Source organism: Lissotriton vulgaris, chromosome 3_1 (genome assembly GCF_964263255.1).
Source record: "Lissotriton vulgaris chromosome 3_1, aLisVul1.2, whole genome shotgun sequence".
Classification (NCBI taxonomy): domain Eukaryota; kingdom Metazoa; phylum Chordata; class Amphibia; order Caudata; family Salamandridae; genus Lissotriton; species Lissotriton vulgaris.
This window is the reverse complement of record NC_141689.1, coordinates 64,724,999-64,869,177: the sequence shown is the minus strand read 5'-3', so window position 1 is coordinate 64,869,177 and position 144,179 is coordinate 64,724,999. Positions and strand designations below refer to the sequence as shown.

At 46.3% G+C, this 144,179-nt stretch overlaps 1 protein-coding gene across 4 annotated transcripts; it reads right to left on the bottom strand.

Moving 5' to 3' along the window:
- Positions 1–57,164: 57,164 nt before the first annotated feature.
- LOC147725970 (uncharacterized) lies at positions 57,165–143,841 on the bottom strand. 4 transcript variants are annotated; one of them, XM_086960090.1, is made up of 4 exons: positions 143,711–143,841; positions 132,690–132,760; positions 127,376–127,580; positions 57,165–61,454 (listed from the first exon to the last, which is right to left on the bottom strand). In XM_086960090.1, exon 4 carries the CDS (start codon positions 61,450–61,452, stop codon positions 59,611–59,613), a length of 1,842 nt encoding a protein of 613 aa, XP_086816216.1. In that variant the 5' UTR covers positions 61,453–61,454; positions 127,376–127,580; positions 132,690–132,760; positions 143,711–143,841; the 3' UTR covers positions 57,165–59,610. The 4 variants fall into 4 exon arrangements, with proteins under 4 accessions (XP_086816216.1, XP_086816217.1, XP_086816218.1 ...); XM_086960091.1 differs by having other exon boundaries at positions 132,690–132,755; positions 143,711–143,840; XM_086960092.1 differs by lacking the exon at positions 127,376–127,580 and having other exon boundaries at positions 143,711–143,840.
- Between the last annotated feature and the right edge of the window lie 338 nt (positions 143,842–144,179).

Here is a 144,179-nt window from a genome sequence, read left to right as displayed (position 1 = left end):
TGTCTGTGCACGGAGTGGTGCTTGGCTGGCGGTGTGCGTGGAGTGGTGCTTGGCTTGCGGTGTGGTGCTTGGCTGGCGGTGTGTGTGGAGTGGCGCATGGCTGGATGGTGTGCGTGGAGTGGTGCTTGGCTTGCGGTGTGGTGCTTGGCTGGCGGTGTGTGTGGAGTGGCGCATGGCTGGATGGTGGGCGTGGAGTAGTACTTGGCTGTCTGTGCACGGAGTGGTGCTTGGCTGGCGGTGTGTGTGGAGTGGTGCTTGGTTTGCGGTGTGCGTGGAGTGGCGCTTGGCTTGCGGTGTGCATGGAGTGGCGCTTGGCTTGTGGTGTGCGTGGAGTGGCGCTTGGCTTGTGGTGTGCGTGGAGTGGCGCTTGGCTTGCGGTGTGCGTTGAGTACTGCTTGGCTGGCGGTGTGTGTGGAGTGGCGCATGGTTGGATGGTGTGTGTGTGGAGTGGCGCATGGCTGGATGGTGTGCGTGGAGTAGTACTTGGCTGTCTGTGCACGGAGTGGTGCTTGGCTGGCGGTGTGTGTGGAGTGGTGCTTGGTTTGCGGTGTGCGTGGAGTGGCGCTTGGCTTGCAGTGTGCGTGGAGTGGCGCTTGGCTTGCGGTGTGCGTGGAGTGGCGCTTGGCTTGCGGTGTGCGTGGAGTACTGCTTGGCTGGCGGTGTGTGTGGAGTGGCGCATGGCTGGATGGTGTGCGTGGAGTAGTACTTGGCTGTCTGTGCACGGAGTGGTGCTTGGCTGGCGGTGTGTGTGGAGTGGCGCTTGGCTGGATGGTGTGCGTGGAGTGGTGCTTGGCTGGATGGTGTGCGTGGAGTGGTGCTTGGCTTGCGGTGTGCGTGGAGTGGTGCTTGGCTTGCGGTGTGCGTGGAGTGGTGCTTGGCTTGCGGTGTGGTGCTTGGCTGGCGGTGTGTGTGGAGTGGCGCATGGCTGGATGGTGTGTGTGGAGTGGTACTTGGCTGGATGGTGTGCGTGGACTGGTACTTGGCTGTCTGTGCACGGAGTCGTGCTTGGCTGGCGGTGTGTGTGGAGTGGTTCTTGGCTGTCGGTGTGCGCTGAGTGGTGTTTGGCTGGCGGTGTGCTTGGTCTGTCGCTTGGATGGTGGTGTGGGTGGACTGGCGCTTGGCTGGCGGTGTGTGAGTACCTACTTTCTGTTGGTCACTACACACACTGCTAGTTGAGTGACACTCTACTCAGTCCATCATTTTGTGTAGTTGCTGTGGCAGATATTTGGTTGTGTGAAAGTGATGGGCCCTTGAATGGCGCTGTCTGCTGGTGTGAGTGTTGTAATGTGATGGGTCCGCGGCTGGTGGTGTGAATGTTTTGTATGTGTCACACGTACGAAAGGTGTGTGAATGTCCTTACTGCCCCCGTGTGATGGGGTACTGGTAGGAGCAAAAGACCGACTGGCACCAAAGGGGTTAGGCAGTAAAATAAATTCAAAAAATTAACCAGTGTCTTGATGTTAAACCTCATCTAATCCCAATTGGTCTTTGCCCTATTTGATGGCCCCTCTGTGAGAATGTAAATTTGGGGTGCAAATTTGTGTGTTTCTTTCAATTGTTATATTGTTTGTGAAATGTGGTTGTCATTTTTTTTAATCTTCTCTATTTTTGTCTTGTTCCAGGCTTTTGCTGTTTGGATTGTTGTATTTTGCGGGTCTGTTACTGCTGGTTTTGCAGCTTGTGTAGTTGCTTGTGCTTGGTAAGTGAATGTATTTTGTACTACTTTCCCTTGATGTTTGTCTTTTTGAAAAAGGTTGTACTTATAGCAGTTTGTGTGGCTCTGTGTTTTTTTTTTCTTCAGCATTAGTGTTTGATGTGCACTTTGATTTCTAATCTGTTTTTTTTTCTTTTCTTTCTAGTGGGATATCATTTTTTTGCTGTGTCTCAGCAGAGTAGGTGCTGGTGAGTGTAGCTGTATTTGGTAAGAGTGAAATTGTTTTGGATTGTATTGATCTTTGTGTGAAAGCCTTACCTTGTTTACTTCTTACTTTGCACAGTGTAGGTTGTTGTTCACTTGTGTGTGCTGTCTTCTTGCTTTGTAAGGATAATGGCTAGTCGCAGGATTACTGCTCAGCAGGTTCTTAGTTTGCTTTTTGAGTCTTCCTCTGACCATGGTTCAGAGACTGACTCCGATTCGGAGCTGGAGGTTGGTGGAGAAGATTCAGGCAGTGAGTTTTCTCTTTGCCTGAATTCATCATCATCGGATGATGAATCTTCTTCTAGTGCTGATGAAGTGCCTATGGTAGCGGAGGACATTGGTGCGCCGGTAGTGGGCCAAGAGGCCTCTGTGCTGCTTCCCAGGGCTGCAAGGTTTCCTTTCTTTTTACCTCGGCTTGAGGCAGGTGGGCTGCAGCCTGCGCCCAAAAGGCTTCACATTGCTGTGGTGCGCAAAGAGGCATCTGGAGCTGTTAGGCCTCCTATTGTTGTAGAGCGGCAAGATGCATCAGGGCCTGATTTGTTTTCCGGTGGTGTAGTGCAGCAAGAAGCTTCTCAGGCTGTTGGGCTTCCCGTTGGTGAAGTGCTGCAAGAGGCATCTGGGGCTGTTAGGCTTCCCATTGTTGTTGAGCGGCAAGATGCATCTGGACCTGCTTTGTTTCCCGGTGGTGTAGTGCAGCAAGAGCCTTCTGGGGATGCTATGTTTTCTGTTGATGATGTGCAGCCAGAAGTATCTGTGGCTGTTAGGCTTCCAGTACGTGTACAGCAACAAGTGGCTTCTGGTCTGCAGGCTGGGGTGGCTGCTCCCCCCGTTGATGTTGATGGCCTCTGGTTTCCCCCTGGCATGGTGCAGCCGGCATTGCCAGAGTTCACTGGTGTTCCTGGGTGTAGAGTGAATGCTGAGAATTTTCAGCCAATAAATTTTTTTCAGTTGTTTATGGACGATGTGTTTTTGCAAGACATTGTGGAGCAAACCAATTTGTATGCAGAACAGTTTTTGAGGGACAACAGTGCCAGTCTTAAGCCCCATTCTAGAGCTACCCTGTGGACTCCCACAAATGTTGAAGAGATGAAGAAGTTTTTGGGATTAACTTTTTTGATGGGCTTGCTAAGGAAGCCATCAATGTCTTCATATTGGTCCACTAGTCCCTTGATGACAACAGCTATATTTCCAGCAGTCATAACTCGTGATCGGTTTTTGCTTCTTCTTCGGATGTTGCATTCTGTTGATAATGGTTTAGCCTTGGCACGCGATCACCCTGATTGTGACCGTCTGTTTAAAATTCGGCCTGTCCTTGATCACTTTGTTGATCGTTTTTCTGAGATCTTTGCTCCTGGAAAAGAAATTGCAGTGGATGAGTCTTTGCTATTGTTCAAGGGCCGCTTGGTTTTTAGGCAGTATATTCCTAGTAAGAGGGCACGCTATGGAATCAAACTGTATATGTTGTGTGACAGTGAGACTGGATATGTCTACAATTTCAGGGTGTACACTGGTAAGGAGTCCAGCATTAACCCTCCTGGTTGTCCTTCCACTTTTGGAGTGACTGAGAAAATTGTGTGGGAACTAGGTAGAGGATTATTTAACAAAGGCCACCATTTGTATGTAGATAACTTCTACACTGGTGTGCGGTTGTTCAAGGAGTTGGCCAAAGAGGGCACTGTTGCTTGTGGCACAATGCGCAGTAACCGGAAAGGTTTCCCAAAGGAACTTGTTTGCAAAAAGCTTGTGCGGGGACAGTCTACTGCATTGCGATGTGGGGAGCTTCTGGCTGTGAAGTTTTCAGACAAGAGAGATGTGTACATGCTGACTACTATCCATGACGAAAGTACTGTACCTCAGCCTGTTTGGGGTCAGGTTGCTGAAGTGCGCAAACCTGTGTGCATTGTAGATTACAATAAGTACGTGGGTGGTGTTGACAGAGTAGATCAGAGTTTGGAACCTTATGATGCTGTTCGAAAGGCTTACGTTTGGTACAAGAAGTTGGCTATTCATCTTTTCCATTTGGCATCCTTCAATGCTTTTGTTGTGTTCAAGAAGTCTTGTCCTGAGTAGAAGATGCCTTTTGTTAAGTTTCAGGAGTCTGTAATAGGCAGCCTTGTACTAGTGGAGCAGGCAAGTGTTCCTAGATTTGGAGTGGTGGAGGATGTGGCGAGATTGAAAGATCGCCACTTTGCTGAATTCATTCCTCCCACTAGTGCAAAAGACTTTCCGACTAGAAGATGCAGAGTCTGTTGGCGCAGAGGCGTGCGGAAGGAGTCTCGTATGTACTGCCCTGACTGTCCTTCTAAGCCTGGATTGTGTCTGTCTGCTTGTTTTAAATCATACCACACGAAAAAGAAGTTTTGGGAGTTTTAATGAGCTGTAAAGTGAATTGCCTGGTCTGTATTCTGTTTAAAAATTTGGTTTGTTTCAAGGTTTGGCTTTAGTGCAATGTGTTTAGTTTTCGAATTTGTGTAAGCTGATTTGTAGGTATTTCCATTTGTTTAGTGTTTTTTTTAAAAGAACAATTCTAAATGTAATTGTGGTGTGTGCAGGCCGGGGCTTGGATGGCGGTGTGCGTGGACTGGCGCTTGGCTGGAGGTGTGTGTGGATTGGTGCCTCCCTGGCAGAGTGCATGGTTTGGTGTTTTGCGGGTGGTGTGTGTGGATTTTTGTTTGGCAGGCGGTGTGCATGGTTAGGTGCTTGGCTGGCAGTGTGAGTGGATGGTGCTTGGCTGGTGGAGTGCAAGGATTGGTGTTTGGCTGGTGGTGTGTGTGCACTGGTGGTTGGCTGGTGGGCTGCGTGGACTGGTGCTTGGCTGGTGGTGTGTGTGCAGTGGTGCTTGGCTGGTGGTGTGTGTGCAGTGGTGCTTGGCTGGTGGTGTGTGTGGAGTGGGGCTTGGCTGGATGGTGAGCGTGGAGTGGTACTTGGCTGTCTGTGCACGGAGTGCTGCTTGGCTGGCGGTGTGTGTGGAGTGGTGCATGGCTGGATGGTGTGCGTGGAGCGATACTTGGCTGTCTGTGCACGGAGTGGTGCTTGGCTGGCTGTCTGTGCACGGAGTGCTGTTTGTCTTGGGGTTTGTGTGGAGTGGTGCTTGGCTGGCGGTGTGCGTGGAGTGGTGCTTGGCTTGCAGTGTGGTGCTTGGCTGGCGGTGTGTGTGGAGTGGCGCATGGCTGGATGGTGTGCGTGGAGTGGTGCTTGGCTTGCGGTGTGGTGCTTGGCTGGCGGTGTGTGTGGAGTGGCGCATGGCTGGATGGTGTGCGTGGAGTAGTACTTGGCTGTCTGTGCACGGAGTGGTGCTTGGCTGGCGGTGTGTGTGGAGTGGTGCTTGGTTTGCGGTGTGCGTGGAGTGGCGCTTGGCTTGCGGTGTGCATGGAGTGGCGCTTGGCTTGTGGTGTGCGTGGAGTGGCGCTTGGCTTGTGGTGTGCGTGGAGTGGCGCTTGGCTTGCGGTGTGCGTGGAGTACTGCTTTGCTGGCGGTGTGTGTGGAGTGGCGCATGATTGGATGGTGTGTGTGTGGAGTGACGCATGGCTGGATGGTGTGCGTGGAGTAGTACTTGGCTGTCTGTGCACGGAGTGGTGCTTGGCTGCCTGTGCACGGAGTGGTGCTTGGCTGGCGGTGTGTGTGGAGTGGTGCTTGGTTTGCGGTGTGCGTGGAGTGGCGCTTGGCTTGCGGTGTGCATGGAGTGGCGCTTGGCTTGTGGTGTGCGTGGAGTGGCGCTTGGCTTGTGGTGTGCGTGGAGTGGCGCTTGGCTTGCGGTGTGCGTGGAGTACTGCTTGGCTGGCGGTGTGTGTGGAGTGGCGCATGGTTGGATGGTGTGTGTGTGGAGTGGCGCATGGCTGGATGGTGTGCGTGGAGTAGTACTTGGCTGTCTGTGCACGGAGTGGTGCTTGGCTGGCGGTGTGTGGAGTGGTGCTTGGCTGGCGGTGTGTGTGGAGTGGTGCTTGGCTTGCGGTGTGCGTGGAGTGGCGTTTGGCTTGTGGTGTGTGTGGAGTGGCGCTTGGCTTGCGGTGTGCGTGGAGTGGTACTTGGCTGTCTGTGCACGGAGTGGTGCTTGGCTGGCGGTGTGTGTGGAGTGGTGTTTGGCTGGATGGTGTGCGTGGAGTGGTTCTTGGCTGTCTGTGCACGGAGTGCTGCTTGGCTGGCGGTGTGCGTGGAGTGGCGCTTGGCTTGCGGTGTGCTTGGAGTGGTTTTTGGCAGGCGGTGTGCGTGGAGTGGTACTTGGTTGTCGGTGTGCGCTGAGTGAAGTTTGGCTGGCGGTGTGCATGGTCTGGTGCTTGGATGGTGATGTTGGTGGTCTGGCGCTCGGCTGGCGGTGTGTGAGTACAAATTTTCTGTTGGTCACTACATACACTGCTAGTTGAGTGACACTCTACGCAGTCCATCATTTTGTGTAGTTGCTGTGGCAGATATATGGGCGTGTGAAAGTGATCGGCCCTTGAATGGCGCTGTCTGCTGGTGTGAGTGTTGTAATGTGATGGGTCCGCGGCTGGCGGTGTGAATGTTTTGTATGTGTCACACGTACGAAAGGTATATGAATGGCCTGTAAAGAGGTTGGTGCCTTGACGTGGATTTACAGCTCACGAGCTGTGAGTCAGTGGTTCAGTTTATCATACTTTCAATTATACGCAGTGTATTTCATTTTTGTGAAATTACTTGCAAATAAAATTGTATGTACTGAATCATCACTCATCCTCGTGCCAAATCCAACCAGTATGTGTGTGTGTTTGCGGTTTAGATGGCTATCCAGTAATATTTGTTTTTGTTTTCCCTTTAAGAAGTAGGGTGTACCTTGTCCCTTTTTGTGAATGTTGTAATGTGTTGCTTTTCCTTCCGGATGGTGTCAATGGTCTGGTGTGTAACAGGTATGAAAGGTGCGTGAATGGCCTGTAAAAACGGTTGGTGCCTTGTCGTGACTTTACAGCTCACGAGTTGGGAGTCACTGGTTTGGTTTTTATGCATTTATTTATTGACAGAGCATTTCATTTCTTGAAATATGTTGTTAATAAAATTTTATGTACTGAACCATCACTCGCCCTCGTGCCAAATCCAACCTGTATGTGTGTGTCTTTGAGGAATAGTTAGCCGTGCTTGAATGTTTGACTTTTGAGTAACTCTGTTACGGTGTACATTATAGCTCTAAATAACTTACTAAATTTAGATTTTATTGTTAAACCATGGAAGTATATGGTCATGTCTTTCTGGTGAATTTTATTGTTGATTTTTTTCCACAATCTCCTGCAAACTTGAAATTGTCTGTCACAATTTCCTTGAATCACACGCTCTCAAATTGAAAACTTAATTTGCCACTGTACAATTTGGACCGTTTCCTGTTGTACCCATTATGCCTGCCCATGCTAGTGAGGTACCATTTTTATCGGGAGACCTGGGGGAACGCTGGGTGGGAGTAAATTTGTGTGAGCCCAGTGACGCCACGCTTTCCCACACAAAAAAAATGTGTAAAAACTGATTTTTCCATCAAAAATTGAGGTTTGCAAGGGATTCTGGGTAAAGGAACGTTGGAGGATCCACGCAAGCCATACCTCCTTGGAAGCCCCCGGGTGTCTACTTTTCAGAAATGTGTGGGTTTGGTAGGTTTCCCTACATGGCCGTCTCGCACGGGGCCAAAAACCCAGGTAACCCCTCTTGCAAAAGCTGGTGGTATTGAATGTCAATGCCTCCAGCTTTTGCAAGAGGGGTTACCTGGGTTTTTTTCCCCGTGCGAGACGGCCATGTAGGGAAACCTACCAAACCCACACATTTCTGAAAAGTAGACACCCGGGGGCTTCCAAGGAGGTATGGCTTGCGTGGATCCTCCAACGTTCCATTACCCAGAATCCCTTGCAAACCTCAATTTTTGATGGAAAAATCAGTTTTTACACACTTTTTTTGTGTGGGAAAGCGTGGCGTCACTGGGCTCACACAAATTTCCTCCCACCCAGCGTTCCCCCAGGTCTCCCGATAAAAATGGTACCTCACTTGCGTGGGTAGGCATAGTGGCTGCAACAGGAAAAGGACCAAACCGTATGGTGGAGACATTACAATAACCAATAGCAAGATTACCTTCTTTTTTTTGGGGGGGGCTGAGTTTTTGGACCGGGGCTCGGCAGGCATCTTTGGAAACTACCAAACCCAAACAGTTCTGAAAACTAGACACCCGGGGGAGTCCAGGGAGGTATGGCATGCGTGGGTCTCCCAATGTTTTCCTACCCAGAAATCCTTTCAAACCATACATTTAGGTTAAAAAAACAGTTTTTCATACATTTTTGCGTGGGATCGCCGTGCCGGCACAAATGTTCTACCACCCAGCGTTCCCCTTGTTCTCCCGAGTAAAATGATACCTCACTTGTGTGGGTGGGCCAAAGGCCTGTGACTAAGGCAGGGGGGCTTAACTTGTAACACTTAAATACTACCTTTTTCAACATTCATTTTTGGCCTGTTCTGCTTTGGGGCACCCACACAAGTGAGGTATCCTTTTACTCGGGAGAACAAGGGGAGAGCTGGGTGGTAGGACATTTTTGCCGGCACGGTGATCCCACGCAAAAAAGTTTGGAAAAGTGATTATTTTTCCGAATTTTAAGGTTTGCAAGGTGTTCTGGGTAGGAAAACGTTCGTGGACCCACGCATGCCATACCTCCCTGGACTCCCCCGGGTGTCTAGTTTTCAGAACTGTTTTGGTTTGGTATTTTCCAAAGATGCCCGCCGAGCCCCGGTCCAAAAACTCAGCCCCCCCCCCCCAAAAAAGAAGGTAATCTTGCTATTGGTTATTGTAATGTCTCCACCGTACGATTTGGACCTTTTCCTGTTGCAGCCACTATGCCTAACCACGCAAGTGAGGTACCATTTTTATCGGGAGACCCGGGGGAACGCTGGGTGGGTGGAAATTTGTTGATCCACGCAGATTCCGGAACTTTCCACCACTGAAATGTGAGGAAAATGCTTTTTTTTCCAATTTCTAAGCTTTGCAAGGGAGTCTGGGTAAGAGAACCTGGGGGTAGGCAGTCGAGTCACCCCATCCTGAATTCCCCTGGGTGTTTACTTTTCAAAAATATATAGGTTTGCTAGGTTTCCCTAGGTGCCGGCAGAGCTAGGGTTCAAAAACAAAAGGTAGTCACTTTGCCCAAAAAGGGCACGATTTCACTGCAAAATTGAGTTGTGACCAAGTTGCATTTGCGCTGCCTCCTGTCGCAGGCACTATTCAGACCCAGGCAAGTGAGGTAGCATTTTTTTCGGGAGACCTAGGGGAACGCTGGGTGGGTGGAAATTCGTTGATCCACGCAGATTCCGGAACTTTCCACCACAAAAATGTAAGGAAAATGCGTTTTTTTTCCAATTTCTAAGCTTTGCAAGGGATTCTGGGTAAGAGAACCTGGGGGTAGGCAGTCGAGTCACCCCATCCTGAATTCCCCTGGGTGTCTACTTTTCAAAAATATATAGGTTTGCTAGGTTTCCCTAGGTGCCGGCAGAGCTAGGGTTCAAAAACAAAAGGTAGTCTCTTTGCCCAAAAAGGGCACAATTTCACTGCAAAATTGAGTTGTGACCACGTTGCGTTTTGCGCTGCCTCCTGTCGCAGGCACTATTCAGACCCAGGCAAGTGAGGTAGCATTTTTTTTGGGACACCTAGGGGAACGCTGGGTGGGTGGAAATTTGTTGATCCACGCGGATTCCGGAACTTTCCACCACAGAAATGTAAGGAAAATGTGTTTTTTTTCCAATTTCTTAGCTTTGCAAGGGATTCTGGGTAAGCAAACCTGGGGGTAGGCAGTCGAGTCACCCCATCCTGAATTCCCCTGGGTGTCTACTTTTCAAAAATATATAGGTTTGCTAGGCTTCCTTAGGTGCAGGCAGAGCTAGGGTTCAAAAACAAAAGGTAGTCTCTTTGCCCAAAAAGTGCACAATTTCACTGAAAAATTGAGTTGTGACCACGTTGCGTTTTGCACTGTTTCCTGTCGCAGCCACTATGCCTACCCACGCAAGTGAGATACCATTTTTCTCGGGAGACCTGGGGGAACGCTGGGTGGGTGGAAATTTGTTGATCCACGCAGATTCCAGAACTTTCCACCACAGAAATGTAAGGAAAATTTGTTTTTTTTCCAATTTCTTAGCTTTGCAAGGGATTCTGGGTAAGAGAACCTGGGGGTAGGCAGTCGAGTCACCCCATCCTGAATTCCCCTGGGTGTCTACTTTTCAAAAATATATAGGTTTGCTAGGTTTCCCTGGGTGCCGGCAGAGCTAGGGTTCAAAAACAAAAGGTAGTCTCTTTGCCCTAAAAGGGCACGATTTCACTGCAAAATTGAGTTGTGACCACGTTGCGTTTTGCGCTGTTTCCTGTCGCAGGCACTATTCAGACCCAGGCAAGTAAGGTAGCATTCTTTTCAGGAGACCTGGGGGAACACTGGGTGGGTGGAAATTTGTTGATCCACACAGATTCCAGAACTTTCCACCACGGAAATGTGAGGAAAATGTGTTTTTTTTTCAAATTTCTAAACTTTACAAGGGATTCTGGGTAACGGAACCTGGGGGTAGGCAGACGAGTCACCCCATCCTGAATTTCCCTGGGTGTCTACTTTTAAAAAATGTATAGGTTTGCTAGGTTTCCCTAGGTGCTGGCAGAGCTAGGGCTCAAAAACAAAAGGTAGTCTCTTCCTCCAAAAAGCGCAAGATTTCACTGTGAAATTGAGGTGCAACGACGTTGCGTTTTGCGCCGTTTCATGTCGCAGCCACTATGCCTAACAATGCAAGTGATGTACCATTTTTTTTGGGGGACCTGGGGGAACGCTGGGTGGGTAGAAATTTGTTGATCCATGCAGATTCCAGAACTTTCCACCACAGAAATGTGAGGAAAATGTGTTTTTTTTGTCAAATTCTTAGCTTTGCAAGGGATTCTGGGTAACAAAACCTGGGGTTAGGCAGACGAGTCACCACATCCTGAATTCCCCTGGGTGTCTACATTTCAAAAATGTATAGGTGTGCTAGGTTTCCCTAGGTGCTGGCAGAGCTAGGGCTCAAAAACCAAAGGTAGTCTCTTTGTCCAAAAAGCGCAAGATTTCACTGTGAAATTGAGGTGCAACCACGTTGCGTTTTGCGCTGTTTCGTGTCGCAGCCACTATGCCTAACAACGCAAGTGATGTACCATTTTTTTCGAGGCACCTGGGGGAACGCTGGGTGGGTGGAAATTTGTTGATCCACGCAGATTCCAGAACTTTCCACCACAGAAATGTGAGGAAAATGTGTTTTTTTGTCATAATTTTTGCTTTGCAAGGGATTCTGGGTAACAAAACCTGGGGGTAGGGAGACGAGTCACCCCATCCTGAATTCCCCTGGGTGTCTAGTTTTCAAAAATGTATAGGTTTGCTAGGTTTCCCTATGTGCTGGCAGAGCTAGGACTCAAAAACAAAAGGTAGTCTCTTTGTCCAAAAAGCACAAGATTTCACTGGGAAATTGAAGTGCAACCACGTTGCATTTTGAGCTGTTTCGTGTCGCAGCCACTATGCCTACCCACGCAAGTGAGGTACCATTTTTCTCGGGAGACCTGGGGGAACACTGGGTGGGTAGAAATTTGTTGATCCATGCAGATTCTAGAACTTTACACTACAGAAATGTGAGGAAAATGTGTTTTTTTTGTCAAATTCTAAACTTTGCAAGGGATTCTGGGTAACAAAGCCTGGTGGTAGGCAGTCGAGTCACCCCATCCTGAATTTCCCTGGGTGTCTACTTTCCAAAAATGTATAGGTTTGCTAGGTTTCCCTATGTGCCGGCAGAGCTAGGGTGCAAAAACTACAGGTAGGCACTTTGCCATAAAAGGGTCAATTTGTAACTGCAAAATTGAGGTGTGACCACGTTGCATTTTGCGCCGTTTCCTATCGCAGGCACAAGGCCGACCCACACAAGTGAGGTACCGTTTTTATCGGGAGACTTTGGGTAATTCAGATTTGTAAATCAACTGTTATTACCAATTGAGCTTTCTAGCATTACTCCCTTTCAATGACAGACATTGTGTAAAAAAAAAATGTTTTTGAAAAATGACCAATAATTCTCAAGCTAGTATGGGTATTCCCAATTTTGAAAATGTGCAATTATATATTGTTTCTGAACTCTATATTTTGTACCCAATTCAGAAATACATAGGTGTCTTTCATACAGATTTTTCCATGTATACATTTTCAAAGACAAAGTGCTCTATACCCAGTAAAAGAAAAAAAACCATTGCAAGTTGCTGCTCAGTTTTTGGATCTGGGTTCGTCGGGTTCTTGGTGAAACTACAAGTCCTATATATCCCCACAACCAGGAAGGTCTAACGGATGTAACAGTATATTGCTTCCCAAGAGCTGTCAAGATTAGAAAAAGTTATAGGTGAAAACGTTGAGACAAAAGGCTGTTTTTTTCAACACATTTTCTATTATTCCAAGATTTAACTGTTAGTTTCGATAAAGAATCCTTCTTGGATTTAGACAAATGACCCCTTTCTGAGTTCAGAATTTTGTTTACTTTTCGAAAATGTACAGCTTTCTAGGATCCATTATTGCTTTCAAACTCTTTTCTACCATTAACTGGAAGGAGGTGGAAAGCTCTAAAAATAGCAAAAATAGGCTATGGCCCAGAAAATGCCAAAACTGTGTGAAAAATGTTGGTTCCCTGACAAAAGACTGTCATTCCCTGAAAGCTGAGAAAACGAAAATTTCAGCCCCACAAACCCTTTTTTGATACCATTTTCAGGGAAAAACCCAGAGGCTTTCATTTGCAGCCCGTTTTTCCCATTTTTCTGAAAAAAACAAAAGAAATCACTATATTTTGGTTAATTTCTGGGACCCCTCCAAGGGAATCCACAAACCCTGGGCGCCTTTGGAATCCACATGATGTTGGAAGAAAAGGACGCAAATTTGGCATGGATACCTTATGTGGTCAAAAAGTTACAGGGGCCTAAGCGCGCCCTACCCCAAATAGCCAAAAAAGGGCTCAGCACAGGAGGGGAAAAGGCCTAGCAGCGAAGGGGTTAACACTTACTGTTGTGTTTTTCCATCATCAATTACAGGCAGGCTTTTACCCTGTGCCATGAATGTACTACTCAGGCTTACAAATAGTGATCCGCAAATCCGCATCAGGCAGGCAGTGGACAGTGTGTCTGGTCACCAAGATTGATCGACGGAGCATCCGATGGAATGAAGGAGTACCGCGAATAAGAGGATTGGCTGGATGCATCAACTTCACAAATTCAACGGGACAACTACAAAAAACAGTAACAGTATCCAAAATTCTCCTTTTCTTTTAAATGATATTGTTGTGAACTTGAACTTACTTCCACGAGTGTGACTCTGTGCGTTTGTTTGATCTCTGCTTCAAATTCATCCCTCCAGCTATTTGATATGTCTTTGCTATGTTTAACACTAATTTAATGTTCTAAGTGTTTATTCTCTCTGAGGGCAGAGAGGCAAGTGAAATTGCGTAATGACTGCAGCCCTGTACTGTCAACTTGTTTCTTCGTAGTTATTAGTAGGTTGCAGTAAGTAGTAGTACTACTTTTCAGTAACCTAACCATCCATTTAGTACTTCTGGCATGAAGTAGTGCACTTCCTTTATGTCCCTTTAAAGATTTATCAATATCTTCTAATCCAAAGATTTGTTTCTCTTCATTTGTTGTTTGACTGTCCATGCTGTGTTTTTTCCCCTCTCTACCAAACTTTCCCAAAAAAACCCATTCCCATCCAATTTTCAAACCCTAATCCTCTTCCCCCGGGGTGTGTGGTATTTCATTGAGGTGTGACTGACAACAACAATAAATTCCACACACTTGCTGGGGAGGATAAGGTCAAAGCAGCCAGAAGTTCATATGCGCCATCGTGGATTGATAAGAACATCCTCCTCCTACACGATGTGAACAATGAAATGCTTAATGCGTACCTTACGTTGGCACTGCTTAGGCTACAACTTAGGGCACTGTTCTGTACCGTACTATCTATTGTACTGTTTCTAATGCTACGCTCAGGCCACTCAATGTTTAATTTTCCTCTTTTTTTCATATGGTGATACTGCCAGTGTGTACCACTACTGCTACCAGCACAACAATGATATTGCATCTGTCGAGGATTCAAGTCAACAACCAACCTTATTCACCAACCGTGATTCACAAATCACAGGTAAGATAAGCATATTGAAGAGGTAGTAGAATAATGGGCTAGGACTAAGTTGGGAGGAGAGCAGAGACTGACAGTACTACTAGTAAAGTACAGTAGTAGGGCTACTGAATTGACTAACTCGGTTACTTGCATTTTGGTACATTTCAGGACAAGATGTTTCATTCATGCTGGTAAGTTTGAAAAACCAAACGTCCAGTAACCACCGCCAACCCCCACACAAAATAATATGAGCGCGTATACTGTGTTTTGGAATAAAAAATATAATTATTAACAAATATAAATTATGGATGTTGTTGGTACAAAAATAAAATAAATTACCCCAACTCACCCCCCCTCCCTAACCAAACTACGCCTGCAGCAGCAGCGGTGTCCGCCGGGGACCAATCTGGAAGAAGCACCTCCGCTTCATTGGGCTCAGTGCCACCACGCAAAGTTAGGTCCAAGACCACCATGAGTGCTGCTGCGGTAGCCACTTTGGTTGTTGAATCACCATCGACCAGTGATCTTGGCTCATCACAAGAAAGTACCGCCGGGTGTAACTCAGCTGACAAGTGTTCAGCAACCACATCCACAAACACAGGTGCAAGTAGTACAAGCGCAAGTACATGGGCAAAGAGAGGTGCAAGTACAGCCGCAAGGAGAGGCGCAAGCAGAGGCGCAAGTACAGCTGCAAGGAGAGGCACATGGACAGGTGCATGGAGAGGTGCAACTAGAGGTGCATGGAGCGGCACAACTGCCTACAACGCTTGTTCCTCCAGAAGTAGGGGCACATCAGTAAATTGCTATTCAAGAGGAGGTATCCGACGAAGCCACTCCTCCTGATGATGATTATCCATTGTCTTCCAGATCCCCAGCAAGAAAAAGGTCAAGGAGGGATACTAGAAGTTCTTCTTCAAGCCCCCTTCCTTCTGATGATGCTGATGTTGATTGGAACCCACCAATTCGGTCTGAGAGTGAGTCACCCCACGATGAGCCGACAAAGGTAGCTAAGCCTAAGAGGAAGGCTCCCGCAAAGCTTCCACTTATGGGTGATGACGGCGAACAAGAAGTGGTATGTTCTGCTGCTGATGAACAGTCTGACGATGACCCAGTCATCACAGATGTCACTCAAGCCCCAGCAGACATGCAGCAGACAGACATTTTAACCCTAGCCAGGATGGCTGCTGACCGGGATTTGGGCGGCGTGGCACTGGTACCACCAGCGTTAACCACAACACCAACACGACCTACAGCTTCCATCTTTTTTAGTCAGAAGGGCCGGCATGGACCTCCATCCAGCTCGACCTCAAGTAGTGGTGCTGTAAGTAAACAACAGAAACAAATTCAACCACACCCATCCTCCACTTCATCTGGCATTGAAAGTCAAAGTAGCACCTCCACCACCAGCAGACATCACCAGTCTGCAGTTTGGGACTTCTTTACTGTTAGTGCAAAGGTGGAAAACATGGTCATTTGTTCGATTTGTAAAGCATCAGTTAGTCGGGGTAAGCTTGGTACCAACTATGGTACCAGAGGCCAGAGAGGTCATCACAAGAAACACCACACTATCATTTGGGAAACACACATGAGGAAGATCGAGGAAGGCAAAAGAAAAACAAATCCAAATGTATCCATTGATTCTGAATCTGATGATGACGAGAATCTAATTGTGCAGGGGGAAGTGAAGAAGCGACAGACATTTTTTCTGGTACACCCAGTACCCCTCGCAGCAGCAGCACTGCAGTGGTATCGCCCACACCCTCTACCCCTGCAACATCTATGAAGCACACTAAGAGTGTTGGAGAGACACCAATGCGAAAAACCACATCAATGGGCCTAACTGGTTTGAAGGGTTCATCATCATCATCATCATCATCATCACGTAAAATGATCCAGCCCACCATTAGCGGAATGTTCTGGTCGGAGGCTCCATTTGAACGCAACCACCCAACGGTACGTCTGTATAACACTAAGCTGGCTAAAATGCTAGCGCTGGACCTTCTTCCTTTTTCTTTTGTGGAAGGGGTGGGCTTTCTAGAATTAGCGGCAACAGTGTGCCCTAAATGGAAGGTTCCTAGCCGGTCCTATTTTGCCAGAGTTGCGGTTCCAGCACTACATCAAGATATGCTGGAGGTGATTGGGGCAGCTTTGCAGAAGAGTGCTGTTCACACTATCCACTTGACAACAGACATGTGGACCAGTTGCCAAGCCCTTAATTACATGTGCATCACTGCACACTGGGTGTCTTTTGCAGGGTCTTTTGCATGGGTTAGAGAAAAGTATAGTGCAGTTGCTGACCTGGACACAGTTTTTCAAGCTTCTCGGAAACATGCAACATTAGCCGTGTTTGCCATGAAGAAAAGTCATACTGCAAAAAACATTTTGGATGAGTTTAAAAGTAAGGTCTCGGAATGGCTGCAACCAAGAAATCGCATAGTTGTTATGTTTCCACGGATAATGGCAGTAATATAGTTAGGGCCATGCAGGACGGTGACTATTTCCGAGTGCCGTGTTTGGCGCACTGTATAAACCTGGTAGTTCAAGATTTCTTGAAAAATGAAAACCAGGTCAAGAAGTTACTGACCACCTGCCGAAAAATCTGCACACATTTCAGCCATTCTTTTAGGGCCCGGAAGGAGCTGAGGACCATTCAACATAAACGTAAAGTGCCAGTCAAAGGACTCATCCAGGAGGTGTCAACACGTTGGAACTCAACCTTTTACATGCTTGAGCGTCTGTTTGAGCAGTGCATGGTAATCAATGACTATATCTTTACAGTAGGTTCTACTATTAATGACTTGAGGCTAGAGTCGGAGGAATGGCAGCTAGTCAAAAGCCTGACAGACATGCTTCGTCCTTTTGAGATCTTCACGCGTGAAGTCAGCAGGGAGGACTGTTGTTTGAGCAAAGCTATCCCATTGTTGCGCATGCTAGAGCACCAACTGAAGGCGGTGTCTTCAATGTTGAGAGATGATGGTGGAAAGCAAGATGCATATGTGTTGGCGGAAAACTTATTAAGCCGCCTAGTTGCCAATGAAAGGCTTAAAAAGATACATACAGAACAACATTACATTTGTGCCACTATTCTGGATCCACAGTACAAAAAGGCAGTGGCCAGCAAAGCATTCATTCCTTTTGATGAGGCAGAGGTTTCAAAGTACAAATATTGGATAGCTGTGTCAGCCAGACGGTTCGAAAAAGATCAGCAGAAAATTCAAGGAGCCGTCAGAAGTCCAACTGAATCAGCAGGCGATCCAGCGTCAAGTTCCACTTCTGAATCTGTAGCCGAAGGGAGTCACTTTCACTCACAGCCCTTAATGACACCAGCAGCAACCCTATCATCATCCTCACCTGCACCACCAGGCCCAGCCATAATATTGTCGGAAGCGGATTGGCTAACTCATCAAGGGTTTGTTCATTCCAGTGCTGAGAAGGCCACAGATGGTACGCAAAGTGGAGCAACCGTGGAGAACCTTGAGTTGATGGTGCAGGCCTATCTGGATGAGCCAACACAGGTATTTGTTCATACGAGCCCATTGCTGTATTGGTACAGGAAAATGGCTCTATGGCCACTGCTCGCCAACCTGGCTCTAAATTATTTGTCTTACCCACTCGCAAGCGTGTCTTCTGAACGTGTTTTCAGTGCTGCAGGTGCCATTGTAACTTCAAAAAGGACCCGCCTCTTGACCAAAAATGTGGAGAGGTTAACACTGATCAAGATGAATCAGCACTTGATACCACCAGATTACAAAGTACATGAATGCACGCAGGAAGAAAAGGACTTAGGTGACGAAAGTTCTTCTCTGTTACCTGACCTACTCCCGTCTCAAATCATGGAGTTGGAGGACGAGCTCTACTTCCCTGACACCGAGCCCTGAAAATGACTTCCTTTTTTTCATCCTTATTCACTTTTATTCCTGTGTGTCTTTCTTTGTTTTGCAACTTTTACCACAACAAAACTATAATCACCTAATCACAACAAGTCCATCAGCAGCACTGTCTTCATCTTATATTCCTTATTGATTTGAATGTGCCTCAGTCTGCATTCCTGAGGTTCACAAGTTCACAACTCAATCATGCTCCTTTATACTGTTCCTCCAGACTCCCCCTATCCATTTCCCTCAGCGTTTAGGCCCTGTTCTTTCCCTGTCCTTAACTGCCCAGCAAGTACTGGCCAGCTGCTTTTTTAGGTTTTAGTGCAGTGGCGCAACCTGGACTTTGATGTAAGTTCTGTGGTAAGGTAATTTCTGCGAATTCTCCTGTGCTGCACCTTTGAATGTGTTGATACAACATGTGTCTTGTTCTTACAACTCTAAATGTGTTGTTTATGCATCATGTGTTCTCCTGTGCTGCACCACTGAATGTGTTTTATGCATCATGTGCCTTGTTCTTACACCGCTGAATGTATGTTTATGCATCATGTGTTTTAGTTCCCAGGCCTATACCCCTAAATGTACGGTCATATTTAGCTGGTTGTTTTCTCCTACTACAGGTGTTCCCTGTGAGGTCCTGGTTCCCTGCGTAATATTCTCGTAAGGATGGTTGGGTTGCGTAGGTGGTACTTACCGGTTACCAGTAGTTACCGGTTGCGTGCTAAAGTGATTTATACTCTATGTTCTAAGTACTAATTCTAACAGTATTTCTAGTTATAAAAGTGCTGATTCCTAGTACAGGTGGCCCTGTCTTGTACATATCCCCTGTAAATTGTGCCTGTTGGCACATTGTGAAGTGTGTGTTTTTATCTAATGTGTTTTGGTGTAATACAAAGGCTATTTTTATATATAACCTTGTGTGGAGTTTCCTTTGTGGTGGGCCTTGGGTGTTGTAGCTGGGGGTACATGCACAAACACTTAACTCACATTGCCTCCGAGTTCAGCCTTACTGCTCGTGCTACGTTACCAAGGGGGTGAGCAGGGGTTATCTTGGCACATAACTCCCTTGCACTGCCCCTGACGTGGGACTGGTGGTCTCTGACTGACTTTGGCGCAAGCCCTGGCCGGCCAGGGATCCCATTTCTAACATTGTCTCGTTCATAATGATGTTTGCAATGTTTTAGGGGGTTTGGTGTTCTTTGGTCCAGAATTAGCAGAATGTTGGCCTTTTTGGGTGTTTTGCGGGCACGTGTGTTTGCGTGAAAAGTGAAAACTAGTCGTAGACCTTCCTTCTTCTTCTTCTTCTTCTTCAAAGAGCGCAGTGGTTCGATTTTGTTCTGCCTTGCTGAGACTCTTGTGAATCGCTGGAACATGTGACTGTCCATGTGAGTTTCAAGAGGATCGAAGTAGTGGAAGTGCTGAAAACAGCAATGTTTTGTAAACAGCGCTATTTGCCATGTTTTGAATATACCAGTATTGCATGTTTTTGGGGGGCTATTTGGGGGGCTTCTAGGTTTCTGTGGGTGGGTTTGGGGGTCTGGGAGCACTGCTGGCACGATCTAATGTTGATTGCATTTGTTTTTCAGGAAATCCATGTTGGAAAAGTGGAGATAGGACCTAGCTGCACAGCGTATTTGGACTGAATTGAAGGTAGGCCCATTTTTGCTTTTTGCCTGTTTGGGGTGTTATGCTTTTGGGCGAGTGGCTGCAGGGGTCTAGGGGCATAGCTCGGAAGATCTAATATCGGAATCAAGTGTTTTGGACCAAATCGGAGGTGAAAAAGTTTTTCCATTTTCTGACATTTCGCTCACTCTAGCGTTTTTGGGGTGCTGTTTGGGGGGGTTCCTGGTTTTCGTGGGTGGATTTTGGGGTCTTTGAGCAACGCTGTGTATGGGTAGTTTTGATTGCAAGTGGTTTGAAGAAAATCCATGGTGGCAATGGGGAGTTAGGGCCTAGCTGCAGAGCGCGCGTGGAGTGATTTTGGAAATTTGCCTGAAAATGTCTGTCCCCATTTTTGTAGTTTTGTTTTTTGGCTGTTTAGGGTCTTCTACTTGTTTTCGCCTGGGTTGACGGGTCTGGGGCCATTGCTGGGAAGGTCTAATACCGGAAAAAAAGTGGTTTGGAGAAAATCGGAGGTGAAAAGTTTTTGTGTTTTTGCTCACTTGCTTGTCTTTGGGGTGCTGTTTGGTGGGGTTCCTGGTTTTGGGGGTGGGTTTTGCTGTCTGGGAGCACTGCTGGCACAGTCTAATGTTGATTGCATTTGTTTTTCAGGAAATCCATGGTGGAAAAGTGGAGTTATGACCTAGCTGCACAGTGCGTTTGGACAGAATTGAAAGAAGGCCGAAAATATTCGAATTCTTGCTTTTTGCCTGTTTGGGGGTGTTGTGCTTTTTTGCGGGTGGGTTGGCGGGTCTTGGGGCATTGCTGGGAAGGTCTAATACCGGATAAAAGTGGTTTGGAGAAAATCCATACTGAAAAGCGTTTTGGCACTTTTTGTAACTTAGGGTTCGTTAGGGTTAGCTCTAGCAGCAGTATTGCATGTGTTTGGGGGTGTTCTAGATGTTTGCAACTGGGTTCTGGGGTCTTCGAGCACTCGTGGGAATGTGTAATTATGGTTGCAAGTGGTTTGAAGAAAATCCATGGTGGGAAAGGGGGGATTTGGCCTAGTTAAAGAAAGCGTTTGCCACTATTCTTAACTTAGGGCTTTTTAGGGTTAGCAGTATTGTATTGCATGTGTTTGGGCGGGGGTTCTAGATTTTTATGACTCGACTGGGTGGGGTCTTGGAAAACTTGTTGGACTGTCTAATTTTGATCGCAAGTGGTTTGAAGATAATCCATGGTGGGAAAGGGGGGTTTTGGGCATACTTTCTGAGTGCGTTTTGACACGATTTGAAATTAGGCCTCTGCGAGGTAGCAGCAGTATTCTGCACGTTTTTGGGAGGGTAATGTGGGGTGTTCTAGATTTTGGGGATTGTCATCTCTGAAAGTGACAGTATAATTTTTGCACTACACAGCGTGCCTTACATATTTTTTTCTCCGAGGTGTCTTTAACACTTACTGTTGTGTTTTTCCATCATCAATTACAGGCAGGCTTTTACCCTGTGCCATGGATGTACTACTCAGGCTTACAATTAGCGATCTGCAAATTAGCATCAGGCAGGCAGTGGACAGTGTGTCTGGTCACCAAGATTGATCGACGGAGCATCCGATGGAATGAAGGAGTACCGCGAATAAGAGGAATGGCTGGATGCATCAACTTCACAAATTCAACGGGACAACTACAAAAAACAGTAACAGTATCCAAAATTCTCCTTTTCTTTTAAATGATATTGTTGTGAACTTGAACTTACTTCTACGAGTGTGACTCTGTGCGTTTGTTTGATCTCTGTTTCAAATTCATCCCTCCAGCTATTTGATATGTCTTTGCTATGTTTAACACTAATTTAATGTTCTAAGTGTTTATTCTCTCTGAGGGCAGAGAGGCAAGTGATATTGCGTAATGACTGCAGCCCTGTACTGTCAACTTGTTTATTCGTAGTTATTAGTAAGTTGCAGTAAGTAGAAGTACTACTTTTCAGTAACCTAACCATCCATTTAGTACTTCTGGCATGAAGTAGTGCACTTCCTTTATGTCCCTTTAAAGATTTATCAATATCTTCTAATCCAAAGATTTGTTTCTCTTCATTTGTTGTTTGACTGTCCATGCTGTGTTTTTTCCCTCTCTACCAAACTTTCCCAAAAAAAACCCATTCCCATTCAATTTTCAAACCCTAACCCTCTTCCCCCGGGCTGCGTGGTATTTCATTGAGGTGTGACTGACAACAACAATAAATTCCACACACTTGCTGGGGAGGATAAGGTCAAAGCAACCAGAAGTTCATATGCGCCATCGTGGATTGATAAGAACATCCTCCTCCTACACGATGTGCACAATGAAATGCTTAATGCTTACCTTACGTTGGCACTGCTTAGGCTACAATTTAGGGCACTGTTCTGTACCGTACTATCTATTGTACTGTTTCTAATGCTACGCTCAGGCCACTCAATGTTTCATTTTCTTCTTTTTTTCATATGGTGATTCTGCCAGTGTGTACCACTACTGCTACCAGCACAACAATGATATTGCATCCGTCGAGGATTCAAGTCAACAACCAACCTTATTCACCAACCGTGATTCACAAATCACAGGTAAGATAAGCATATTGGAGAAGTAGTAGAATAATGGGCTAGGACTAAGTTGGGAGGAGAGCAGAGACTGACAGTACTACTAGTAAAGTACAGTAGTAGGGCTACTGAATTGACTAACTCGGTTACTTGCATTTTGGTACATTTCAGGACAAGATGTTTCATTCATGCTGGTAAGTTTGAAAAACCAAACGTCCAGTAACCGCCGCCAACCCCCCTCACAAAATAATATGAGCGCTTATACTGTGTTTTGGAATGAAAAATATAATTATTAACAAATATAAATTATGGATGTTGTTGGTACAAAAATAAAAGAAATTACCCCAACTCACCCCCCCTCCCTAACCAAACCAATGTCAAAAATCAAAAAGTCCCCTTTCCCACAAACCCACTCCCCCCCCCCACAGTCTTTAAAAAGGGGCAAAGGACAGTCACTTCCTCCGGTGGCGTAGTTTGGCAAGCTATTGCTGCATGTCCCGCTGCTCTTTGCGGCGGTCCCGGAGCTGGCGCTGGTGTTTTTCGCACAACCACCACAGGTAGTCCATACGTGCCATCCAAGCTCTGGGGGGGGGGCAGCTGTTGTTTTTGCTGCTGTGCGGCGGCGGCGGGAGGCTGTCGGGCCACGGCTCCATTTGGCTGGAGGCTTGTGGCTGGTGGACCCGGGGGCACTGGAGTTGGATGTACTGGTGGTTGTTGTACTGTCTTCATGCTCCAGAGACCACAACCGGCGATACTCTACACAAATAGCCTCCAGCTTATGGGTCCTGGCCCGGACAGCCATCTCCTTACGGGGGAGCTTTTTTGGAGTAGCATCTATCAAGAAAGAAAGAAAAATACTGTAGCCAATAGTCTTTAACATAAAGTCAAAATAATTCAACAGAAAGTTGACACTCAGTAACACCAGCATCAGTAACACCAGCAAGTAGCAAACACAGTATAACATTTTGAAGATAACGGACCAGGTTTTTTTTGCGCCTCCCGTATGTGACGGTATTTATAATTTCTAACCACTATTTTGAGGGTGCCCCAGATAGGAGGAAGAACCTAGACCTCCAATTAGGACCAAGATCCAAACATAATTGATACAACAGGTATCTGTGCACACGTCGCCTTTTACAGAGTAAATGCTGTAGGTAATCAAACAACACAACCAATAGACAAACAATGTGGAAGTAGTCTTAATAGAAGTTTTTCTTCAATTCAGATTTTATTTTTATCCACCACGCCCAGCCAACACGTGTTTCGTCAGGGCTAGTTGCCCATGACTTCATCAGGGCTCCCGCGGGCAGCGGTTCCAAAGCTATTGCCACAATGGCTAGGTGCTCTCAGCCGCTTCTAAATCCGACCCGGCTACCGGGTACTGTGGAGGTTCTCGCTGATTCGTCTCAGCCATCTCACCTTTCCAGCATCTCCGCGTGTAAACTGTAAATGACTTCCGCATTTACACGCGGAGACGCTGGAAAGCAGTACGGCTTAACCTGCCGCTCACACGGATACTCCTATGGTGTGTCGCATCTTTGGTATTAATCATCACACGGACGGCTGAGACGAATCAGTGAGAACCTCGGCAATACCCGATAGCCGGGTCGGAATTAGAACCGGCTGAGAGCACATAGCCATTGTGGCAATAGCTTTGGAACTGCTGCCCGCGGGAGCCCTGATGAAGTCGTGGGCTTCTAGCACTGACGAAACACGTGTTGGCTGGGCGTGGTGGATAAAATCTGAATTGAAGAAAAACTTCCATCAAGACTACTTCCACATTGTTTGTCTATTGGCTGTGTTTGATTACCTACAGCATTTACTCTGTAAAAGGTGACGTATGCACAGATACCTGTTGTAACAGTATAACATTTTGGCATGTATCTTTCCGCCGTCTTTGTAAGCCTGTGACATTACTGGGAGTTTCAGGAATTCCACTAGTATCACTATGGGTGGACTCACTACTACATACATAGTCAGAGAGTACTAAAAAAAGGCCCTTTTTACTTTTTTTCTCTTGGGTTGCAAAAGAAATCACTGGTACGTGAACTTGTGCTAGCCGCCATAATGGCAGGTCACTCAGCTTTCACCCAAGAAATACAGACACAGGCCATGATGATGCAGACTCGCAGTACTTTAAGCAGTACATGAAAGTGGGGATCTGAATGTCTTACTTTTCTATAGGGGTGGCACTGCCACTGGCCATACTTCATCCATTCAGCGTCTGCTCTACTACATCATACACCTCTGCTATCGACGAGGAGGATAAAGAAGATAACATCCAGGCTTCGAAAGTACGTCTATGATTCTTCTTAATGTCTCAAATGTACCAAAATTTATTTTTGTCAAAAACCAACTAACACCCTTTTCATTATATTTTGGAAACCGCTGTCTTCTTATGTTGAATTGCATTCAATAAAATCATTCTTTACAGTCATAAATATTAAGACTCGCTCGTCCTTCGTTTCACCCTTCTTTACTTCATCTGATATGACTTGGCTTCACAATAAAAATTTGCCAGCTGAGTTGAAGTGAAATAGAGGGGGCCATTGGTTACCAGAGAAGTACCGCCGCTAATGCTATTAAAAGTCAAGGTTGACTGTCTTCTCCGTGATAGCCCAAAAAGTAGTTCTAAATTAGTAAATGTTCTTGACAGTACAGTGTACTTATACTAGTGTACTGTGTACTACTGTACAGTACATCTTACACTCCTTTGCGAGCCTACTCAAAAACATTTCAATAAGTAAGGAGTACAATAACTTACCACCGTCCGCCGCCGGTGAGTCTTACCCCCAGCTCCTCCTGTTGAGTGGACCCCTCCGCACTGCTGGCCCCGGCACTGGTGGTCATCTATGCCGCGTCAGATGTTGTGACGTCTACGAAAAACATGTCATATTTTCAGATGCCATACACAACCGCCTATTTTGTCTCGTAATGGAAGAAAATGTTACATAACGCATTTTTTTATGACTGGGGTTGAAAAAAAGTAACGGTTTTGGAGAGGGTGTTAACCTTTTATATGCTTATTCCATTAAATGCTACACTTCTTCTTATGACAACTGATGAACGCTTGCTTAACGGGCACCATTTTTCTCTTTACAGAAAGAAAATTCCATTGCCCTTCTGCCAGACGATTCATCAACTACTACTAAGTCATCACCAGCAGTACTTTAAGTACTTTAAAGAAGGTGGGGGCTCCAGCACAGTTATTCTAATAATTTCATGTGTCTGTTAACTATTATTAAGTTTGAGTCATACTAATTTCATTCATGGGAATGTTGTTTCAACTTTAACGTCATCTTCATCCATCAGAATACTACGCTATTAAAAATAAAGAAATAATGTTTTCATTTCTTAGTTGAAAATAAAACTTTAAAACTAACAAACACTGTGTGTTTTTTGTTTAGGAGTGAGTGAGCGGAAAGGTTTGAACTACTGCACTTGGCAGTCATGTTTCAGTGACTCAGATAAGCCGGGACTCGGAGGTAGTCTTCTTCTGTTCTTTTGGGTCGTAAAATCATTGGTCAGACATTCTAGATAGTCGGTCAGGGGATTGGGGGTTCAACTTCTGTTCGGACTGACGTATGTCAAAAGTCGAACTGCACCTATCATCATGTCCATACTTCTTTGTGTGCAGAATAGTCCCTGAAACACTAGCTGTAAGGGATGTGCTCCTCTCAAATCAAAATAGACACTACTACCTTTTACTTGGTGTAAACAATGACATTTTGTTGTTCGAAATTGTCAAAGCACTTACATAGACTGGAATAGACAGCAAGGGCAACCCAGAGGACTGCACTTAGTGCCTAGAGCTATTGCTGTATCAGAGTTTTGTTTCACACCGTTTGCCGAATGGGCAAGCTTAGCTACCTACACAGACCGACTCATAATTGTAAATAGTAGTAGCAAAGAGAGTGGTAGAGGCAGGATAAGAATGTAGAAAGTAGTCTTCATTAGAAGAAGATCAAAGACTATTTTGTAAAACATAGAATTATTAGGAACCAGTTTGTAATGAATAGGAGCTGTAAAAGTTAGGGAAGTATAAGTATTAATATAACAATAGAACAACTTACTGGGGCCAGCAGAAGAGCCTGCAAGGGACTGCTCTGCACCTTCTGCCACCGGAGTCTCTGTCGCCGCCTTGCCCCTGGGAGGTCCTGGTGATCATGAAATAAAGAAACACAACATGGATGATTGTTTTTTGGGAAATATTTGATTTCTTTGTAGTCAGTCTAAAATTATGTCGGGGAAACAAATTAACATCAATTGCATCTGATCTGGTCAACTAGGAGGATAGTAGTACAGTATTGCAGGATTAGCAGACCGTCTAATAGCAAAGTTATGTAATTCACTAACTACATCAACAACAAAAAGGTTCTACTACGACTGCCATCACTCAGCAGCACAAGATGTCGCGTGACAGACACAGTCCGTAACCATGATTGCAGACCACTAACAAATATCCTATAATTTGAATTTGAAGGGTTTTATATAGCGCTCGTACACCTGGCGGTTTCTTGGCGCTCACTGGCAAGTGCTACTCAGTGGGTCGGAAGGGGGAAAACGGTGAGCATTCAGGATGGGAAGGCTTGGGTGAAGAGGAAAGTCTTGAGGTCTCTACGGAAGAGGGGGTACTGGGTGCAGGTTCTGAGGGGCAATGGAAGAGAGTTCCAGAAGGCTGGACCCATGGTAGCAAATTTTGAACCACCCCATTTCTTCCGTTTGAAGCGGGGAACCAGTAGAAGGTGGTGAGAGGGGATCGGAGGTCTCGTGAGGGAGTGTAGGATTGAATGGCCGAGTTAATGAAGGAAGGGGCAGAGCCTGTCCGGGCTTTAAAAATGGTGCAGCAGAGCTTGAATAAGACGCGTTGCCGGACAGGGAGCCAGTGCAGGGAAGAGAGGAGAGGGGTTACATGATATGATTTAGAGAGGTTAAAAACCAGCCGAGCGGCCTGGTTTTGAACCAGCTGAAGACGTCTCATGAGGTAGTTGGGCATACCGTGGTAAAGGATATTACCATAATCTAGGCGGGATGTTACCATGGCTAGCAGAATTAGTTTAAGCGCGTCTGAGGTGAAAAATCGAGAGACTCTGCGGATAGTCCTGAGTGAAAGGAAGGCTGAGGAAACCACAGCAGAGACTTGAGAATGTAGGGAGAGTTGGTTATTGATTTTAAATCCAAGGGTTTTGACAGAGGATACAGGAGTGGGAGGGGAACCTAGTGAGGGGGGCCAAAAGGAGGAGGTCCAGGGACTGGAGCAACCACCAGTCAGCACCAACTCCGTTTTATCGGGGTTGAGCTTCAGGTGGTTGAAGTTCATCCAGTCCTGGATGAAGGTCATAATAGACTGAACTTTGGACATGGACTCCGGAGTAGGGGAAAGGGAAAAAATGAGCTGGAGGTCGTCTGCGTAATTATACACAGAGACCTCCAGTTGCTGTAAAGCAAAAATGAGGGGGGCAATGTAAAGGTTAAATAAAAGGGGAGATAAAGAGGAGCCCTGGGGAACACCACACTGTATAGGTTGAAATTCTGCAGAGAACTCTCCCAGACGAACCGCTTGAGTCCGGCCGCTCAGAAAGGAGGATAACCATAATAGGGCTGTTCCTCTGATTCCCGCCGCTTCGACACATGAAAGTAAGATGGTATGATCCACCGTGTCGAATGCGGCGGAGAGATCTAAAAGGATCAAGGCCTGATGTTGATTGGTATCCATTCCTTGTCGGAGGTTGTCCAGAACCGATGTTATAACGGACTCAGTTGAGTGGGCCGGGCGGAAGCCGGCCTGTCTTGGAGCCAACACACCGTGACATTCCACAAACTCGCTCAGAGTTTTGACCACGTGCCGTTCCAATACCTTAGCCAGGAAAGGTAAAAGGGAGATTGGGCGGAAGTTGACTGGATCGGAGGGGTCCGCTCCAGGCTTTTTTAGGATCGGGACGATCACTGCCGTTTTAAGTGCAGGGGTGACGATGCCCTGAGCCAGCGAGCTGTTTAGGAGCACTAAAGGTGGTGAAGGGCAATAAGTGTAAATCTGCTTTAGAATGTAGGCGGGGCAGGGGTCCAGCGGGGAGCCGGATTTGACCAGCGGGAGAATGGAGAGGAATGAGTCAATCGAGAGGGGAGGAATTGAGTCCAGATGTGCAGTGACTGGAGGACGGCAGGGGTCAGTGAAGGTCTGGGATGGAGAGGGAATATTATTTTTGATTTTATTGATTTTATCCAGGAAGAAGTGATTGAGCGAGTCGCATAGTGTTTGGGAAGGAGATGGTTTGAGTGACGCTCTGTCAGAGAAAGCAAGATCCTGGATAATAGAAAAAATTTATTTTGGCCGATTCTCCGCGAGTTGGATTTTAGAGGAGAAATAGTTTTTCTTAGTGTCTAGTATGGCTTTCTTGTACTGAAAGAGAAGTTCAGTATAACGGTTTTGTGGCAGTAGGGCAGTAGTTCCGTCTCCATTGTCGTTCAGCTTGGCGGAGAGTAAGTTTTTTGCTCTTTAGGTCATCTGAGAACCAGCGGTTTGCATCTTTGGGGCGTTTGGTTGCGATGCGCTTTAGAGGAGCGATGGCATCGCACCCGACCCGCAGCCAGTTGGCGATAGATTCTGCCTGCCCAGAGGAAGGCAGCGCGGTCAGATCAGGGCTAGAGGAGGAGAGGAGAGTCGACAGGGCTTCGTTGTCAACACGATTCCATGAACGCGTCCAGACATTTCTAGCAGAGGTGGGCTTAAGTGGTGGAACAGGGGATAGGGAAAAAGTGATTAGTGAGTGATCTGACCATGAACATGGGGAAATCGAAAGGGAATTGACCGGGCAGTCGCGCTGCCAAATTTGGTCCAGGATGTGTCCCAACCTGTGTGTGGGAGTGTTGACAACTGATGTGAAGTTGAGCGACAGAAGAGAGTCTGAGAACTCCTTGGAGGTGGCACATTCCGCGGGGTCGGAGGGCCAGAAGTTAAAATCTCCCAGGACTATGATGGAGGCGTGGTTAACAGCCAAAGTCGCCATTAGGTCTTGAAAACAGGGGAGGAAGGTTTGGGGGGAGGACGGGGGTCTGTACACAAGGACGCAAGTAAGCGGAGGGGTAAAGGAGGGAGAGCGAACTACTAGGCAGTCTGAGATTCCCATGGAGGTATAACAAGTAATAAATAATATACTCAACGTATCAATCCACCACTATCTCTTAAAAGTGGCAGCAGCAGGAGTACAAAGAAGGACTAGACTTGAGTGTACTGTCTCTAGCATTACGCAGTAATGCTCTCTAATGACTAAAAAGTTGCAAACAAGTAAGCATAGTAGCAACGCCAATAACCAGGCGAGCACCTGCAATGACAGAAGCTATTTAAACATTAATTTACCTGCAATGTAATCGAATCAGCAGCATTCGTACTCTTCAGGAAAGAAATAGATTAGCAATATAACAGAGCAAAAGAAAAAAAAGTAGTTATTAAATGGCTACTTACCAAGGCCAGGGATCTCCACACCGAGCAGGTCAAGCATGTCATGCTCCCGGTCCAAGATGTCACTCCACCGGTGCGTCACTTGCTGGTAGGTGCGCCGGACCCCAGACTCCTTATACATTCGCCGGCACACCTTCTCCCACAGCTGGCGATGCTCCCGGAGGCCGTAACCGGAAGCAATCCACCCACCTGCTGCGGTCTTAGGGAGGTTGACCTGTAAAAAAACCATCAAGGCGGCCACCTCCACCGCAGAGAAGATCTCCCTGCCCTGGACTTCCTCCCCCCTCAAACGCCCGCAAGGGAGCCGGGTACGGGGTGCTGGGCCCTTCCCCTTTCCCTTGTCGCCTCCCTTAGCCATGGTCCTGGGCATAGGAAGAAGGAAAGAAGAATAGGTATAAAAAAACATAAGAGAGAGAGCGAAAGAAATAAAGTAGGTAATAAAGTAACAAAAAGTAAAAAAACCCACAAAATATAGATGTAGGAAATTGAAGAGAGCGATCATAAGCCAAAAAAACAAAAAAAGTTCAGAAAAACATAGGATTACAAAGAAGTAAGATGGATAGAAAGGTAGCATGCCCAAAACCATAGCAGTGAATGAAAAACAAGATGGCCGCGCCCATAGAGGACCGCGTGGGTAAGTTTGCGCAATATTTCCCCCAGGAGCATGCAAAAACGCCCATGAACACGTAATCGCGAGCCGCATACGACGCGAGCATACAACTAGCGCCCGGAAACGGAAACACGTCACGCAAACAAGATGGCCGTGCCCATACAGGACCGCATGGGCAACCTCGGGGTCAGTGCGCTGCAAGCGGTCCGCGAATAAGCAAAAAACCGCCCGAACATGTAAAAAATAAGAAATTAGCACAAATTTGCGGATTGCAAGTTCGATTTCGCACGAATTCGCGCCCCGTGAACCTCACGAAATGGCAGAAAAACAAATTTTGGAAAACTGAAAGCACATAGCAGATGCAAAAGTTCAAGCTAATTTGTAACCATTCCCTGTAGTGCTTCCTGAGGGGACCCTCCAGAGTTCAGTTGTCTACTTGCAACTATTCTCTTACCCTGCTCTGACCCTCAAAGCAGTGTCAGAGAATAGTTACAATTATGGCACAATGCTCCTGTAAAAAAAAAACTGCAACAGGAAGGTCTTACAGCGAAGGAAGCAAGTGCCAGACTTGATGCACAAATTCAGTGACACATTAACCAGCCCCAAATGAATTAATCTCAGTTGAGGCTGGGAAGGTGTGCTTTGCTTTCCCCCATAATCTACAGAGGTGAACAAGAGGGTGGTAGTGGTGAACAAGAGGGTGCTGTGATGAAGCAGAGGGTGCTGTGATAAACCAGAGGGGGACAGAGATGATCGAGAGGGTGGCAGTGGCAAACCAGAGGGTGGCAGTGATGAAACATAGGGTGGCAGGGATGAACCAGAGGGCGGCAGTGATCAACCAGAGGGTGTCAGTGATGAACCAGAGGCTGGCAGGGATGAACCAGAGGGTGGCAGTGATGAACCAGAGGGTGGCAGTGGCAAACCAGAGGGTGGCAGTGATGATCCAGAGGGTGGCAGTGGAGAACCAGAGGGTGGCAGTAATGAACAAGAGGGTGGCAGTGATGAACCAGAGGGTGGCAGTGGTGAACCACAAGGTGATGAACCAGAGGATAGCAGTGATGAACCAGAGGGTGGCAGTGGTGAACCAGAGGGTGGCAGTGATGATCCAAAGGGTGGCAGTGGCAAACCAGAGGGTGGCAGTGATGAAACAGAGGGTAGCAGTGATGATCCAGAGGGTGGCAGTGGCGAACCAGAGGGTGCTGTGTGTGAGAAGTTGGCCTGGTATATGATGATCACTATTCTTGTGAGCACCTAGCACCAGTCGAAACGACCCTTATGGTGATTGGTTGTAAGTCAACCTTATAGATCAGCTATCCTAGTGGTAGCATGCACAATAGCAGTCTTAGGCTAAACTCAAGAGGGCATGTGAAGCCAGCTGTTTTACCATATGCAATCCTTTAAATACCAAATGAAAGGACACCACACAAGTTATATATTATAAAATATATGTATTTATTTCTTGAATAATCCCCTTGAGTCTTTATGAGCACAGGAGCACAAGCGTTAAACAAAGAACACAGTATAACATAAAATAGGATGCACAATTATGGATAGGCCGGGTGGCCACTCAAACCATATATTAAGAAAGTGGTATAAGTACCACATCACGAACAATGAACAGGCCTAGGGCCTAGGGAATCGCTGGGCCTACACTGGACTAACAAAGGTTAGGACATAGGAGGCCCACAGGATGTGGGTGCAGTGTCTATAGGCAACCACCTTTACCATACAAGTCAATAGTGCGTAATAATCAGAAAGTTATAGGTTTAGGAGTCTTCCGACTGGACTAGAACTTAGCCACTAAAAACTAGGACACTAGAGGTGTAAGCCACTAGAGGAGCACCGGTGTAATCTTGTTACCTCACCCACAGGAAGCGGGTGCATAGGTGCCAAAGTGCGTCGGGTTTCTTTGTGGAGTTCTATGGAGCCTAGAGGTAAAGATGCTGCAGGAGGCCAGGAGAGAAGAGTCCGGTTGGATCCAAGGGTGGATCAAAGATGTAGAGTACCTGAAAGCAGAGGGGACAGAGTCTAGGTCACTAGCCAGTGACCAGGATGGATCCAGGACGGAAGGAACCAGGCAGTGTCGGGTTGCGATCAGGTGCTGTCGAGTAGTTTGTCTCCGCTGCCACGTGGACCAGGAAGGATCGAAGATGACCAGCTGGTGGACGCGAGCTGTCCCACAAAGGCTCTTGCTGTCGGCGTTGTCGGTTCTCGAATTGGAGTAAACCAAACCTTGGCAAATGCAACCCAAGCAGGACTCGAAGATGTCTTCTGGATCAGACCGGGAAGGTCAGATCGATGGCTCCTTTTCAGGGGAGCTAGGGCCAGTCTGGAACAACAAGACCAGCAGTGTAGTTCCGATGGATCGTCGTCACAGAGGCCACTAGCCAACGGGCAAGTGACCGGACTACGTGTCAAGCAGGAAAAGTGCAAAAGGGCCCCACGCAGCGCTTGGTGAGTGTGGAGGGGTGATCTTTGGAGCACAGGCTGCTCGGGGCTTCTCAAACCCCAAAGCACAGCGTCGAGGGTGCCTCGGGAGCTCTCCAGGAAGCACTTTGTCGACTTTTCAAGAAGGCCAGTCCCACGTCTCTCCTCGCCTCCACGGGTCTCAGCTTTGCCAGGACTGTGGATCAGGCTGTTGGATGTCTGGGAGTCTGGGTCTTGTCAATCTCTATTGTTCGAGTTCCGGCGGGAGCAACGGCAAAGAAAGTCTCGATGCGCTGATGGTGCCTGCTTGCCCGGTCCGGTCCTCGGATGCTTGATTCCGTTCTGGGAAGGACATGGCTTTTGTAGTTCGGACTGGACTGTTCCCATGGGGCACAGGGTCAGAGCTGATTTGCATATCGCCATTGTCTAACCCAGGGTGGTGTGGAGTGCAAAAAAACGATGGATTTGGGCCCAGATCTTTGGACTGGGGTGAGTGTGTGACATTGATCCACATTCGGTCCATCACCTGTTGTTTTTGCTTGCACAGGATGGCCACTCCTTGACCACAAAGGAGATTCTTCAGTCTTCCACGTCGAGTGGAATGTCGAAGGGTCCAAAGTTTTGTAGTGTAGTTCCTAGTTTCCCACTAGGCCCTGCGCATTGGAATAACATAAACAGTAGTATCGACGTGGAACTGCGTATATTCCAGGCCTCCACTGACTATGCTAAACTTAATTGGGTGTGTTACCAACTAGCTCAGAGGTCACTGGAAACTTTCTTCTCTGCATGGGAAGTGATCAGCTTCCCTGGCACAGACAAGAAGGGATTCAGCTTTCCAACAACCGTGCAACATGACAACTTTGCTCCTCAGATCAAGAGTCAATCTCTAGGGTCGTGTGAAACAATAGACATGTATTTCACTCAGTCAGTTTAGTGCCGTTTACTTTCACGAGATGTAGAGAATAGAGAGACGGGCGTTTGTCAATAAAAGGTTAACATTTATTGAACAGTCTTTCTTCTCGTACAAGAGAAATGTATTGCCACAATTGCAAGACTTGTTATTATAAAAAGTACGTAGAGTAAGATAAGTATTGCGAAATAGAACTGTAAAAGCATTGATATGGTTTCTTAGCCATACAATGGTTTAAAAGTAATAAAACATATATACAGTCATATATACATTAGGCTAACATACTCAACTGGTGCTTCTAACTAGGCCTACCCCAGTGTGCCTGACCTAAGCCTAACACGTGGAAGGGGAGTAAGTAAGTAGCTTTATGTTAAGTTGGTTTTACCAAGGTTTGCTTCAAGAATTCTCATCTAAGGGTTTAGTCAACACCATAGCTCTGAATAGAATGATGGAAGTCTGGTATTTCCTTCAGGGGGCACTCGATATCCCAGTCACCCGCGAGGGTAGACCGGAAACGCTGGAGCTGGATTTCTCTGCAGGAGAAAGGCAGCGGCTCTCTTCTCAGCGCGTCGAGGAGGAGGAGGCGGGGGACAGCGTCCGCAGCAGCTGGAATCTGCTGGATGTCTTCGCAGAGGGACGGCTGTTCAGCTCCTAAGCGTACTGCACCATCGTTCGCGCTTTAGCAGCGATAATGGTATCAGTAGCTTCACCACCAAGGGGACAGCAGTCTGCAGCGACAGGGTGCTAGCTTCACCAACACGGGGTCTTGCAGACAGCTAACAACAGGCAACGAGCAACGAGCTATTGCTTAAGGCAACGTTGGTAATATTTATACCTGACAGGTGCCGGGTTTGACGCAAGTTTGCTGGACATAAGACGTCAATTAAAGATGTCACTAGGAAGTGATAGTTATCAGTTGCTCATTAGAGTTCCATTACTAATCAAAACACAGCAAGCGGGGATTTCCAGGTTTGCTGAGTTTTTATCTTGTTGAAGAACTCGGAGTGTTAATCTAGGAATTCAGATAGTGACTCCTGCTCTGTCATTGCACTAATTGGTCGCAAAGGAAGTGGTAGAGAGCTATGCTGGAATGTGGCTCCGTTCGTGTGAGGCCAGAGATGACTTTTCTGAAAATCGCACTTGAACGGTTATGCCAATATAGGGAATAAATGGATTTATAGCCGAATAGGGGCATAAGGTCACAGTATCGATCAGGAGCCTAGATAAACACATAACACCCACTCCATGTATTCATGTCCATCAAATTACTAAAACTAGAGCAATAGGATGCATGTGTAACATTGCCCACCCCAAAATACATATATGCATTCGAAATAGGCGTATTTGTCATACGTGAAATTTAGGTACTGTACGTTTTTTAAGCATAGAAATCATTCAAAAATTATTGCATATGAAATCAATGAACGATTATGCAAAAAGAATTACACATGAAGTATCTCTGACAGAAGAAGGGCGAGATAAATCATCACATATAAATGCATTGCAATAACATGTGCTAGAGGCTGATGTAATGTTGTTATGTCTCTAGATGTATTTAGAAATAGAAGTGTGAAGCTTCTGTTCTCTAAGAATAGTTTTTACGTTAAGCAAAGAATTGTTCGTGCCAAAAAAAGGTCAATATTAAAAATATCCAATTCAAAAAGAATTAATGCTTGAACGGGGAAATAGAGTTCCAACACTTTCTGCAGTTTTTTGTTGATCAAAACTGAAGGCCGAATTGAGAGTTCATGAGAACGCTGTGAGTCGGAAAGCTTCTCAAAAGTTATTGTTTCTGTACGGGTGAGAACATCGTATCAGACAGGCTCTCAAAGAATTGGTCTACAAAATCAGGTGACAGTTCAACCAAATTAGATAGTGCTGTAACTTGGCAGGTGTGAGAATGATTGCTGTCATCGTAGTCAGGAGCAGCAATGCTCACAGAAGGTCGTACCTGGGTGATGTTGCTTTTGTCACTTGCTCCACTGTTACCACCTAGTCGTAGTACAGGAGTCTCAACGAATGCTGTCATCAGGATTGGTAGCCGCTGGGGACAACACAATGCGTGAGCCGTTATTGGACTGAGCAAAGTATCGACGTCCATTGGTACTGCTGATGGAAGTGAAAGACAGATGTCCAACACGCATTCATCGCCGCATAGCATACATCTTAGTACCGGTAAGATACAGTTCTGCCATATAGGTCTGAATGAAAGGAACCAGGTCATGTTTAGATCTCTCAGCCTGGCCAATCCAAGGACGTTAGTTATCCTGTCCCGGTAGCGCATTGCTAGGATTGTCTCTTCCATTCCCATGGGAGCTATGTCTGAGTTTCGGCTTGCCATAACGAAGCAGGAGGGTCAAAAATAAAATCCCTGCGACGAGTCCCAAAAATAATGGTATGCCGCCAAAAACAGAGTGTACAAAATTAGGAACGATTCCCAAAATTGCCTGGAAGGGTGTTAGAAGTCCCGTAAAGACTGTCTTAAATATGCCTGGGATGCTTGTGGCACTAGACATGTTAAGGAGTTGGCTCAACATTTCTACGAAATGCACGGGGCAATTTGTTGATAAAAGGTCATGAACTTCAGTAGCTGTCCTTGCAACTAGAAGATCATACGTCTCTTTTGATGACGTTATAGGCACTGTTGTCTGTAAAAGTACAGATTTCATTTTGCTTAAAGTATCAATTCGTATAGAATAGAGATTCAGACGAGGCCAGATGGGAGTCACTGTGTCTGCAGGCCCACTCGGAAACAATGCTTGCATACAGCATTTGACCATGGATGTTACTCTTACTAGATAACTTTTCCCTGGCACAAGGCCACAACATCTGTGATCCGTTCTAAGAATGTAACTCCTGTTTGAAAGTTGCATAAAGAAGGGCTCTATCTGAGTTGCAGGTGTGACTAGCTGGTGGCATGAAAGGTTGTTAGAATTTCCATCACATGCTCCGTGTAAATTAATACTCTGACACAAAAGTATACCGCTTAGTGAATGTTTACAGTTTTCACCACTAAGAAATACATTTTTGTCGCTGTCACTATAGCAAGAATGTGTGTATGGTAATTTCCATTCAGATTTTACATATCCTTTACCCAATTGTTCATACTGGCCAGCAGGTATGTACTCAAGGCACTTTTTAAATCGGAAAGTTGTTATCAGAATGGTGATAATTCCGTGTATTATCCATTCAATGACAGGACTCTCTGACATTGTCAATGGTAATCTCTCGAGTTTTTCGATGCTCAGGATTGTATAGTCTGCTCCTTTCTGTGCCAAACTGATCTGTTTATCAGTAAGGTTAAAACTGGAAAATAATGACGTTGTGTTGATTAAACGCCAAGGCACATAGCCTGAACGAAGATTTTGCAGCGTCCAGCCTAATTCTATAATAGAACGTAATTGCGACTGGCCATGTTGTAACATTAGCAAGTCTCTGTCTATCACATCAAAGGCAGAGGATACAATATTGTCCAACGAATATATTCTGGAAGACAGAGTCATTAACCCATTGTCTACTACAGAAAGTGATTTCTCCAAATTAATACGATTAATTTCTCGAATTTTCTCAGCAGTTTCAATTTGTTTGACTTTCCAAGCCTCGTTGTAAGCAGCATAGATACTGGTCGCTATGAAACCCTTTTGACGCTGTTTGCGTGGTCCAAGAATGAAATCGCGCAAATCAGCACCATCCTTTAGTAAAGACAAGTTTTGCTTAATTTCAGCCAGTGTGGATGTTGTTAGCCATTCAAGGCAGAGTTTCCCTACACTGTATGTTGTTATTATCCCTGGATGTTGTCTCTGGGAATATCTCGAGTCTAATCTGGTCATTTTTAACCCCTGTGTTTTATTCAGGAATCTATCTTGACAGCTGTTTGTGTCAGTAGGCCAGATTAACCACTTTTTCCAATCAGGATGTGTTCTGTTGAAATGTAAAATTTGTGATACGTCCAACTCAATATCTGTTGTTGTATTTTCAGGTATTGGCTTTGGTATAGACGGTGTTTTAAGGTCTTTGATCTTAGCTAGGCCAAGACAAGATGTTTGGTGTATTGTGTCATTTAAAAACAACATTTGTTCTGGTATCATGCAGGTTCTAAATAGTGCTTCAATGCCTTGCACCTGCCAATCTTTTGTACCCCAAATTGTTTTCGTTTCAATATTATTTTTCCAATAATCAAAACCAAATGTCATCATTTTGTCATAAAATGCTTCTGAATATATCAATTTAGAATTTGTCAGCATTGTTTTCATTCCTGTTTTATCTAACAGTTTGTAATAAAATGTTTCTGCATCACTGGTGTTAAACCCTGAGAAGTATTTGAATTTCTCAAAAAATGCTTTAGAACTGCTTTTAGGTGGTGTAGAACAATGTTCCCATTGATTATACATAAAAACGTTTCTAGGCTGTGCAGATTTATGCAAGTAGTGATCCCCATAGTGGGTGTAACAGAATAACTGCTCATAACTAGATGAACCTTGTAAATAATGATGATCTGTGAATCTAGCTGACATTACTAAATCAGACATCATGTCATTAATACTGTTAAAGTCCCAATCATCAGAGAATGTACTAGGTGTCACAAAGTCACTTAAGGAAACCTTTAGTTGATGAGGATACTTCAGGATTTCGACCGGACCATAGATCTCATAGTCTGTTTTCTCCCATACTACCCCACCAGGTATTGGAATTGCTGTGACATTTATTGTTGACAGTTCTCTTTTCTTCACGTGGGATGATCTGTGTGGTTTCAGGACTAGGTTGATGTTCTGACTTGCTGTGTCCATTGTAATATATTTTCCTTCAATGAATTTTCCCAAACACAGTACCATGATGAGCCAAAGCAGGAGGAAAAATACACCTAGACCGAACCAGAACTCTAGCCAAGGGGAAATAAGGTAGATTTCCTTTAGCTGATGAAAGAGTTCCGTTGCTTTTTCTTTAAAAGTCTTTTTTGTTTCTGGCATCACTTCGGGGTCGTATTGATCTTCAGAGAAGTTGTCGAAGTTGATGAAATAACCAGAGGCAGTTCTGTCAATTGATGGGATTGTTCTTTCAATCTGTCTCTCGGTAGCACTTTCTGATGCCACATCATTGTAGACTGGTGTTGTTTCTTGACGAACTGTTTCAATCTGTGTTTCAAGAGGCACGAGTTCCATGGCATTATTGCATAGTCCTTCATTGTGCACTGCAGGCTGATCGAATGTGATGAGTCTTTCAGTTTGAACCTCTTGGATTGTTGCAAGTTTGGGTATTCTGTTGTTTCTTGGGAGTCCACTGGGCCTACTGTTGTTTATAGGCCACATGCTTGTGGTTTTACCAGGTCGATGGACACGACTCTGTTCTCCTTTTTACCAGCAAGGGGCAGTAGTACAACTGATCTTGTTCCGGTGACTGCCAAGACAGGTACTGCTTTTCAGTAAGAAGGCCCAAATTCCTTCTTAACCGCGATCTTTTCTCTGACTAGATCCCCAATCTTTGGAATCCAGACAGGCCTTGCTGGGGCTGTTGCTGGTGGTGCCTCGTCAGTGGTATTTGGCTGTTGCTTTAACTTTATGTTGCTTAAGGATTTTCTTGTTTCGTTCAGTTCCTGTAAAACAGCCAAACGATCCTTTATATCAAAGTGCGTTGTTTCTTCTTGTACCACTGACATCTGACTATCGAGGTCCTGAATACGCATTCTAATTCCGAACAATAGTTCGTATGGGCTGAAACCTTTTAGAGAATTTCTTGGCATGTTGTTAAGACTAGTCTGGACACTTATTAAATGTTTGACCCACCCAGCGCCTGAACCTAATACCTTCGCTGTTATAGATTGCTTTATGTCCCGGTTTTTTTCTTTCTACCACACTATTCCCTTCGGGTGCGACGGACAAGAATACCGCAACCCAATTCCCATGCTGGTCATGGCCTCCTTATAGGCTCGAGAGCTGAAAGCAGGACCCTGATCAGAATGGAACGTGGTAATTGCGTATGTGCCGATAAAGACTCGCAAATCTTTTATAACCGTTCTAGCGTCAGCCGAGCGATGGGGCCACATCTTTTAAGTGTGTTTAGCCTTAACTGTTAATAGGACGCAGGATTGGGTGTAGGCAGCGTTACGCTTTTTCTGATCGGTAGCCGGTAGCATGGTTCCCTACTGCGATCCCTATTGCAGTTTTCACAGTTGTTTGCATATATTTGGTGTTCTACACTCATTCCCGGCCACCAGTATACTGATTGTAATTCAGTCAGAGAGTCCCTGATTGTTTGGTGTCTCAGACCCAATCCCATGTGTGCGTCTGCTATTAAAAATATTCTCCTGTTCATGTTTGGAATTACTCTGTCCCCCACTCCAGGGATTCGAGCAAAAGGAACGGAGTTTGCATCGATTATGTATGCATAATTGAGTGGATAGTTCACGGGTAGTGCTGCACAGTCGCCTTTTACGGTCGTTTTTACCGCCAGCATGGTTTCCCCGTCTATGTATTTATCTGTACGCTTTTTTGTGGCTACGGAAGCCGGGTTAGTTGCTTCCGCTGTGGCTGTATTAGCCAATGAATTCCCTGCAACGTGAACGCCATCACGTCGAAGACTCTGTGCGTGAATCACGTGAGTCTTTTGTAGTTCTTTGTGTAAAAGAGCTACCTGTTTCCATAGCAATTTATGCTTTATTGTGGCACCTGTGTCATCTGTGTAGTCGTTTTCGATCCAACTCTGCAGTTTATAGTTGTAAGAGTTGACGCAAAAATGAAAATCACACACGATAAGTGTCGGGAATTCACGTTCTGCATTTTCGAGCGCCATCTTTAAAGATCTGATTTCAGTTCTCTGAACCGAACAGTTTCTTACAGATTCAGTTTTTGTTACTTTCGGTCTGAATTTACCGCACAGCCAACGACCTTTAATAATCGCACATGCTGCATTGTAGGATTTGCTCTCTACATTAAAATGCTGTATAAAACTATCTGTATAGATTATACAGGCGTATTGTGGGAGAGGCAGAATTTCGATTGGCAGAGGATATTCTTCTTCATATTCTAAATCATTCAGTTCTTCGAATTGCGGGGCGAAATAGTATTTCACATCTTCCGCTCCTAGAGAATCTATACACTGTATCCATTTCGGATCCAGTGACACCGTAGGCAGGTTTACTGGGCTGAATAGCGCTTCGAAGGCGGTTTCCGCTGTAAGGATATTAATCCGTTTGCCGTGTGCTAGTTCTCCTTCATTTGCTAATGCGATTTGCACTGCGTTCACAGTTCTTTCTGTGTGACTGAATGTTTTTTCTGCTTGTGTGTACAAGTGAGATTTAATTGAAATAGGTACCTTTTCTCCCTCATTAGAGGATAGGTATGTGAATCCGCATCTTCCTGGGATGACTCGGATTACAAGATCACGTGTGTTGTCACGTGTATCTAATTTTGTTTTTGCTAACATGTCTGTTTGCAGTGATCTCAAAATTTCTGTGTGTTTTTGAGTCCAATTGATTTGTTTAAAATCAGGTTTAATTAGTTCGTAGAGAGGTTTAACCCTCTCTGCGTAATTTAGAATGTAAGTTCTTCCGAAATTCAGAAAACCTAGAATGGATTGTAAATTCTTCAGCGTTTTTGGAGCTTGGAGTACAGCGCACTTCTCTAAGAAGTTGTCCGCTAGGCTTTTCCCTTCACTTGATAATTCGTACCCTAAAAACAGTACTGTCAGATGGGCAATTCGAGACTTTTTAAAGTTGAATTTGTAACCCTCTGCTGCGAACCCAAGTATAATGGTGTTCACTCTTTTCAAGTGAGTATCCAAGTCGTCGTCTGTGAGATAAATATCATCTACGTAAGATAATGCCTCATCATCATAGATTTGTAGTAACTCTGTTACCCTAGCTGAGAATAGTCCTGGGCTGTTCTTGAACCCCTGTGGGAGTCGACAGAATTTTTTCTGCGACCCAAATGCGGAGAAAGCGGTCAAATATCTGCTTTCCGGTGCAATGTTTTGACAAAAGAAACCATTAGATATGTCTAATGTCGTTTTATATTTTTTCCTAACTATGTTATTCATTAGGGCTGCACTATGAGAGTTTTGTACTGCAAAAGTTTTGCAACATGTATTAAGATGTCTGTAGTCCAAAACTAGACGATATGAATTGTCTGGCTTGGAGACAGGAAACAAAGGATTGTTCATTTGAGAGGTGCGTGTTTCAATCACCCCCTGGTACTCAAGTTGATCTAAGATCTCCCTGACTTGTTTTTTAGCTTCTTGCTTTATGGGATACTGCCGTTGGGCAGTTGGTTCACTTTTTAATTGGATTTTGTGAGGCGGTGAGTCCTCATCCCATCCTACATGATTTTTATATAATGCAGGTGCCTGGGTCACTGCCCATTTCCTTGCATATGTATATTTTTTGTGAATCGGAATGTGATTCGAGAAGGCAGGCATAATCACTTCTTCGCCACGAGGGCACTCCCTGACAAACTCCGGGGGCCAATCGTTTTCAGCTAACAGAATATCATAGCCTTTTGAGAGCTTATCCTAAAATAGACCCTTAATTTTCCTAGTCTTATCACCCTCTATACGCAATGTTATTTCGTATATTTTATGGGGCTGGCGTCGGCAGTTTCAACTTGAATGTATTCATTCGTGTCCACTGTCTCCAGATGACTCATCAAGATCTTGCGCGCTATACTGATTTCTGCTGCACTGTCCAACATTGTCAATGCCCACTCCCCGTTTTTCAACTGTGTCCTCAGTATTCTCGGGATGGTTGATTACTCTAATACTGGCTACCTTCTTTTTCTGAAATTGAGATTTCTTATTTTGAGCAGGTTCCTTGTCTTTGGACTTGGTGTGCTCTCCTGGGTCTGACCGTCCTCTTCTTTCCGAATTCTGTGGAAGAGATCGAGAGGGACGTGTATCAATACTTTGATATCTATCAGGTTTTTTCAGATTATCCCTATTTCTAAGGTTATATCTTTTCTCAGAGGGCTCCCTCTGGGGAGACTGGCGTTCTCGAGTCGGAGTTATTTCCCTCCGTCGAGGAGACCTTCCTCTGGACTGGAAAACTTTTTCCTTGGGAGTGGATTGTTTATTTCCATCCCAGCTCTTTTTAGGAGTGTTTAAATTATTTTTAATAAATAATTTTTCAGGATTTTCGAGCAGTTGGGGCTTTACCGGTTTCCCACCCAAGCTGTCTCTACCTAATTCTTCATAGCATTTTTCTATGATTTTTGCAAGCTCAACAGGATCTTTTATATCTGTTTCCCTCAACTTCTGGCGAATCGCCACGGATGCTGCTTCTCCTTTAATGTTGGCTAATAATATAGCCGAGACCTGCTTGAAGTCTTTCAGTAATTTCATACCTAGATTTAAAGCGGGCTCTGGACCGAATTCATTTTGAATCTGTTTTAGCACTTCTGGTACTACCGCCATAGACGGAACACCGTGTGTTTTTGTGTAAATGGAAGCAAAGACTGTACCCCAAGTGTCACAGTCCTCCACGTGTGGTGCGATTCCCATAGGAAGGCAGATGGTCAAGATTCTGTGTTTCTCAATAGGGGTAGTATCAGGAAATACTGCCTCTATTTGAGTGATATTCTGTGCTAACCAGAAAGGAATTTGTTCCCGTTTTACGGGTGTTTTACCAAGACATGACTGTATGTTCTGTGGTGTAATTTTATTTGTGTTCCCCTGATGAGGGGTCAGCTGTGGTGTATTAACAGCTGGTTGGACTGTTGCAGTCCGCATTACATATTGGACTAATTGCCTATGTATTTTAATTAGTGTTTTGAGCTGTACTAACAGCTCTTCCTTAGACATTTTTACAATGTCAGGATGTGGTGTGTAGCTGGCTAGAACCGGCCACGTGGATCCTGGTCTACCTAGAGGACCGAGCCTAGTTATGTGATCATTGTGTTTTAGGGCGCCATTAAGCCAGAGCAGGTGCTCTTGAAATTTAAGTGGAATTTCAATCACCTCGAAAGGAGCGTACTCTTCCGGAGGTTTCTCTATTTTGTAATAGTGAAACTCTTTTGTTATAGCGTTTACCGCTGGAAAGTTTATCCATGAATAGAATACCTCTGTCTGCCGATACTCGTGAGCCTCTATCACGAAAATTACTGTACCACCTTGAGGTGTCAGTCCGTTCTCTATAAGTTTTAAAGTTATAGATCTTCTTAAATGTGCCGGGATGATTACTGCACCCGGTACAATATCGTCGGAATCCTGCTGAGTCGCATTTACTGCGGCCCCAGTGGTTCCGTTATTTTCTGGCATTGTAAAAATGCAAGGTTTGCAGAGTAGGTCTCCAAGGAGACAAAGATTAGGTGCACAATATTTTGGAACACTGTATCCTTCAACGTTGAATAAACCGGAGCTTTACATAGGAATCTCTTCCTACTAAGGTCGGGCGGATTTTAACCTTTCACCCACTCCAGACGTCTATTGGAGTATTTACGGGAGAAAGGGGTCTGTGTGAAATATGCACGACTGAGTTATTCTAACGTCTTGCGTTAGTTTATCGCCTTACCAAACGTTGGGCGCCATGTAGTGTAGTTCCTAGTTTCCCACTAGGCCCTGCGCATTGGAATAACATAAACAGTAGTATCGACGTGGAACTGCGTATATTCCAGGCCTCCACTGACTATGCTAAACTTAATTGGGTGTGTTACCAACTAGCTCAGAGGTCACTGGAAACTTTCTTCTCTGCATGGGAAGTGATCAGCTTCCCTGGCACAGACAAGAAGGGATTCAGCTTTCCAACAACCGTGCAACATGACAACTTTGCTCCTCAGATCAAGAGTCAATCTCTAGGGTCGTGTGAAACAATAGACATGTATTTCACTCAGTCAGTTTTTATTGCAGTTTACTTTCACGAGATGTAGAGAATAGAGAGACGGGCGTTTGTCAATAAAAGGTTAACATTTATTGAACAGTCTTTCTTCTCGTACAAGAGAAATGTATTGCCACAATTGCAAGACTTGTTATTATAAAAAGTACGTACAGTAAGATAAGTATTGCGAAATAGAACTGTAAAAGCATTGATATGGTTTCTTAGCCATACAATGGTTTAAAAGTAATAAAACATATATACAGTCATATATACATTAGGCTAACATACTCAACTGGTGCTTCTAACTAGGCCTACCCCAGTGTGCCTGACCTAAGCCTAACACGTGGAAGGGGAGTAAGTAAGTAGCTTTAAGTTAAGTTGGTTTTGCCAAGGTTTGCTTCAAGAATTCTCATCTAAGGGTTTAGTCAACACCATACCTCTGAATAGAATGATGGAAGTCTGGTATTTCCTTCAGGGGGCACTCGATATCCCAGTCACCCGCGAGGGTAGACCGGAAACGCTGGAGCTGGATTTCTCTGCAGGAGAAAGGCAGCGGCTCTCTTCTCAGCGCGTCGAGGAGGAGGAGGCGGGGGACAGCGTCCGCGGCAGCTGGAATCTGCTGGATGTCTTCGCAGAGGGACGGCTGTTCAGCTCCTAAGCGTACTGCACCATCGTTCGCGCTTTAGCAGCGATAATGGTATCAGTAGCTTCACCACCAAGGGGACAGCAGTCTGCAGCGACAGGGTGCTAGCTTCACCAACACGGGGTCTTGCAGACAGCTAACAACAGGCAACGAGCAACGAGCTATTGCTTAAGGCAACATTGGTAATATTTATACCTGACAGGTGCCGGGTTTGACGCAAGTTTGCTGGACATAAGACGTCAATTAAAGATGTCACTAGGAAGTGATAGTTATCAGTTGCTCATTAGAGTTCCATTACTAATCAAAACACAGCAAGCGGGGATTTCCAGGTTTGCTGAGTTTTTATCTTGTTGAAGAACTCGGAGTGTTAATCTAGGAATATCAGATAGTGACTCCTGCCCTGTCATTGCACTAATTGGTTGCAAAGGAAGTGGCAGAGAGCTATGCTGGAATGTGGCTCTGTTCGTGTGAGGCCAGAGATGACTTTTCTGAAAATCGCACTTGAACGGTTATGCCAATATAGGGAATAAATGGGTTTATAGCCGAATAGGGGCATACGGTCACAGTATCGATCAGGAGCCTAGATAAACACATAACAGTTTCGTTTCAAAGTTTCAGTCAGGATGATCTGGTTTGCATTGGCACAGCTCCTACCTTTATTCCAAATCTAGGGGCTGGATCTCCTGCTAGGCCCCTCCTATGGGTGGGACCCAGGAAGGGGGTGGTTACACCCCTTTCCCTTTGACCAGTTTCGCGCCAGAACTGGGGCTGGAGAGCCCCAGCACCGGTTTGAACTGGACTTTGCATGGGACACCTTGTGTGCCCCAGGCAGTGTCTAGTTTCATTCAGCCCTCCCTGTCCCAATCCACAGCCTTGAACCAGAGGGTGGCAGTGATCAACCAGAGGGTGGCAGTGATGAGCCAGAGGGTGGCAGTGGCAAACCAGAGGGTGGCAGTGATGAACCAGAGGGTGGCAGGGATGAACCAGAGGATGGCAGTGATCAACCAGAGGGTGCTGTGATGAACCAGAGGGTGCTGTGATAAACCAGAGGAGGACAGTGATGATCCAGAGGGTGGCAGTGGCAAACCAGAGGGTGGCTGTGATGAACCAGAGGGTGGCAGGGATGAACCCGAGGATGGCAGTGATCAACCAGAGGGTGGCAGTGATGAACCAGAGGGTGCTGTGATAAACTAGAGGGGGACAGTGATGATCCAGAGGGTGGCATTGGTGAACCAGAGGGTGGCAGTGATGAACCGGAGGCTGGCCGCGATGAACCACAGGGTCACAAATAGGCTGGATACGTAGAAACAACATGGTAGCGACGATTGCGACCACACAAGTAAGTTCGCGTTCCCGAACTTGTACAAAACCCTCGCGAACTGGCAAAAACAGCAAATTCCCACAAATTCGCAAATTTTGAGAATTGCGAGTTCGCTTTCGCACCAATTCGCGGATCGCGAATTCGCAAATTTCGCCCATGCTTAGTATTTAGTAAAGATGGACATTCTACGTGGAGTGGGTGTTGTAACGTATCTTGGGCTCTAGTGTAAATTTCCCGATTCATGCCCTTATATAGATATAACTTATCATATCCTTATATAGGCATACGAATCATAACCATATTTAGACACAGCCAATGCAGTCCAAGTACGGTATGGCTACTCCCTAAGCTCCCAGAGTACAACGAGTTCTTAAAGACAACCAGCCCTCAGCAGCCCGTGAAATCCCCCTGCTTCAGTATTGATTTGTCCCAGAACTCCTGGAGTGTGTAAAGAACTTCGAGTTCTTACTGACGTTATAATGTCCACCCTTACGTCAAACTCGGCACCTTCCAGGTATAAATATGCCCATATCTGCCCTAGCAAAACACACAGTGGTTTTGGAGCAGATTGACTAACTACTTGCCCTAAGCCCTGCTGTATGCGAGTGCCGAAGGAAGCCGACCCTCCTTGCTGATGCACTGAGAGACGCTGCCATTTCTCCTGCCGAGAAACCCAGCTCCAGTGTTTCCCTGCTACCCTTGCGGGTTACTGGGAGATCGAGTCCTGAGAGAGAGATACAAGACCTCCTTCATTCTATAACCAAGGTACGGAGCTGATTAGACCCTTAGAGAATTCTTGGATAGATTCTTGGCAGAAATTATTTAACTCAAGCTACACCTCACTTACTTCTTCCCTTGTACTAGACTTAGGTTAGGTATACCGGGGTAGGCGTATTTTAGATGCACCAGTTGAGTACTTTTAGTCATTATTTATCATTGTATGTATTTTATCTATTTTAAGTATCATATGGCTTAGAAAACCATATAAATGCTTTTACAGTATTATTTCATAATACTCCTTTTACTGTACGCACTTTACTTCATAGCAAGTATTACAATTGTAGCAATTCACTTCTCCTGCATGAGAAAGCAGACTGCTCAATAAATAACCTTTTTATTGAAAACGCCCGTCTCTCTATTTCTCTGCACTTCTGGTGAAACTAAGCATGCACGATTGACTGAGGGAAATAGCCATCTGTTGTTTCAGCGACTCTGGAGATATTCGTTATTTCAGGGGGAACAAAGTTTTCATGTTATATGGTTGTCAGAAGCTAATCCCTTCTTGTGTATTCGAGAACATTTCTAGTGACCTCTGAGCGAGCTGGCAGACACAATTAAGTCTAACATATTCAGTAGAGACCTAGTCGGCCTCAGTCCTACGTCTAACCTATTGTTTATGTTATTCCAATGCGCAGAGCCGATTGGGAATATAGGTACTACACTACACTGTGAGTATCCGGAGTTGCCCCCAATGTCTCCCGCATATCCAAGCCAGGTGCCCTGTCATTCAAGAAGCAAACCTGAGCCCACTAAACCCCTGCGTACATACCCCCTGACCTGTTGTAGAGTCATATAAAGAACCTGTTTAACTAGAACCTATTGGTGTGGTGTCCCTTTGTAGTGTGCTGGTGTCTCTATGTGCATGACCATAAATGTGTAACCCTCCTCTCATGGAGGCCTAACTCGAGAGCTCGGTAACGTGCCTGGAAGAGAGGGGTCCCAGGGAGGCCAGGAAAACTTGCCTCTGTCCCCCAGAGACCTCCCCCTTCTAACACTGGAAGCAGCGGGAAGGATCCGAGTCAGCATTTGTGGTCATTGTATAGGGAAGCAGCGGACACGCTAGATTGTAGAACTGAACCTGCTTGTCCAATAGCTACCGAGCTAAGGGAAGAAGGGTTACTCCCCGACCACCATGAGTCCTACCACCCCCAACAAGAACCCAGTCTTTCAAGAAGAACAGTTAGACACCTACACCCACAAAGAACTGAAACAGTTCTGTAAGGATGCTCAAATACCTACCACAGTCCTGAACACCAAGGAATATCTCCAGAAGGCCCTGAGGGCCTGTGTAGAGTCCAGAGCCCCGCCTCCCCCAGTAGAAGAAAACGGTGTTGGGGATGCGTGGCAGAACCAAACCGGGGCCCCAGACAGAGAGAGAGCAGCCTCCACTGCGCGTAGTAACCCGTCAGATAGAGGACTGTCCCCCGAGGAGCTAGCCGACTGAGAAAGAAGCAGAGCCCACGAGCTAGAGCTAGCTAAGCTCAAAATCGAAGGGGAGTTAAAATTAGCAGAACGGAAGTTAGCTATAGAGGAATTGAGATTACAAGGGGAGTTGGAAGAAAAGAAGTTGCAGCGAGAGCATGAGGGCAGGAAACTACAGTTAGAGCATGAACGGGGCCTGAAGGAGCACAAGCTCAAGGCTAGGAGCGAGGAAGCCGGGCCCCTGGGGAACAGAGGAATCCCGCTCCTGGTAGAAACCAAGATCCACATCCCCAAAGACGTAGTCAAGGAGTATTATAGGCATATGAGGTCACGATGACCTCCCACCAGGTCCCTGAGAAGGATTCGGGCGCCAGGTTGTGGGGACGGTTCCTAAGCGAAGGGAGGGATACCTTGCTAGAGCTACCCTCCCAAGTACTGAATTCCTACAGCCACATGAAGGAGGTCCTGGTAGAGAGGTATGGGCTCACCCCGGAGATGTATAGGCAGAGGTTCCAGGATTGCAAAAAGCTCCCTGGTACCACCTGGGTAGAATTAGTCAACTTCTACAGTAGAGTCTTAGAAGGTTGTATCAAGGGCAGCAAGGTCACCACTTTTGAGGAGTTGTTTGATTTGATAACCTGGAAGCACCTATCTTTAAATTGCTTCATGGAACTGCGTCAGCACCTCCTGGACAGCAAGCTTACCAACCCCAGGAAGCTAGCTGTGGAGGCCAACCGATGGGTGAGCACCCGGGTCACCAGGGGCCCCGTGGGTGACTGTGCTTGGAATGAGATGGGCCCCCGACAGCGAGGGGAGGGGAGGCCAAGGTAGGCTGCGGGAGTTCTCGCCAGGGTCCCAATGTAGCCCTCAAGGAAACCAGCAACCAGTATCACAGTCTCATCCCCTACCCAGTCCTGGGGCCCCCCAGGCAGACCGGGGCTGAGGGCTGCCACAGCTTGCTATAAGTGCCAACAACCAGGCCACTATGCCAGCGACCCACAGTGTCCCCTCTTCAAAAAGCCCACCATTTCTTGCAACCCCCCTCGTCACCTGACCGCGGTGGCCCTCGAGGAGTTCGAAGCTCCTGAGGAATGGGAACCCATAGCGATGTGCTTCGTTTCCCTAGGGGAGGGGGAAATGGTCCCCGGAACCCCTCTACCCCCCAACACTACTAAGTAGGTGCAGCGGGTGACAGTCAACGGACACCGGGTAGAGGCCCTCCACGACACCGGTGCCAATGTCACGACTGTTCGCTGTCACTTAATATCTGAGGACCAGATTGTCTCTCACCTCCTCTGTCCCGTCATTTCGGCCGACAATTCGGAGAACCTCTGCAAAATGGCCCAAATCCCCTTTGAATGGGGGGGGGGGGGGGGCGGGGGGGGAGGGGCACCCTACAGGTAGCGGTCCGACCCTCCATGCCGGTCGATTGTTTACTAGGCAACGACCTGGAGACTTCCACCTGGGCTCAGGTGGAACTCAAAACTCTTCTAAGAATGATGGGCTTACCCGAGTGTGTGTGCGCCACCACTCGGGCTATGGCCGCCCGAGTGAGAGCTCCAGAAAGGGGGGCCCAGGACCCCATCTTTGGGGATGGAGAAAGGGAGGACGGACTCCCTGAACCCCCAGTTCCCGACTCCCTAGGGGAAGCCAACCCGGAAGGAGATGCCCAGGGCCCTACCGGCAAGCAGATCGCAGAGCTGGGAGGTCTCCCGGGTTGGCCCAAAGGCAACAAGAGGGTGGACCTTCCCAGGAAGAGTTCTGCCAGGAACAGACCACCTGTCCCACCCTCCTGGGCTTATGACAGCAGGCCGCCGCCCAGGCGACCGGTGACCAGACGGGTCCCATTGGATCTTCTGGGAGAATGGTCTCCTCTACAGGGAACATGTCTGCGGAGCTAGGGTCAACCTGGGTGCTGGTGGTGCCCCTATGTTTCCGAGACTTCCTACTGGGCCTGGCGCACAATGTGCCTCTCGCCGGGCACTTAGGACAAGATAAAATCTACCACCGCCTGGTCACCCATTTCTACTGGCCCAGGATGCGCCAAAACGTAGCGACCCACTGCCAGTCCTGCCAAACCTGCCAGGCCAGTGGGAAGAGTGGGGGAAGGTGCAAGGCCCCCCCTCCAGCCCTTCCCAGTGGTCAGTACACCCTTTGAGCGGGTCGGAATCGATATTGTGGGACCTCTGGACCCCCGAAACACCAGATTTATCCTCGTCCTGGTGGACCATGCCACCATATATCCTGAGGCCATCCCCCTCCGAACAGTGACGGCCCCTGTGGTGGGCGGGCCCTGATGGGAATATTCTCCCGGGAGGTGGTGAGCGACATGGGGACCAACTTAATTTCAAAATACATGAAGCCCCTGTGGCAAGAGTGTGGGGTGACGTAAAAATTCACCACCCCGTACCACCCCCAAGGCAATGGTCTGGTTGAAAGATTCAACCGACCCTCAAGGGAATGATCATGGGCCTAGTAGCGCCCCTGAGGCGGAAGTGGGACATCCTCTTCCCCTGCCTCTTGTACGCATACCGGGAAGTCCCCAGAAGTCCCTGGGGTTCAGCCCCTTTGAACTTCTCTATGGTCACCCCGTCCGAGGACCGCTGACCCTAGTCAAAGAGGGCTGGGAGACGGCCCCCCAAAACCCTCCCCAGGACGTATTTTGCTACATCCTGGCCCTAAGAAATCAGACTCAGAAATTCAGGGAACTCGCAGAGGCCAACCTCGAGGCTAGCCAGGAAATGAAACGCTGGTATGACCAGAATGCCACTCTGGTAGAGTTTCAGCCTGGGCAGCAGGTCTGGGTGATGGCCCTGGTGGAACCTTGCGCCCTCCAGGACAAATGGACCGGTCCCTTCAAAGTAGTGGAGCGCAAGAGCCAGGTCACCTACCTGGTAGATGTACAGTCCCCAAGAAACCCTTGCGAGTCCTCCACGTGAACCGCCTCAAGCCCCACTTCGAGTGGTCTGAGGTGAGCATGCTCCTAGCCATCGATGACGGGGCCGAGAAGGAGACCGAGCCCCTACCCGATCTCCTATCTGCTAAGGAAAAGGATGGCTCCATGGAGGGAGTGTTCTCTCCCCCTCCGTGACCCCTGAGCAGCACAAAGACTGTCGAAAGCTATTGGGACAGTTCTCTGACCTATTCTCCCTGGTCCCTCGTGTCACCGATTGGTGTGTCCACGATGTGGTCACTGGGGACAGCCCCCCTGTACGGCACAAAGCCTACCGGGTGCCAGAACGAGTCCGGTCCTGCATTAAGGAGGTCTCCAAAATGCTCCCGAAAGCGGCCGCCCCCGGAGCCACGCCCAAACTAAGGTTCTGCGTGGATTACCGGGGACTCAATGCAGTCACGCAAACGGATGCCAACCCCATTCCCCGGGCAGACAAACTCATTGACCGTCTAGGAGCGGCCCATTACCTCAGTACTTTTGAACTGACCTCCGGATACTGGCAAATTGCCCTCACGGAAGGAGCGAAGGAGAAATCCACCTTCTCCACCCCCGATGGGCACTACCAATTCCGTGTGATGCACTTCGGGATGAAGAACACCCCGGCCGCTTTCCAGAGACTGGTCAACCGGGTACTGGCAGGGCTGGAAGAATTCAGCGCCGTGTATCTGGATGATATTGCAGTGTTCAGCACCAACTGGGGGAACACTTGCGACACCTCTGGGAGGTGCTACTGGCCCTGCGCCGGGCCGGACTCACCATCAAGGCCAGTAAATGCCAGATTGGGAAAGGGTCAGTGGTCTACCGCGGGCACCAGGTAGGGAGCAGCCAGGTGGCGCCTCTCCAACCCAAAATCGACGCCATCCTGACCTGGGAACCCCATACAACCCAGACCGGAGTGAGTGCCTTCCTCGGCTACTATTGGAGATTCATGAAAGGGTATGGCAGCATAGTGGGACCCCTGACAGAATTGACCTCTAAGAGACAGCCTAAGAAGGTGCACTGGACCCCCGCCTGTCAGAAGGCGTTCGACACTTTGAAAACAGCATTGTGCACTGCCCCAGTACTCCAGGCCCCGGAATACTCTCGAGAGTTTGTCATCCAGACCGACGCCTCCGAGCATGGCATTGGGGCAGTCCTATCCCAGCTAAATAGGGAGGGCCAGGAACAACCAGTTGCCTTCCTCAGTAGGAGATTTGTACCCAGGGAGCGAAGATGGAGCACCATCGAGCGGGAGGCCTTTGCGGTGGTTTGGGCCCTGAAGAAACTGAGGCCCTACCTGTTCGGAACACACTTCCGGATCCAAACCGACCGCCGGCCCCTCAGGTGGCTCATGCAGATGAGAGGAGAGAATCCCAAGCTGTTGCGGTGGTCCATTTCCCTCCAGGGGATGGACTTCACGGTCGATCACCACCCAGGTACTGACCACGCCAATGCGGATGGTCGATCCAGGTTTTTCCGCCTCAGTGAGGAGAACTCCCAAGGGGATGAGTAGTTCTCCCTGCCTTTCAGCTGGAGGGACGTGTGTTAGACCCGTCTGCCTTGGCGCGAGCCTTTATACATCCAGGGCCCCCACCAGGACACCCTGTCACCTGTCCTCCTCACATCCCCCCTGCTCCCCGAGCCCTAGTAGCCACCCCAGCGTAGCCCCCACCATCTCCCCCAGAGCAGGAAGCCTAGAGCCCAGGCCTGACGATAGAAACCCAGGCCAGCCAGCACCCTGCCCCCTCCCCCCCCAAGAGCATCAGAGAAACCTGCATCAAAGAAACCCGAGCCCCATCACCCCCTGGCCAGCAGTGGGGAACGACCAGTTTCGCAGTCAAAGGGGGGGGGGGGGGGGCGGAGGAGTTTCAATGGCATCTCCTGCCAGGCCTGGCCCCGATCCCTGCCGGGCAGCGGAAGAACCCCTCCTCCCGACTTCAAAGGGGGATGAGCGTCAGATGGCCGGAGCCCGAGACAATCAGCCCCGGCCCCCAGGAACCATCTGGTAGGGGCAGAAACTTGAAAGGGAAAAGATATGCTAGATAACGGTGACCGAGCGAGGGGGTGGCAGTTGAAGACGGGACGACGAGAGCCCTGCAGACCTGGTCGCGGCTCGCACGGAGAGAGGAAACAACATTGGTGTCCCGTCCCGGACTCCCAGAGCCATGCAGATCTGGTCGCGCCTCATCCCCTAAGCGAATAAAGTCTACACCCAACTCGGACTCCTGGAGCCCAGCTGACATGGTCGCGGCTCAAGTCCCTACAAGCCGCACTGCCCAGCCAGCCGAGTACATCCCGGATGACCCAGCAGCAGAGTACACGCCGTACTCTCACATCAGCGGAGTACGCTTTGCCCTGCAAGTACGCCGCGTACAGAGAGATCAGCGGAGTATGCCTCGCACTGGGAATACGCTGCGTACAGAGAGATCAGCGGGGTACGCCTCGCACTGGGAGTACGCCACGTACAGAGAGATCAGCAGAGTACGCCGCGTACGGAGAGATCAGCGGAGTACGCTTTGCACTGCGAGTACGCCACGTACAGAGAGATCAGCAGAGTACGCCGCGTACGGAGAGATCAGCAGAGTACGCTTTGCACTGGGAGTACGCCTCGTACTGAGAGATCTGTATTGCGTGACCAGGCGGTGGTAGATTTTATCTTGTCCTAAGTGCCCGGCGAGAGGCACATTGTGCGCCAGGCCCAGTAGGAAGTCTCGGAAACATAGGGGCACCACCAGCACCCAGGTTGACCCTGTAATACGCCGAGGCCCGTCCGCGCTTGCAGAGGTGGGTTGGTCTCCACCTCACTGCTCTAAAAGCCATCTGTATCACGCGACTCAAGGATTGCGAGTCGTAGGCCTGATACCTCGATATTGCGGCCCTCCGTATCCCACGGCTCGAGGATTGAGAGCCGTGCGCCGCATACGTGGCCCCTACACCCAGACCAAGAGTGTTGAACTTCACAGCCCCCCCAAAATGTAAGGACTGGAGACTGTGAGTATCCAGAGTTGCCCCCAACGTCTCCCGCATTTCCAAGCCAGGTGCCCTGTCATTCAAGACGCGGACCTGAGCCCCCCAAACTCCGCGTACATACCCCCTAACCTGTTGTAGAGTCATATAAAGAACCTGTTTAACCAGAACCTATTGGTGTGGTGTCCCTTTGTAGTGTGCTAGTGTCTCTATGTGCATGACATAAATGTGTAACCCTCCTCTCATGGAGGCCTGACTTGAGAGCTCGGTAACGTGCCTGGAAGAGAGGGGTCCCGGGGTGGCCAGGAGTACTTACCTCTGTCCCCCAGAGACCTCCCCCTTCTAACACTCACACACACACACACAGTGTCTCACACACACAGAGCCTCTCACACACACAGAGCCTCTCACACACACAGTGTCCCACACACACACACACGGTGTTCCACACACAGTGTCACACACATGGTGTCTCACACACAGTGTCTCACACATAGTGTCTCACACACACGCAGTATCTCTCACACACATAGTGCCGCTCAGTGTCACACACACACAGTGTCTCACACACATACAGTGACTCACACACACACAGCCTCACGCACAGCCTCTCACACAGTCTCACACAGTGTCTCTCACACACAGTCTCACACATACTGTCTCTCACACAGTGAGACACAGTGTCTTACACAGTTTCTCACACAGTGTCTCACACACTGTCTCAAACACACACACTGTCAAACAAACACACTGTATCTCTCACTCAGACACACAGTCTCACACAGTGTCACACATACAGTGTCTCACAGTGTCTCTCACACACAGCCGCACACACACACACACACAGTCCCACACACAGTATCTCACACACAGTGTCTCACACACAGTCACACACAGTGTCCCACACACAGTGTCTCATACACACAGTGTCTCTCACAGACACACAGTCTCACACACATTAATTGCAGGTTTGTCCCACGACAAAGCTTGAGCGGCAAGAGGCGACAGCGTCGTCCTGCTGTATTACACCTTCATTGCCTCGCCTACTGGAAAGCGCTCTAATGCATTCGGGTCGACTTTGCGCTATATAAAAGTGCATATAAAAACAAATGTGTGCTGATTGGCAGCTAAATTCCCCTTCTTGCTAAATGCTCTGTAGGTAAACAAAGTGACACTCCAAAAAAGTCTCCATGACACCCGATTAGGAAGACATTTTTTTAAAGACCTACGTAAGCAGAAACCCTGCTTTCTGTGGGTGCTGTGGTGAGGGGAGGGGGGAGAGTGAGCAGTTTGTCTTTGCCGTGCTGGAGGAAATGGTGCATCTTACACTACGTGTGTTTAAAAAAAAGAGACACGCAACAGTCCCCAGTGCCGTGGACGGAAACATGCAGCAAAATTGAAAGGTCTCTACCCTGTGATGTGTTCACCCCAAAACTGTCAAATAAGGAGGCGGGGTGCACCAAACCTGCACTGCAGAGCGACTGGGTTTGCAGAGTCAGACCAAGGTCACAGATGAGCTTGAAGCTTTAAGAGATGCACCGTAAAACCAGCTGACGCGTTCTAATCCCAGCTCACAAGAGATCAACTTGTGTGATCCTGGCTAAATTACTGTCGCTCACATTTCAGTGCCCCTTATCTGTGAAGACAGGGAACAGTATGGAAAATGCAGGATATTTGCATTGAGGGGAGTTGAATTTTACACGCCTGTGTGAAGTTTTGCTTCTGGGTGAGAGAGAGACAAGAGCTTGCCAGGCAGCCACGCTTATGACAGACTTTTCTTTTTTTGAGATGGTCCACTTGGGCGGGCTAGTCTGACTTCCTTTTAGGGTAAAAGGTTTATCTTTATGGGGCCATATTGGCCCCATAAAGATAAGAAACCTTTTACGTCAAAAGGAAGTCAGACGAGCCCGTCCAAGTGGGCCGTCTCAAAAAGAGAAAAGTGTACGTCACACTATCCTCTTTCCCAATGGCTGGCCACCATTTAGTATAAACAGTGATGCCGGCTGTAATGGCTGGATTTTCTGAGTAGGTGGGATCAGCCCCCAGGGGCCCCTCCAACCCAGCCAGAACGTACTCACCTTCCCTCCTCAGGACCACCTATCCAGGCACCTGGTACCTACCTGAGGATGGGGAACTCGCAATATACAAGCTCATATTATCAAAAACACCACTAAATCTATAGGGATACTAAGAATACTCACTGATTACTAGGGATATCCATACCCTACACCACACTTATTTACATCAGTTGATCTCGCGGCCACTCAGACCCAGACCGGTCTACCCTAGGGCAGATATTGCGCACAATCCGGTGCGACTACACATGGGCCTGCAGAACCCAATGCTCCCGTTTCCAAACGCTCAACAATCCTGTCGAACTCCACGTCAGTATCCCCCCTGACGCTCTCACTTATTCAAGCCACAATCCAGTGGGTATTAACACTGGTCTCCCACCCAGTGCTGTCACTAACGCCGCATATCAACGACGACCACATTCCTATGAACACCTATACATATATATATATATTGGGAAGTCTCTTCACTAAGGGTCTGCTACTACAATAATATATTGGGATGGTGTACTAACTTAGTCCCTTGGTTGCAAGTCTCCTCTCTCCCTCACTATTACTTACCTGATCAGGGGTAGCATCTGTTCAAACAGCAATACTTACCAGGAAAGATTATCCTTACTGTATGAGGACAAAGATATACACACTATGTGATTGAGTTGTCTCCTGATTTAAGCGCTCCTACCCCCCTTATCCATCAGTGGCTCAACAGCAACTGGCTTGAAGCCAGGATAACTTTATCATGAAAGAACTCAAGCACTGTAGTTATGGGGATGTTTATTATTACACTAATAAAATACACATATACAGATATGTAACTGACAAAGACTATAGGTAAAACACACCACTTGAAAGAGAAGGATTAAACATAACAGGAACACTCCGCTGAAAGGGAAAAGATTAGCAATGCAAAAGCCCAGGGAATAAAGATAAGATTAAGATGCAAGTGTAAAGTAAATTAATATAACAGGAACGCCTTCACCTTATTAGTGTGTAGTCTTGTTCTAGCTGTCATCTGGGTTCCTCTCTCGTCTGTGCCTTGGCTCATCTCAGACTCCCTCTCTCTCCTGCACTCTTGGGTACACCTCTGCGCTGATCGCTCTGTCTCTGGACTCCTCTCCCCCACACGAACTGTCTCCACCTTCCAGATTCAGTCTTAATGGTTCCTGCCGCTCTGATCACCGTTCATTCCACTAGCTTATTCACTCTGTCTCTGCGCCAATGTCCAATTTAGTCCACGATCTCTCCTCGGTCTCTTCTAAAAGGCATTACTTCAGACTCCAGCTATTCACACCTCCTCCTGATAAGCACTGCTTCTGACTGCTTCCTTCAGTTCCAGCTCACTATTCAACTCAGCTCTTCTCCAGCTTGAACCCTCTCTCTCTCTCTGCCAACTCCACTCCACTGCTCTCCACTCCTCCACCTTAACACGACTCTCTGGCTGGCTGACTCTCTCTGCTTGACTCCGCCTCTGCACTTCACTGATATAGAATGCTGTTTCCTCATGGAAAATTCCAGCCAGCAGCTTCCTCCCACCAATCCCATGCACCAGGCTCCTTGCGCTAGACGCTCCCACAGTGACCAGTCTGCTTGTTTCGTCTAGAGACCTGAGCCCGGGAACAATTCCTGATTAGATTCAGCTCTGGCCGGTTCTCTCCGGTCCGCTTAGGGCGGACAACAGCCTTAACTATAAACATTGCCTTTGCCCTGAAAAGTCTCTCAGCTTCATCAAAATGGAGTCCCTTTAGCTCTAGGCCTGTAGGCCTGAAAGGGGTGAAATGCTCCTTAGCTCTGTCAGAATACCTACATAAACCATACCAATGTGTCTAATATGTCAAAGCCAATAGGCAATAGACAGGTTAAAGTCAAGAATAAAGGCATATTAAGCAGCTATCCTCTTCTAGGTCTGGAAAAAGGGCTTAAAAGGGCCAACACAGGCTAAGAATACCTATACTAGATGCGAGCAAGATTAATGATCTATATCACTTCTAAATAAAGCCAAAAACACTGCCATTACACCGGCCAATGGGAAAGAGGAGCAGGGCTTAAAGCCCGCTAGTCAAAGCTCCTAAAAAACATAAAATCTCGCAAGCGAGACTGCGCATGTGTGCAGTCTACGCTAGCGAGACCTAAAGATTGTGTAGGGTTGAACGTCTGTTTGCCAGGTAAAACGTTGCTATTAGGCATGTTCAATTTTGTAATACATGTTCTGTTGAACCTATCCATTGAAGGTGCTGATTTATTTTTGCGACATTTATCATCAGAACGCAAGGCTCTCCTGCTCAGGCTAGGAACACCCACTAACCCACATTTGAAGGTAGCTACTTCCCAACAGACAAGCCTATGAGCAAACAAAGTTGGTGGCATAAACTTAGACATTTTTACCTCTTCCTTTAAGTAGCCGCCCTCCCCTGTAATGGATATATTCTCAATACCAGGTTCTTTAGCTTTCCCTGCATGAAGTGTTTACTATGTGTCACATTTTGTAAAAGTGAAGTTTTAAACAGGGTTACTGGTGACCTACAAAGAATGGATAGGGACTGTAAAATGTGGAGGTTCCCTTTGAGGTTGGTGGGGCGCCACCACATGGATGTAATGTGCTAGATATCCATGTCTGGGACTTCAGCATAGGGACCATGCTGGGCTGGTGAAATGTCCATTAAATGTCTGGCAACCAGGGGAGGAAATGTTCACAATTTAAAGATGTGCCTTTTCGTTGGCCCTTGCTTCCAACTAGGCCCTCATAGAAGGGTGAATAATCCAGTCAGTAGCTGCCCTCTTCCAAACTTGAAGTGAGAGTATTTGTTCCAACCTAGAGAGAACTGTCCGGGAGAAGATTCTACTGTTTCCTGTACTCACACACCTGTCCCAGAGGAAACCCTGCAGCTGTGATCTATCCTGAAACAATTCAAAACTATATTAACGTGCCTCTAGCAGTTTCTGGACTTTTGTCCTTCTCCCTGGATTTTAACTTCTTGCTGCTGTCATCGAACATCAATTTCTGATGCAGAACATGAAGGTTCGGCGCTGTTGCAGATATTTGCACACAAACAAAACATTGGACAGAGGTGGTTGTTGAACATATTTATCCTGTATACGGTGCACAGAACTCTTCGCTGGTGAAGATATTATACAATGGAATTAAGTGTTTCATAGCTGTGAGCATATGTACTCACAATCAACCATAAGGATGGTCAATGTTTTTGAATCAAGGTGTACTTTCTGTGTGCAATTCCATATGTTTTACTAGGAGTCCTCGTCGTGTAAAGGCTCTTGAACATTCTTTGCATGGATACAGCCTCTCACCCGTGTGTATCCGTCTATGTCTGATTAAATTTGTCATTGCTCTGAACGCCCTTCCACATATGCTGCAAATATTCGGTTTTTCCCCAGTGTGCACCAGCTGATGAGTCATCAAGGATGATGAAGAACTGTATCCTTTACCACATTTACCACACATGTATGGCTTTTCCTTTGTGTGTGTTTTTAGATGAGAAGTGAGCATACCTGGCAGGCGAAAATTCTTATTACATATAGTACATTTGTAGGGTTTTTCATCTGTGTGTATTCCTCCGTGTTTGAGTAGCTCTGTTGTTCTTTTAAAACATTTTCCACATTCATTACATACATATGGTTTTTCTTCAGTATGTGTTATTTGATGCTGTTTTAAGGCAGCAGAAAGACTGAAACACTTTCCACACGTCTTACATATGTGTGGCTTCTCGTGTGTGTGTGTGTCCTTATGTTGCTTAAGAATTTCTAATGAACTAAATGTTTTACCACATTTATAACATCTGTTGATTTTCCGACCGGCATGCATTCTTTGGTGACTAGTCAGACTTGATGACCAGCTAAAACTCTTCCCACATTCATTACAAGAAAAGGGTCGTTCAACAGAATGTACTCTCTGATGCATGATCAAGTATGTGTGCCGGCTAAAACATTTCCCACATGCATTGCAAGTGTGTGGTGTACCCATTTCGTGTACTACCATGTGTTTTTGGAGATCTCCAGACAGGGAAAATCTATTACCACATTGCTCACATACAAATGGTTTCTCTCCTGTGTGTATTCTCTGGTGCATGACTAGCTGTGATGACTGAGTGAAACTCTTTCCACTTTCACTACATTTATAGGGTTTCTCACCTGTGTGCACTGAATTGTGTGATTTGAGGGGTGTTGATCGTCTGAATCTTTTGCCACATTCCCCAGAGTGTATTCGTTGGTGAGTCATAAGGGAGTATAAGGTGAATTTCTTTCCACACTCATTACATTCATATGGTTTATCTCCACTGTGTGTTCGCTGGTGTTTTAAGTTCGACAACTGATTAAAACATTTTCCACAATCATTACATGTGCACGGATTTTCTCCAGTGTGGATTCGGTGGTGGGTACGAAGCGACGAGTTGTCACTGAAACGTTTACCACAATCAGTACATGTATGTGGTTTCTCTCCTGTGTGTTTTCTTTGATGCCTTTTAAGATGCACCGACTGTCTGAAATTGTTTCCGCATTCAGTACATGCATATGGTTTCTCTCCTGTGTGTATTCGCTGGTGGAAAACAAGATATGTTTGGCTCCTGAAACCCATTCCACATTCACTGCAAGCATATGGTTTCTCTGCTGCATGTGTTAGTTGGTGGATTTCAAGATGCGCTAGTTGACTGAATTTTTTATCACATACGTCACAACTGTAGGGTTTTTCCCCTGTATGTACTCTCAGGTGCATTTTAAGGCTTGATGACACACTGAAACACTTGCCACACTCCTTACATAAATAGGGTGTTTCTCCTGTGTGTACTCGTTGATGAATCATGAGCCCCGAGCTGCTGCTGAAACTTTTCCCACACTCGCTACAGATATATGATTTCTTTCCAGCAACTTTCTTCCGCTTGGCAGACTCAACAGGTCCATCTAACTGTTTTTTTGCAGGTGTCACAGGATGCTTCTGTTGCGGATAGGTGACATCTTTGGGAAATTTGTTAAAAGGCTCCAATTTCTCAGAAGAATGTTCAGAATTACCCTTCGTATGTGGGGTCCTCGGTGTCATAACTATAGGTAAAGAAAACAATGGAACACAACAAACAATGAGCATGAATTATATAAACCTTTACAACTTTATAATCCTATTTAGTCAGTGGATCCCAGAGGACATGTCTACATTTCAATGGCCTCTGATCGTTCAAAGCCACAGTTGAATGTATTGATGGTACTTCTGTGTTATGGTACAGGAAACAGTATTGCAAAAAACATTCCACTTTGTGTGTCATGATCAACCCAAAAATTCCAATTTAAACAATCTGCTAATTGAAATAACATGGAATAAGACTACTGTACACTTTTACAGCAAGTAGCAAGACACTGGTTACAGACAGGAGTAACTATCACAATTAGCAAAAAATAGGCAAAATATTTACAGCCAGGAAGGTGAAAGTCATCATAAGTGATTTATAAAAAAGTAGTTTTTCACAAATACACATAGTAGGACCACTGAAGGCATGTGTAAGTAACATTTTCTGTTAGCTACTTATCAATTGAAGTCATTTTTAAAATAAGCATTAGCAACTGCAACATGTCTGGATTGTATTCTGAATAATACACAATGTAAGCCATATGGCGACACCATTAGGTCATCCACAATAAATTGCAGGCACTATATCACGTCACGAGAAAGCCATAATGTTATAGTAATTGCTCACGGGTCTAGTCGCAAACTGCATTTTGTGGTACGTCCAGTAGTACTACAATAATATCAATAAAGTAATAAAAGATGCTATTCACAAACCGACGACCCTAAATCCCCTCCTCTTTAATCTTTTCTGTGGGCAGACCCCTCACACATAGAAGATTCATACTTAGTAGTAAATGTGGAACGTACTGGGGAGTGGTTAAAAATAGGGGTGGACATACTACAAAATACAGGGGATTTAGGGAGGAGTAAAGAACAGTCAAGACAGGTTTAAAGCCCCAGGATTAAGACGGGTTGAGGGAGAGACAGACACACACCCACAAAGGAGTAAGAGTAAGGCCTTTCCTATTCATAAACTGCACTTCTTACATGCACAAAGGACCCACAAACAAAACAGTAATAAATGTACTCCAGCTCAGAGCTAGAATATGTCCAGCACCACACATGGTCAACCACAGGTACTAAAAGGCTCTCCCATAGAAAATAATGGAGGTAGGGAAACCCCATAGGAAATAATGTTAAATAAAATTATTTAAAATAGTTAAAAATATGAATTCATTGTTACATGTTAAATAAATACTTACATATAAAACTTGTTTTATTCTAACATTATAATAAACATTTCAAAATGTAGAAATTATTGTAATAAATGTCTTAAATATTATTAAATTACATTTAATTAATTCTATACATACTTTTTATACTTACATTAATATTAAATAATAATACATGACAAATAAAATTTGTGTGAGACTGGGGAGGATGTAGCAATATGCAGCTATGTTGCTGCCTTGAAGTCTCTGGCTGGTACTTGCTTTTTCAGAGACTTAAAAACAAAATGATTACAGACTAATTAATTGAATATAACGAGCAAAACATTACAAGAACAATTGTTGTCTATGGAAGATTTTAGCATGGGATATGTCATAGAAAGTATTCCCGGGCATGTGAAACAGGAGGTACCAGGCTGAGTAGTGGGCAAGGTGAGGTCTGACGCCTTGCAGGTAGGAGCTCAAAACCAGGGAGGCAGGCAAGTACATAAAGACAGAGATTGGGAGTTGCAACCAGAGGGTGAGTACTCCAAAACAAAGACAATTTGTGCTTCCCTTTGATGTGGCGTTACAAAATATGTTCATCACAGTCATAGATGTGCTTGTAATAACGACTGAACTTTTTCGCGTGCATGGAAGGCTGGATCTGGGGGAAGGAACAGCGTGAATACCTTGGTCAAAGATGATGGTAGGAAGGCGGAGGAAATCGTAAGAGTGGTCTGTGTTCAGCTGAAAGGATTGTTAATATAGCCTACTAGCCCGCTGTCGAGGACTATACCGGGTGTTAAAGGCCCTGGACCTAATTAAACTGTCAGAGCTACAGGTGAGGGCCTATAACGAGGGAGATGACCTTTAGCAACTGGCATAGCCCGAGGCAGAACGGCTACAAAGCTATTTGAACATTCCAACCACTAAGGGTAGAATGTTTAAATTAAAAAGAGGGAAACATGTAAACAAATATTGGAATGTTGGAGCAGAATGCCTAGACTTTATTGCAGTTTGACAGTGAATGGTGTAACACTGTGTGTAATGACAGATTGAGGGTCTCCATAAACAAATGAATGGAGAAGATCAGTTTTAGAAATTTCCCTATGTAGAGCTGATTGAGTCAAAAATCAGACTCTTTCTAAACGGTATGACATCCATTGAGGTTGTGGGACACTTCAATGAAACCTGAAGGTTAAGAACAATTGGACCATGTATGCTGTAAATGTGGCGGGAGGTAGATCTTCTCTTTTAGCGTTCGACAATAACCTTGCAGACCACTTTCTGTGTGCAAGTGTAGTGAAGAGCGTTACCAAAATTAGGTGAGAAGATATATCTGTGAGAAACTGATTAAGCTTAAAGGATTTGCCACATGATTGTGGTAAAGGATAATTGCCCAACTGTTTTTGCACACGGTTTGACGGAAGGTAGTTGAGCTGAGGGAAGAGTTCAAGAAGGAGTGACAAAACTTGACCGGACTTTACCGCAGAAATTAAAAGTTGAGTGTGGCTGGTTCCATTGGTTTTGTTGCACAAACACAATGGCAAATTTAGAATTATGTACACTGGCATGACCTCAGCAACAACACAGGCATGTCCAACTACCCATCAACCATCACTCAACATTTTGCAGATGCTATATTTAATGAAGGATGTATCCTTGTTAATGCCAGTAGAAAGGTCATATTTGCACAATTACATAAAGTTCCACAGTGATTCACATCATTTGACATCCTTCGTAACCACGAATGGGACCTAGTGATACAGAAGAGTTATCTTTAGCTTGGTGTAGCTGCTCTTCCTTTCAAAGAGTAATGCATCTCTTAAACAAGGATCTGAGAGGCTCAGTGGATTTTTTCAAGTCAATATCCTAATACTTGGAATAAATGTGTGTGAACATATTAAAACATTGGAATAGATGTAATAGCGCCTACTGCATTGAAGGAAGGATGACCCACCACAATCTTTAAGTCCAATAATTAGCTTAATGAGTGCATGACCAGAAAGCCATGCAGGCAGACACAAGACCTGAACAGCAATTGGAAAATCTGAGAATATTACTGTTAGAAATGGGGGTCTCTAGTTGTCAGGGTAGTTTCCTTTGTCAAAGTAGAGGCCCTTGCTTCTAGTCAGGGTAAGGGGGATACACTTCTAAACTAACACCTGTTCACCCTCTTGGTAGCTTGGCAGGAGCAGTCAGGCTTATCTCAGAGGCAGAGTGTAAAGCATTTGTGAACACATACAGTAACACAGTGAAAACACTACAAATGGACACCACACCAGCTTAGAAAAATAAGTAATCTTTATCTAAACAAGACCAAACGACAAAAATCCACAATACAGTATCAAAAATAAGGCTTTCAAATGGTAGAAATAGTTCTGTTCAATCAAGGGGTAAATGCAACACTTTATCAACAAAATACCTTAGATGTGTCACGCAAAATAAACAAAAGATACGCAGGGAAGGTGATGCGTCAGTTGCTTGCTTTGGGGGAGGTGCTGCGTCGGTACCTTGCTGCAGCGCAGTGGAGGTGATGCATCGGTCCTTACAAGAGAGGAGGGGATGCATCTATTTCTTACTGTGTTCTGGTTACGATGCAACAAGATGGCGCTTCGATGCATGGCGACGATCCGGTGCGATGCGACAAAATGGATGCTAGATGCGATGCGACGGTCTGGTACAATGAGTGATCTTTTGTAGCTGCACAGAAGGTGCCACGACGGTCTTTTTGACGATGTGTCTGGACCCGGTGTGGATGCGGCGTGCTTCTTCCTGGTTGCTTGGTGAGGCGTCGGAACCAAGTGCGGATGCGGCACGCTTCTTCCCTGTGGCTTGGCGATGCGTCGGGAATCGGTGCAGATGCGACACGCTTCTTCTTGTTGCGTCGATCTTCCAGATCCCAGTGACACACATTCTCTAGAGGTCCTAAACAGCAACAGGCACCACTCTGCAGGTTAGAATTCCCAGCAAGGAAATTCAGGAGAGCTGGTGGTTAAGTCTTTGTGTCCCTGAGACTTCAGACAGGAGGCAAGCTCAGTTGCAGTTACTTGGAGATCTTCCTCAAGATGACAAAGCAAACAGCAAAGTCATTTTCTCCTTTCCTTGGCAGCAAGTAGCCACTGCAGGCAACCCCAGACAGCAAACAGCACAGGGGCAGTATTCCTCTTCAGCTTATCTGGCTCTTCTCCTTGGCAAAGGTTTCCTCTTGATTTCCCATAAGTGATCTAAAGTTCTGGGCTCTGGGTCCCCCTTTTTATACACACAAATTATTTGTTCTCTGAAGGCAGAGTGTCTGTACCCAGCCAAACCCGGTTTTGTCCTCACTAGTGCAGTTTCCTGGCAGGAGGTGGAGACAGCATTGTTGAAAGCAGACCTGGCCCGGGCAAGTGAAAGGACATCTCCTCCCCCTACTCTAAATTCAACCCAGGTCCCATTCATCCCAGCCCTGGCTCATCAGACTGCTGGAGCTGCAGTCCTCTCCCAGCTCATGTCACTCACAAGCCAGACATGCAATACACAGACCTAGCAGAGGCACACTGGATGGTTAGGCAAGAAAATACCTACTTTCTAAAAGTGGTATTTTCAAACACAGAATGTAAAAATCACCCACACTAAAAGATGCACTTTAACATTCTGTGTTCAGGCATACTAAACTTTATTTTCCTATCTTGATCCTAGGTCCAGTTTGTAGGAGAGTAGGGTCTGCAATCCTATGATCACCCAGATTTTTTGCTTTTGTTTCACTGGTTTACGACTTTCTCTGGCTGTGGGCCTGCTAATCAGACCCACAGCCTGGCTGTTCTCTTTCTAAGTTACGATATGTACCCTAGGTGCATTTACCAATTGGTACTGGGCCACCTTATCAGACCCTGTAACTCAGGGCATAGGTGTACCCAGGGTCGCCAGGGGCTGCAGCATGTATTATGCCACCCCTGGCTGGCCTCCTAAATTTGACACAACTGGCTGCATGACAGCTGGGGCGAAGTCGTGTAATCACCCTTTGCTTTAGATATAGTAGCCCTATATCTAACCCTACAAAGGACACCCGAGTCCCTATCAGTCACTCCTATGGCAGGCCTTGACAATCCTGAAGGCAGAGTGCGTGGGCTCGTGTGAACTGTGTTCTGGCCCGAGCCGAGCCCGGTTGCAGCTTGCGGAATCAAGACCCAATGGCTGTTCCATGATAACGCGTACCATATCGGTAACTTCGGTGCCGCGTTATCAAGACATGTCGAGTAAGGTGTCATACGAATCGGGATGCTGCCCTCTCACCGACTCTGGCGACGAGGTTAGCATTCCGCCCTTCTAGAGGGACACGACATGTACGTAACTGTGAACCCCGGTTAAAGTTAACTAAAGCCTCAGCTCCACAAAATGGATGCTGCCACCACAGACACGAGTCTGACCTCCTGCTGCTGGGAGTCCTTCCAGCGAGGAGCCCTTGGACAAAGGGTTTCCTGTCGAGGGCGGTGTTCGCACCGTCCCAGACAGGGTTTGTGTATTCTGGGTAGGTAGGGCTTTTGCGAGAAGGTGACTGCGGAGTGGCACCCCGGTGCTCACTACGCATCTGCCGGTCAGAACCAGTTCCAGGGGCGCCAGCCCTGGCCTGGGGAAAGTCCGGCAGGGGAGAGGGGTGTAACTACCCCCCTTCCTGGTCCCACCCTTAGGGCAGGACCTAGTCATGTACCCACCCCTTTCTTTAGAATAAAGGCCGGAGCGGGGACCCTTCCAAATTAGATCATCTTTGAATCAAGAATACTTTCTACGAAAGGACTTCGAGACTCTTCTCAAGATTTCTCCCTTGTGACTAAGGAGTAGTCACCCTGCATCAGCGGGCACCATCTAAGAACTCTGCGGTTTGCTGCAAGTCCTTCCTCAAGGATCCGACGACCCAGCTCGACGAGAACCGGCTTCCCTGGCACCTCTGACCTCTACCCACGTCATCAGCTCAGCTGTGATCTGTGGGTGCGACGAGACCTCGAGGGACCGGCCATCATCAGAACCTGCACGCTCTTAACCAGCACGACCATCGAAGCAATTCTCTGGTGAGTGCTCTGGGGTCCGAGAAGCCCCGACCCTGAGCCGCTCCAGCACCGAAGTGCAGTCTCCAGGCATCTCCACGATCTGCGTGGGGCCCTTCTGCTCGCTGCTCAGCACGTTGTCTGGTCACTAGCCGCTGGCTTGTGCCCTTCCTTGACGACAACCGACAAACAACACTGCTGGTCTGGTTGCTCCAGACTGGCCCTTGCTTCCATCTTTGCGAGAAGCACCCCGGACCCTCCTGGTCCACTCAAGACGCCATCTTAGGCCTACCACGTGGCCCTGAGATCTGCCAAGGCTTGTTGCCCCATCCTGGGCCCAGCGACGCCGACAGCATCATCCTTCGTGGGACAGCTCGCACCTCCATCCTGGTCGCCGACAACGCCTCCTGGTCCGTGAGACTGCAGAGCCTAGCGTCGCCCACTCACCTGGTCGAGGTGACGGCCAACCGGTGCCTTCCTGGTACCCTCTGACTACTGGCTAGTAGTACGAACTTGGTCCCCTCTGCTTTCAGGTATCAACGATCTCTGATCCAGGCTTGGATCTCTACGAACTATTCATCACTGGTCGCCGGCCAGCAACTCCTTTTCTTCCGGCTCCTGGCTCGTCAGCGAAGACCCCGACGCCTGTAAGACTTGTGCAGCCGCAGCCCTCGTGGCTAGGTAACTTCGGCATTTCGGTGCCTGCATAGCCTCCTTACTCTAGGGTCCCGAGTCCCTCGCTTCCGACTTGCCTTATCGGGTCCGCCCGAGACCACTAAACTTCCCGTGTCCTCGGACACTTGTTTTAATTGTGCACTTGAAGTATTTTCCTAAGAGATTTGGTTTGTGCTTAGTACCCTGTCCTCATAAAGAGTACAGGGCTGTTGTGATTCTTAATAAATATACTGTTTATTTTCATAACACTTGTGTGGTGTCCTTTCACTTGGTGTTCAAGGGGTACATGTGTGGTAAACAGCTGGCTTAACACGCCCTCTCGAGTCTTTAGCCTTAGACTGCTCGTATCCACGCTACTAGGATAGCTGGTCTATAGGTTGACTTACAACCAATCACCATAAGGGTCGTTTGGAACGATACATAGCGGTCGCTAGAATAGCGAACGCTGCATATCGGGCCAACTTCTCACATTGGTGAGCAGCGGTTGGGATTTGAGCTTGCTGTTGTTTTACCACACGTATCCTAAGAATATCTTGTCGAAAGATCACATACGTACTGTTAGTACATATAACTAAAGCTTAGAATACTCTGAGTTATACTGAACCAGCTGTTGCAGCTCCTCAAGGCTTAGCACACCTTGGCTGCAACTCTTAGCAAGGGATCAGTAGGGAAACACATAGTGTAGGTAGGTGCATCACTTACACCACACTAGAAACAGTATGTCGGACAAAGGAGGAAACTCTGAGTCTCCCCTTGTGTCAGTTGACCCTCCACAGGACATCCCTTCAAGATATACTGTGCTTAGCTTCCGCGAGTTGCGACAGGTATGTAACTCTAGGAAGATTAAGCCAGGGGCTAACCCCACCACCTCCTTTCTGATTGGTCTCCTAGAGACTTATGATGCCAGAAAGGCTGAGAAGCTTCTTAGCCATTCTAATCCAGAAGGAGACATGCCTCCCCTCGAGGGAACCAGAGACGATCCTGACCTCATCCACCTCGCAACTGAGAACGAAGGTGTGGAGGAGGATGAGGATGAGGATCCCTCTGGGGATGAGGCAGATAAGGGACAGGTAGAAGTCGTCAGACTAACCCGGTCCAACTTAAGCAAACATGATAGTGGTACCGGGGGACCCCCAGCGCTACTGTCAGGTCAGCTTAACATTGGGAATGGACGAGCCCGATCTCTGTCAAGAGACTCTGGCAGATCCCTTCAAACCAATGGCTCTCACAACTCTTCTCAAAGAGGGATGACGTCCCCTCAGAGGAGAGTGTACGAAGCTAAGGAAAGGGCAGCTAATCTGAGGATTGAAAGGGAAGAACTTGCCCTGGCCAAAGAAAGGCTTGCCTTTGCTAGAGAGCAACAGTTAAGTGGGGTAGTCCCCACTGGTGGCAGCATTGTACCTAGCAATAGGGAAAGGAGTTTTGATACGAAACACCTTGGGAAGATAGTGCCCCCCTTTAAACAAGGGCACGACATCCACAAATGGATTACTGCTTTGGAGAGGGCCTGCACTGTGCAAGGTGTTCCCCAGAGTCAGTGGGCAGCTATCTTGTGGCTCTCCTTTGAAGGAAAAGGAAGAGACAAGCTCCTCACCACAAGGGTGGAGGATGCTAACGATTACCAAGTCTTGAAAAATACACTCGTTGAAGGGTTCGGCCTAACCACTGAGCAGTACAGGGTGCTGTTCAGGGATACCCAGAAAACGCAGGCTCAAGACTGGTCTGACTTTGTCGATTGTGCCACTAAGGCTTTTGAGGGCTGGTTGCTGGGCAGTAAGGTTACTGATTACAAAGGATTGTATAATTTGATGATGAGAGAACAAATTTTAAACAATTGTCAGAACCAGTTGTTGCATCAGCATCTTGTCGACTCGGATCTGACCTCTCCCCAAGAATTGGGAAAGAAGGCAGACAGATGGGTTCGTACGAGAGTTAAACAGAACCAGGGCCAGAATCAAGGTGGTCAGAAGAAAGCAGACCAGAAGGGTAAAGATTCTAAGGGGGAACAAAACGACCAGAAGTCTTCGACAGGTCCCCAACAACCCAAAGAGGGTGGGGGTCAGGCTCCCCAAAAGAAGAAAGAAGGCCAATCCAAAAGATGGTGCCAGTACTGTAAAAGTAAATCTCACTGGTTTAGTGAGTGCACCAAGAAAGGAGGAGGGCAGACTCCTGCCACTGCAGCCCCTAAGGCACCTGTGCCCCCTAGTACAGTCAGCAGTGGTAGTGCGCCTCCCAAGGGTTTAGTAGGGTTAACCCTGGGTTCTGAGGGGCGTGACAACTTAGTTGGCACACTCACTCAGGCTGTCCTTGTCAGTACCGGGGACGTGGACGTGTCCCCTGACATAAGTCCCAATACTTTGGGCAAATACAGACAGACGCCTTTCATAAATGGAAAGATGGCTCAGGCCTATAGGGACACTTGTGCCAGCGTCACCATGGTGACGCCTAACTTTGTGGACCCTGGACAGATCATGCCAGGTACAGAATTCCTGGTGACCAATGCAAGCAATGTCACTACCAATCACAGTATGGCAGTTGTAGCTTTCTCCTGGGGAGGGGTAACTGGCCAAAAGAAGGTTGTAGTTAGTTCAGACCTCCCAGTGGATTGTTTGTTGGGCAATGATTTGGAGTCATCACAATGGTCAGAAGTGGAGCACCGGACTCACATGGAAATGTTAGGTTTGCCAGCACATGTGTTCGCTGTGACCAGGTCACAGGTCAGGAAATGCCCCACTGAACAGGTGCTGGATCCTGGAACAACGGACCAGACACCTCCCAAGAAAAAGAGCAGTAGGGTTAAGGCTGCGCCTTCCCCCTTGCCCCAGGTCGTGGATCAAGTCTCAGAGGAGGCTGACCTACAAGAATTGAGGGAAACTGAGCCTCGGGAGTTCGAACTTGATCAAGTTGAATTCTTGGGTTCAGGGGGACCCTCAAGGGAAGACCTGGGGAAGGACCAGTTAGACTGCCCTTCTCTTGAACCCCTCAGACAGCAGGCTGCTGCTGAGGCTGCTGGGAACGCCACAGGTACCCACAAGGTATACTGGGAAGACGGACTCCTGTACACTGAGTCAAGAGACCCCAAGCCTGGCATGACCAGGAGGCTGGTTGTACCCTTGTCTCAGCGAGGTTTCCTACTTACCTTGGCCCACGAGATTCCCTTAGCAGGTCACTTAGGCCAGACGAAGACGTGGGACAGGCTTGTCTCACACTTTCACTGGCCTCATATGAACGAAGATACCAAGGAGTTTTGCCGCTCCTGTGTCACTTGCCAAGCCAGTGGTAAGTCAGGTGGCACGACAAAGGCCCCCCTTATACCAATGCCTGTGGTGGGGGTGCCCTTTGAACGGGTGGGGATCGACATCGTCGGTCCCATGGAACCACCAACAGCATCAGGGCACAAGTTTATACTGGTGGTAGTGGATCATGCCACCAGGTATCCTGAAGCTATTCCTCTTAGGACCACTACAGCACCTGTTGTGGCAAGAGCCCTAGTTGGAGTATTCTCCAGAGTGGGCTTCCCTAAGGAGGTCGTCTCCGACAGAGGTGCAAACTTTATGTCGAGCTACTTAACTGCTATGTGGAAGGAATGTGGTGTCAACTACAAGTTCACTACACCCTATCATCCACAATGCAATGGGCTTGTTGAGAGGTTCAACAGGACCCTGAAAGGGATGATTCATGGACTACCGGAAAAGCTTCGGCGTAGATGGGACGTCCTGATCCCCTGCCTCTTGTTCGCCTACAGAGAAGTCCCACAGAAGGGGGTTGGCTACAGCCCTTTTGAACTTTTGTACGGACATCCTGTAAGAGGACCCCTGTGTTTGGTGAAGGAAGGATGGGAGAGACCTCTCAAAAAGCCTGCAGCCAACATAGTGGACTATGTGCTTGGCCTCCGCTCGCGGATGGCTGAGTACATGGAGAAGGCATCTGAAAACCTTAAGGCCAGCCAAGAACTCCAAAAAACTTGGCATGACCAAAAGGCTGTCTTGACTGTTTATCAGCCCGGACAGAAGGTGTGGGTGTTGGAGCCAGTGGCCCCAGCAGCACTCAAGGACAAATGGTCCGGGCCCTACACCATCCTGGAGAAAAAGGGAGAGGTCACCTACCTGGTCGACCTGGGAACTCCCCGGAGCCCCCACAGGGTGCTTCATGTCAACAGGCTCAAGGCATATGTCGACAGGAAGGACATGAGTTTGCTCATGGCCCTAGATGAGGGACAGGAGGAGGAGAGTGACCCTCTCCCCGACCTGCTCACTCAGAATCCTGACGATGGATCGGTAGATGGTGTTGTCTTTTGTGGCAGCCTCTCCGAACATCAACAGAAAGACTGTAAACAGGTTCTTCAGTCTTTCAGACATATGTTCTCTCTAACACCCAGTCAGACCGATTGGTGCACCCATGAGGTTGACACTGGTGACAGCTTGCCAGTTAAGAGTAAAATCTACCGGCAGCCTGATCACGTTAGAGACTGCATCAAGAGTGAAGTGCAGAAAATGTTGGAGCTGGGAGTCATTGAACCCTCGGATAGCCCTTGGGCTAGTCCCGTAGTTCTAGTGCCGAAACCTCACACCCCGGGCGGTAAGAAAGAGATGAGGTTCTGCGTAGACTACAGGGGTCTCAATGCAGTCACTAAGACTGACGCCCACCCAATACCAAGGGCAGACGAGCTTATCGATAGATTGGCTTCGGCCAACTACTTAAGTACGTTTGACCTGACAGCTGGGTATTGGCAAATCAGGTTAGCTGAGGACGCCAAGCCTAAGACCGCATTTTCAACCCCTGGTGGGCATTATCAGTTCGTGGTGATGCCCTTTGGTCTGAAAAATGCACCTGCCACCTTCCAAAGGTTGGTGAATCAAGTCCTTACTGGGCTGGATGACTTCTGTGCAGCGTATCTTGACGATATTGCTGTCTTTAGCTCCACCTGAGAGGATCACCTGGTCCACCTGCGGAAAGTGTTAGAGGCTCTGCAAGCAGCAGGCCTCACTATCAAGGCCACCAAGTGCCAGATAGGGCAGACACAGGTTGTATACCTGGGCCACCTTGTAGGTGGAGGCCAGGTTCAGCCACTGGAGAGCAAGATACAGTCAATCAGGGACTGGGCTCCTCCAACCACCCAGACTCAGGTTCGAGCTTTCTTGGGCCTGACTGGATACTACCGAAAGTTTGTCAGGAACTATGGTTCCATCGTGACACCATTAACCGAACTGACAAGTAAAAAGATGCCAAAAAAGGTTCAGTGGACAGCGAGCTGTCAAAAAGCATTCGATGACCTAAAGCAGGCCATGTGCACGGCGCCTATCCTTAAGAGTCCAGACTACTCCAAACCATTCATTGTCCAAACAGATGCTTCGGAGTTGGGTGTGGGAGCTGTTCTATCTCAACTGAATTTTGATGGTCAAGACCAGCCCATTGCTTTTATAAGCAGAAGGCTGACCCCCAGAGAGAAGAATTGGTCAGCTATTGAGAGGGAGGCCTTTGCTGTGGTTTGGGCCCTGAAGAAGCTGAGGCCATACTTGTTTGGCACTCACTTCAAGATTCAGACCGACCATAAGCCCCTCTTGTGGCTAAATCAGATGAAGGGTGAAAACCCCAAACTGCTTAGGTGGTCCATTTCCCTACAGGGGATGGACTTTACAGTGGAACATAGACCTGGTACTGATCATGGCAATGCCGATGGGCTCTCCAGATATTTCCACTTAGAACAAGAAGACTCACCTGGTCAAGGTTAGCTTATTGTTCCGACGTTTGGGGGGGGTCATGTAGGAGAGTAGGGTCTGCAATCCTATGATCACCCAGATTTTTTGCTTTTGTTTCACTGGTTTACGACTTTCTCTGGCTGTGGGCCTGCTAATCAGACCCACAGCCTGGCTGTTCTCTTTCTAAGTTACGATATGTACCCTAGGTGCATTTACCAATTGGTACTGGGCCACCTTATCAGACCCTGTAACTCAGGGCATAGGTGTACCCAGGGTCGCCAGGGGCTGCAGCATGTATTATGCCACCCCTGGCTGGCCTCCTAAATTTGACACAACTGGCTGCATGACAGCTGGGGCGAAGTCGTGTAATCACCCTTTGCTTTAGATATAGTAGCCCTATATCTAACCCTACAAAGGACACCCGAGTCCCTATCAGTCACTCCTATGGCAGGCCTTGACAATCCTGAAGGCAGAGTGCGTGGGCTCGTGTGAACTGTGTTCTGGCCCGAGCCGAGCCCGGTTGCAGCTTGCGGAATCAAGACCCAATGGCTGTTCCATGATAACGCGTACCATATCGGTAACTTCGGTGCCGCGTTATCAAGACATGTCGAGTAAGGTGTCATACGAATCGGGATGCTGCCCTCTCACCGACTCTGGCGACGAGGTTAGCATTCCGTCCTTCTAGAGGGACACGACATGTACGTAACTGTGAACCCCGGTTAAAGTTAACTAAAGCCTCAGCTCCACAAAATGGATGCTGCCACCACAGACACGAGTCTGACCTCCTGCTGCTGGGAGTCCTTCCAGCGAGGAGCGCTTGGACAAAGGGTTTCCTGTCGAGGGCGGTGTTCGCACCGTCCCAGACAGGGTTTGTGTATTCTGGGTAGGTAGGGCTTTTGCGAGAAGGTGACTGCGGAGTGGCACCCCGGTGCTCACTACGCATCTGCCGGTCAGAACCAGTTCCAGGGGCGCCAGCCCTGGCCTGGGGAAAGTCCGGCAGGGGAGAGGGGTGTAACTACCCCCCTTCCTGGTCCCACCCTTAGGGCAGGACCTAGTCATGTACCCACCCCTTTCTTTAGAATAAAGGCCGGAGCGGGGACCCTTCCAAATTAGATCATCTTTGAATCAAGAATACTTTCTACGAAAGGACTTCGAGACTCTTCTCAAGATTTCTCCCTTGTGACTAAGGAGTAGTCACCCTGCATCAGCGGGCACCATCTAAGAACTCTGCGGTTTGCTGCAAGTCCTTCCTCAAGGATCCGACGACCCAGCTCGACGAGAACCGGCTTCCCTGGCACCTCTGACCTCTACCCACGTCATCAGCTCAGATGTGATCTGTGGGTGCGACGAGACCTCGAGGGACCGGCCATCATCAGAACCTGCACGCTCTTAACCAGCACGACCATCGAAGCAATTCTCTGGTGAGTGCTCTGGGGTCCGAGAAGCCCCGACCCTGAGCCGCTCCAGCACCGAAGTGCAGTCTCCAGGCATCTCCACGATCTGCGTGGGGCCCTTCTGCTCGCTGCTCAGCACGTTGTCTGGTCACTAGCCGCTGGCTTGTGCCCTTCCTTGACGACAACCGACAAACAACACTGCTGGTCTGGTTGCTCCAGACTGGCCCTTGCTTCCATCTTTGCGAGAAGCACCCCGGACCCTCCTGGTCCACTCAAGACGCCATCTTAGGCCTACCACGTGGCCCTGAGATCTGCCAAGGCTTGTTGCCCCATCCTGGGCCCAGCGACGCCGACAGCATCATCCTTCGTGGGACAGCTCGCACCTCCATCCTGGTCGCCGACAACGCCTCCTGGTCCGTGAGACTGCAGAGCCTAGCGTCGCCCACTCACCTGGTCGAGGTGACGGCCAACCGGTGCCTTCCTGGTACCCTCCGACTACTGGCTAGTAGTACGAACTTGGTCCCCTCTGCTTTCAGGTATCAACGATCTCTGATCCAGGCTTGGATCTCTACGAACTATTCATCACTGGTCGCCGGCCAGCAACTCCTTTTCTTCCGGCTCCTGGCTCGTCAGCGAAGACCCCGACGCCTGTAAGACTTGTGCAGCCGCAGCCCTCGTGGCTAGGTAACTTCGGCATTTCGGTGCCTGCATAGCCTCCTTACTCTAGGGTCCCGAGTCCCTCGCTTCCGACTTGCCTTATCGGGTCCGCCCGAGACCACTAAACTTCCCGTGTCCTCGGACACTTGTTTTAATTGTGCACTTGAAGTATTTTCCTAAGAGATTTGGTTTGTGCTTAGTACCCTGTCCTCATAAAGAGTACAGGGCTGTTGTGATTCTTAATAAAAATACTGTTTATTTTCATAACACTTGTGTGGTGTCCTTTCACTTGGTGTTCAAGGGGTACAAGGGGTACTTCGCAAAACTAGGGATGGAGAGGAAACGTTTGTGGTTAGAACTTAGGAGTTTGTCCTGTTGATATGGGCGAAGTCTCTTCCTCAGGTAGTTAGGCGCTTCCCCTGATACGCTTGGAAGGCAAACGTAAGGGCCTTCAATTTGATAGGTGTGGCTACTAACATGTAGAATAGGGAAGGTTTAGGGATGGGCAAGTGTGTGCACTTCCCAAGTTGACATGGCAGTCCCAGACTGCACACAGGCTCTGCAATGGCAGGCCTGAGCCACATTTTACAAGTTGCTTCCGTGGGTGGGACAATCAGTGCTACAAGCCCAGCAGTATTTGATTTACAGGCCCTGGGCACATATGGTGCACTGTACTAGGATCTGACAATTAAATCAAATCAGCCAATCATGGAATCACTAATCCATTGCATCAATTTACAACAGGGAGCACTTGCACTTTTGGCACTGAACAGCCATGGCAAAGTGCCAAAAGCATCTAGACCAGCAAAAAAGGATGAGGCAACATCAACAAATTGAAGGGAGACCCACGCCAATGGTGCCAAGTCTAACAGTTACCTGTTTGACTTAAGCCTCTGATAGGTCAAGATTCCAGAACATGAGACACACTGTATCGATAGTGATGAGAATAGCATGTAAATGTAAAAACACACAACATCAACTACGTTTTTTTAAAGAAAAGGAAACATATACTCAGAACAAAAACAAAAGATAACATAGCACTGCACCTGTAACATAATAAATAAAAGGTAATCTCAATAGAGCTAAAAGTCGCAGTACTTGGAACGCATCCCTGTAACTCTGTTTCCACCACAACCACCTGTCCGAATCCTCAGAAGATAACGTTTATGCAATTGACAAATCCTGTGATGAACCATGCACTGAAAAAGCTTTCTAGTCTCACCAGGTCTTACCACTAATGATTCATTGGCCACATTAGTCATCCATCCAGCCTGACCAATCAAACTCAGTATTGGTTACACTATGCTATAAATCACAAAAGATGTTTGCTTCTTGACTTGTTAAACGCACCACGTTCCTCTTATTACACAATGCCTTACAAGTCAACAAAACAGCTCCCTGTGTCAACTAGGCAACCATAACTGGTGCTGCAGATGTCACTCATGTTTTACTGCCAAAATAAAGTGTGCTTCTTGAGAACACTCTCACACAACTCTAGTTCCTCTGAATCACTTTGGTCAGTATCTGAATCACTTAGCCAACCAGGTAAAAATTTAGTCTTGGCCTCCTTTCCCCACCTTATCTCAAAGCAGAAAGATCCGTTGTGCTGTGGGGAATGATGACAAAACCCCAAACGTTAAGTTTAAAACAAACATCAACCATTCAATCAGAAGCCAGCACTGTTTGGATCCCCTCTTTGAGAAAACTATTAGCTCTCCCAATAAGTCCACCGAAGCAGGACTAATCAGGGCAACCTGTAATTGTTTAATTTCCTGTTCAGAGGGTCTGAAAGAGAAGTGAGTTTACGGTGGGTAGGGAACAGACCAAAACAACTGACTAGAAAAAACGTGGTATACAATGTCTATAGATGGTCAAAGATACCCATCAGTCACCACTCGGAACCGCCCTTCATCATTTGGGACTTGTCAAGACAATCTATGCAAGTGTGTATACTACAGACGTAAGGAGACCAGGTAGTAGGTAGATCTCCTCCGCTGTGCAAACAATAGTATGGTCTGCCACTCTTAAAGACTGATGAGTGGTAGAGCGTGGTGTGACTGGGGAAGTGCAGTGCAAAAACAGAACTTAAAAGTGAAAAAGTAAAAGTAAAGTGTAAATAGAATTAGATAAAGGAGCATAGAGCAAACTTTATTCGGATGATGCTCGCTTCGCCAATATTAAAAATTGTTACATAGTAGTCCTTGCTTTCTTCAGGACCTCATAACAATGAATGCTACTGCAATTTGTAAGATAAATAATAATAAGTGACAACTAAAAAACAGTATAAGACAGACACGTACAGAATTCACCTGCAGTCTCCAGGTGAAGAGTCTAGTCTTAAGCTTACAGCTAGTGTTGTTTACATAGTCTGTAAGACGTGAAGACCTCACCCCACCTTATTATTTATCTTACAAATTGCAGTAGCATTCATTGTTATGAGGTCCTGAAGAAAGCAAGGACTACTACGTCCATACATTGCTGAAACATGTCAACCCGGTTCCACCTCTAAGACAGCGCATTTTTCAAACTGTCTATAACAATTTTTAATATTGGCGAAGCGAGCATCATCCGAATAAAGTTTGTTCTATGCTCCCTTATCCAATTTTATTTACACTTTACTTTTACTTTTTCATTTTTAAGTTTTGTTTTTGCACTGCACTTCCCCAGTCACACCACGCTCTACCACTCATCAGTCTTTAAGAGTGGCAGACCATACTATTGCTTGCACAGCGGAGGAGATCTACCTACCACCTGGTCTCCTTACGTCTGTAGTATACACACTTGCATAGATGGTCTTGACAAGTCCCAAATGATGAAGGGCGGTTCAGAGTGGTGACTGATGGGTATCTTTGACCATCTATAGACTTGTCATTGTATACCACGTTTTTTCTAGTCAGTTGATGGGTCTCTTGTTTTGGTCTGTTCCCTGCCCACCGTAAACTCACTTCTCTTTCAGACCCTCTGGTACTTCTTTGTTTTTCTGTATCTGTGGGGACTGTTCCCAGAGTTTGGTCTTTAAATATTCCCCCGGGTCCTACCTCACCATAGTGTTTTTGTAATTTCCTGTTCAGCCAAACCCTCACGCATATGCGCAAACAAAACAAGATCCAATATCTGTCACAATCTCTATGGGAGACCCCTCTGTTGTAATACTTTCTGAAAGAAACTTGATCACGCCCTCAGTATAGGCAGATTCAGCAAAAGAAAAATAAATCCATCTTGAATAATAGTACACCACTGAAATTATACACCCCATACGAATAGGCAGTACATTACATAGACCTGCAAAGTCCATGGCCACCTTCTCCCATGAACTACCAGATAGGGGGACAGGATGCAAGGGCTTCTACGCTGTTTTCTAATGCTTATCAGACACTAACAATTCTCTGCAATTATTCACACCCCTTCCTACTTGTGCATCTAATGAGGGCCACCAATAGTACTGCCTCAAATGATTCCATGTTGTGTTAATCCCCAAGTGTCCTTCATGGACCAATATTAACTAAGGTATGCCTTAAAGACATAGGTGGAACAGAAAGGTCGGACCTCATTATCATTCCCAGGACTAGAGATTGTCAGAAAGGAATGCAATTGCTCTCCTCTCTGTGGATAAACGTGGCTTCAGCTTGACCATATCTGATGTATTTCATGACTTTGCAAAGGCTAACATTCATATAAGCTGCACATTCATGGACAGCATCTAAGCAGCCACCACATATCCCATATCATCCGTGTTATCTACAGTCTTGTTTGTCGTAGGCATGGGAGATAAGTAATCTGCCCCAGCATTCTTACTACCTGGCACATGATCACTTAAAAACTGTACTCCTGGAGTGTAGATAGAAGTCTAACCAGTCTGGCTGTGCCCTTAGACACTTCATTGGACTCAAAAAGTAAACTAAAGGCTTGTGACACAAACATTTCAAACTGAAATAAAAATATATGTCTGAAAATTCTCAAGAGCTCACGTGCAAGCAAGCCCTTCATGCCCAATAGTGCTATATGTTGTACCTTGGGTCATCTCCTTGTTAGCTGCTCAGCCAATATGAATGTGATGTCTGCGTGGAATGTTGAATGCTGGATGACAGAGTGAGTAGAATGTTAGTGTGTGTGGGGAATGACAGTTGAAGAGAGTGGGCTAAGCAGTAACCATCCTGCTCTTGGTGGGGTTTTCTCCTGTATATCTATTACCATCTTACTTGAATAAAGGAGCTTCAAGAAACTACATGACTATCCATCTTTTATTGGCAACATTTTTGGCGACGTTTGAAGAACTGAAAGCGTGCAAGATACTACTTTCAAGCGAACTAAGGTAACTTCAAGCAATAAAAATCTAAAGAAATGAATTGAATTAAGGTAAAAGACTTTTAAATTTTAAACTTTTGTTTAAGCTACCTGGCACTACAAAACCCCACCAGTGACCCCAAAATCGCCCGCCTTAAACTCTAAAATAAGTGCCAGAATGAGATTACTTGTCCATGGTGAAGTCATCTTTAAATGGTGTTATGAGCAGAGGAGTGTGCCATCTTTTGTTGCTGCTCGTATTTGAACTGGTGCAGTGATGAGGGGTGAAACTCCAAGCTGATACTGTGGGCAACCCTCTGATATTACAAATGAAACATGACCTCCCGACCTCAAGTTGACAAGGAGCTGTGAGAGTGTTTAGAGGCTTGTAAATGAATACAGCAACTGCGAAGATTTATGAATAACTGTTATCACATTTAGTAGAGAGCGAAAGGCTGTTAAGGAAATTACTTATTGGCTTGGAACATCGTTTTGAACTGTGTGTTCTCGAGGAAAAGGAAATCAGATGTCGTTTTAAAAATGGAAACTGTGAGTAAAAAACTCTCAGGTCTGGATTGTGACATCGTTTTGAAACTGTGTGTTTTCGAGCAAATTAAAGCACATGTTTTATTTACATGAAACAAACTAATAAATTGCCGAGCAACTAAGTATGAAAGAAATGAGCATCTAACTGGAATGGAAACTGTCTTTGAAGTACAAGTAGCACCCGAGCTACCAAGCAGAGTGTGCTTACATGTGAACTTTGCCATTTCTCAGAGAGCACTGTTTTGTTCAACGGTCATTTAGTGAAGCTGCCTTTGTATTTCATTTCTCGCCTCTTTTCGAACATACAAAACATTGTTTGTTTAGAGAGATTTGCGGTGACTGACAACGTTATTGCTATATTTAAATGACGATTTGGGCACAATTTCAGTCCTGTGTGGAAGATGTTTTAATTACTTTATTTCAATTGTGAGAAGCAACGTGAAAAGTCGTTACCTTCAAAGTAGGCTCGAGCTATCTGTTCCTCCACTCTTCTCGAGCCGAATGTGTCCCACGTCACTGGTTGCAGCTTTTGCTTGAGCCCAACTTTCAGCTGAAAACACGTAAAAACGACGTTGCGGCCATTTTAGATAACATCACCATGACAACGCCACGAAGATTTTTTTGGATTAACAACTTGGGTCGGAGCTTCTTCTTGCATTCAATATTTTCTTTTGTTTTATAGTTTTTGGGAATATTTTGTTTTAAAGTATTCTGTGCGATACAAAGGTCAAGCTGACACACTGGTAAATATTGTATTTATTCTAAAGGAATAGTTATTTGGCTTCAGTGGGAAAAAATTAGTGTTTTTATTGATTTCTTCTTTCGAACAACTCCGTCTTGTTGCACTGTAACAGTCATATACCAAATTGAAAAGGAATGAACCTGAACAGTTTTTCGATCTACTAAACAAGGTCATACTGCCATCCACTGGATTATATTGGTATTTATTTTCCAGTTCTTCATTGACTGTTCTAAGGTTTCCTGGAGCTTCTACTGTTTTAAAACACTGTACTTATTTAAAAGTTGAACTGCTTATGATAATTTTTACAAAAATTTTGAGTAAAGTTGATTTATTTTAATGACTTGCAACAATTTAAATGCTATTTTACCATTTGGGTTAAGCTATGCAGCGTTTTCAGGAAGACTTATTTATTTATGAAGATATAAGCAGTTTACTTAGCGGATTGTATATGTTTTACAATTATAGCGTTTTAATGCTAATGATTTATACTGCTATTTAATTAAGTTTCTACGTTTGCGTCAAGTCATCCAGCTATTTCTTTAAGTATGTTCTATTGTAATGATATTAGCAGCAATTTTAGTAAGCCTGTTATGTTGATAATGACTTACAGCTATTTTTAGTAAGACTGTACTCTATATTTATAGTTATTGATACAGCATTCATTAAGTCTATAATTCGTGCAGCAATTCAGTAAGACTGCTATACAGCAATCCAGTAAGTCTGTAATATTTATTAATATTTATAGTGTTACTTACAGCATTTAAGTAAGACTGTAATGTTTTAATGTTATATACAGCAATTCAAGTAAGTCTGTTACTTTTAATGATTTGTACAACAATTTAAGCAATTAATTATTTTACTTAGATGTTACAAATTTAGTGGTACAGATTTAGCAAGATTAGCTCCTGATAGGGTGGATCTTGTAATTGCTGGTACTTTAAGTTTAGATGTTATTTTCTTCTGTAGGGTAGTTGAGAGCTGGTCTCTATACGTTTTCAGTGCGGGGTGTGCGCACACCCTTTTCACTGTTTTCACCCTACGTAATCTTTGTGCTTAGTATCAACTTCATCTATCTGTACTCACTTGTGCTATGCCTACTCTGCACTTGATTATTATATACACATTTTGGTATTATTGCATTTTACCACCTCTTTATTTTTATACTGTTCCCAAGGGAAGGGGATGTGTCTTGCTATATTTTCTCATTTTCTCTTTTGCACTCTTTCCTTGCTGCTTATCTTTTACTCAGTCTTCCTTTCTCTTATCTTTGGTATTATGGTCTTATTTTCAAAATATATTGCAAGTTTTATCTTTTGCTATTTTTAAATTGCTATGTAGTATATTATTGTGTTTTATTCCCATTGAAGGAAAGGGGATATGTTGTACCTTGGGTCATCTCCTTGTTAGCTGCTCAGCCAGTATGAATGCGATGTCTGCGTGGAATGTTGAATGCTGGATGACAGAGTGAGTAGAATGTTTGTGTGCCTGGTGTGTGTGGGGAATGACAGTTGAAGAGAGTGGGCTGAGCAGTTACCAACCTGCTCCTGGTGGGGGTTTCTCCTGTATATCCTATCACCATCTTACTTGAATAAAGGAGCTTCAAGAAACTACATGACTATCCATCTTTTATTCGCAACACTATAGTTTGTCTCAGCTGGTATCAATGTGTGTGATGTGAATGCCACCTGACATTCTCTGGCATTCCCCCACTGGCCCAAAACAGTCCACAACTCATGTAAGATGCCATCCACTGTGATCACACACTTCCACCTGAAATAAAGAGTTCTAGGCAGGTGGCTCCAAAACCAGCTTCTGTACTTTACCAAATGCTTCATCAGCTTCTACAATCCACTCTCATTTACAGACTTTCTTCAATAATGGTCTATGAGGTTGGACTAAACGTTCATAACCCTCCAGAAAATGAGCATACTACTAACTTAACCCGATAAAGGTCCATAAGGCACCTTTATATACAGGAAGAGTTGCTGCTTTAATGAGTTGGCTTAATTCCGTACACTGAAAAAGTATCGCCTAAATATTCAATCTCCTGATTGCACTGGTCAAGTCTTACCATTGTCTCTCTGTCCTTAAGTATTGTCAGAACTAGTTTGAGAATTACATCATGTTCTCTGGGGGTTTGAGCAAATACCAAAATGTCATCTTGGAATTGTTTGTACACCAGAGATTTCACAAAGGACATCCATCATCTTCTTGAAAAGGATTGCAGGGCATGTCCAAGATGGCACCCATGTAGGAGCAGAACTACGGAGCTCCGCTGCACTGATTAGGCCATGAGCAGATCGGGGGCCGTGGAGCAACCCTGAGGTGGCGGAGTTGTAAGGCAGTGCCCGGGGGAGAGCAACGGCTATCCCAGTTTTACCACAGAGATACCAGACTATCCGGATTGTGATGGGAGGATCGGCTCAGCTCATCTGGAGCTAAGATGGCAGCCTGAGCTGCTGAGTTGGCCGAGACTCCCTGGCCTCTCGACGGACCCAATGGAGATCTGGGCAACCCTGGGCCTTACCCTGTCGGTGTGATGACAGCAGACCTGGTGTTCTGGGCCACAGAAGACAAAGAAGTAGAAGTAACGCTGACGAAGGGGGACTAAGATCTGGCGAGGATCGTGGTGAGGAGTCGCTGCCTGTGCAACGGATTTCAGTGCACCGTCCCGTCTAAGTGGCTGTGCGCAGGAGATGAGCCCTTATCAGCCGCTGTGCCCGAGTGCCTGAGACGGTGGCGTTGGAGGAGGGAGGAGCCTTCCAGATGAACAGAGCCTGCCAAAGACTCTGACTTCTCTTCTCAGCCCCCTCCTCAATCATCACAGCAGACCAACACGGGGGAGGAAGTTCCCGTCACATGAGGCTTCATGGAATCCTTATTTCACATGCTACATGACAACATAGCGACCCTGAGGCAGGAGGTGGCTAAAAATGTCAAGGAACTCCGCCGGGAGGTGGGTGACCTGGGCCAACGAGTTGACATGTTGGAAAAAGGGACTGATGTTAGACAGAAGGGATTGGAGGTCTGCCGCAGCCAGATCCTTTAGTTCCGAGACCGGAATGCTGACCTCAACTATTGCCTGGAAGACCTAGAGAACAGGTCCTGTAGATCTAACATCCAAATTAAGGGGGTCCATTGCAGGAGAAGCAGGCAAATTGGAAGACTATGTGCTTCGGCTATTCTGCCATATTGTTCCAGACCTAGCTGACAAAGATCTGATCCTGGACCGCACAGACGGGGATGGTCACCTGTCGGGAGCACCACAAGATATCTTAACAGGTCATCACGTTACAGTGATGTAGGGCCTTAAAGCCGACAACCTCCCTCCTGTGAGAAAAAAGGGTTAGCTACAAGTGGGGAAATCTGTGCTGTCTTATCTTTGCTTGGGGAGCAGAGACACATGTGATCTGTACACTACATTAAGCAGCGTCGATCCTGGGGCCCACCCAGGAGAAGCTTGACTTACAGCCATGACAGCTACCCCTCCCCTTGCCGCAGCCCAACTCTACACACCAGTCTAGACCTCAGAGCCATAAAAAGAGGAGTAAGCCATCGGTGAAAGAGAGCTTCAAAGAAAGGTCAGCCCTTCTGCAACAACTCGCGCATGGGGGGGACACCGCAGGACTCCGTGGAGGAGCGAGGAAGCCACTGGTGGCCTTCCTTTCCAATAGACACTTTGTTCTACTCAGTGGCTATTCTACAGCCTTGCTTTCAACCAACAAACAGTGTGCTCCTCGGCTCTGAGGGCTTGCCACCCACACTATGATGATCTCCCCTACGGGGTGTGGGAGATGCCACCTGAGACCCCAGGACTGTAAGCTGTTATTTTTATTGGGTGTGGCAGAGCTCCCTTGTATCCATAACTCTCTCTTCCTCCTCCTGAAATGGATAGCCAGTGACATGGACCCTAACTATAAGATATATTGTTCTTCACCTGTTGGAGTAGTTTCACCCTCAATTTATTCCCCTCCACCTCCTTGGATGCTCACAACATATATAACTACCCTGTTCGTCTCAACATCTCTCCCCACTACAATACACTCACATGTTACTAGGAGGGATGTATCTGGGAAAGATAACCATGGCCTTTTCCACTTCCTACATGTATGATAAAGGTACTTGGCCTCAATGTTAGGGGCCTTAATGGCCTAGCTAAATGACTTGCATTACTCTCATAATTGAAAACTTCCCAGTGCGATATATATTTCTCCTTCAGGAGACGCATCTCCTCAGATGAGACTGGGGTCACCTGAATTCAAAATGGTTTGTTCCGCAAGACTTCTCCTCGGGCCCTAAGAAGAGGGCGGGGCTAACGATTCTCCTGGCCACACATTTTCAGGAACAGGTTTTTGAAGTCCCCTCAGAGATCACAGGCCGCATGATCTCCCTACGCTTCTCTCTCCACCAGCATAACTTTACAGTGGCGCCGCTTGTATGCTCCCAATGACAATCAAGAATCCTTCATTCACAACCTGGGAATGTTCTCACCTCACCCAATGGCAATTTCTTGTTTGGAGGGGATTTTAACTTGGTACCTAATGTTCTCTTAGATCATTCAATACAATGGGCAGGCCTGACCGGGGCATACACTTCACAGGGCTTCCAGTGGCTAGGTGAGGCGGGCCTGGTGGGCATGTGGAGGCCTCTGAATCCCACCTCAAAGGTTTATACTCCATTGTTTCTGCAGCACACCAATTTTACGCCAGAACAGATTATTTTTTAGCCACTACCTCTATCGTACTTGTAGTGACACATGCAGATATAGAAGTAGCAGCTCTCTCAGACTATGCCCCGACTATGCCCCGATCACACTGACACTACACCTGCCTATAAGCTGCCCACAATGATGGTGCCTTAACCCTAAATTCTTGATTTATGAGCCACAGTCAATGTAGTAAAGGGGGTAATCCAAGGATAGCTTGACATAAATAACACCCCACATACACCAGTGGCACTGAAAGCAGTAGTTAGAGGGGCATACATAGCAGAAGCGGCACAGCTTAAAGATCGGAAGAATAAGCGCTCCACACTGGAAGCTCAGGAAGCGACAGTGGCGGAGTCTCAGACAGATGGGATTGCATAGGGTGCGTTGGCAGCTCACAATAGCTAGTAAACAACTCAAGGCACTTGACAAGGATGAAGCTGAACATGCACTGCTCGACACTAAACAGAAATATTATGCTGGAGGCAACAAAGATGGACGGCTTCTTGCTCACCACCTGTGGGTGCAGACACACCACCAGAGGATCTTTGAAATTAAGGACTCCTCAAAACATGCAGTGCAACAGGACAAGGTGATAGCTGCTGAATTTGGCCAATTTTATTCTGGTATACACTGCTGAGTCACTTCTCCCCAAAGATATTGCATCATACCCAGCACTGACACCTCTAACAAAACTTCCGGAGAGGAAGACGTCTCTCTTGTATGAGGATATAACATTCTAGGAGGTACTTGGATCTATAGGGAAACTTAAACTTGACAAAGCACCTGGTCAGGATGGGGTTACAGTTAGATAAAACAAACTTGCCATACAGCTGGGCCCAGGACTGACTAGGCTGTAAAACTCCTTTTGCACCCGGGGTTCCCTCACGGGCACTATGAAATCGCCCATTATTACAGTCTTGCCTAAACAGGGGAAAGATACACATTACAGTGCTTCATTCCGTCCCATATCTTTAGTGAATGTAGATGCAAAGATTTTTACCAGTATCCTAGCTATCCCACAGGGACAGTAAATGCCTGGACTGATCGAACCGTACCAGGCTGGCTTCATACCGGGGCGCAGTTGTGATGATAAAACCAAGTGCTTGATTAATCTTACTGACAACACTTCTCGTTTAAGTGCTCCCACATAAGCGTGGGCGTAAAATCCATTTCGCGGGTGAATTTGCGGATTTTTGATGATTTCGCGAATCACGCGAATTTACCCAATAATTCACAAATTCGCAAGCTACGAATTATTTTGCTTGGTCGCGCTTGAAAAATACAATATCACGCGTGCGCGGCGTTGACTTACTGTGATTCTGAGTCCGCCAAGTTGTTTTTCTCCCGGTTTAGTGTGTGCTGAGCCATTTTTGATCTTGCTGCGTGATCGTGCGAGAGTTTTTCGAACGCAATTACGTTATTGCGGCTTGCCATCTTGCACAGCGAGAGTTTAACATCGCGAGTACGTCAAAAAAGGCCCGCGATCACGCATTGCTGGAGTAAACAATGCAGAACACGTAGATGCAGCGCGCAGCTGACTTCCGGCGGGAGATTTGAACAGCTCGCGTTCCCGAAATTGCAAAAATTGCAATTCTGCACAAGAAATCCACCGCAGGAAGCATGAACCTTGTGAAAATTATGATTTTGATCAGAATAACTCCTCAGATTGACATTTGACTGCACTTTTTGGTGAAGGAGTCCATTTTTTGGGGTGGGGTGGGAGGAAGGAAGTGTCCCAGAGTCTCCAACTTCCTGTTCCTGTCCAGCAGCCTCCTCCCAGTGCTTTGTCCATGTCCTGTTCACTTTTCATTTGGCTGTGGAGCTGGAAGGATTACTTTTTGTGACTGCTGCTGGATATTTGTATTCGAGGACTTTTTGGACTATGGAGTTTGGATCACTTTTGGACTTGAGATTTTACCAGTAAGTTGGTGTTGTTTGTTTGAGGCATTGCAGTTGAGGCAACTACAGTTCTAAAACTTTTTTCACAACTTTAACAAAATATATATTGGGGTGGGTAGCCACAGTATCCAGTAGGCCCAGGGTTAGTCATGGGTGCATGATACAACTGTTTCTGTGATTTAAAAAAAAACTTAATTCTCATTTATGTCATGGAATTTTAGCTCACTGTTATATGTTGATTTTTTTTAAAATTTTGGGGTGCCTGTAAAGCCTCACTAGCCAGTAGGCCCAGGTGTAGTGAGTAGTGCATGGGCCTAGTCTTTCTGTGGGGTGTCTTGAATTTAAACATCATTGAGGGCATGGATGGCATGGGATTGTGGTGATTTTTGAGTGTTTTTCGAATTTTTGGGGTGTTGTTGGGGCCTGGCCATGTGGGTGGGGCTCATTTTGAGGCCTGGTACAGGCAGGGCCAGGCCATGTGGTGGGGGTCAAGGGGCCATTTTGAAGCCAGGCAGTGTGCTCAGGCCTGCACCCAGTTTGCCTTGCTTTCAACGATTATGCCCAGGGGTACTCAATGGTGCCTGGGCCTAGTCTTTCTGTGGGGTGCTTTGAATTTAAACATCATTGAGGGCATGGATGGCATGGGATTGTGGTGATTTTTGAGGGTTTTTCGACTTTGTGGGGTGTTGTTGGGGCCTGGCCATGTGGTTGTAGGCCATTTCGAGGCCTGGTACAGGCAGGGCCTGGCCATGTGGTGGCGGTCAAGGGGCCATTTTGACGCCAGGCAGTGTGTTCAGGCCTGCACCCAGTTTGCCTTGCTTTCAACGATTATGCCCAGGGGTACTCAATGGTGCCTGGGCCTAGTCTTTCTGTGGGGTGCTTTGAATTTAAACATCATTGAGGGCATGGATGGCATGGGATTGTGGTGATTTTTGAGGGTTTTTCGACTTTTTGGGGTGTTGTTGTGGCCTGGCCATGTGGGTGGGGGCCATTTTGAGGCCTGGAAGAGGCAGGGCCTGGCCATGTGGTGGGGGTCAAGGGGCCATTTTGAAGCCAGGCAGTGTGCTCAGGCCTGCACCCAGTTTGCCTTGCTTTCAACCACTATGCCCAGGGGTACTCAGTGGTGCATGGGCCTAGTCTTTCTGTGGGGTGTCTTGAATTTAAACATCATTAAGGGCATGGATGGCATGGGATTGTGGTGATGTTGGAGTGTTTTTGGACTTTTTGGGGTGTATAAATGATATTCCATTGCTTTAAGGTGCAGAAGAGAACCACCAGTGCCAGGAAGAAGTCCTGCAGCGGTGTGTGCAGCACAACATCACGTGACGTCACGTGTGGCCAAAGACAAGACAACTCTGCAACTCGTGCAACTGTGGCCTGCTGTTCTGACATCTCAAGAAGATGGCCCCAAAGAAAGTTGGCCGTAGCGCCTCAGCGAAAAAAGTCGCCAGTGCCACTGCCAGTAAGAAGGAGCATAAGAAGCAAGTGGCACCACCTACCAAGGAGACTGGTGTGCCCGCCCAACATCTTTTTTGGGAAAAAAAACTACACCTGCAGCAGCAGCGGTGTCCGCCGGGGACCAAGCTGGAAGCAGCACCTCCGCTTCATTGGTCTCAGTGCCACCACGCCAACTTAGGTCTAAGAACATGAGTGCTGCTGCGGCAGCCACTTTGGTTGTTCAATCACCATTGACCAGTGATCTTGACTCATCACATGAAAGTACCATCCAATGAACGCTGGGTGTAACTCAGCTGACGAGTGTTCAACAACCACAGCCACAAACACGGGTGCAACTAGTACAAGCGCAAGTACATGGGCAAGGAGAGGCGCAAGTAGAGCAGCAAGGAGAGTCGCAAGTAGAGCCGCAAGGAGAGGCGCAAGTAGAGCCGCAAGGAGAGGCGCATGGACAGGTGCATGGAGAGGTGCGACTAGAGGTTCATGGAGCGGCAAAACTGCCTACAACGCTTGTTCCTCCAGAAGTAGGGGCACATCAAGTTAATTGATATTCAAGAGGAGGTATCATCCGAGGAAGCCACTCCTCCGGATGATGATTATCCATTGTATTCCAGATCCCCAGCAAGAAAAAGGTCAAGGAGGGATACTACTCCTACTACAAGTTCTTCTTCAAGCCCCTTTCCTTCTGATGACCTTGATCATGATTGGAACCCAGCCATGCAGTCTGAGAGTGAGTCACGCATAAGCCGACAAAGGTAGCTAAGCATAAAAGGAAGGCTCCCGCAAAGCTTCAACTTATGGGTGATGACGACGAACAAGAAGTGGTGTCTTCTGCTGCTGATGAACAGTCTGACGATGACCCAGTCATCACAGTTGTCACTCCAGCCCTAGCAGGCATGCAGCAGACAGACATTTTAACCCTATCCCAAATAGCTGCTGAACGGGATATGGGCGGCGTGGCACTGGTACCACCACTGTTAACTACAACACCAACACGACCTACAGCTTCCATCTTTTTTAGTCAGAAGCGCCAGCATGGACCTCCATCCAGCTTGACCTCAAGTAGTGATGCTGTAAGTGAACAACAGAAATGAATTCAGCCACGCCCATCCTCCACTTCTTCTGGCATTGAAAGTCAAAGTAGCACCTACACCTTCAGCAGACATCACCAGTCCCCAGTTTGGGACATCTTTACTATTAGCGCAAAGGCGGAAAACATGGTCGTTTGTTCGATTTGTAAAGCATGCGTTAGTCGGGGTAAGCTTGGTACCAACTATGGTACTGGAGGCCAGAGAGGTCATCTCAAGCAATACCACACTATCATTTGGGAAGCACACATGAGGAAGATCGAGGAAGGCAAAAGAAAAACAAATCCAAATGTATCCATTGATATTGCATCTGATGATGACGAGAATCTGATCGTGCAGGGGGGGGGGGGGTGGTAGTAAAGAAGCGACATACATTTTTTCTGGTACACCCAGTACCCCTGGCAGCAGCACTGCAGTGGAATCACCCACACCCTCTACCCCTGCAACATCTATGAAGCATACTAAGAGTGTTGGAGAGACACCAATGCGAAAAACCAGATCAATGGGCCTAACTGGTTTGAAGGGGTCATCATCATCATCATCATCACGTAAAATTATCCAGCCCACCATTCGCGGAATGTTGTGGTCGGAGGCGCCGTTTGAACGCAACCACCCAACGGTACCTCTGTATAACGCAAAGCTGGCTAAAATGCTAGCGCTGGACCATCTCCCTTTTTCTTTCGTTAAAGGGGTGGGGTTTCTAGAATTAGTGGCAACAGTTTTGCCAGAGTTGCGGTTCCAGCACTACATCAAGATGTGCTGGAGGTGATTGGGGACAGCTTTGCAGAAGAGTGCTGTTCACACTATCCACTTGACAACAGACATGTGGACCAGTTGCCAAGCCCTTGATTACATGAGCATCACTGCACACTGGGTCTCTTTTGCAGGGTCTTTTGCAGGGGTTAGGGACAAGTCAAGTGCAGTTGTTGACCTGGACACAGTTTTTAAAGCTACTCGGAAACATGCAACATTAGCCATGTTTGCAATGGAGAAAACTCATACTGCAAAAAACATTTTGGAGGAGTTTAACAGTAAGGTCTCTGAATGGCTGCAACCAAGAAATCGCATAGTTGGTTATGTTTCCACGGATAATGGCAGTAATATAGTTAAGGCCATGCAGGACAGTGAATATTTCAGAGTGCTGTGTTTGGCACACTGTATAAACCTGTATAAACCTGGTTGTTCAAGATTTCTTGAAAACTGAATTCCAAGTCAAGAAGTTACTGACCACCTGCCGAAGAATCTGCACACATTTCAGCCATTCTTTTAAGGCCCGGAAGGAGCTGAGGAGCATTCAACATGTACGTAAAGTGCCAGTCAAAGGACTCATCCAGGAGGTGGCAACACGTTTGAACTCAACCTTTTACATGCTTGAGCGTCTGTTTGAACAGTGCATGGTAATCAATGACTATATCTTTAAACTAGGTTCTGCTATGAAAGACATGAGGCTAGAGTTGGAGAAATGGCAGCTAGTTAAAAGCATGACAGACATGCTTCGTCCTTTTGAGGTCTTCACACGTGAAGTCAGCAGGGAGGACTGTTCTTTGAGCAAAGCTATCCCATTGTTGGTCATGCTAGAGCACCAACTGAAGGTGGTGTCTTCAACGTTCAGAGATGATGTTGGAAAGCAAGATGCATATCTGTTGGCGGAGAACTTATTAAGCCGCCTAGTTGCCAATGAAAGGCTTCAAAACATACATACAGAACAATATTACATTTGTGCCACTATTCTGGATCCACGGTACAAAAAGGCAGTGGCCAGCAAAGCATTCATTCCTTTTGATGAAGCAGATGTTTCAAAGTACAAACATTGGCTAGCTGAGTCAGCCTGTCGGTTCGAAAAAGATTGGAAGAAAATTCAAGGAGCCGGCCAAAGTCCAACTGAATCAGCAAGCCATCCGGCGTCAAGTTCCACTTCTGAATCTGTAGGCGAAGGGAGTCACTTTCCCTCACAGCCTTTAATGACACCAGCAGCAACCGTATCATCATCCTCACAAGCACCAGGCCCAGCCATAATATTGTCGGAAGCGGATTGGCTAACTCATCAAGGGTTTGCTCGTTCCAGTGCTGAGAAGGCCACAGATGGTACGCAAAGTGGAGCAACCGTGGAGAACCTTGAGTTGATGGTGCAGGCCTATCTGGATGACCCAACACAGGTCTTTGTTAATACGAACCCCATGCTGTATTGGTACAGTAAAATGGCTCTATGGCCACTGATCACCAACCTGGCTATAAATTATTTGTCTTGCCCACTCGCAAGCGTGTCTTCTGAACGTGTTTTCAGTGCTGCTGGTGCCATTGTAACTTCAAAAAGGACCCGCCTCTTGGCCAAAAATGTGGAGAGGTTAATACTGATCAAGATGAATCAGCACTTGATACCACCAGATTACAAAGTACGTGAATGCACGCAGGAAGAAGAGGGCACCGACTTAGGTGACCTGACCAACTCCCGTCTCAATTCATGGAGTTTGAGGACGAGCTCTACTTCCCTGACAGCGAGCCCTGAAAATGACTTCCTTTTTTTTGTCCTTATTCACTTTTATTCCTGTGTGTCTTTCTTTGTTTTGCAACTTTTACCACAACAAAACTCTAATCACCTAATCACAACAAGTCCATCAGCAGCACTGTCTTCATCTTGTATTCCTTATTGATTTGAAGGTGCCGCAGTCTGCATTCCTGAGGTTCACAAGTTCACAACTCAATCATACTCCTTTATACTCCTCCTCCAGAGCCCCTCTATCCATTTCCCTCAAGGCAGATGGATGGATTAGGACGAGTCCCCTCAAATGGGACTGAAATTACTGATTGACTACATGCTTGCTGATTGCTGACAGAGTTACTTCTGATATTGACAGGAGAGGCTGCCCTGTGGGCCCTCACTTTCCGAAGGAGATGCGGACAAAAAGTAGAACAGGTAATGAATAATTGAGAAAATGGCATGCAGTGGACAGCAATGGCTGTCTGGCTCTGATGAAATCAATTGCTGTTTGTTTTTTGTGCATGAAATGATGATTCATATGTCTTAGTTATTATTTAAACTTTCACACAGTAATTGTAACTCATGTCAAACAACTCTGGGTTTTTTTTTTACATTGATTAATTAAAATTGAACTTCAAATTCAGGGGCCACTATATTGCCCCTGAAAATATGCAAAATGTCCTTGGAGCAGACTCACTTGCCAATATACCATGATGATTGATTAAATAATATATATTTTTCTTTAAGTCACTCACTGGGATGGATGGATCATCAGCGTCGATTTACGGAAGAACTATGGCCAATTCGTGAGTGGCAAACAGGTAAACCAGTCTACAACAACTACTACAGCAGGACTACATGTCTGTCTATTCGTGGTATGTATTGGTCGAGGGCGAGGCAGTGTACTGTTGTTGTTATGCCAGGCAGAGTCCACTCCAGACAGCAGTTCATGTAAAATTGGGGCTATGTGGCTTGCTGCATAAAATTAGATATGCTTTGTCTGTCTGACAAAGAGCCTAGGTATGCTACATCAGGTTGCTTCACTCAGTGGTGCCTGCCTTGACCCTCTGCATGGCACTGCCTCAAGCTTAGGCCAAACATCCGTTATGTTTGCAAAATGTGGTGTTTTTCAGTATTTCGCAAATTTCGCAAAAGTACCGAAAAATCGCAAATTCTTGAGCGGAACAGATTTTTGGCCCATGCTTTCGGCAGGGCCATGCAGACGGTCAAGGCAGGCACCACTGAGTGAAGCATCCTCCTGATGTAGCATACCTAGGCTCTTTGACACAGACAGACAAAGCATACCTACGGTTTAGGGTTCAGTGCGATTTACTAGGGTTTAAGTTGGTATGGTTCACGCTGATTCTAGGGCTCGGGCCCGATGCAGGCTCGTTCATAATGATGTTGGCAATGTTTTAGGGGGGTATGGTGTTCTTTGGTCCAGAATTGGCAGAATTTTGGCCTTTTTGGGTGTTTTGCAGGCATGTGTGTTTGGTTGAGGTTGAAAACTAAGTGAAAACTAGTCGTAGACCTTCTTCTTCTTCTTCTTCTTCTTCTTCTTCAAAGAGCGCAGTGGTTCGATGTTGTTCTGCCTTGCTGAGATTCTTGTGAATCGTTGGAACAAGTGAATGTCCAGATGAGTTTCAAGAGGATCAAAGTAGTGGAAGTGCTGAAAACAGCAATGTTTTGAATATACCAGTGTTGCATGTTTTTGGGGGGGGTGTTCTAAATTTGTGGGGTAGGGTGTGGGGGTCTTGGAGCACTGCTGGGATAGCATAATTTTTATTGAAAGTGATTTGAAGAAAATCCATGGTGGGAAAGAGGAGTGAGGGCCTAGCTGCAGAGCGCGTTTGGACCGATGTAGGAGTTTTTGCATTTTTGCTTTTTGCCTGTTTAGGGGTGTTCTGCTTTTTTGCGGGTTGCTGCAGGGGTCTGGTGGCATAGCTCGGAAGGTCTAATATCAGAATCAAGTGGTTTGGAGAAAATCGGAAGTGAAAAAGTTTTAGCGTTTTTGCTCACTTGCCTGTCTGTGGGGTGCTGTTTGGGGGGGCTTGTAGGTTTTTATGGGTGGGTTTTCGGGTCTGGGAGCACTGCTGGCACAGTCTAATGTTGATTGCATTTGTTTTTCAGGAAATCCATGGTGGAAAAGGGGAGTTAGGGCCTAGCTGCACAGCGCATTTGGACTGAATTCCAGGTAGGCCCGAAATTTGCTAAGTCTCACTTTTTGTGGTTTTGCTTTTTGGTTGTTTGGGGGGTTAAACTTGTTTCCACCTGGGTTGACGGGTCTGGGGGTATTGCTAGGAAGTTCTAATCCTGGATAAAAGTGGTTTGGAGAAAATCGGGCATATCGCTCACTTTAGCGTTTTCGAGGGGCTGTTTGGGAGGGTTCCTGGTGTTTCTGGGTGGGTTTTGGGGTCTTGGAGAAACGCTGTGTATGGATACTTTTGATTGCAAGAGGTTTGAAGAAAATCCATGGTTGCAAAGGAGAGTTAGGGCCTAGCTGCAGAGAGCGCAGGGAGTGATCTGGGAACTATGCAGAAATTTGTCAAAGTGCCCATTTTTCCATTTTTGCTTTTTGGCTGTTTGGGGGGGGGTTAAACTTGTTTTCGCCTGGGTTGATGGGTCTGGGGGCATTGCTAGGAAGGTCTAATACAGGATAAAAGTGGTTTGGAGAAAATCAGAGGTGAAAAAGTTTTTCCATTTTCAGGCATTTCGCTCACAAGCGTTTTCGGGGGGCTGTTTGGGGGGGTTCCTGTTGTTTGAGGCGGGGTTTTGGGGTCTTGGAGCAACGCTGGGTATGGATACATTTGATTGCAAGTGGTTTGGAGAAAATACATGGTGGCAAAGGGGAGTTAGGGCCTAGTTGAAGAAAGCGTTCAACACTATTTTTAACTTAGGGTTAGCAGTATTGCATGTGTTTGGGGGTGTTTGAGATTTTGGCAACTGGGTTCTGGGGTCTACTCTTGGAGCACTTGTCGAGAAAGGTCTAATTTTGGTTGCAAGTGGTTTGAAGAAAATCCATGGTGGTAAAGGGGGGATTTGGGCCTACTTTACTTTCAAAGTACGTTTTGTCACCATTTTCCGCATGGCCTCAGACAGGTAGCAGTATCGCACGTTTTTTGGGGTCTGATTGGGGGTATTCTACATTTTAGCGTCTGTGTTTAAGGGTCTGGAAGCACTGCTGGGAAGGTCTAATTTTGCTCTAAAATCGTAGTTTACACTACACCTAGCTTGAGGGGAAAATCCGCAAATTTCGCCCATACTTATTTATCCTTCAAAAGGAGACTCGGGTACGCCCTTTCGAAACTATTGTACTGTCTATTCTGAAACTGAAAGTGTGACTTTTTGCACTACACAGCGTACACACCTTATATTTTTTTCTCAGTGGTGTTTTAATATCACTTCCTGTTTTTCCATCAACATTTACAGGGCGTCTTTCACCCTGTGCAATGGAAAAAAGGATGAAGTCAGGCTTCACATTAGCGACCCTCAATTCTGCATCCGCCAGGCAAGCAGTGGAAAGGGTGTCTTCTGTCACCAACATTGATCGACGGAGCGTCAGATGGAACGGAGGAGTACCGCAAATAAGAGGAATGGCTAGATGCATGCAACTTCCCAAATTCAACAGGACAAGTACAACAACATACAGTAACAGTATCCATTCATTTCTACTTATCTTTTAAGTAATGTTATTGCTGTGAACTTCTAGGAGTGTGACTCTGCATTTCTTTGCTCTCTGCTTCTAAATTCCTCCCTCCAGCCACTGTATAGTTTTACTTTACTATTTTTCAAACTAATTTAATGAACAAAGTGTTTCTCTGAGTGCTGAGATAGGCAAGTGAAAACGCATAATTACTGCAGCCCTGTACTGTCACATTCTTTCATTAAGTACTACTTAGTTTAAGTAACCTAACCATCCATTTAGCAATCAACTTCTTGCCTGCAGAAGTGCATGCACTTCCTTTATGTCCCTTAAAATATGTATGGATATCTTCGTATTCAAAGATTTGTTTATCTTCATAGGTTGTTTGTCCATGCTGTGTTTTTTCCTCTCTCAACAAAACTTTCCCAAAAAACCCCATTCCCATCCAATTTCCAAACCCTAACCCTCTTCCCCGGGCTGTGTAGTTTTCATTGATGTGTGAGCAATAATTCCACACACTTGCTGGGGAGGATAAGGTCATAGCTACTGAAAATGAATTACATTTCAAGGCAGGTGGAGGAATCGAAGGATATATTCTTACTCAGCTTGACACAGACCCATGACTATCGGCAAATCAAAGCAGATTTTCATGGGCGCCATCAACTGGATTGATCATGAAGAACATCCTCCTCCTACACGTGGCAAATGATTACGCTGCTGTGTCCTTCACCTTCAGTACTATTTCTTGTAGTAGTAGCCAATGTCAAATTCCACGCAAGTAGTAGTTATACTTTCAACACTTTAGCATTTGTAAGGGTACATTTTGGCACTGTTCTAGTGTACTGTAACGTGCTATAGTCTATCGTACCGGTCTAATGCTCCGCTCAGGCCAATCAAGGTTTCAATTTCTTTTTTTTCATATGCTGCAACTGCCACTGTGTACCACCACTAGTACCACTGCAATGATGCCATTTCAACCGCCCAGGATTGCCAACCTTAATCGCCATTTGCCATGCAGCCAGCCCTGTGCCTAGCCCTATTTTCAAACAAGAATACAGGTAAGATAAGCGTTGGGGGGGGGGGGGGGGGGGAAGAATAATGGAGTAGTACGAGAGACTGGCGGTAGTACTAGTAAAGTCCTAGGACAATTGAATTCACTAACTCTGTAAGAGGCACTTACTTAACATTTGGTCAATTACTTACACAATTTGAATCAAGAAGCCACTTGAGTTTCAGGAAAACAAACTTACAGTTAACCACCCCCTCCAGCCTCAACTGCAGTAAAAACACGTATGCTATGTTTAAGTTGAAAGTAATAATTGTTTATATCCCTAACAAAAAATAAACTATCCCGCAAGACCCGACCCAGCCCCCCTACCTAACCCCAAAGAATGTCAGTGAAATAAAAAGTCCCCAAAGTCCAAAAAACCCGACTCCCAATTCCCACCCTCCAAAACTCTTTAAAAAAGGGGCAAGGGACAGTCTCTCCTTCTCTAATGCCGCCGGCATACTTTTTGGGCCAGGTGGTCATGGTCCTTGCGGAGGTTCTGGAGCAGGATTCCCAGTTTCTTCTGCTTCTGCTCAAGGTAGGACCCCCTGAGGGTTAGGCGGTGCACGCGTGCCTTGCACCTGCTGTGGGAGGCAGCTGATTATTTGGCTGCCTGGCGGTGGCGGGTGGCTGTGGTACCATGGCTCCGTAACGCTGGAGGCCTGCGCTGACTGGCTGACCCAGGGAGCACGGAGGAGGATGCAGCTGTCCCTGTGGATGTTGTGGTCGACTGCGTGTCCTCCTCCTCCTGGGCCACCAGCCGCCGATATTCGGCGACAGTCGCCTCCAGTTTCCGTTGCCGGGCCCGTCTAGCCGTGACAGTTTGGAAGGAGCATCTATATGAAGAAAGAAAAACATAGTCTGTAACCAATGCTCTTTAAGATTAACACAAAATAATTCAGCATAAAGTTGTGTCACAGTAGAACTAGCAACTTGCAAGCACAGTACATAACATTTGTGGCCTGTATCTATCTAACCTCCCACTTCTTCAGCCTTGCTCTAACATTAGTGGGAGTTTCAGGAATCTATTCTATGAGCACTATGGACTCACTACATTAGAGTCGACTATGACAGTACACCAGTCTTATTCTTCTTCTTCTCTCTTGTTTAGCGAAATTGGTACGTAAACTTCTGGAAGCCGGCATAATAGCAGCGCAGTCAACTTGCACCCAAGAAAAACAGACGCACGCCATGATGACACAGGCATGCGTTACTGGACCAGTCCAGTACATGTAGGTGGTGAAGCTCTTACTTTTCTATTATGGGTGGCACTGAGAATACTCTGTTACAAGGGCTACTGCTTAATTAATTTAACTTTCACCCTACAGTGCCAATGACTACTAGAAAAGGAAAATGAAGAAGATAAATAATATGATTATCTATCCCTTCACAGGATATGTATTTGATTACATATGGGATGACTTTAGGTGCTTTGTTTTTTATTGAGTGAACACTGATAGGCCACACATGAATGACAGAGTTGTACTAAAATTATTAACAGAGGTAGTGAGTGGCCCCCGTAATCGTCGGATATATGCTGTGCTTGCAATACAAAGTACTGCTACTATTCATGGTAGTATTCGGAAAAATTACAACTTCTTTTCCTTGCCTTTCCTACACTGGAACGGACGTGCGGGTGCGGTGTTACATGCTCTTAAAAGTAACACTTAGTTATCCAGTGACCGTCTACTCTCTCTACATACACATATGCTATCTATGAGTCAGATAGTACCATGATCCAGGCATCCATCCATTCAATGTAAAGGTGAATCATTCTTCTTAATGTCTCAAGTGGACAAACCTTACTTTTTCTCACGGGAAAACAACAGCTTGACTTGCATTTGAATTTCAACCAAAGGATATATTGCGCACACATACAGTTTCTGTTTCACCCACCCAGACAGTCCACTTTCCTTTCTCCTTCCACCCATCCTTGCTTCATCCTTCAACCGGCCATACATCATATTCCCAGCCACCTCGAGCAGCATTCAAAAACACGTATCATTCTTTGCCAGTCATCATTGCTTTTTTACTCGCTCGTCCTTCCACACTTACTTACACCCTTCTTTCTCTTTTCGTTCATCCCATCCATTAAGTTCATCTCTGATCTGACTTGGATTCTCGAAAAAACTTTCACAGCTGAGTTGAAGTCAATTTAGAGGAGGCTACTACCTGGTTAATAAAAACTTAGTTCTAAATTTGTAAGTCTTCTTAACAGTATAATATACTTGTACTGTACAACATATACACCCGTGCAGAGACCACACTCTGCAGTCTGCTATCTCAATAAGTAAGGAATATAATAGCTTACTACTGTCCGCCACTACCGTGGCATCCCCCACAGCAGCTTCCACTGGCTGTTGCACCGCCTCCGCCCCAGGAGTGCCCACCTCCGCGCTGGCCCCGGCGGATGGTTGTGCCGATGTTCCGCCTAGAAAATACATTTCAGATTGTTAGATGCCATATACACCACTCCCTAGTATTTTGTCTAGGAATGAAAAAATATCACTACGACTACACAAACAAATGTAATAATTTGTGACTGTCTAGTCAAAACTAAAAATTGCACTTTTTTTTCAGAGAAGGGTGTTTGTCTTGCTACACTTTTTGGCACAACTGATGAATGCTTGCTTTTTAACATGCACCGTTTTTCTCATAACAGACAGAAGCTTCCCTTCTAAGAACAAGAGCAACATCAGATCATCATCACTAGGACGGAGTCAGCAACGATTCAGCACCACAAAGAAGATTTGAGGTTCCAACCAGGTGAGGGCTCGCCCACAATTCATGTGTGAAATCACTAGGCACTTTTCAATCCACCGTTTATGTTGTATGATGAACTTGATTTTAATAAATGTTTTTACTTTTAATAAAGCTTTAAAACTTACATAGACTCTGTGGTTTTTAGTCATGAGTGAGTGAGCGAAAGGGTTTGCAATTTGCAAGCGTGAGTCCATGGCTCTGACTGTTCTGGACTCTGACTTTGTAGTCTTATGTCCTGGGTTGGATAATCATCATTGAGGATCAATCATCGATGAATTAGGGAGCTAAATGACTGTCACACTAGCTAGTCTGTTATGACTGAGGTATGTGGAAAGTCTAACTGCGCCCATTATAATTGATAAACAACGCACTATTTAGTGTCCATAGTTCTGTTTGTGCAGAATTGTCCCTGCAACAATTGTAGTATGGATTGTCCTCCTATCCAATCAAAAAGTAAACTAGTATCTAATTCTTTCTTGGTGGTCATTGACAGTTTATTGTTGGGAATTGTCATAGCATAAACATTTAGAAGACTTCAAAAGACATTATGGACAACCCAGAGGACTGCACTCCGTGCATAGAGCAATTGCTGAATAGAATGGGAGTTTCGTTTAACACCTTTTGCCAACTGTGCAAGCTTAGTTAGCTACACAGACAGACTAATAATAATAATCTAGTAGTACCACAGGGAGTCATAGTAGAGGCAGGATAAGAATTTAGAAACCGTCTACAAGAAGATCAAAGACGACGTAGGAAAAATCGAATGAGGAAAGTTAGTAAAAAATAGGTACTCTCACTCTAAAAAGATAGGAAAGTATAATAATTATTATTAACATGAAAACTTACTGGGGCCAGCAGAGGAGCCCTCGTGTAGCCGATCCTGGCCTTCCTGGTCCTCATCCGACGGCGCCGCTACCTCCTCCTCTGTCCTCTTGCCCCTGGGGGTAGCTGATGTACAACATGAAAGAAAGACCCAAACATGGATGATTGTGGTCAACCAAATCAAACATTTCAAAAGAACAAAAACAACTTATTTCGGGGAAATAGCAAATAGACAACAATTGCACTATATTTATTGGCCTATCTGATGTGGTCTACTAGGATATTAGTATTGCTGGATTCGTGGACTGTCGACTTGGAAAGTTATGTAACTCACTAAACCAACTACAAAAAGGTTCCACTAGGACTGGCAGGCAGCACTCCGCAGCAGGCTAATTGACAGACAAAGTCCATCGTGATTGCAGACCAGTGAGAACACTAAAAAGTACGTTTTCTACTACATAACCAGTCATTAAAATACTCAAACTATCAATCCACACCACTATCTCTTCTTAGTGGCAGGTGTACAAAGGAAGGACTGGACTTGAGTCTCTAGGGGCAGATTTACAAGTCCCTTGCGGCTCTTTTGCTCAGTCGTTGCGTGACTTTTTTTGATGCAGCGGCAGCGCAAAAGAGGCGCCATGGTGCTGGGTATATTAACAACGTGATGCATCTGGCAGATGCATCACGTTGTAAAGCCCTGCGCCATCAGGGGGTGTTCCGGTGCAAGGGAGGGCGTTCCTGCGCACAAACGCATCCTAAAAGTGGCTGAGTGAAATCTACAAGATTTCACTCAGTCACTTTTAGGTCAATGCTGCGTCACTCTAAACCCGGGGTCTCCAACCGGTCGATCGCGAGCTACCGGTAGCTCGTGGAGCCCCCGGGAGTAGCTCGCCTAGCCCTTCACTCTGATTGGAGCAAATCCGTGGATGGGGCGGGCGAAGGGGATTATGCGACGCGATGACGCTCCTCTCCATAGTCTACTCAAAACGCGCTGGCATCGCACTGTCTGCCATTGTGTGACGGGTGTCAGCACGGAGCAGTAGGAGACGTGACTTCTCCGCCTCAAGCAGCCAGGAGACGAGCCTTCCACTGCAGGTAAGCAGCGTCATTCCCCTGATCCTTCCGTCGCTCCCATCCACCCTCTCTTTGCTCCCAGCAGCAGCATGCCATGACCCCAGCCGCCCCCGCAGATGCCACCAGGACACCGAAAACTGCTCTGACTCACTCGCGCTTTCCCGGTCCTGCAGAAAGAGGTGACTCTCCCTACCCTCTCCTCAACCCCACCAGAGGGGCCCCCCTCCGCCCGGCGGAGAAGCGGCTGAACTCTGAAGATCACGCGGATGAAAGTCACCTTTTATTTTTCTGCACCAAGCCCAAATAAAGTCCTGCTTGGTGAAGATGCAGAGGGCAGAAAACAGCAGTCTGTCTGACACCTCGTGGCACCGTGAGAACCCCACATTTCCCAAACACAGTCTTCTGACTCGGAGGTCACACCCTGGAACCCTAGCATCAGCACCGTGAAGTGCACTATGTTCTTTCATTTCCAAAAGGCGTTGTATGCACCTTGCAGCTGCTCCTAATTCACATTTACTCCTGGTTTACTGTTTCAGCACTGTAAATGACCCCCAAAAACAACTTCCATAGGCAGTGCTGGGCTAGTTATCTGGCGTTCCAGTCACTGCGTCCATAAATGATGACACAGCAGGCCCTCTGGACCCTGAATGGTGCTCTTTCATATGTTATTCATCGACACCAATCAGAATGGGAGCTATTTTTGCCTCTTGTTTAACAGCTGTACTTATTCCAAACAGTCAACTTTTACAAGTGTAACTCAGTTGAAACGCCACCATAGTCAGAGTGCAGAGTCAGTGCAGATTCAGAGTGAAGAATGCAGAATCAGAGTGCAGAGTCAGCACAGAGTCAGAGTGAAGAGTCAGCACAGAGTCAGAGTGCAGAGTCAGAGTGCAGAGTCAGCGCAGAGTCAGAGTGCAGTCAGCGCAGAGTCAGAGTGCAGAGTCAGCGCAGTGTCAGAGTCAGAGTGCAGAGTCAGCGCAGAGTCAGAGTGCAGAGTCAGCGCAGAGTGCAGAGTCAGTGCAGATTCAGAGTGCAGAGTGCAGAGTGCAGATTCAGAGTGCAGTGTGCAGATTCAGAGTGCAGTGTGCAGATTCAGAGTGCAGATTCAGAGTGCAGAGTGCAGATTCAGAATGCAGATTCAGAGTGCAGATTCAAGATTCAGAATGCAGAGTGCAGATTCAGAATGCAGATTCAGAGTGCAGATTCAAGATTCAGAATGCAGAGTGCAGATTCAGAATGCAGATTCAGAGTGCAGATTCAAGATTCAGAATGCAGAGTGCAGATTTAGAATGCAGATTCAGAGTGCAGATTCAAGATTCAGAATGCAGAGTGCAGATTCAGAATGCAGATTCAAGATTCAGAATGCAGATTCAGAATGCAGATTCAGAGTGCAGATTCAAGATTCAGAATGCAGAGTGCAGATTCAGAGTGCAGATTCAAGATTCAGAATGCAGAGTGCAGATTCAGAATGCAGATTCAGAGTGCAGATTCAAGATTCAGAGTGCAGAGTGCAGATTCAGAATGCAGATTCAGAGTGCAGATTCAAGATTCAGAATGCAGATTCAGAGTGCAGATTCAAGATTCAGAATGCAGAGTGCAGATTCAGAATGCAGATTCAGAGTGCAGATTCAAGATTCAGAATGCAGAGTGCAGATTCAGAGTGCAGATTCAAGATTCAGAATGCAGAGTGCAGATTCAGAGTGCAGAGTGCAGATTCAGAATGCAGATTCAGAGTGCAGATTCAAGATTCAGAGTGCAGATTCAGAATGCAGATTCAGAGTGCAGATTCAAGATTCAGAATGCAGAGTGCAGATTCAGAATGCAGATTCAGAGTGCAGATTCAAGATTCAGAATGCAGAGTGCAGATTCAGAATGCAGATTCAGAGTGCAGATTCAAGATTCAGAATGCAGATTTAGAATGCAGATTCAGAGTGCAGATTCAAGATTCAGAATGCAGAGTGCAGATTCAGAATGCAGATTCAGAGTGCAGATTCAAGATTCAGAATGCAGATTCAGAGTGCAGATTCAAGATTCAGAATGCAGAGTGCAGATTCAGAATGCAGATTCAGAGTGCAGATTCAAGATTCAGAATGCAGAGTGCAGATTCAGAGTGCAGATTCAAGATTCAGAATGCAGAGTGCAGATTCAGAATGCAGATTCAGATTGCAGATTCAAGATTCAGAGTGCAGAGTGCAGATTCAGAATGCAGATTCAGAGTGCAGATTCAAGATTCAGAATGCAGATTCAGAGTGCAGATTCAAGATTCAGAATGCAGATTCAGAGTGCAGATTCAAGATTCAGAATGCAGAGTGCAGATTCAGAATGCAGATTCAGAGTGAATATTCAGAATGCAGAGTGCAGAGTCAGTGCAGATTCAGAGTGAAGAATGCAGAATCAGAGTGCAGAGTCAGCACAGAGTCAGAGTGAAGAGTCAGCACAGAGTCAGAGTGCAGAGTCAGAGTGCAGAGTCAGCGCAGAGTCAGAGTGCAGTCAGCGCAGAGTCAGAGTGCAGAGTCAGCGCAGAGTCAGAGTGCAGAGTCAGCGCAGAGTCAGAGTGCAGAGTCAGCGCAGAGTGCAGAGTCAGTGCAGATTCAGAGTGCAGAGTGCAGAGTGCAGATTCAGAGTGCAGTGTGCAGATTCAGAGTGCAGTGTGCAGATTCAGAGTGCAGATTCAGAGTGCAGAGTGCAGATTCAGAATGCAGATTCAGAGTGCAGATTCAAGATTCAGAATGCAGAGTGCAGATTCAGAATGCAGATTCAGAGTGCAGATTCAAGATTCAGAATGCAGAGTGCAGATTCAGAATGCAGATTCAGAGTGCAGATTCAAGATTCAGAATGCAGAGTGCAGATTCAGAATGCAGATTCAAGATTCAGAATGCAGATTCAGAATGCAGATTCAGAGTGCAGATTCAAGATTCAGAATGCAGAGTGCAGATTCAGAGTGCAGATTCAAGATTCAGAATGCAGAGTGCAGATTCAGAATGCAGATTCAGAGTGCAGATTCAAGATTCAGAGTGCAGAGTGCAGATTCAGAATGCAGATTCAGAGTGCAGATTCAAGATTCAGAATGCAGATTCAGAGTGCAGATTCAAGATTCAGAATGCAGAGTGCAGATTCAGAATGCAGATTCAGAGTGCAGATTCAAGATTCAGAATGCAGAGTGCAGATTCAGAGTGCAGATTCAAGATTCAGAATGCAGAGTGCAGATTCAGAGTGCAGAGTGCAGATTCAGAATGCAGATTCAGAGTGCAGATTCAAGATTCAGAGTGCAGATTCAGAATGCAGATTCAGAGTGCAGATTCAAGATTCAGAATGCAGAGTGCAGATTCAGAATGCAGATTCAGAGTGCAGATTCAAGATTCAGAATGCAGATTTAGAATGCAGATTCAGAGTGCAGATTCAAGATTCAGAATGCAGAGTGCAGATTCAGAATGCAGATTCAGAGTGCAGATTCAAGATTCAGAATGCAGATTCAGAGTGCAGATTCAAGATTCAGAATGCAGAGTGCAGATTCAGAATGCAGATTCAGAGTGCAGATTCAAGATTCAGAATGCAGAGTGCAGATTCAGAGTGCAGATTCAAGATTCAGAATGCAGAGTGCAGATTCAGAATGCAGATTCAGATTGCAGATTCAAGATTCAGAGTGCAGAGTGCAGATTCAGAATGCAGATTCAGAGTGCAGATTCAAGATTCAGAATGCAGATTCAGAGTGCAGATTCAAGATTCAGAATGCAGATTCAGAGTGCAGATTCAAGATTCAGAATGCAGAGTGCAGATTCAGAATGCAGATTCAGAGTGAATATTCAGAATGCAGAGTGCAGAGTCAGTGCAGATTCAGAGTGAAGAATGCAGAATCAGAGTGCAGAGTCAGCACAGAGTCAGAGTGAAGAGTCAGCACAGAGTCAGAGTGCAGAGTCAGAGTGCAGAGTCAGCGCAGAGTCAGAGTGCAGTCAGCGCAGAGTCAGAGTGCAGAGTCAGCGCAGAGTCAGAGTGCAGAGTCAGCGCAGAGTCAGAGTGCAGAGTCAGCGCAGAGTCAGAGTGCAGAGTCAGTGCAGATTCAGAGTGCAGAGTGCAGAGTGCAGATTCAGAGTGCAGTGTGCAGATTCAGAGTGCAGTGTGCAGATTCAGAGTGCAGATTCAGAGTGCAGAGTGCAGATTCAGAATGCAGATTCAGAGTGCAGATTCAAGATTCAGAATGCAGAGTGCAGATTCAGAATGCAGATTCAGAGTGCAGATTCAAAATTCAGAATGCAGAGTGCAGATTCAGAATGCAGATTCAGAGTGCAGATTCAAGATTCAGAATGCAGAGTGCAGATTTAGAATGCAGATTCAGAGTGCAGATTCAAGATTCAGAATGCAGAGTGCAGATTCAGAATGCAGATTCAAGATTCAGAATGCAGATTCAGAATGCAGATTCAGAGTGCAGATTCAAGATTCAGAATGCAGAGTGCAGATTCAGAGTGCAGATTCAAGATTCAGAATGCAGAGTGCAGATTCAGAATGCAGATTCAGAGTGCAGATTCAAGATTAAGAGTGCAGAGTGCAGATTCAGAATGCAGATTCAGAGTGCAGATTCAAGATTCAGAATGCAGATTCAGAGTGCAGATTCAAGATTCAGAATGCAGAGTGCAGATTCAGAATGCAGATTCAGAGTGCAGATTCAAGATTCAGAATGCAGAGTGCAGATTCAGAGTGCAGATTCAAGATTCAGAATGCAGAGTGCAGATTCAGAGTGCAGATTCAGAGTGCAGAGTGCAGATTCAGAATGCAGATTCAGAGTGCAGATTCAAGATTCAGAGTGCAGATTCAGAATGCAGATTCAGAGTGCAGATTCAAGATTCAGAATGCAGAGTGCAGATTCAGAATGCAGATTCAGAGTGCAGATTCAAGATTCAGAATGCAGAGTGCAGATTCAGAATGCAGATTCAGAGTGCAGATTCAAGATTCAGAATGCAGATTTAGAATGCAGATTCAGAGTGCAGATTCAAGATTCAGAATGCAGAGTGCAGATTCAGAGTGCAGATTCAAGATTCAGAATGCAGATTCAGAGTGCAGATTCAAGATTCAGAATGCAGAGTGCAGATTCAGAATGCAGATTCAGAGTGCAGATTCAAGATTCAGAATGCAGAGTGCAGATTCAGAGTGCAGATTCAAGATTCAGAATGCAGAGTGCAGATTCAGAATGCAGATTCAGATTGCAGATTCAAGATTCAGAGTGCAGAGTGCAGATTCAGAATGCAGATTCAGAGTGCAGATTCAAGATTCAGAATGCAGATTCAGAGTGCAGATTCAAGATTCAGAATGCAGAGTGCAGATTCAGAATGCAGATTTAGAGTGAATATTCAGAATGCAGAGTGCAGATTCAGAATGCAGATTCAGAGTGCAGATTCAAGATTCAGAGTGCAGATTCAGAGTGCAGATTCAGAGTACAGAGTGCAGATTCAGAATGCAGAGTGCAGATTCAGAGTGCAGAGTGCAGATTCAGAGTGCAGAGTGCAGATTCAGAATGCAGAGTGCAGATTCAGAATGCAGAGTGCAGATTCAGAGTGCAGATTCAGAATGCAGAGTGCAGATTCAGAATGCAGATCCAGCCTGATGAAATTAGGCTTAAAGCCAATGAAACTGGGCGTGGTGGGGTCTCTCGGAAAAATGCGCGAGTTTATTCGGGTTCAGTAGCTCACGGCGATTTTCACTGACCAGAAGTAGCTCTGACTACACAAAAGGTTGGAGACCCCTGCTCTAAACCCTGCGGCTGCTTGAAGCAGACGTACGGCTTGACGCAGCATTGGGGAGATAGGGCACCCCAGAGCATTGCTGGAGCTGCCTCATAGTTGCGACGCAACTCCAGCAATGCGCTGCCTTTAGGGCACAGATGCGTGACGCTTCTGTGTCGTTTTTGCCCCATAGTGCGCCGCATTGAAAATGCGGCGCACCATGGGTGGTGGAGGCGTGGCGCACAATTACTGGCGCACCCCTGCTAATTTGCAGGGATGCGCCAGTAATTGTAAATCTGCCCCCTAGTGTCTAGCATTACGCAGTTCTGTAAAGTACACTCATACATAATTACTCAGGCCACTGAAATGAGCACAAAAAAAAATCGAACACAAATAAGCATAGTAGCACCGCCACTGAGCAGGAGAGCAGTGCACCTGAAATGCAATCACAGAACATTTTGAAACCTAATTTACCTACAATGTAATCGGCAGCATTATTGCTCTTCCGAAAAAAAAATTGCATGATAACACATACAGCAGGAGAAAACAGAGTAGTGATTAAATAGCTACTGCTACTCACCAAGCCAGGGGATCTCGACGCCTAGCAGGTCGAGCAGGTCGTGTTCGCGGTCCAGGAGGTCGGACCACCGGTGCGTGGCCTGGTTGTAGGTGCGCCGGACCAGAAAGTGTTTGTACATGGCCCGGCACACCTTCTCTCACAGCTTCCGACGCTCCCGGAGCCCGTACCCGCTAGCGATCCTGCCGCAATGGTCTTGGGGAGGCGGCGCTGCACATAGTAAACCAGTGCGGCCACCTCCTCAGCGCTGAAGATCTCCCGGACTGTAACTTGCTCCTCCCGCCATCCCGGCGCCTCCCATTGCCATGGTCCTGTAAAGCAGAAAAAAAGGAAAGACTAGGGAAAAAGTAAAGTAAAAAAATTTTGTTTTTTTTAAAAGTAGCTTTAAAAGTAACGAAAAAAAACACAATATAGATCTAGAAAAAAAGGAGGGATAGATATAGAGTAGAATAGATAAAAAAAAGTCCAAAGAAACAAAGGATTGCACAGATGAAAGGAGGATTAGAAAGCATGCACAGAACCATAGCAATGAATGAAAAACAAGATGGCCGCGCCCATTGAGGACCGCGTGGGTAAGTTCGCACGATTTTTTCCCCACGAGTACGCAAAAACACGTGCAAACTCGTAATAGCGCGCTACACACAATGCGACATTGCCAATAGCGCCCGGAAACAGAAATATGCAACGCGCACAAGATGGCCGAGCCCATGTACGACCGCATGGGCAACCTCGCGGTCTGTGCGCTGCAAGCGGTCTGCGAATAAGGAAAAGACTGCGGGAACACGAAAAAAAAAGAAATCAGCAAATTCGCACATATTCGCGGATTGCAAGTTTGATTTCGAGCTAATTCACGCCCCGCGAATCCCGCGAAATTGCAGAAAAATGAATTTTGCAAAACTGAAAGCATTTAGCAGGTGCAAATGTTCAAGCTAATTTGTAACCATTCCCTGTAGTGCTTCCTGAGGGGACCCTCCAGAGTTCAGTTGCCTACTTGCAACTCTTCTCTGACCCTGCTCTGACCCTCAAAGCAGGGTCAGAGAATAGTTACAAGTATGGCACAATGCTCCTGTAAAAAAAATTAAACTGCAACAGGAAGCACTTACAGCTAAGGAAGCAGGTGCCAGACTTTGAAGCTCAAATTCAGTTACACATTAACCAGCCCCAAATGAATTATTCTCAGTTGAGGCTGGGAAGGTGTGCTTTCCCCACATAATCTACAGTGGTGAACAAGAGGACGGTAATGGTGAACCAGAGGGTGACAGTGGTGAACCAGAGGGTGCTGTGATGAACCAGAGGGTGCTGTGATGAACCAGAGGGTGCTGTGATGAACCAGAGGGTGGCAGTGGTGAGTGCTGAACCAGAGGGTAGCAGTGGCGAACCAGAGGGTGGCAGTGGCGAACCAGAGGGTGGCAGTGGCGAACCAGAGGGTGGCAGTGGCGAACCAGAGGGTGGCAGTGGCGAACCAGAGGGTGGCAGTGGCGAACCAGAGGGTGGCAGTGGCGAACCAGAGGGTGGCACTGATGAACCAGAGGGTGGCAGTGGTGAACCAGAGGGTGGCAGTGGCGAACCAGAGGGTGGCAGTGGCGAACCAGAGGGTGGCAGTGGCGAACCAGAGGGTGGCAGTGGCGAACCAGAGGGTGATGAACCAGAGGATAGCAGTGATGAACCAGAGGGTGGCAGTCTTGAACCAGAGGGTGGCAGTCTTGAACCAGTGGGTGGCAGTGGTGAACCAGAGGGTGACAGGGGTGAACCAGAGGGTGACAGGGGTGAACCAGAGGGTGACAGGGGTGAACCAGAGGGTGGCAGGGGTGAACCAGAGGGTGGCAGTAATGAACCAGAGGGTGGCAGTAATGAACCAGAGGGTGACAGTGATGAACCAGAGGGTGGCAGTAATGAACCAGAGGGTGGCAGTGGTGAACCAGAGGGTGGCAGTGATGACCCAGAGGGTGGCCGCAATGAACCACAGGGTCTCAAACAGGCTGGACACGTAGAAACAACATGGTCACGACCGTTGCGACCACACAAGTTTGCGTTCCCGAACTTGTAAAAAACCCTCGCGAACTGGCAAAAACTCTTGCGAACACGCAAAAAACCAAATTCGCGGATTTTGCAAATTGCGAATTCGCTTTCGCGCAAATTCTCAAATTTCGCCCATACTTACTCCCACACTACTTATATCTATCAACGCTGAGAAAGCGTTTGATCGGGTACACTGGTGCATTTCGCAAGAAGGTACGGAAGCACTAGATCTGGGGCCCTGATTTCGCAAATGGATATGTTATTGTTATGTTATGTTATTAAATCATTTATTAAGCGCACTAACACGGATTAGTTTCTTGGCGCTAAAAATTGACAGTAACACAATCGGAGGTGAGGAGAAAAGTAGGTTAAAAAGCTTGTCTAAAAAGCCAGGTTTTCAGCGCTTTTCGAAAAGGTAGGAGATCTTGGCAGAACCGGATTTCCAAAGGAAAGGCGTTCCATAAGCAGGGGGCAAGTATTGCAAACCTACGTCCACCAGAGCGTTTAAGTTTGAAGAGGGGGGTCTGGAGAAGGCCTAGGTGGTGTGAGCGAAGGTTGCGGGAGGGAACGTATCTGGTGATTAATTGATTAATGAATTTAGGACTTTTGCCATGCAGCGACTTAAAAATCATGCAGCCTGCTTTGAAGGCACAGCGTTGCATGACCGGAAGCCAGTGCAGTTTGATGAGAAGGGGAGTCGTTGCCTGCCACCTTGGTTGCTTCAGGATCAACCTAGCAGCATAGTTCTGCCCCATCTGGAGACAATTGAGTAGATAGCTTGGGAGACCCAGGTAGATGGTATTCGCGTAATCCAGGTGGGACAGAACAGTGGCGATCACAACCTGGGTGATAGCTTCTGGGGTTAGTAGTCGCCGGACCTTCCTGATTTTTTTTAGCTGGTAGAAGCATATGGAAACCACCTGGCCCACTTGTGCTTTTAATGAAAGGTCACTGTCCACAATGACACCAAGCGTTTTAGCCGATGACGATGGTTGCCGAGCTTGACCCTGATCTAATGGCCAATAATGGGGACCCCAGTGCTTAGCACTATCTCCAGTCAGTACCAGTTCGGTTTTACCTGGATTTAGTTTCAGCTGATTTTGATCCATTCAGGATTTAATAAACCACATGGTTGACTGGAAGGGACTAATGGATTTTTCGGAGTTGTCAATGGTGAAGAGTAGCTGCAGATCATCTGCATAGTTAAATACTCTCACCTGCTTGTCCCTCAAGGTTTGTATGAGAGGGAGTATGTATATATTAAAGAGATAAGGTGACAGGGAGGAGCCCTGTGGTACTCCGCATGGGATAGGCTGTTTAATACCGGTTAGGTCCCCCAGGCGCACTGCTTGGGAGCGATCCTCTAAAAAGGACTTTAGCCAGCAGGCCGCCGCGCCCTGTATGCCGGCCTGTCCGACGCGGTCGACCAAGATGTTGTGGTCGACCGTGTCGAACGCGGCCGACAGGTCCAGGAGCACCAGGGCCTGGGGAGAGCGTCTATCTGCGCAGTCTCTAAGTGTGTCCAGAACTGCAATGACCACTGCCTCCGTTGAGTGCGCAGGCCGGAATCCAGCCTGATGAGGGTCAAGGCAGGAGGACTCCTCCAGAAAATTAGAGAGAGTTTTCGCCACGTGTGCCTCTAGGATTTTTGCCAGGTATGGTCTAGTTTACTCAGAACTTGTAGCATCCGTGCAAGTTAACAGATTATTGTCCAGTCCATGCTCTCTCTCTAGAAGGATACGGCAGGAGTGCCCTTAGTCTCCAACTCTACTTGCTCTTTATATGGAGCCCATGGCAGAGCGACTGCGGCGACATCCTCTTATAGCAAGTTTATATGGGAAGTTAAACTCACAAGGTGGCGCTCTGTGCGGACGATGTTATCCTAAAAATTACCAAGCCCAAATAAGGGTTGCCCTTGCTATTGGAGGAGCTAAAGCGGTTTGGTAAAGCATCCGGATTCAAAGTGAACACATCCAAATCCTAGGCCCTTAAACCAAATTGGTTTCATTCTGAAGAAATCCAATTAGGGACTCTTTTCTCATTACCTTGGGCATCACAGGGAATCCAATACTTAGGAATTCAGCTTTTCAGCACTCCTGGAAAGACCAGGACAATCAATTATGAGTTCATGTTAGTGACAGCTCATTCCATGGTTCAATCTTGGCATTGGGGCCCCATATCATGGATTGGCTGGACAGCTGCTATTAAAATGTCTTTACTTCCCAAGATCCTATATCTCATTCAAACGCTGTTGCTTCAACTTTGAAGTGTCATTTCCAATTCCAATTTCATTTCCAATTGGAAGCAGATAGTAATTTGGAGTTTGGTGGGTCTGGACCCACAATTTAAAATCACAATTTAAGGTGGAGACGGATTTTAAATTATAAGTCCGAAAATGCCAATTTTAGAAAGTTAGTATAACCAGCAGGGCACTCATCTCACGCCCCATCTGTCGCACTGCCTTGTGGGGAACATTTCCCCACCATAAATCCTTATATTCCACATGAAAACATTTTTTCATTAGTAAACCTATGTTAATCTATATCTTCTTTCCAAACTTAATGAATCACTGCAGAGACAGCGTCATGTCACTCCTTGAATTTTATGTTCAATTCTTCAAATGAATACTGCGCGCCCGTCGAGGCTTTTCACAGTAAAACGTAATCCAAACAGTGAAATGTACAACTGAGTAGGCTCATCACTTCTTGCCCATGTCATTTCGAGTCTCATATGACTCTTCGTCAAGGGTCACTGCAATAAATAAAAAACAGCTGAACTGACTGTTCACAGCAGAACTGGATTAATATGTAGTGCCGATTCGATTTGAGGCTGGACTTCGATGCAGTGCCGATCCTTCAACACCGACTGCAAGGCTAGACTGAATCGGTACCAACCCATTAAATCATTGATGTCGACGGTTGCTCCATACAAAGGTAATTTTTCAGCAGGTCCTGCGTGGTCCATCGCAGTTGACCTGAACTTTGGATTCACCCCAGTCTAGTGTGACCTCGGGTAACCATTTGGCACTATTAACTTCTAAGCACTGTTTTTGGATTTGATCTTTAAAAAGTCATATCTCACGCTCTACTTATTGGATTTTTGTTGTTTAGGTCTTGTTTTACTCAGACAAATATTCTTGATTTTACTAAACTGGTATGGAGTATTTTTGTGGTGTTTGTCACTGTGTTACTGCACATTAAGTGTTGCACAAATCCTTAACACATTGCCCCTTAAGGAAAGCCTGACAACTCTGTGCAAATCTACCAGAGGGTGAGCACAGGTTAATTTAGGTTGTGTATCTGACTTACTGTGACTAGGATTGTGTGTGCTGCTTTGACTGGGTGTATCACTTGCCAAACCAGAAACCTCAATTTCTAACAGTTTACTTTTAGTGTAATCTTTGGACAATGTTTGAATGACTGGTGCTTTTTAATGTCGATTTTTCCTTGACTTGTATTTTTCTTCACAAGTGGCCAGTCCAACAGACTCATTTTGTTGAGGTAAACGGCGATATTGCACAACCATTTTCCTCACTTTCATTTGACATGGATACTGAATAACTGTTGGAAGATGATTTATATGATAATGGACTTTGTTTGGTGCCGACTTGCCTCAAATTTTGTGGTCGATTGGCCTTGTGAGCGTGCGTCGAACTTTGCTTCTGGAACGTTCAGGCTGCCATTTTCTCTTTGTGCCGTCTCTCACTTACTTTTTCTTTGCCTTGCAAACAGTTACAAAATGGTTCTCCTTCCCATAGACTTTGCTGATCTGCCCAACGGCAGACATTTACCTTCATGTGGAAACGGAAATCGACACCCAAAGCACAACTTCTTTTCCACGGAAACATCACTGTGTCCTTCACCGTGCACTTTTTCTTACTTTTCATGATCATAAGTGACTCACTCTGGGCACCTCCGGCTTTCATGTCAGCAGCTTGTCGATCAGCACACTTTTCAGCTTGGCAGCCAATAGAACTTGCTCCAGACTAAGAGTTTCTCCCCGCACTCCCCACTCCTCGAAGTCCTATAGAGTTGTTCTGAGCCCCACTCAGCAGCTTTGGCGACATGCGCCTTAGTTTATGTCAGGCTCTACACACCAGGCAATTTCTCTGGGGCCACTCCACCGAACGCTGTGGTATGATGACTCTTTACTCAGTTCTGGTAGTCAGATGACAGTTTCTGGTATTTGAATTGCTTTGCGGAATCTCTTTGTACCTGGCTAATCTTTGCCTCACAGCGCTTCTGATCACCGCGTTATCTTGCAATTTGCAGTCATTATTTGCTGCTCTTTCAAAACCTGGTTGTATCCGCCTTTAACAATACCGCTCCATATGATGTACAGCTTTAGATTACTCAGTACCTCTCTTTACGGCCATACTAGCAGGTTCTTGGCCAACAATGTGTAGAATTCTCAATTTAGCTTTTGTTATCTTCAAATGCTTCCCACAGGCTAGTGTTGAGCTTTGACTTCAAATATGCCAAATGTGGATTCTGTACTTCGACTGAGGCACACGCAGCATGCACAAGCTGTTTGCTGGACCACGGTCTTCGGGTTGTCCCATCTTCGTTGTCAGTTATATTATCCACCCCAGCGTGGGCACCCGCAAATGACTACGCCACACACTGAGCTTAGTATTAGGGGTGGGCGGAATTTGCTTAGTCGCGCTATGCAAAGCTCTGCGAAACGGTAAAAAATCTCTGCGAGCACGCAGAGTTCCGCGAACATGCGGAATTACCTGTTCCGCCCGTTCGTGATGCTTTTTTCCTGTTTGCGTGCTCGGGGGGAAATATCTTACAAACATGCATTATGAAAGCGCGAACAAGCAAAACATTCAGCGAAGCAGCGGATCTTGAAATTTTTGGAAATTCCGAGTTCTCTGCGGAACGTGAAATTACCTAAATTCTGCGAGCAGAACGGAATTTACCGCCCAGGCCTACTTCGTATTGCACGTCCTTAGTCATCTGCGTTTAACCGCAAACTCAACATTCTAAAACTGTATTCACTTCATTACGCTCTAACACTAACGTCACAGTTCTACAGAGTCCACCAGAAGTCAAAAAGGTTCCACCATTACTAACTCACAACACTGCATCGTGTAGAAAACCTGCTTTCCAAAAACTGGAGGACAACTACAAAAAGAATGTGAAAGAAGTGGTAACAAGACATACATTTCTAGGGAAATGGCAACTTCAGGGTGACACCATCAGAAACGCCTAGAGATCACTTGCTTCCACTTGCAATTAAAAGCGTTTCATGATGAAATGATAATATCTCAATTAGTTCAAAGGAAACTGCTTCAGGGAAAATTATTGTTCACAGAGGAACTTACATTAGACAAAGCAGTGCACAACAACCACTGCACAGCGCATGAAAGAAGTGTCCCAGACGGACAGAACCAGATTCAATATAGAAGAAAAAAATGGAAATTTAAAAGCAAAAGCACAGAGGGATATTAGAAGAGGAAACTCTGGAAATATTAATGATGTAAAACAATCTACAGGTGCGGAAGAGAAGAACGTGTAGTAACATATTAGAATTGTCATGCATTAGGACATGCATGTCATTGATGTAAAGGAAATTGTCATTTTGTGTGTGGAGAGGAGAATAGTGTAAAAAGGCAAGGTGTACACAAATTAAAGAGATAAACGGTGAAAGGACTCTTGAAAAAACGATGTTAGTAGGAAGTGGGAGGTGCTGATGGAGATGGTCCATCTTGTAGTTTAAGAGTAGGTAAGAATAACATATGTGTTCTGGATGGGAGCACAGTACACCATACCTGAAGGACAATTAGACCTGTTTAGGGTTGTTACTTTGCAGCCACCATCCAAACAATTTAAAGGGTACAGAAATAAACCTACTGAGGTTCTAGGGTGTTTTGAAGCCAATATGGAGTTTAGGCACAATTTATGGAGCCATATAGAAGATTTAATGGTTCATGTTTACTGGGGAGACCACTACTAAAGGATCAAATGAGGAAGTTAAATCCCAATTACCCTAATCAAGTGCTGGGCTACAAAGACATGATAATGAAGGTGGCTGCTGAGGACAACAAAGTGAAATCAACAAAGTACTCCTCAGGGTAGTCTTCAGGGTTATTGACAGGCTTTGTTTATAACATAATTCTAAAGGATGGTGCTGTACCCAAAGTACACAAGGTGAGAAACAACTGTCTGAATGGCTGTCCCCCATTGTTGTAGCAGCAAATCCAACAGCAACGCGAGGTTACATGTCAGTTTTAGAGATTTAAATAACCTGTACGTAGATCATTTTCTACCCAATATTGGTAAGATGTTGACGACTATTCAGGGGGGGCACCAGTCTTCGACCCTTGTTTTGCCTACCGCATATCACAAGATTGACCTAACCAAAGATTCTAGTATTTTGCACTTTGGATGGGTGCTGTCCATGCCAGAACGATGAACCAATTGTTTAAGGGGTACCAAATGCTTCTTATTTTCAAGACGACATATAGATTTTAGGGGATGACTACGCAAGAGCAGGATTAAACTGAATTTAAAATGTTTACAGCCCTGAGGGTAAGAGTGCTGACCATATATCAAGGAGGAAAAGAAGAGTAGAGGTAGCAAGTGTGGTTTACTTGGGATATTGTATCAGTAAAAAAAGTGTGCTGCCAAAAACGAATCTGATATCATATGTACATTGACCCAGAGATAAATGCCAGCAAAGATAATGTCTCTGGATAGTGGAATAGTATGTCCAATGTCTTTAGATAAAAAAATTCCTTTGAGAATTCTTTTGAAGGAAAATGTCAATATTGATTGGCATGAGCGGTGTGAATAATAATGTAACTAATGAAATACTTTTGTAGCAATAGCACTAGCTTGAAACCCTTTGAGAAAAAGAGCAATTCAATTATTGTAACTGATACCAGCAATTTATGTCTGGGAGCAGTTATGCTTCAGCAGTCGGTTGGTAAAGAAAGTACCATTGCTTTTGTATTCCGCCAGATGAGAAAAGCTTTGTAAAGAGTTTTTACGACTGAAAAAGCAGCATTAGCGTGTTGGTGGGGGTTTGTATATTTAATATTTCAGGTACTAGGTACTATGTATGGGGGACCACATTTTGTGGTATCGACTTGTCTCAACTGTTGTTGTCGCTTGGCCTTGTGGGCGTGAGTCGAACTTCGCTTCTGGAACGTTCAGGCTGCCAATTTGTCTTAGTGCTGTGAATCACTTACGTTTTCTTTACCTTGCAAACTGTTACAAAATGGTTCTCCTTCCTGTAGCCTTTACAGGTCTGTCCAATGGTGGGACATTTACCTTCGCATGGAAACGAAAATCCACACCTGAAGCATAACTTCTTTTTCTATGGAAGCATCACTCTGTGTCCTTCTGCCTTATACTTATTCTTACTTTTCATGTTCATGACTGACTCCCTCTGGGCACCTCTGGCCTCCATGTCAGCAGCTTGTCAATCAGCATGCTCTTCAGCTCTGGTAGCCATGAGGACTTGCTCCAGACTAAGAGTTTCTCACAACATTCTTCATTAACTCTGACATGTATAACTTCTTCAAAATTAAGTTAATTAAACCCAATATGTTTAAGGACTGCTTCAGAAAGGGTGGTAAAGCTACCTTGAAAATTGCTTGTTGACAATATATGTTATGATTCAAGTACACATTTACTATGGAATAAATTCTAGGTGTTAGAAACATGTTGGTTGATTGTTTATTTCATATGCCTTTTGCAGATGGAGGAGGGTTATGAAGCATGAAGAGAAAAATTTGGTGATTTTGTTCGTTTCTGAAGTTTCTCCTTGAAGTATTTCCAAAGAATATTGGCTGTCATCGGTGAGGTACGACGCTTTGTCAGAAAACTACATAATACATGAAAGTAGGGTGGCGTCAATAAAAGTATTTGTCAGATGAACTGGTGATGTATCAAGGAATTACGAATGAGTAGGCATGGTCGGATAGATATTATATGGAGGCAATCATTCGACAGAGCCTTAAAGTATGAGGGATAGGATTTTGTCTTGGTCTCATGAAGGCCACCCAGGGATGAGCTGCACCAAGAGCTGAATCAGAATGAACCTTTCGTGGTCTAGTAGTGATCAGTATGTGAAGGATCTACTACGAGCTACGATCCTGCATTACTGGAAACAGGATCACAGCATACAGGAGAGAGGGTTTGACAGCAAGTCTCATAGTAGAATCCCACACTCAAGGTTCTACATTCCAGGAATGAGGATACCTTCGCCTGACAAATACCATGCATCTCCCTTTCCAGTATACCATTGATACCATCAGTAAACGCCACCATGACTAAATGTACAATAAAACAAATGCTTGAAACATAATAATGACTAAATACAAAGAGATAGTTGTGGGTGGCTTATCTAATATTTAAACACTAATTTGATGTGTTACTGCTTCCACAAACTATGTTGGTTACTATTATGTTACGAAGATGTTTTTTCCTGTTTTTGTTTGTACTTTATGCCTACGAGTCCGAACGACAAATTTCTGTCACTCAGCTCCACCACGTGGAGTGAGTGATTCTACTATGAGAGTTGCTGTCAAATCCTCTCTCTGGAATGTTGTGATCCCGATTTCCAGAAATACCTATAAATATACTTTAAAACAATACACGGTGTTGTGATCCTTGCGCATTTTAGATACCCCAGAGGGAGAAAAGATTTTCTGAAGAAGAATTTCTGCACCCAAAACAGTGGTAAAAGAAAGGCTTGTGTAGTAACGCTGTTTGGTGTAAGGGTATAGAGCAAAAGTAAGGTGTTGGCAGTGGGATGACAGAAGTATTGAAGAAGGAAGGGAAACTTTACTAACAGGGTAGTGAAGAGTCATTCTGCAAAGCACTCCTCTGAGATAGCTGCTCATTCCATTTTATTCAAAGGATTATGTCACATTAGAAACAGTGTTCAAAGTGAATCTGCTTAAGGAATTGTAGAGTTTTCTTGGAAAATGTGGTTGGAAGGCAGGGTACTCTGTTAGTTCTTGTCTGTGCTGGAGGGAGTGTTTTGTGGTTCCATGTAGAACCTCTGTGGGTTCTAAGGAATGCTGAAGGGAGAAGTTTCTGAGGTTATAGGTCAGTCTGTGGAAGTGTGTACTCTATCTCAATAGGAACTGCTGTTTCTCTTCATTCCAGAGAGCTAGTTAGGTGAACCCCACACTTCACCTAGGTACCTCACCTTCTATCCTGATCCAGGAGCCCCTTTTGGCAAGAGATATGGACTTGGAAAATCAGACAGAGGTAGGGGAGACCAGAAAAATCACAACATGAGTGCTCTGACATTCTGTGACTTCCAAGGTCCGCCCCAAGTTACTGATATGGTGCATGGACATTACAGAAACAAAATGAACTCATTTGTTTACATTTAGTGAATAGGATACTGCAATATCTACATAAAGCCTACCCTTTAGTTGCTTCTAACATGGGAGTCCTGACATCAGAATTCACTTATAATGCATAAAACGCCTCTAGCCAACTATAATCATACATTACAGGCGCTTGGGTACACGTAACAATGCCCTTGCAGGCACTGCCTGCACATAGTAACCTCTCTTGCTAGCCAAGAGATGACTGGCAAGGTCCAAAAAGCACTATACCTGCTTACATTTTCAAACATCTTTACAGAACCAAAATGAAAAGGTTTCCAATTGTCAGGATTAAAACTCTGCTAGTGAAATCCCATAGCCTCAAGTGGGATCCAAGCCAGGACACACTGTAAAATATACAAATTAGTCTTCAAATGCCTATTGAATAAATATAGTAAACAAAGTCCATGGTCCTCGTTTATAGGTTGGTGGGCAGGATACTCCGTCTCATCCGCTGTATTGCAAGTGCATTATAGCCTATGGTACCTGCTATCAAAAGTCAATGGTTCTGATTTAAAAGTTGGAAGATGGGGTACTCTGGCTCGTCCGCTGTACTACAGGTGCATTATAGCCTATAGCCCTTGCTATATGGAACATGGAATATCTGTCATAATATCAAACTCTAAATACAGCCCAAAGTTATGTTGCTTTTAATTTTTAGGACGAGCCTAGGCAGCGCGCATGCGCTGTCTGCAAACATGCTATATTCAAACTATGCGGTACAAAAGGGGGTGGCGATGGACGGAGCATCTGAATCAATCAAACACTCACACCCAGTCAAAAGATCTAGGTTTAATCCATCACCGTTCTTTAGCCCACTCTGCCACCCCAGTTCAGACATGGCTATATGCAAATCAGTCTAACCCTGTGCCTCATGGGAACAGTCCAGCCCGAACGGCCAAGCCATGTCTTCCCTGGAACGGAAACAAGCTTCCGAGGACCGGTTTATGGCATTCCAGCCGTCTTCAGCCCGGCTTGCTTGAATCCAGTGGCAAAGTGAGCAAAGGACTCACGTCTGAACATACCCTGCCACACTTATGGCGGCCAAAAGCGGTACAAAAGGGGGTGGCGATGGACCCCCTTTTGTACCGTATTCAGACTATGGGCTTTAACCACGCCCATCTATTGCCATTCGTTCTTTGTTGTGATTTTCTTCAATGCTTCCTTTTTATTGGTGAAATTTTATAAATGTCTCTCCTTTGTGTGCCTAGTTCCCTCCCAGGCGATTTCACCAAGTGAGAGTTTTTGTTGGCCATCACACTACATTTACGCTTCCTCCCATTACAGCGTGTGATGACTCCTCTTAACGTCTCGGTATTGCAGCCTTAGTGTTCTTTAGGTTGTTCAGAGCTGGCACCGAAAACAAAGCAAGCAACAGAAATGAAAGAGGTCTTCAATGCTCTTTCTAAGTGAGGGCTCAACGGAGCACTCTCAGGTGTCTCCGTGGGTGCTGTGGACAGTTCCTCCTGGTCGGCCAGCTGAGCGCGTCCCGTATGGGTATCAGGTGGCTCCACAGCTTCTGTTACTTACTCTTCCCACCCTGTGCCGTCCCTCCACCTCCCTACACTCTCCTGCCTCTGCCTCTCCTACGATCAGCCTGTTTCACAGCAGCTCCTGCAGCTCCCTTCTATGGGCCGCGACAGACTGGGAAACTGCATCCCTACTGTGCCTCACTTCCAGCTGGGCCTTCTTCACAATCACAAATCAGTGGTGTATTTGGTGTTTCCGTCAGTGGCAGCGAAGGCGCCAAACCTCCTCCACCTCCTTCACAGATCTGGTTAGCCGGCACCCACGTTTTCGGTGTTTCAATCCCATCGGCAGTGGACACTACTGCAATCCTGGTTACTTACGTAAATGGTGCACCTTTTACACGCTTTACAATGCTAAAAGGTTGAGCAATGCTCTTGAATTTCAAATTTGTGGAAATGAGAATCCCAGTCATGAATGCTTTGAAGACACATATATGGATGATAAATAATGCAATACGTGCATATCTGCCATTGTTTGAGAACAATGTGAAAATCAATAGTTTAATTGAAAAACATGAAGCGCAGCAGGCACATTATGGCAAGAGCCCACCGCACATACTCTTGGTTTAATTGTGTAAAGAATCTGTGTGTTGATCAACGAATGGAAGTGAGCTGTCCAGTGATGGGGATGTGCTTGTAGAAGTTCGAAAGTAGTTGCAGTTTTCCCTCGTAATTGGTCTGTACCGCCGGCATGTCCACCTAACACTAAGCTATGTCTGGAGTCGAGGCTCATAACCTGGTGTTCATGTGGGGGCAAAGGGCTCTTCACAAAATTAACTTTTCTTTCATTCGGACCCACTCAGGCCCACTTGTGTGGTTTGTTTATTTATATTTATACGCGTCTCTCTCCCACTCACTTAGAGAAATAAGCGCCAAATCCGTCAATGTAACAGCCTTAAATGCGTCACATTTGATGGACACAGGAGAAGCGCAGAACTTCACTCAGGATTTTCTTTTCAGTGCATGCAACATTCAGGTTGCACAGGCGAGTCATTTTTTAGCCAGTTCTAAAATATATGTGCTTTAGTCATAAGTTACTATATTTAAAAACATGTCCAGCATGAATATTTTGTTATGGCTGTTTCACCCTGTTCTTGGTAATCTCAACCTTTCAGCATGATTAGACTGTAGGTGAAACCTTAATTGCGCACTGTGTCTGACACCGAGCATTTTGCTGTTAAAGTTGCCATTCAGGGCATGTAATTGTCCCCTATAGACATGTCAGGAGGGAAAATTATCTTGTCGAAGCAGTACATGGAGAGTATTTGTCCACAGAATTATACATCAGTGAGTCAGTGCCCGGGCTGAGGGAGTATGCTTGCTCAAGTTCTTTGCAAGGCACTGCAGAGGATGCTTCTGTCTGCTATAGATGTTCTGGCAATGCTTGAAGTCCAACAGACGAGTAATTGGTGATAAATGGGCAGGTCTGTGTCTACCATGCACAGGGAGGTTAACATATTTACCTCCTGCTCCGATGCCTTATGGCAATTACTTAAGGTATCAATCAATTTCTGACAAAACAATAATTACTACTAATGTCCTTCCACATTCATTTATTTGAAGCCTTTTTTTTGTATCTCACGCCAATAATTTACCACAAACTTTGATGTCTTTAATAGCTAATGTAATGTAATGGATAATGTGCTGCATGGTTAAACAATTATAAGGTCCCAAAGGCGAGAGCTATTGTCTATGCCAATGCTTGTTATACAGTTCTGCTGGAACTATTGACTGGAGAGCTAAACTTCTATTCAAACTTTTTGAAAATCTTGGACTTTTTCTAAAGTGTCTGCTATGTCTAATGCTTTTCAAAAACTGCGCAAACATTCGAGGGGTTTTGTTAATATCTGATATTTTTACATCAATCTAAACATCACTTCAATGGTTGTTTACTATAAGGAACTAAATAACTCAAATGAACATAATTAGACAGGTTCTTTATCCAAAGTCATGAAGGGTTGGGAAACATGCAATATTCTGAATATGTATGGTTAGGTTTTCTTTATCCCGCATAGAGCTTGAATGGTCACCAGTGGGGCGCGTGGCCTAGACTAAATCAGCGGGACTGAATTTATGGCGCACATTCTGATGACTTTTTGTCTCATTCTTTTTATAAGACTTCTTGCCTTGATATATAACAAAGAAAAGAGGTTCAGCATCAGAAGATAATAAGATAGCACAGATAAGGCTTTGCAACCGTTAACATTTCCAATGCGCTATTACACACAAAATCTGCAACCCCGATGTGTAGCTTGGTGAAGGGTCCAAGCTTTGCCCCAGTTTTTACAGTAATGCAAATAATGGCAACCTCGAGTAAGTCTGCTTTGTACTGTGTTTGCGTTCACAGTTACGAAAGGCTAGCTAAAAAGTTGTGCTACGTCTAAGACTCGCGCCGTCTTCTGGTATCGCTCGCATAGCTGCCCGCTCAGTGATGCAAAGGTCTTTCCCAACTCTTGTCTCTGTTCCTAAGAGTAGTGTCACTCTCCCTCACCTCATTGGCGCCCCAGGCAGTGTAATGCCCCCATGGTGCAGGTCTTCTGTTACTCAAACAAAAGGTGATGGGGTCTAACCACTGGCAACACTTGTGGTAGCGTTCTAACCCATCATTGTTTGACCACTGTGCCACTCTAGACAAAGGCCTGCCTTATGCAAATCAGTATTGACCTTACTCCCTACCGGAACAGTCCGCCCTGAACTGCCAGGCAAAGCCCTCTCTAGAAGGGAACACAAGCAACTGCAGACTGGTTCCGGCCTTGTTAAGCCTCGTCAATTAGGCGTGGCTTGAATCGTATGGCCCAGTGAACAAATGACCAGATTGAGGGGTAGGTCCTCTGCCAATTCATGGAGAAGACGCAGCACTAGTTCTTTCAGTGTCGACACCTGCTGGAATACGCGGACATGAACCACTGACCCCAACGGGGTTGACCTTCTAGATTGACAGGTACCACATTTAGGGTGCAGTATGTGCTCTTTCAATTATACTACAATTGACCACCACTGAGAGTGTAAAAAAAAATTTGCTACTGGTCCCGAAGAATTGCCGTCTACATGACAGTTTGGCGAGAAACAGGTTAATCTTAGAGCGCGGTACCCTGTAACATTACTATAGGGTTGCGCCACACTCAGTTTTAATCAGGAAAGGGGTCATTCACATTAAAATAGTTCTGACGGGACCCTCACCTGCTATTTTAACCTCACTTTCCTTTACATCTACACTCACTAGGCCCCTCACACGCACTGCACCCTATGGCAAGGAATTAAAGATCTCCGCCAAAGAGCCCCTTCAAGGGTGCCCGTCGGGTATTGCAGCACCGACCCGATGAGGAGCAGACCCAATGATGAAGCATGACACCCAGCTGGCTGAGTGTGTGAGGATCCAAATTCCAACGAGAGAAATTCCCCTCCTCTATCTAGATATCAAGTGAGCTGTTGCTCTCTTGTGCAAACTGTTTTATTTAGTCAGGAACTGCATTCCCTTTTGTATTGATACATTTGTCAGGCATGTATGCTGGACCTGTTAACCCCTCCGCTGCTGATGACGATCTCAGCTCGTCATGTAACGCGGTAAAACGAAAAAAGCCACACAGCGCAAAAATCGCCGCAGCAGCGATGCGGTTAAAAAAGCCCTAAGCTTCCCTTCTTTGTAGGCAATCCTTGGCCATCACAGAAATGGTGATGAGAGGAATGTTTACCACCGTCAATCACTCTGGCTAGCACTCCAACCTATCATTTTTAACCCAACTGTGTTACTGTAGACAAAGACCTACCATTTGCATACCAGTAATGACCCTGCTCCTCTTGGGACAGTTCATCAGAAACTACAAGGTGAGACACCCACCAGAAGAGAACCACAGTGCGGTTTTGGCTTTTATAGCCCTCTTCAGTGAGGTGTAGCTTAGATTCTGTGGTACAGTCAGCCAGGGACCCTACCTGGGTATAACCTTGGCCACTTAGGGAATTAAATAAAAGGCAACAGGACTGCTTGCAAATAATCGAAATCACTGGTAATCACTCTGGGTAGCATTTCATCTCATTGTTGTTTGGAGTTGCCCCTCTAGACTGAGGCCCACCTTATGCAAACCAGTACTGCACGGCTCCTTATGGGAACAGTCCATTCTGAACTACTGCTAAGACATGAAATGATTAGAGAGTAGTCACACATCAGGATTTGGTTTATTTTTTACATTTTATGATTTTAAAAAATTGTCAGATTGGGCAATAATGTTGATACTGGGCTAAAAACAACTAGATGTTTCCAAATGCGAACACAAGCAGACTTAACCATGGATTAGAAAGAGCAGTATTGAAAAAATCCATATAAAATTCAACCAGAATCAAATCTGTTTTATCCCCCTACCCCGCAGTCAAGTCTATCCCTTGACTGCGGGGCCTCCACCACGAGAGCGGAGACTCCCCCATGACTGCGAGGCCTCTGCCAAGAGTACAGAGACTCCCCCTTGTCTGCGGGGCCTCTGCCACAAGTGCAGAGACTCCCCCTTGACTGCGTGGCCTCCACTAAGAGTGCGGAGACTCCTCCATGACTGAGGGGCCTTCACTATGAGTGCGGAGACTCCCCCTTGACTGTGGGGCCTCTGCCACAAGTGCAGAGACTCCCCCTTGACTGCGTGGCCTCCACTACGAGTGCGGAGACTCCTCCATGACTGAGGGGCCTTCACTATGAGTGCGGAGACTCCCCCTTGACTGTGGGGCCTCTGCCACAAGTGTGGAGACTCCCCCTTGACTGCGTGGCCTCCACTACGAGTGCGGAGACTCCTCCATGACTGAGGGGCCTTCACTATGAGTGCGGAGACTCCCCCTTGACTGTGGGGCCTCTGCCACAAGTGCAGAGACTCCCCCTTGACTGCGTGGCCTCCACTACGAGTGCGGAGACTCCTCCATGACTGAGGGGCCTTCACTATGAGTGCGGAGACTCCCCCTTGACTGTGGGGCCTCTGCCACAAGTGTGGAGACTCCCCCTTGACTGCGGGGCCTCCACTACGAGTGCAGAGACTCCTCCATGACTGAGGGGCCTCTGCTACGAGTGTGGAGACTCCCCTTTGACTGCGGGGCCTCTGCCACGAGTGTGGAGACTCCCCCTTGACTGCGGGGCCTCTGCCACGAGTGTGGAGAATCCCCGTTGACTGCGGGGCCTCTGCCACGAGTGTGGAGACTCCCCCATGACTGTGGGGCTTCCATTACGAGTGAAGAGACTCCGACATGACTGTGGACCTCTGCTACGAGTGAAGAGACTCCCACATGACTGTGGACCTCTGCTACGATTGAAGAGATTCCCCCTTGACTGTGGGGCCTCTACCACGAGTGCAGAGACTCCTCCATGACTGTGGGGCCTCCGCTACGAGTGCGGAGGCCCTTCGTGAATCTGGCTTGTGGTGTCTTAGCACTAAAATAATGAGCAGTTTTTGGAGAATATCTGAATATCTTGCCATTGGAGAGCAAAGCACTTGGTTTTCAAGTATGGCTTAGAAAGGAAAAAGGAGGGGCAAACAACCTCATTTGAATGTTAACAAAAGATAAGTAGTTCATTGACTCATCTTACCTTATTCAAATAAACCTTATAGGTTGCCTCTCGTAGACAGAAATGTTATTCCGAGGAAAGTCGAGGCAGTGTGTTGTTTCGAGGTCATGAAACGGGTGATGGTCCAGCTAGGTAATGCCAGGAGAAAGATGTAGATTCACTCTTCAATGGACTTGTGCTCCACTGAGACATTCTCTCACAGGACCATGGCAGAAGAGGAGGAAACCTTGATAGAAAAGAAGAGAAAGATGAGGGAGAGTCCCAGGCACACATACAAGAGAGGAGCAGTGAAACCCAAGCATCTTGGAAAGAATGCAACTCAGAATTCGGAAGAGGTGAAATTGGAGGTTTTTTTCTGAATGAGAAGGTTCACAGGTGCGAGAGACAATTGGTATTTGGACAATAAAGAATCTACTTTCGGGCAAGCTGAATCACTTACAGAACAGGGGATTGACTTGCATTAGCAGAGAAGGACACCAGACACAGAGGAGGGTGAGAATCTGACAAAAGAAGAAGAAGGCAAGAATTTCTGACACTGAAAAAGGAGAGATTAGGAAGAACACTAAGTAAGAAGAGGTGGGAGGGAAATTGGCACTAAATTAGAGGAGAAAGTAGTGAAGTGTAATGCCTAAAGGAAGAAAGAAAGGAGCTCTTAACAGAAAGAGGAAAGGAGGAAAAAAAAAAAAGAGTCCCGACATAGTACCCCTAGGGCTCCCTTATGGCACATGTGTGTTATAGTATGTGAAGTTGTAGTGCACGGCTAATCAACCATGAGGGTATCCAGACGGTGAGTAGGGTAGGCCTAAGGGGGAGGAGGAGATCATGCCCGTTTTGTCTGGAACAACCATATCTTGAGGGTCCTTCTGAAGTCTTTTGGGTGGGTTTCTGAGGTGTTTCTGGAGGTCGTTCGGGTGTGAGGTATGCGTTGGAGCGTCCTCTTGATGCGAGGGAGGTGTGCTATTGCCTCGGGCACAGATCGAAGGTGTATGGCGAGTTGGTGGAACTAGGGGCAGTGGGTGAGGTAAGCTGGGCCGGTGTTGTGGAGAACTTTGTAGGAGTGGGTGTGTAGCTTGAACTTACATCTTCCCTGGACTGGGCGCCAGTGGAGATTGTTAAGTGTGGAGAGATGTGCTATTTCGCAGGATGTTCAGGATGAATCAAACAACAGCATTTTGGGGGGTTTGGAGTCGGCATGGAAAATGGGCTGGGATTCCGATGTAGAGTGTGGCTGCAGAATCTGCTCAGTTTCTAAGCCTGCCCAATAGCAAGGCAAAGTTAAGAGGTTCTGTATGCAATGGAAAGAGGTAATGTGTATGTGTGTGATGAGGTTCAGAGGCAGCATGCGTATATATGTGCTTGTTTAAGCAGAGAGTTTGTGCACGTGAATATAATAGATGTAGGTTATCAGTGTGCAAGGAGGTGTACACCATGTGTAAGTATTGATAGATTAGGCAACGTGAGTGTGCAGACACATTGGAGTTGCCAAGAGTGTGTAGAGAGGAAATGCAAGTTATAAATGCATGTGTGTTAAGGTGAGAAGTAGTGTGTGTGTGAGAGAGAGATATGAGAAGCTGAGTTGTATGTGTGATGAGGGGCTAGGTGTGTGCATATACTTGTGTGTGTGGGTGATTAAGTGCAGGGAAAATGTGACAGAATATGCTAGAGCTGCGGTGGAAAGATTTTGCCTGCGTGTAGTTAAATGGCAATATTTGTGCGAATTTGAGTGAGAGATAAAATGCCTTCATAAGTGAGAGACCAGGAGTTTTATCAGCGTTGTAAGTGTCACAGATTCCACATTTATATGTGTAAAAGGTGTAGGATGTATGATGATGAAATCAGATTTGGCAAGTATAAGATCTTGGTGCTGAACAAAAGCAGCTTTTAACCAAACAAAAACAAAGATACAAAGAGGAGAAGGGGCAGGTGCAGAAGATTAGCTGTCAGATGCACAAAGATGCGAAGGATCCAGGGCTCAAATGGAATGGACGCCTGTGATGAGCAGCTAGGAAGCAATGTCAGGGTTTTCAAGATGGCCGCGGTAGGACCCGTGACACCACCTTCAGCTGAAAGACTGTGAAGTCTTGGAACACACACAACATGCAGTGGACCCTTGATGTGGATGCAGAATAGTAAGACACCAGTTATGAATTTCAAGTGATAAGGAATCACAAAACAGACTGCTCTATGGCACAAGCATGGCCGAGTTTAGGACAGCGCGACTGGTGCGGCCGCACTGTTGGAGGGAGCTCTGGCCTCGGGGGAGGGGGGCACTGTATTTAGCAATAACTTACGAATTAAAAACACCTTCAGCAGAGTTCCTCATGTGTCCATCTTTTAGGCAGCAATAAAAAAGTCAGAATAACTCTTGTGATTAATGTCCCTGCTTGAGAGAGAGAGACCAGAGTTTTGTCTAGGGGCAATTTTGACTTGCTGTAAAGTAGCGCTTAGGGTTAATATGCCTGCTGCAAAGAACGTGTACCGTAAATGTAACTGTAAATGCCAGCATTTGTAAAGCGCACAGCTACCTCCGGAGAGGTGTCCGGGCGCTGGGGGCCGTCGGGAACATTAAGCGAGCAATTACCCAGAGTCACATGGTGCTGGGCTAACCTGCCGCCGGGGATCGATCTGTGAACTCTGTGGTCCGGAGTCAGACAACCTGGGCGCTGCGCCACACCTCTTCCACTACAGTGCAGATCACAGATCTGTATTTTATGTGGATAGCGGAGTAGATTATTGCTTTTGTCAAGGAGATCCTTTTGTTACCTCAGTACATAAGATACATCTCTCATATAGAACAGTGACTGTTATGAACTGTCATCAAAGCTGCGTGCAAACTGCATAAAATAGGTTAAGACGGTTTGGTTTTCTCCAGTCTTTCATTATTTATTCCTAATGTTGCTGGGTAGATATACATTCTTATTAGTGGAGTCAGCTTTTACGAGTGCTTTATATGAAATTAAATGCATGTATGAGAGGGGCTATGGAGAGATTTTGCCTGGTGGTCATGAGGGAATCGGACGGCGCCAACAGCTCTATAGCTGCCCTGGACACAAGGCAAAGGAAATTACATTATAAAACACAAGCTGTATATGCCAGGGCAACTATTGGAGCGCAGGAGAAGCGTTGTATCCTTACCCCACATAAAGGGATGGGCTGTGGTGTTCTGGATCAACTGCTGCTCAGAGAGAGGACACTCCTGGAACTCCACATAGAGCGTGTTATGAGGTGCACTGGATGTGGACGGGACGTTTTAGCGATGTGTGTGTTTGGGGGAGTATTTGTGTGTGGGAGAGTGGAGTGTGAGGGAGAGTGGAGTGTGAGTGCTGGTGAACCCATACAAACACAACATCTGCGAGGACCTTAGTGCTGCTGGAGCAGTCCCCGTATATTCAAGCAAGTGCATCAAAAACCTAAAATTGCAGTTATATTTGCATCAGTGCACTTTACAACCTACCCGAGTAGGGAGGCACACGTGGAGTAAGAATAGTAAGTACACTCCACATTAGTCAGCAAGCGGTCCACTGAGACAGTCGTACATGCAGCTCAATTCAGTTTGAGTGAGTGTGAGAGAGTGAATGTGTGGAGAGAGTGAGTGTGTGGAGAGAGTGAGTGTGTGGAGAGAGTGAGTGTGTGGAGAGAGTGAGTGTGTGGAGAGTGTGAGTGTGTGGAGAGAGTGAGTGTGTGGAGCGAGAGAGTGTGCGGAGCGAGAGAGTGTGCGAGAGAGTGTGCGAGAGAGTGTGCGAGAGAGTGTGCGAGAGAGTGAATGTGAGAGAGTGAATGTGAGAGAGTGAATGTGAGAGTGAATGTGAGAGAGTGAATGTGAGAGAGTGAATGTGAGAGAGTGAATGTGAGAGAGTGAATGTGAGAGAGTGAATGTGAGAGAGTGAATGTGAGAGAGTGAATGTGAGAGAGTGAATGTGTGAGAGTGAGTGTGAGAGAGTGAGAGTGAGTGTGAGAGCGTGAGTGTGAGAGAGTGAGTGTGAGAGAGTGAGTGTGAGAGAGTGAGTGTGAGAGAGTGAGAGAGTGAGTGAGTGTGTGAGTGAGTTGACAAACACCATTTGGGTATGCCAAGGAATTCGTAGGCGTCATGTTGTTTGGCGATACAACTATTAAAATGTATTTTGGCATACTTTTTCAGAGACATTATTTTTCTAATTGCATTCCTCAGATCACACTGAACATATGAAAAAAGGTCTCTTTGTGGTACCGAGTTTGTTCTGCTAGAGACGTCAGTCTTCATAAAACAGCAGACACCAGGCCAGGCCATTCTCGGGCTTGATCCAAAGAATTGAAAGTCTCTCCATCTGTCTCTCTGGGTCATTTCATCCTTCCAGGCTCTCAGATGCCAATCCCTGTACTCCATCGCCGCCTTCTGTCCTTCTATCTCACAGCTTTAGATTCCTCTGATGCTACTGAAGCTCTTCCAATGGCCTCCACTGCCAACAGTAATATTATGTGTATTTGTGTAGCGCACAACTCACCCGGGAGGGTATCCCGCCACTTCTTTGCAAATTGCTGCACATTTGCATACCTGTCCATCTGTATTTGTGCACCGCATGATATTTGTGTCAGTGTGACTGACTGCTTTGTAAAGAGTTCCCTGTATAACTAGTTGCCTCTATCTTTATATGCCTATTCACGTTTGCATTTTTGTTGTACCAGCATTTCCCTGCGAGTTATCCCTTTAAGACCAAATGTAAGTTTTCTGCATTTTCATGGAAGACTTAGGGCAGGATTTATATTGGGATAAATGGCCCATTTCTCCTTCAGGGTAACAGAGTAAATTACTCCATCGCACTGGCGGACGTAGGACTGACCGCCACACAGGCAGTCATTTCTTAAAGCATTGCCAGAACTCACCGTCACGGAGGCGTCCGAGGGGCTTAAACACGGAGGAGACCGAGTAGACTCCGCCATTATTAAACCAAAGTTCTGTCCATATCTAAAATCAGCAGGCGGACCATTATGTTGACGTTATGCAACAGCGACAGAGTATGCTTACTGCCAACATATAAATCGGGCCCTTAGTTCTTTTATGTAAAGCCCTCCGACTCCTGGTATGCTTTGCTCATACTTTGCAAAACTGCAGAAATATATCCTAACACCAGAGGGTAAGTGTGAGGCCTTCTTGCTAAAGCCCTCAACACTAAAAAGCAGATTCAGGGACCGCTGCAGAGTAGCAATAGTGGTATTTGAAATGGAGTGGTATTTATATAGCACATGGCTACCCGGAGGCAATAGTGGGACTTAGCCTTGGACATCGAAAGAAGGAGAATGAGGGGAGCTGGTCAGCTATCTACTCTAAAACAATATGGGATAAATATAGTGTGCTCACCTTTGAAGAAGTCATCAGTCCTCTGTAGTACTTCAAAGCACAGACGCTCCGGAACTTCCTTCACTTCTGACCTTGGTGTAAAGCCATTTGCACACAATAAAAAAGAAAAGAATAAATGAACATTCAAACTTTTTATCTTAAAAATGTATTTGCTTTTGTTACATGTGTAAAATAAATGCATTGATTACAAAATAGAAATTGTGTGTCAAACAAGTAACAACTCAACAGATATTGTTATGTTCGCAAACGCATATGCCCTCCTTAAATGAAGACCAATATGGGTGTTTTTAAGTAAAGGAAATGCCAAAACATCTCAAATAAATACTAGCCAGGAAGCTAGAGGCTTCCACAGAATGCATGGTGTTTAGTATACAAGTCACAGTTTAGAGCCACAGAGGCAGCCATGATATATTAATGTACATATTGTTTCCGCGCTTCGAGGTCTCCTATTCGCGCTCTCCACTTACCATGCTTAGTTTGAGACAAATTCCATCGGTTGAGCTACTTTCCAATTTTCTCTCAGAATTCAAACACAAAAAGCAGAAGGATTTCAACAGTTTCCTCATAACTACTAACTTCCATATTTAAGTCTGGCTAGAGACATTTTTAGCGTCTTCCAGGACTTACACCATGGTATGGTCAGTGAAGTAGTTTACTCTCAAAATAGATAGAATGGTGTTTCGTTTACTTCCACAGTGTGGAATGAGGTCCAAATATTTTAGGCATCACATTTCTACTAAACTTCTAAAAAAAGGTTAATGGATGCACTATGTATAGGGAAGAAACAAACAGAAATCAGTGACTGTTGGACAACGCCCAGCACCAGGACCCCTGGCCCTCCCCATCAGACAGTACACGCCAATACAACAATTGTGTCTCCTCTTCCCCATGATACACAAAAGGTCTCTTTTAGCTGCCGACACTGCCACTTCTCCTGCAAAACAGCCTACGAAAGATTCCACACCACACCTGACCACAAGTCCAAGAACACCCCACATCCAGCTCAATGCCCGCTAATTCTGCAAACATGCCACAGAAATCCAGGACATCATCACCACCCTTTCCATGGTTGAGTCCTTCATCACCGAAATGTGAAGCAACCCCACTACGAACCCCGACTTCACCACGCACTCCATTAGGCTACATGATGCAAAGACCACAATAAGGAGCACCCTCACCTACAGACCCCTGGGACCTCAAGCAATATTCTACGAGGCCATCCCCAACCTCATTGTACACTACCAATCGACTTTCACCACTATGTCCTACTCGGAAACCTCAACTTCCACGTCGATGACACCAACTCGATCACCCTCCTGGAGAAGCTTAATAACATTGGCCTCACTCAACTGGTCACCAAACCCACACACAAAGTCGTGCACACACTCAACCACATTTTCACCTCCAGCAACAGAATCAAATTCAGCCACACCACAGAACTCACCTGGACTGACTACACCATCATACACTTCACTATCACCAATGCCCAGAACACCATCAACAGGTGTCAGATCTCCTTCCACAGCAGCTGGAGCAAGGGCTCCGAAACTCAGAGGCCCTCGCCACCTCCCAACCTGAGGCCTCAACAGACCTCGATCAGGCTGCCCATAGCTTCGCTGCCTGGATCACCGACAGCACTGACAGATTCACCTCACTGAAACCTACAAAATCAAACAAGACCTCCAAACATGCAAGGTGGTACATCCCAGAAATCAGGACCACCAAGCATAACTGCCACCAACTCGAGAAATGCTGGCGCACCACAAAGAACCCCGCCGACAGAGAAGCTCACAAAACAGCCATTAACAGCTATCACTCACTCATCAAAGAAGCCAAGAAAGCAGCCATCACCACCAGCATCGACTCCCCTGCCAACCACAAAAAAGAACTCTTCAAAAGAGTCAAAGACTTCTCCAACCGGAAAGCCACAGCGAACACCGTCCACAGCTCCCAAGAACTCTGTAACACCCTCTCAGACTACTTCCACAGCAAGATCGCCAACATCTACAACTATTTCACCCACCAATCTACCACCCTCTACCCCAACAACCTCAACCAACTAGTGAACATCAGCCAAATAATTACCACTTGGTCTCCACTCACCACCCGACCACCTAAGGCAATATGTTTTCCATCCACTCCGGGGCGCCCAACGACCCCTTTCTCCACCACCTCCACAAACTCACAATGAACTCAATCAGCAAGCAACTCACCAGCATCCTCAGCACCTCCATCTCCACAGCAATCTTCCCAGACCAATAGAAACACACAGACTTCAGACCCATCCTAAAGAAAGCCTACGCTGACCCCAGCGATCTAAAAAATTATTGTCTGATCTACCTGCTCACCTACCCAGCCAACGTACTCAAGAAAGCCATCAATCAGCAGCTCTCTGAATTCCTGGAACAAAAGAACCTAGTGGACACCTCACGATCAGGATCTGTGCCATCCACAGCACTGAGAATGAGTTGATTGCCACCATAGACGACCTCAGAACACTCCGCGACCATGAAGAAACTGTGGCCCTTATCCTCCTTGACCTCTCCACAGCTTTTGACAGTCTCCCACTACACCCTTATCAACAGAATCCACAACATAGGCTTACAGAAAGACGCCCTCAAGTGGATAGCCTCCTTCCTTACAGGATGCACACAGAGCATCCACCTGTCTTACCTCACCACTGCACCCAAAGACATCAAATACGGTGCACCACAACAATCACCCCTCAGCCCCACCCAGTTCAACATCTACATGACCCCCACGCAGACGTCGTCAGATCACATTGACTACACATTATCTCCTATGGAACAGATCCGCTTCCTCACCGTGTACCCCTCCAATGCATAACCAACTTCTGCAACGCAATGACCAACGTAGCCAAATGGATACAGACAACTGCCTCCAACTGAACTCCGACAAAACTGAAGTACTGATCTTCGGAAAGACCACCTCCACATGGGACCACTGCCGGTGGACTGCAGAACTTGGACCTACACCCACACCGATTGAACATACATGCAACCTCGGCATCATCCTGGACAACCAACTGACCTTGAAACGACAAGTCAAGGCTGTCGTCTCCTCCTGCTTTCACATACTCCGCATGCTCTGCAGAATCTTCAGATGGATCCCAACCAACACCAGAAAGACAATCACACAGGACCTCGTCACCAGCCGCCTCGACTATGGCAGTTCCCTCTACACTAGAATCTCCACCAGGCTCCTCAGAAGACTCCAGACCATAGAGAACACTGCATCTCCCCAAACAAACCCACATCACCCCCACCTGAAACCCATCCACTGTCTCCCCATCCAGAATAGATGCCTGTTTAAGATCTTCATGCATGCCTTCAATGCCCTCCTCAACCTAGGACCTGCCGACATCAACCACCAACTGAACTTCCACCAGCCCTCTAGACACCTGAGCTCCTCTTCATTCGCCCTAACACCCCCCGCATCTGTTGCAGACCCAGCGGTGGCCGCTCCTTCTCCTATGTCTCAGCCAAGACCTGGAACGACCTTCCCATCCAGCTTCGTACGGCCCCCTCGCTGTCAGAGCCTCAAGACCTGGCTCTTCGATGGAGACACAGCACCCAGATACCCTAGGGGGTAAGAGAGCTGCGCTAGACAAATTTTGTTTGATTGATTGATAATGAGTTTGTGAGTCGTATGATTAAATATCTCCAACATTTCCCATTATATATTTTAATAAAAGAACATTGTCTGAAAGAATGTATTCAGAATGCTTCTGTGCGCCTCCTCAAGGATTGCAATGTCCAACAGGTTACACATATTTCTTTTTCTTAGCCCTACATTAGATCCTGTTTTTTCAGAGGTACATTATTCGCTAAGGTCATCTATGCTTGTCCTGTTGGCACATGCACATTTGTTCCAGCTGTTGGACAAGGATAGCAGACATTGTAAAGTGAGAGTCAGGAAGAGCTTCGAGAAGTGGAACTTACAAAGTTGAAAAGTTGAGCATTCTGTTGAAGAGCACCAGACAGAAGAGTCCCTCTTAAAAGTGCAGATGGGTTGTTGCCTTCACCGTGAAATACGAAGCGGCTTTGAAGCAGCCACTCCGTATTTCACTTGAATGCGTGGCCCCAAGAGCAGCACGCGTTCGCGGCTGCCCTGGGGGCAGCGCATTCACAGTAATACGAAGCACTCTCCCTGTTTGCGTACAGAGGACCTATTTGAAGATGTGCCGTAGCCCAGAGAAAGTGCACCGTATGTTTAATATGTCCCCTGGAATACATGCAACACCTGCTCCAACACTGTTTATTTACCGTTACACTTGTAAGAGCAGGACATACTTTGCCCCTTAAGCCTGGTTCATTCAAGGGTGACTTTAAAATTGCAGACATGTGAGGAAAATGCATTCCTAATGTTTCTGAATGCCTACACTGTTACAGCTCTATGGAGATTACCCTAAACTGTGCTCCAATTTGCACACCACTCCCAACACTATCCTGGGAGAATCCATAACTTCCCCATCCCCCCAAATGTCAGTACCATTCGCTGGAAAATTTAGGGGGTGGACCATTTTTAGGTCTCACCTAGGCAGCGCTTGCTCTGTCTCTTCGAAACATGCTGTATTCAGGATATGGACATTCAACACGCCTAGCGCTTCTGGTTGGTTAGTTGGCCTGTCTTTCTAAATTCCTTTACTCTGGTTGGTCAGTACTGTCCATCTCTACCACCTTTGTGTGCTTGGTGCCCTCCCAGTGGACAACACTAGGTGTGTTTTTTTTTGTTTGGGCATCTCTGGCCATCTGTTGCCTCCTCACTCGCACCGCTTTCCTCCCGTCATTGCTGCTTTCCTTCCTGCGGCATGCCCCACCCTCCTGCACGACATCGTATTGACGTATGTGGCAATGGCAGCACGCCGCACTTTTGCTTTCAACATCTAAAGCTAAGCGCAGTGTGCTGCCATTGCTACAAAAATCAAGAAATAAATAAAACAAAGGCAGGCGGACGCAGCATTTTTCCATTTATTTACTTTTATACTAAAACGAAAGTGTGGAATGACGTGATTGCTACAACATTAAATAAACTGAAAAAAGGGCAGCCGCACAACTTTTTTTTCCTATTTATTGACTTTTGTAGCAATGGCGGCACATCGCGGTTTAGCTTTAAAGCGAAAGCGTGGTGTGCCACCATTGCTACGAAAGTCAATAAATAAAAAAACAAATGCAGGCGGACGTCGCATTTCTTTTACATTTGCAAAGAAATAGCTCGACATTTAACTAATGCGAGACCTATTGCATTGAAAATGCTTTTTGCACAAGTCAGTGCCTCCTTCGTAATCAAAACTGCAATTGTGAAGCACATTTATCGCTATGAATGCCACCTTTTAATATATTATATAAACAGCTATTTATTTTTGATAACTGGCTGGACATTCACACCACAGCTGCTGTGCACCTATCTGGAAGATACATTGTTTTGAGTCCTCAAACTCGCAACACTTCCGGAGGCACTAAAAGCTTGGCCCGGTGGCACGGCACAGGGATCGTTGAGTAGTTCCCAGTTCTCCACTAGGCATCTCTCAGGCTTCCTGTCACACGAGGTTTCTGGTATTTCGGTGTATGAAGATTAGATGACATTCGGCTCTTTACTGTTTAGGGTCTGCTCAAGTGGCCAGTTTTGATAGCTCTTCAGGTTCATGTCTCGGTAATTTGGTAATATGGATGTGGGCGCAGAAGCAAACATGCCTTTAGGAGGTGTAGCCGTGACTTCAAAAAGTGGCATAGCTTCTACACATCTCACAAGCTGCGATTGCTGCTGGAACTGTTATTTCATTCTTGAAGTAATTTCACTTGGTATTATGCTACCTTAAAAATAATGCATACCTTCAGCACATTATTCTTCCGCCTACTTGATTATATTCTTGTAGGGTAAACCTACACAGCTTCTAGTTAGATGCCTATAGCAGCAAGAAGCCCAAAGCCTGTCACCAACCAGTAAGACTGATAAGGCATAGATAGCCACACACACATTTTTCAACAGAACATATGTTATGTTAATATTATTTATACAGCGCACAGCTGCCCCAGCAAAGGGGCGTCCTGGCGCTTGAACAAGTACTAAAACATAACACGCAGGAAGAGGAAAAAAAGACGGCTAACCAATTACAGAAAACAGGAAAGTTTTGATGGCACGCCTAAAGGCGGACAGATTATTCAGAGCTCGAATGTGCACCGGGAGTGAGTTCCACAAACCAGCGGCAAGCACTCGGTAGGAGCGGCCACCCATCCTGCTGAGTTTAAAACGGGTAGAACAAGGGGAGCTTGGCCCTTAGGGGACAAGTGAGAAGGCTGGGCCTAAATTTAGGGAACAAACAAGTGTGCCTCTCACTATTTGATAGAAGCCAAAAATCAGGGCGTTTGAAGACGCTATTTGTCGTATTCAACACGGTATTTTTATTTTTACCATTAACTTAATAATTTGTCAAAAGTTTGTCGCAGACAACATATGATCAGCAGAAAAGAACTGTAAAACACGACAGTTTTTACACAACGTTTGTATCAATCATTGCAACACATTGTCAAACTTAAACATAGACCTGAATGCGGTCAACAGATAGAGACATAAAACATGTATAACAAAGTACAGAGTGCAACACATAATATTTGTATCAGTGCAAAATTTGGTTAAAGCAAAAGCATGGTGAATGAGAGAAAGGATTAGAAAAGATTAGAAAAAGGAACGCGAGTGAATTCAAAACTCAATATTATCATCAGCAATAGCTTGGGTTTAAATTGTCCTTTTCTAATTCGCCGACGCGTTTCGAATCCGGAAATTAACTGTCGGGATTCTCATCAGGGCAAAGTTTATCTATCTGTAAATTTAAGCAAAGGGGGAGGTTTTAGTGTCATGTATTGACGTGAGGACGACTCTCCTTGTATTGTGACATTCATATTGACATACCGCTTTTTAAGGGAAGCAGGTTCCAGTCTGGGGTTGCGGGTGCAGACTCCGGAATTTCCGGATTCGAAACGCGTCGGCGAATTAGAAAAGGACAATTTAAACCCAAGCTATTGCTGATGATAATATTGAGTTTTGAATTCACTCGCGTTCCTTTTTCTAATCTTTTCTAATCCTTTCTCTCATTCACCATGCTTTTGCTTTAACCAAATTTTGCACTGATACAAATATTATGTGTTGCACTCTGTACTTTGTTATACATGTTTTATGTCTCTATCTGTTGACCGCATTCAGGTCTATGTTTAAGTTTGACAATGTGTTGCAATGATTGATACAAACGTTGTGTAAAAACTGTCGTGTTTTACAGTTCTTTTCTGCTGATCATATGTTGTCTGCGACAAACTTTTGACAAATTATTAAGTTAATGGTAAAAATAAAAATACCGTGTTGAATACGACAAATAGCGTCTTCAAACGCCCTGATTTTTGGCTTCTATCAAATAGTGAGAGGCACACTTGTTTGTTCCCTGAGTTTAAAACGGGGGCAGACCGCGAGATGAAGAGCCTCCGATCTCAAGGATCTTGAAGGAACATAGGTGATGAGCAAGTTAGCAAGTGCAGGCGGCGAGGAGAGCCTCATGATTTTAAAGACCAAACAAAGCGACTTAAACTTAATTCTTTGCCTGACCGGCAGCCAGTGAAGGGCGGAAATAGTGCTGGAAACAGAGCAATGCCTGGGAAGGCCAACAATGGCCCGCGCCGCAGCATTCTGTACCCTTTGAAGCCTAGATGCCTCAGCCTGGTTTATCCCCAGCAGCAGCACGCTACCGTAGTCCAGCCGAGATAAAACCGAGGCCTGGACCACGAGCTACCGGGTGGAGGGATCAAAAAACTTAAGGATCGGTCTTAAGCCTCGCAGGATGCCGTAGCAGGTGGCTGCAACCTTCTTCGTATGGCCCGTAAAGGTAAGCGCCGGATCCAGCCAGACCCCTAAGTTCTTTACTTCGGAAGCTGGGACCGGAGTGACGCCCAATTCTGGAGGCCACCACTGATCTCCCCAAAGCTCCGCATGTTTCCCCAAAACCATGACTTCGGTTTTTTTGGCGTTCAGTTGTAAGCAATTGGTTCTTAACCAATTTGCTACTGCCACAAGTCCTGCTCGGAATCTGGGGGCATCCACTTCAGGGTCTCCACTCAGTGTCACCGCCAGCTGCATATCGTCTGCATACGAGGTCATCATCAAACCCCACTGTTTGACGATCGCAGCTAGCGGTTTCACGTAGAGGTTTGAACAAGGTCAGGCTCATTAGGAGCCCTGTGGAACCCCCAGGTCCAAAGGATGGAAGGTGGACTGGCAGGGTGGTATAGCCACCTTAAAGGATCGATCAGAGAGGAAAGAGCGGAACCACTGAAAAGTAGTCCCTGCTACTCCAACTTCCTCTAGGCGCTGAATTAAAACATGGTGGGACACAGTATCGAATGCGGCGCTCAGATCTAATAAAAAGAGCGCCGCCGTCCGCCCGGTTAGACAGACCACCTTGCATACATCCAATACAGCATGTAAAAGCCATGTAGTTGGCTACCATAGTGCTCAGAGCAACACTTATCCCCCAGGGTATGCACTCTCAAGAGAGGACAGTGGACCGAACCAACACAGTCCAATTACTCCCTGTAGCTGATTTTTTCAGACCTCAAAAACATGCACCACTTTCACTCAATAATTCATACAGAACACCGTTCCAACATTTATAATTCACCTTTTTCAATCAGAAGAAATGACATTGAGCCCATGACATCCTCATACATACAAGATGGCATCAAACCCACATACTTACAAGGTGCTACAAGCTCACCTGCAATCCCTGTCACCGCAGTCCCATACATCTTGGAAAGACTCAGATGTTCGCTTATACCCCTTCACTGCGGGGTGTTTCCCCCCCGCTGTGCGGGGGGATGGGGGCCGCGCGCGGAACCTCCATGCTGGTGCCGAGCTCAGCTTGTCATGAGGCGCAGCAGAGCTGAGCTCGTCTCGGCCGCACCCGTTTTTTGAACGTTCAGCACAGCGGGGTAATTACCCCCACGTGCGAACTTTCCAATGGCCGTGACGAACTCAGCTCGTCCCCAGCACTCATGTGATTAAGCATACTATACACTCACCCACAAATCATCCCACAATAGCCGTTTACCTAGCTAGAATGCTTCCTAGAAAACTATCTGCACAGACCAGGCAATGGGCAAGCGAAGACCCAGATCAACGAAAAAGACCTTTACACACCCATCCATACACCTAACACACTGCCAGAAATCAAACTTCTTTTACTTAACAAATATCTACTAAACATTAGGGAGGGAGATGAATTACGCTCTGCCAGTGTAGTTCGCAGAGTTTTGTCCACTGCGCTCTCTGCACTGCGTTCTGAAATACTCCACAAAGCGGTGCAGTGCAAAGTTTTTCCTCTTGTGCGTCTCGCCAACATTAGTTTGGGGAGCAAGAAAAATCATACGCTAGACCACCTTCCAGCGAGGTATCACAATGAAGGTGGTCGCTGTTGGTTGAGAAACCAGCCGCAAGCGTCGAGTCAAACATCTACTCGAGCAGCAGAAAGACGCAGTGCCCTCTTGTGCTGTGCGTTCTGCTGTTGCGCTGATTTTACGGGGCAGGACAAACTCCTGGTGCTAAAAATCAGCGCGAACAGCGTGACTTACTGCACTCCACCGCTTGCAGAACTCCGCGGAGCACGGTGGAGTTTTTTCAGCACTTCACAGAGTTACGTGTAGCAGAACTCCAGGAACTCTGCCCAAGCCTACTAAGCATGCACAACCATATACAACGCACCTTGGAGGGCCCGATTAAGAAACTTCTGCATTAATAATGGTCATTGAAGATGCCCTACACGAATGACGACAACATAAGATTAAGGCTCCTGTTTTCCGTTTTTACAGATTTTTACAGATAAATACAGACAGAAATCCATATATTTTCTGTCTGCTTTTATTTTTTAATGTGGATAAATACAGAAAATGGTGCTCCTTCAAGTGAACCTCTGTGCTGACTTTCATGTATTATAGCCCAACAGCTGACAGCTGACAGAATGGGAAATGAAAAAACAAGGATGAAATGTCTTTAAATAACGGCATACGTGACCATGCATTTGTGGTATAATGATAATATGTATCAGTGGGTGTATTTTTATGTAAAATTTGGCAACTTAAATAGCTAAAACATGACAGACATGAAAGTATGAGTGTGCGTCGATCAGTTAAGTAAATATGGAAATGTACAGTTTTACAACTTCATTTGAACACAAAACCCAAAATAAATATGGATAAATAGAGATCAAATGGCAAAAAAAATATGGATGAATACAGACGGAAATGTTAAAAAAATAAACACCATAAAACCGGGAACCCTACATAAGATACACAAAATGTGCTGGAAGGAAGCTTGCAATATGTCGAACCACCAGCAAGCTACAGGCGAATCATTCCACCCCTTCGTTCTCCTTCCCTCTGGGCCACCTCAGATTAGACTCAGCCAGAAGCAAGTTAATATTGGTCCTGCCTGCTGTACAAACATCTGTCTTGTTTCTGATTTAAATGGACAACTGACTTAGCTCCTAATTCACTAATGTCATGGTCATGGTAGGGGCATGGATATGTTTTAAGTTGGTCACCTATAAAGAGTGTCACTGGTCATAAATACCGCTCAGTGCCCTGGTGCAGTCAGATGTACTAATCCCAGACGCTTCCGCGTGTTAAAGAATTACACGCTTTAACATTTTACCGGTCTTTTATCATATTTTATAGGACATTTTTTACACGATGTAGGTGCAAACATGTTCTGGGGTCGGCTTGTGCATGGGTCTCCGAACCCTGCCACACCATTGGCTCGCCCACCGCTGCCAGGTGCAGAAAGCCTGGCCCCCTGCTGCCAGCACATCTGCCCAGCTCGCACCCGTGGACCACGAGCATCTGAGGCTCTGGGTGGAAACAAAGCCTCTCCCATCTCTGCAGCTTCACTGCTCCCACCTCCACCCCAGGCAGAGGGCGCGGGGGACCCCCAGGCATGCACGGCGCAGAGGGTGCGCCTCCTACCTCAAGGCACGCGCCCCTGTCCTTCATGGGAAGCGTGCAGGCAGACGCGGAGCCGCCGAGGATGTCTGAGACGCCGGTGTACTATCATCCACTGTACCCCATCGAGCAGTGTAACCCCCGTCCTTGTGCGCATGCGCACTAATAGTGCGCATGCGCATATTAATTTTCATGACGTTCCACTACCCCGCCCATCAGGGACTGTATCCCCTGTTTGCACAACACGTAAATGCGGGTGTGTGCCTCGTATCTAATCCTAAACCTCTATACATGCTCGGAGGCCAACAGCAGAAACCTTCAGCCAATGAGCATACCAACAACACCGGCTTCGCCTATCATAAAGCGCCTCCGTTTTGCCACGGCGAATAGAATATAGTTATGCATATATTCCGAATACTGGATTAGTTGTGGCACAAGAACACTCACTTCGAGGGAATGTAATTACTGTATTTACGTGTGCATAAAAAAAGTG

What these genes read in the sequence shown, in the direction of transcription:
- LOC147725970 (XM_086960090.1), bottom strand. Translation starts at nt 61,452, where the DNA reads ATGACACCGAGGACCCCACATACGAAGGGTAATTCTGAACATTCTTCT.